A 121,896-nucleotide genomic window follows, 5' to 3' on the forward strand; every position below is an offset into this window, starting at 1 on the left:
GGTGTTTGCTCTGTCTCAGGAGCAGGCTACTGAGAAAAGCGATCGCATGTTGGCAGGTACCTTTCTGTTATGTGGTATTCCTGCACTTGTATTAATTGATACTGGAGTATCGCATTCTTTTATTTTTAGTCGCTTTGTTAAGAAACATAGATTACCTTATGTATCATTAGATATGGATTTAGTTGTATCTACTCCGTTGGAGCAAGAGATAGTAACTAAGCGTCTAGTGATGGGGTGCCTTCTGGAGTTTGAGGGTAATGTGTTAGCAGCTAATTTGATGATATTAGCGATGGCAGATTTTGACTGTATCTTGGGGAATAGATATGCTGACTTTGTATCACGCTACTGTGGATTGTTATCAGCATCTGGTACAGTTTCATCCGGTTGTGGGTGATAACTGGTATTTTTATGGTGAGGGTGCGCGACCTCCGATGCCACTTGTTTCGGCTCTGAAGGCATGTCATGTCTTGGAGTCAGGTGGGGAGGGCTACCTCATCTATGCAGTTGAATTGTCCACGAGTAGTACGGGTATTGATCAGTTACCGGTTGTCAGCGAGTTTCCTGATGTATTCCCTGATGAGATTCCTGGTTTTCCTCCGGTGCGAGAGGTTGAATTTGGTATTGATTTATTACCAGAAACTACGCCTATATCCCCAGTGCCTTATCGTATAGCACCTTCAGAGATGAGGGAATTGAAACAACAGTTACATGATCTGCTTGATAAGGGATATATTCATCCGAGTGTTTCTCCGTGGGGAGCACCTGTTTTGTTTGTCAAGAAGAAGGATGGATCGATGTGATTGTGTATTGATTACAGGCAGTTGAATCGTGTCACCATCAAGAATAAGTATCCTTTGTCGCGGATTGATGATCTGTTCGATCAACTACAGGGTACTTCTGTTTACTCGAAGATAGATCTGAGATTTGGATACCATCAGATGCGGGTACGAGACTCAGATATATCTACGAATGCTTTCAGGACCAGATATGGGCATTATGAATTTTTGGTGATGCCATTTGGTTTGACGAATGCACCGGCAGTCTTTATGAATCTAATGAATCAGATATTTCGAGAGTATCTGGATAGATTTGTCATCGTCTTCATTGATGATATTCTTGTCTATTCTCAAGACAAGGATGAGCATGCACAACATCTAAGAATTGTTTTACAGACGTTACAAGATAAGCAGCTGTATGCGAAATTGAGCAAGTGTGAATTTTGGCTTGATCGGGTAGTGTTTCTCGGTCATGTAATTTCTAATGAAGGGATATCTGTTGATCCTAGTAAGATAGAGGCAGTGCTGAACTGGTCTCGTCCGACGACGGTTGCTGAGATTCGTAGTTTCTTGGGTCTAGCTGGATATTACCGTCGGTTCATCGAGAATTTTTCACAGTTGGCCAAGCCTTTGACTCAGCTTACTCGGAAAGATGTTTCCTTCATATGGTCCTCGGATTGTGAGGAGTCATTTCACGAGCTGCGTGGACGTCTTACTACTGCACCTGTGCTAGCTCTACCTTCTGGATCAAGAGGTTATGTTGTCTATACTGATGCCTCTGGTCAGGGGTTAGGATGTGTTTTGACACAGCATGGACATGTTATTGCCTAAGCTTCTGGACAGTTGAAGACGCATGAGACTAACTATCCAGTGCATGATCTCGAATTAGCCGCCATTGTATTTGCGCTCAAGATTTGGAGGCATTATCTTTATGACGAGAAATTTGAGATATTTACGGATCATAAGAGTTTGAAGTATTTATTCACTCAGGTGGAGTTGAATATGCGACAGAGACGCTGGATGGATCTTCTGAAGGATTATGATTGTGAAATCAAATATCATCCAGGTTCTGTTAATCTTACTGCTGATGCCTTGAGTTGGCAGGTGAGACTTTCTGCACTTCAGACTAGTAAAGTATCTCATATGATTCAAGAGTGCTGTTCATTGAGTTTTACGCTCAAGCACAAGAAAGGGAGGAATGAGATTCGTTTGTATACTATTCTATCTGAGCCAGCATTGTATTCTCGGATCAGAGATGCTCAGATATCTGATGTTAAGACTCAACGATTGGCACGTCTAGCCAATGGAGTTAATACATCTGGATTCCATTTTCAGGCAGATGGTTTATTGTGGTTATCTAATCGAGTGGTTGTACCTAATGATGCGGAGCTCAGGAATAATATTCTTTCTTAAGCTCACAGGAGTCGATTATCAGTTCATCCTGATAGCATGAAAATGTATAAGAACTTGCGAACTAGATTCTGGTGGAAAGGGATGAAGCAAAGTGTATATCAATTTGTTTTTAGATGTTTGGTTTGTCAACAGGTCAAGGCTGAACATCGACGACCAGGTGGATTACTACAAAATCTTGAGATTCTCGAATGGAAGTGGGAGCACGTGACTATAGATTTTGTTACCCAATTGCCTATGACTATACGTCAGTGTGATGCTATCTGGGTTGTCGTTGACCGTTTGACAAAATTAGCACACTTTATTCCTTATAACCGGGAGTATTCTTATGATCGCATGGCACCTTTATACATCCAGGAGATAGTGCGATTGCATGGGATTTCAGTGAGCATAGTCAGTGATAGAGACCCGTGATTTACCTCACATTTTTGGGGTAGTTTTCAAGAGGCGTTGGGTACCACTCTGAGTTTGAGCACTGCATATCATCCGGAGACTGACGGACAGTCAGAACGGACGATTCGTACGCTGGAGGATATGCTACGTTCTTCTGTCATGGATTTTGGCTTATCTTGGCAAGATCAGTTACCTTTGATCGAATTTGCCTACAATAACAGTTATCATCGTAGTATTGATATGACACCTTTCGAGGCATTGTACGGTCGACGGTGTCGTACTCCATTATTCTGGGATGAAGTCGGGGAATGACAAGTCGAGGGTCCTGAATTGGTGCAGCAGATTGTAGAGAAGGTAGATCTGATCAAACATAGGATCAAAGTTGCTCAAGATAGACAAGCCAGTTATGCTAATATTCGTCGCAGGCCACTTCAGTTTGAGCCTGGTGAATATGTGTTCCTTAGAGTATCACCTTTCAGGAAGGTGATGAGATTCGTTGTAAAAGGCAAGTTGTCTCGTCGTTTCATTGGGCCTTTCCAGATACTGGAAAAGATCGGAGATGTTGCATATCGTCTGGCATTACCGCCAAATCTTTCCAGTATACATAATGTTTTTCATGTGTCGTTGCTTCGACAGTACATAGCTGATGAATCTCATGTGATTCAGTCTACTGATATTCAGCTAGAGTCAGATCTGTCTTTTGTTGAACGACCAATCCGTATCCTAGACAGGAAGGAGAAAGTTCTTCGGAACAAGACTATACCACTTGTGATGGTACAGTGGCAACGTCGAGGCGTTGAAGAAGCAACTTGGGAAACTGAGAGTCGTATGCAAGTGGAATATCCTGAGTTGTTTGCTTTGTACTTTTGATTTACCATGTAAGATGTAATTACAGTTGTTGTAATAAAACATGGTTTGAATGTTTCATATTGTTATCTTAATTTATCTTTAGATATTATTTTGCGGACGAAATATCTAAAGGTGGGGAGAATGTAGTAACCCAGAACTCATTTTAAGATAATAATATGTTAAACATGATTAAGGGTTGATAATTAATCAATTTTGGAGTATTATTGGACTTCGGAAGAGAATATGGGCTTTTGACTTTGCGCCGGATCGGAAGCTCCGAACCCAGATGGGACTCCGATCCCAGCCACTTCGGAAGCTCAGCGGAAGCTCTGATCCTGGAACGGAAGTTCCGATCTCCAGCTGCCAGCAATGCTCGATGACTCGGCCGCGAGTTTTGACAAGTGTTGAACGTAGAGCAGATCGGAAGCTCCGATCGTCCGATCGGAAGTTCCGATCCCGACGTGTCACACATGCACGCAGTGAGCTGGATCGGAAGCTCCGATCCTGAAATCAGAAGTTCCGATCCTGGCCGGGAATTTTGCCTATAAATAGGGCTCGTTCGATTTCATTTTGAAATACGAATTCCCGAGTTTTTTCTTCAGTTATATAGTGTGAGATATACACTTGAGGACCCTATCGGTTAATAGAGGTTCTGGAATAACCAAGGTGTGATTATAGTCATCCGGGACTAGCGACTCCAAAGGGCTATCTACGAACGAAGGTATGGTCCGGGAATCTATTTAAGTTTTGGGAGTACTTATTAGCTTAGTTAAAGCTTATAGAATTTATGTAGTGATACGGTGAACTTTTGAATATAGGCTTGGAACCTAGGATTTTACTTTACTTGAAGTAGCCTAGAGGTACGTACAAATTGACTGAGATTGTCAGTGAGTATACATGTTTATATATTGCATTTATTTGGCATTATTATATGACATGATATATGATTTACCGCTTTCTATATTCATATGTTATGTGCATATACACGTTGAGCATATACCTTGTTATACCTGACTATAGAGCCTGTAGTAACCCAAAACTCATTTTAAGATAATAATATGTTAAACATGACTAAGGGTTAGTAATTTCGGAGTGTTATTGGACTTCGGAGGAGAATTTGGGCTTTTGACTTTGGGTCGGATCGGAAGCTCCGATCCCAACCACTTTGGAAGCTCAGCGGAAGCACAGAGATCGGAAGCTCCGATCCTGGAACGGAAGTTCCGATCTCCAGCTGCCAGCAATGCTCGATGACTCAGCCGCGAGTTTTGACAAGTGTTGAACGTAGAGCAGATCGGAAGCTCCGATCGCCCGATCGGAAGTTCCGATCCCGACGTGTCACACATGCATGCAATGAGCTGGGTCGGAAGCTCCGATCCTGAAATCGGAAGTTCCGATCCTGGCCGGGAATTTTGCCTATAAATAGGGCTTCTCAGATTCATTTTTAAATACGAATTCCCGAGTTTCTTTCTTCAGTTATATAGTGTGAGATATACACTTGAGGGCCCTATCGGTTATAATAGAGGTTCTGGAATAACCAAGTTGTGGTTATAGTCATCCGGGACTAGCGACTCCAAAGGGCTAACTACGGACGAAGGTATGGTCCGGGAATCTATTTAAGTTTTGGGAGTACTTATTAGCTTAGTTAAGGCTTATAGAATTTATGTAGTGATACGGTGAACTTTTGAATATAGGCTTGGAACCTAGGATCTTACTATACTTGAACTAGCCTAGAGGTACGTACACATTGACTGAGATTAACAGCGAGTATACATGTTTATATGTTGCATTTATTTGGCATTATTATATGGCATGATATATGATTTACCGCTTTCTATATTCATATGTCATGTGCATATACACATTGAGCCTATACCTTGTTATACCTGACTATAGAACCGCTCAGCTCTATACTCGATAGTCTGTCACTGAGAGTACCACGACGGCGGGGGCATTTATGTCTGTCTACTCTGGTGTACTAGACGAGTGTGGTTGCACCCAGAGGTTGATTCGTGCGGTGGCAGCACTCATGTGGCGCCGGTTCTGAGCATGATTTTTCAGATGACCCTGTACCAGTCATCATGTTGCATGCATTATATACATATTTTTACTCATGTCTATGTACTGGGCGTTAGCGCTCACGTCCTAGTTGTTATCTTGGACACCCTATTTCATGGGGCAGGTCGCATGATGGACGGAGCTGGTAGTTCAAGGCAGGACTAGGGAGCAGGAGCCTTGAGGATTTTATTATACAGCAGGATTCGATATAGCTGTATAATGTTTACTGTTTAAGTTTTCGATATGGCTGTATCACTACAGATTTAAGCCTGGATTTTATTACTAAGCTATGTAATTTATGGTTTTGTTTCCGCATGTTTTACTCTGTTAAGTTATTTTGCTGTATTAAGTTTAATGCATGCTATTAGTTACCAGTTAGTAGGTGATACCATGCAGGGTCACTACAGAGCCGCTCAGCTCTATACTCGATAGTCTGTCACTGAGAGTACCGCGACGGCGGGGGCATTTATGTCTGTCTACTCTGGTGTACTAGACGAGTATGGTTGCACCCAGAGGTTGATCCGTGCGGTGGCAGCACTCATGTGGCGCCGATTCTGAGCATGATTTTTCAGATGACCCTGTACAAGTCATCATGTTGCATGCATTATATACATATATTTATTCATGTCTATGTACTGGGCGTTAGCGCTCATGTCCTAGTTGTTATCTTGGACACCCTATTTCATGGGGCAGGTCGCAGGATGGACGGAGCTGGTAGTTCAAGACAGGACTAGGGAGCAGGAGCCTTGAGGATTTTATTATACAGCATAATTCGATATAGCTGTATAATATTTACTGTTTAAGGTTTCGATTTGGTTGTATAACTACAGATTTAAGCCTGGATTATGTTACTAAGCTGATATATATTTTATGATCTTGTTTCCGCATGTTTTACTCTGTTAAGTTATTTTGTTGTATTAAGTTTAATGCATGCTATTAGTTACCAGTTAGTAGGTGATACCATGCAGGGTCACTACACATCACTTCTCCCAAATATGAGAAGAGTTATTGAGTTCAAAACCCCACAACAAGACCCCTTGATTAAAAAAAATTATGGATAAAATATTAATTATTTAGTATAAAAATATAATGATATATTATTCATATTACATATTTTTTTAAAAAAATATTCATAATACATATTATATATATATATAGAGTTTTGCTATCCTGCCCACCCACCGTGCCTACCTAATGTGCACACCATTAGGTGACACTCAACTATTGGACGCACAATTCATCACATCCAATAGTTGAGTGCCACCTTATGGTGGGCACATTAGGTGGGCACGATGAGTGGACAGGATAGCAAAATTGTATATATATATATATATATATGTATATCTATGTTGACGGGACGAGGTTCGACGTGGGTTTGGCCAAACCCGAGACGTCCAGGACCTGCTTGTGGATCCGCCTCGTCGTTTGGGTTTAATATGGGGTCTCCGTCAAAATCAAACCTACATTCATGAGTTTTGATCTCATGAATACCTATCATGGACACCTACATGAACACCGAATAATTATCAGCTATCTGTTTTAAAAGTTACCAAATTCATTTTATAACTTTTGTCTCTACAAATACATGAACAAGTTTAAATGCAGCACGACTTCTTAGAATATGATTTTTTTTTTCAGTACGTATTTAGTCCGACTTAACTCTGTGCATGTCAAATCATAAAATATATATATTTCTTTTATAAGACAACATTAGGTATCAACGAAAAATCAACATAAATCCTCGGTATTCCTAAATTAATATCTTCAAGAGAAGAACAAACTACATAAATTTTGTCATAAGAAGACTCTAACTAATTTAATTGTTATAGTGATAAAAATAGTTTTGATATGGTTAAATTTGGATATGTTTACTTCGTAGTAACAAATTTTAACACCAAACATTTGTGTATATCGTTGTTTCCTGATTGTAGTTTTGTCCTGATTTTTTCAAGGGAAAAAAATTGATATATTTATAACCTTGATCGTGATTCCACCCTGCTGAGTTTAATTTCTCTACTAACCAAAAAAAGGAAATAATAATAATTAATAAATAAAAATCAATGCTAGTTTATACTACTATTAAATATTTTGCGATCGTGTCAATTCATGATAATGAATAGTCTTCCGGCAAATTACAGGAACTAAACTCGAAATTCTCCCAAATATAAAGTATTTCAAGCAATCATCTTTATTAAATACTTTTATCTATCGTCGCGTGAAGTTTGAATAGATTCGGATCGATGTTGTGGAGTTTCAAAATCTGGATTAATTTTTTTTTTAAAAAAAATAAATAAATATGGTGTGGTTGTCACATAAACTTGTTACCGATTATATGATCAAATCTATATCCAATTCAAGTTTTCAACAATTTTCAAACACATTTGGTTAAAAAAAAATAAATAAATATGGTGTGGTTGTCACATAAACTTGTTACCGATTATATGATCAAATCTATATCCAATTCAAGTTTTCAACAATTTTCAAACACATTTGGTCGAAGCCTTAATCATCTTCTCATCTCTACGATCATTCGCTTATAAAGAGTATATGAAATAAATTGAAATATTTAAAAAACGGACATTGTAAAGTGCGGCTAAAATCTTTTACACATCTAGTTATAGGGGGTTTAGTACATGCCGCCCGCAGGATACTACTATGCGAGTGACGTGTAATCCAATGATTGATCAAAATTAGTGGATCTCATGTGAGACCCACTAATTTTAACCAATCATGAACCGACATGTCACCCGCAGGGTACTATCCTGCGGGCGGCATCGACTCAACCGTCATAGGGATGGATCCACAAAATCTCATGCGTTTGCTTTCGGGTCGACCATCATACAAAATCTATACGATAAAATCAATGTTTTGACTTTTGAGTACAAAAACTGAAATAACTAACTTATTTCTAGAATCAAAACCAAAAACATGGAATGAAAGCTATACCACTATCTTTGGGTGAAGCCAACAACGGCACGAGGATGCCAGAAGAACTTCATAAATACCGAGGCGTGCGAACGGCCCATCCATCTGCTCATGTGCAACAACCGAATTCCAATTAATTTCGCGGTGCACTCATCAATACAGCCACACTTCCCCAAAACACAAAGCCAAAAAATAATAATAAATGCCACATTTCCAATAAATTACGAGCCAAGATTTAATTACTTGCAACTCCATTAAGAGCTTGCCCACATTTTCAAAGTTTTTATGATATGGGATGATGACAAAATGGAAAGAATTGTTATTTTGGGCTAACATGTGCTTATATCTCAAAAAAATTAATTATACACGGACTTTTTTCATAACCATGGTCCATGGAACTTGTAGCTAGTCAGATTTTGAAAGTTTTTAGGATATGATCGGAGGTGAATCGTCCGAGAGTGGGATGATGACAAGTGGAAAGAATTGTTATAAACTAAAACTTGTAGTAAATAGTTATTAGATATGCACTGGATACGACATCAGACTGACACAGTAACATGTAAATTGTTAGCTTCATCAACTCGAAAACTTCTTTTCTAGATAATGAATTATATACTACAAAGCTTCTTTGATTGCTCATTTGACTTTTTGAGACATATTATTATCTGATAATTTATAGGTGGGAGTTGGAACTTTACGCTTCAATGCCTCACATAAATGCCATCATCAAGGCAATTGAGCTGGATCCCGTTTTGAACACCTAGGTGTTGCTCCATTTTGACTCCATCTTTTTGGTTCTATGAACATTTATGAGCACAATTGTTTACTGAAGGAGATTCGTTTTTTTTTTTTTTTTTTAAAAAAGACATATATACGTATAATTAGGGGTGGGAAAAAATATACCGAAATACCGGAAAACCGTACCGAAAAAATTATCGAAATTACCGAAAAAATCGGTGATATGATACCGTACAGAAATTTTCGGTATCGGTATGATAATTTTTTTTTCGGTATACCGGTATATACCGAAATACCGAAAAATAATTTTTTTTTAAAATATATATATGAAAATTTTCGGTATAACGACTTTTTTGCCGGTATACCGAATTTTTTTCGATATACCGATTTTTTTTTGAATTCGGTATCGATACACGGTATAGATTTTCATCATACCGAAAATTCGATATATTCGATATACGATACGGTATTGATATGAAAAAATTCCATACCAATTTTTTCGGTACGATATACCGTACGACCCACCCCTACGTATAATACATTGTAGTTCTCTATGTAAATAATTTACATTACACTACTTTATGGAGTTTACAGACACTTACATTTTAATGACGCAAAACTCTCATAAGTATATTCGAGTTCGATTTCGGTTTTAATTAGAGTACTTTTGACTCTTAAGTAGTGTTCGAATTCGAATACATTTGCGAGTGATTAATTATTACTCAAAAATGAAAACTTGAACGGCTCAAAATGCATATATTTAACGTATAATAATTATATTGTATTAAATCATTAAAAAAAAAACATATTATAACTCACAGGTTGTTTTTGGTCTATTGAACATAATAACCTCAGTTCATTCGAATTTGACTCGAAAAAAATAAAATACATTCGAGCGCGGTTCGCATTCGATGATTTCATATACGGATTTCGTCTCCTAACTTGAATGTAATATTTGTTGTGGTGAGATTAATTTGAATATTGAAGTAATTTCTCCCAAACAAGAGTGACAAAATTAAACCCAATGGCTGGTCTCTTTCTTTCCATATTGACTTTTAGTCAACCTCCTAGTCAATGCGACAATGCCCAAATTGTACTACTCCTTTTTCTCAACCATAAAATTTTCCAGCTTATTTGGATCAAATTAATGTGTAATTGTATTATTGACCGTGTGTGATGTAGCTTGATTATATTGCATTAATGAATTATTAGTTCTATACTATTTTTAACCAGTGAATTAGCGATCCATAATTCATACTAGGGTTCTTTCGCACAATATATATTAAATTATTTTGATATTGAATAAATTTATTTTGTGAATTAAGAGATATTATATTAAAATTTTAAATTTTAAATTCGTTTTTTTAATAATAGTTCGAATAGTTTTTATGTGGAACGATCTGATTAATGTGACCTCTTTTGTGAGTAGGCACCCCTTTATCTGTCTTGTAGCTTGTCAAGAGAGCCAAAGAGGACGACCTTAAGGGGGTGTTCAAGTTGATGGAATAGGTGAATTTTTTGCCAAAGATCAGGAGTTTGATTACCCCTGTCAGCACCTTCTTGAACTAGCCTGTCGCACAGGGTTTGTCCATTATGATTTACCTGACTGTTGCGGGTTCCCACGTCACAAAAAAAAAAGCCAAAGAGGACAAGGATATTTATATGACAATCTGAGGTCACATATATGAGTCCACACGTTCATACTTACGCTAAATTTAATATTTTTAAAATAAAAAATAATATTTTTAACTTAAATTCACATATATCATACTATATACTTTTGTGGACATAAAAATTACGTTTTTCACACTCAAATCAGCATGTATTATATAATATTCTCTCATAATACGACTAAAAACGATACTTTGATAATATAAAATAATACATTTGACTAAAAAATAAAATATTTTTTATGGATTGGATATATTTTTTTTCAAATCAATGTACTTTACACTATATTTCTTTGTATTATAAGTAAAAAAAAAAAGATATTTTTGCTAATAGTTTGGACGTAAAATATAACCAATTTAACGGAGAAATAATGAAATAGGACCATCATCATTATTATTATTATACTTAGAAATAAAAGAGTGTAGTAAATGCTAGGAAGACCAAAGAATTAATGGCAGGAAGAACCGAATAAAATGAGTGACAACCTGGCGAGGCATAAATATGTTGATGTAAATTCCTCCTGACGTAGTTGTAATAATAATTTCATAAAAAAAAAGACTTACCATCATTTATATCCCAATAAATCATTTAATTGAATGAATTATACAATTACAACTTGATGTATCCAAGAATACGTTGAAAGGCTAAAACACACTTGTAAGATTTGTATGATTGTACAAACAATTTCTGAAAAGACCATTACAAACGGAAGCTCCAACAATTTCAATCCAATTTTAAAAACCTTTCTACATGAATATAATGTATAAATAATTTTATACCTTGAGATAACAGATATTGCAAATGTATGTAGTCCAACACATATAACATAAAAACTTCAATAGCGACTCGAGTTATAATCGACTTGCCGATGCCATGGAACCCATTTTGTATGCAATGTCTCTTAGAGTGAACTTTTGAACTTTTCCGGTGGCGGTTTTGGGGAGCTCGGCCATGAAAATGACGGTCCTCGGAACCATGTAATGTGGCAGCTTGGCACGACAGAACTCGATCATCTCATTTTCCGCGGGCGGTTTCTTGCTCACGCCCTCTTTCAAGCTCAAGAAGGCGCAGGGTGTTTCGCCCCAGTAATCGTCGGGCCGAGCCACCACGGCGGCCTCATTCACCACCGGATTGGAGTATAGCACCGACTCGACTTCCACGCTGCTCACATTTTCCCCGCCGGTGATGATGATGTCTTTGGAGCGATCCTTTATTTCCAGGTAGCCATCTGGGTGCATCACTCCCACGTCTCCGGTGTAGAGCCACCCGTCTCCGCGCATGGATTTGGAGGTGGCTTCGGGGTTTTTAAGGTAACCCAGCATCAAGCAGGCGCCTCGGAGCACGATTTCGCCTAGTGTCGATCCGTCTCTTTTCACGCTTATTCCGCTTTCTGGGTCCACCACATCCGCCGCCGTGATCCCCAGTGTCCGCACACCTTGTCTGGCTTTAAGCCTAGCCCTCTCGGTCGCCGGAAATGCATTCCACTTTGATTTCCAAGCGCAAGAAATCACCACTCCCGCCACCTCCGTCAACCCGTATCCGTGGGTCACCGAGAATCCCAATGATTCAGTCCTCAGAACAACAGCCGCCGCCGGCGGAGCTCCGCCGGTCAGGAACTCAACCGGGCTCTTCAGTGGCCTTGCTCCGGGATAATTTGCTAACATGTTGAGTATCACCGGCGCACCACACAAGTGCGTGACATTGTGACGATATATGGCTTCGTACACCACGCGGGCATCGAACTTTCTGACACATACGTTGGTCCCGCCAACAGCAGCCATTCCCCAAGTGTAGCTCCAGCCATTGGAATGGAACATGGGCAGCGTCCAGAGGTACACCGGCTGCTTCGGAACCGTCCAATTGATCAAAGAATCGTAGGTGATGATGAAAATGGATCTGTGAGAATGCACCACACCTTTGGGAGACGAAGTCGTGCCGGAGGTGTAATTCAGCGTCATGGGATCCCATTCATTTTCCGGCGAAACCCATTTGAATTCCGACGTACCCTTCCGCACCATAGCCTCGTAGGTATCATGAACTCCTGCCACTGACACGAAACCTTCATCCTTCTCGATGAGAACCACCAATGGAAGCTGGAATTTGGGCGGGAACAGAGAAATAGCTTCCAACACTACACCCAGAAGCTGAAAATCAACAAACACAAGCTTCGATTCACCATGCCGGAGAATAACAGAGACCGTCCTGGAATCCAATCGAGTGTTGATGTTGTTGAGCACATACCCCGCCATCGGCACCGCGAATTGCAGCTCGTACATGGCGGGAACGTTCGGCGCCAACACCGATACCACGCGACCCCTCTGGATTCCCAGAGAAGCAATGGAAGACGCCATTCTCAAGCACCTTTCGTGCGTCTGAGACCATGTGTAGGACATTGAATTGTAGATAACAGAGATGCAGTCGCCATAAACAGTCGATGCCCTCTCAAGAAACGTCAAAGGGGTGAGGGGACATGAATTCGCGGAGCTTGGCTTCAGCTCTTCCATGAAGAAGATGACGAATTCTTTACTTCTCAGTGAATATGTGGGTGTACAGTACAGAGGGGTTGGGTTTTATTAATCCTAATTCCTACACACACGCCATGGATACTTTCTCTAGCCTCATTAATGGAATCACAACGAGATGTATCACGATTTGAAGGTGATTTACAGAATTCCCATCGAGAAAAGCAACATTTAAGCCCATAATATATAAAGATCTAATTGGTGGCCAACAAAAGCAGGTGGCAAATTGAATTAATTGATAATCGGTTCATAATCTCTCTTCTTTATTGCCAAAAAAAAAAATTTGCCTTTATGGATACGTGTCCAGCTTTTGCAATAACTCAAATTTGCTATTATTGAGGTTGCCTCAAAATCAATTTCGGGATAGTTTCATTTACCACTTTACGGCGTAATTCATAATTTTGTTTTCTTTTTCGTATCATTGCGTTTGTTTCAATTACACTGGCTTCTTTTTCTTTCTTTTTTCTTTTTTCACGAGATGGGGAAATATTTTTTGAATAATTTGAATAAAGATAATACTGACAGTTAATATATAAATTTATTTTTATAATGATTTTTAATATGTGTGAATTCTCTTTTGGATTGTCTATAATTAGTTCATTCGTTAATATTGTCAAAGTCAATCATCTTTAGCAGATGTGTCGATGCTTGGCAGATGGATACTGCCCAATGACTTGTGCAAATTATGAGATATGTGACATCCATGTATTTTTTACGTGTGCATGAGTGATTACATAAATACAATGAAAAGAATCTCGTCGTCGCGGTGTAAATATTATTCAAATATGGGCCTTACAAATTTAAATTTATATTTACTGAAAAAAATACCAAGTACATAATTAATGCAAGAGCATATTCCAATGCTTGCTTCTAAACGGAGGCCTGCTTAAAATGGTGAGCCATAGAAAACTAGGCTCACACTTGGCCAAAAAAAATAGTATATCTATATATATAGATATATATATAATTTTTAAACCCAAAAAACTTGCAAAATAATTATAACAATAATAATTTTTTTGTCCTCTTATAATTTTTTGATCTAAATTTTAGACTATTATTTGGGTACATGGTCTATAACTTTTTGTCCAATGTTTTCTCGTCACAAGTTTCCTACAATTTGATTAACAATAATTTCAACTCATATTGCATAATGGTTCATCATTCATATTCTATACAAAATACATGATTTCACAAAATTTTAGGTTCAGTTTTTTTCTTCAAAGTTTTTCAATCATTCATTATATATGATTTTTCGCAATCGAGAATGATGTTATGCTTATTTTTTGAAATATAGAGTTTATATTTTCTATTTGATTTTTTTTTTAATTGCGGATTTTGTACATGTTGATCATCATTTTTACGATGTTTTCTCGAAAATTAACAAGTGTTTCTGGTCGTGTGTAGCTAATGATCGAACTTAAAGATACATTATTTCTAGTCGTCAATTAACTGATTTTTTTTGTATTTATTATAAAATATTATTGCCTAAACTGAACCGAAAGTCTGGCTCCGCATCAATCGGAAAGACCCATAAAGGGCAGACGCTCACCTATGACCTAACCTACAATTCCATCATCGCAAATCCGATATAAGATATAGAATTAGTTTTCCATTTCCGTTTATTACAAAAAAAAAAGAGTCGGAACTGAACATAATTCCATGATTTATTTTTATTTATTTTTTTGAATCTATAAGTCCACGATTTTGAAACTTATATATATGACAACAAGACAAATTTAGGGCCAAACCTTACATGCACCGCCCCAGTAACACAGATCCAATTAGAGTTGGTCCAAGTTGAATTCGCTAAATATTCAAAATTTGAAAATTTTGAAATATTTTGTTTTTTTATTTATGATTTATACGAATAATTTTAATATTTAATGATAATAATAGATGATTCAAAAAATTATAATATGATTTAATTCAAATATTTGAATAGCGGATAACAAACATGATAAAAAATAAAAATTGACAAATAAATTTGTATGATATAATTGATAAAATAATTTATAAGTTATCATATGTTTTTTTTTAAAAAAAAAATAACTTTACACAATCGCAAAGTTTTTAGTTTATAATTTTGTTACATTAATATATATATATATATTTAAAATAAATGAAATCTATTTCATCAACAAATTAAAAAAATAATTCAAATAAATTATTATTTATGTCAAATAATTATTATTTCAAAGAAAAAAAGAAAAAAAAAGATATATTAAAGATACAAATTCATGTAATTGTATGAAAAGTTTACATATCTTTATAAAAGTCCTGCAAAAGTCTACAAAGAATCCACAAAAATCTGTTTGTAAATCCGTGAGATTTTATAAAAATCAATAAAAATCCATCAAATCCACAAAAGTCTATCATTTTAAAAAGTCACTGAAAGTCATTAAAACTCTAGATAGAATACACTCCTCTAAGTTTCACGAGATGGACAAATATTTTTTGAATAATTTGAATAAAAATAAAACTGACGGTTAATATATAAATTTATTTTTATAATTATTTTTAATATGTGTGAATTCTCTTTTGGATTGTCTATAGTTAGTTCATTCGTTAATATTGTCAAAGTCAATCATCTTTAGCAGATGTGTCGATGCTTGGCAGACGGATACTGCCCAATGACTAGTGCAAATTATGAGATATGTGACCTCCATGTATTTTTTACGTGTGAGTGATTACATAAATACAATGGAAAGAATCTCGTCGGCGCGGTGTGAATATTAATCAAATATGGGCCTTACAAATTTAAATTTATATTTTCTGAAAAAAATACCAAGTACATAATTAATGCAAGAGTATGTTCCAATGCGTGCTTCTTTACGAAGTCCTGTTTAAAATGGTGAGCCATAGAAAACTATGACCACACTTGGCCCCAAAAAAATAGTATATCTATATATATAGATATATATATATATATATAAAATTTTTAAACCCAAAAAACTAGGAAAATAATAAAAATAATAATAATAATAATAATAATAATAATTTTTTGTCTTCTTATAATTTTTTGATCTAAATTTTAGTACTATTATTTGGGTATATGGTCTATAACTTTTTGTCCAATGTTTTCTCGTCACAAGTTTCCTACAATTTGATTAACAATAATTTCAACTCATATTGCATAATGGTTCATCATTCATATTCTATACAAAATACATGATTTCACAAAATTTTAAGTTCAGTTTTTTCCTTCAAAGTTTTTTAATCATTCATTATATATGATTTTTTGCAATCGAGAATAATGTTATGCTTATTTTTTGAAATGTAGAGTTTATATTTTCTATCTGATTTTTTTTAATTGCGGATTTTGTACATGTTGAACATCATTTTTACGATGTTTTCTCGAAAATTAACAAGTGTTTCTGGTCGTGTGTAGCTAATGATCGAACTTTAAGATACATTATTTCTAGTCGTCAATTAATTGATGTTTTTTTATTTATTTATTATAGTATTTTATTGCCTAAACTGAACCGAAAGTCTGGCTCCGCCTCAATCGGAAAGTCCCATAAAGGGCAGACACACACCTATGACCTAACCTACAATTCCATCATCACAAATCCGATATAAGATTTAGAATTAGTTTCCATTTCGGTTTATTACAAAAAAAGAGTCGGAACTGAACATAAGTCCACGATTTAATTTTATTTATTTTTTTGAATCTATAAGTCCACGATTTCGAAACTTATATATATGAAAACAAGACAAATTTAGGGACAATCCTTACATGCACCGCCCCATTAACACAGATCCAATTAGAGTTGGTCCAAGTTGAATTCGCTAAATATTCAAAATTTGAAAATTTTGAAATATTTTGTTTTTTTTTAATTTATGATTTATACCAATAATTTTAATATTTAATGATAATAATATATGATTTAAAAAATTATAATATGATTTAATTCAAATATTTGAATAGAGGATAACAAACATGATAAAAAATAAAAATTGACAAATAAATTTTTATGATATAATTGATAAAATAATTTATAAGTTATCATATGTTTTTGTTTTAAAAAAAATTACTTTACACAATCGCAAAGTTTTTAGTTTTTAGTTCTGAAACGACCCTAACTCGTAAATTTTTTTTTAAGAATATTACATATATGACCATACATATATGCATCTATACTTAAAATAGACTTTCATAAAATTTAATGCATAATAAAAATCGATTTCATCTTAAAATTTTAAAAACTCGAAAAATTTAAAATCCATGCAAACGACTATAATATCAAAATTATGCAAACTAATGAGAAATAGTAAACATGTGCGGAAAATAGCTCAATACATAAAATATCTCATCATAAACTAAATCAACTGAAAATGAGTTGGCGAAGGTCACGGGTGTGCTAGCTCGCCACGGATGCACAGAGGTCTTCACCACCAGTCAGGACCACAACCTCCTGAACAACATAAAACTCACCTGCAACCATTTAGATCTAATGAGCCTAGAGGCTCAACATGCTCTACCCTTTAATAACAAATACTATATAATAAATTCGCATACAAGCACATATCGTATAAAAATATCTTGAAGTGTCTTATGCATGCATGATCATAAAAACGTTTGTCTATTACTGAGTCATAAACGTAAACATCGTCATAATTTTGATCATATACATCATACGTAACATAAATACATAACATAATCATGTCATGTCATAGTCATAAAATCATTTTCCTAAAGGTCATATCAATGAAGTGTGGCAATAAACATTAGCGATTGATCAATCTAAAAATCAACGTACGTGGCGACGAGATCCACCCAACCTTTGAGGCATCCCTACGCCTATTACGCCCCTTCACCCAACCTTTGGGGATCCGTAGGCCCATAAACATGAGTGTCACTTCACCCAACCTTTGGGGATCCGTGAACCCATAAACATAAGTGTCACTTCACCCAACCTTTGGGGATCCATAGACCTTTAAACATAAGTGTCACAAATCACATCAACTTTCCAAAAAATATTTTTTTTACATGCCCATTATCTTATCGTAAAATAATGCATGATTCATGAACTTGAAAATATATTTTTCCTTAAAATTATGCCCGTAAATATACATTTAATTCATTTTCCATAACAATCATACTTATATCAAAATATACATATGCATCCATTAAATATATATTTACGGCAATTTTATTCGCCACTGGCTAGTTCGAGCTGCTGCCCCTTAACTAAATCCCATAAACTTAGACTGACTCATTAACATTTATCCTTACCCAAAAATACTTAGACTAGCCCAATCACAATTAAAATAACTCAATTAGACTTAGATTGGTTCAATAGTACTTAGCTCAACTTAATAAATTAAACAACTTAGGTTCATTAACAAATGTAGTCTAATTAATAAATTAAGCCTCAATAAATATCTTAATTCCAAATAAGTTTGGCCCAACAAGCTTGGCCCAACAACTTGACCCAATGGATTTGGCCCAACAAAACAAACATGACCCAATAAACAGACTTGGCTCAATAAACAGACTTGACTCAATAAACAGACTTGGCCCAATAAACAGATTTGGCCCAATAAACAGATTTGACTCAATAAATAAACTAAACAATTAGACTCTTAAATAAATTACCCGGCCCAAAACAAAATAATTCGGACCTAAACAATAACATGTGACCATAATACACTTGACCCGACCCGGACAACCTATTTGCCCGAGCCCTACCTAAGCTGCCCGCTAAATAGACCACCCTTGCAACCATCCAACTGTTCAACTAGCCAACACTAGTTCAAGAATCTTAAACCAAGACCCAAGGGGACCTAACCCAACCATCAAATCAGTGAGCAGCAACTAAGACCCAGCCATGACAGAAAAATCATTCACAACCAAGTCACAATGCATAAAAACGTGAATGATGCATGAATTAAAGCTTGAACTACCATATCCACATACAAATGCAATAACTTGATTTTTAATCTTCAAATAGTGAATATACTGATATAAATGGTGTGAGAAAGGAAGAGTATAACATGTCTTTGCGTTTAAAACGCACGAAAAACTTATACGATTGCGGTTGCACATATCGGGACTCGGGAATCTCATAATTTATGCCTCTAATTATCCTCAACCGGCTTCCGATCTGCGAAAAATCATATAATGGTCAAAAGTCAACCCTAGTCAACTCTGGTCAAACTTTGACCAAAACTTACCAAACTTTATTGCGCTCTCACTGCTTAAAAGTTTTAAATCTCGAATCGAAACTTGGATATTTGGATCTATCACGACGAACCGATCAAAAATGGTTGACACGACGATAGCCGAAGACTCGCCGGAGAAGACGGCGGCGTCCGGCGGCGATGTCAAAACTTCTCCAAAATTCATGAAATTTTACACGCTTGTAGAGCTCAACGAGAAGATTCCAACGCACTAGGCCACGACCGGATCGGACCAACAAGGCGGCGTAGATCGGGGAAAAACAGCCGGTAGCGGCGTGAGCTTTCGAGCTCAGATCCGTCCGATTTTCTCACAAAAAATGCCGAAAAAACTTGGGAAATGATCTTCACACGTCCTACTACCAAATAGAAGCTCAAAAACCAACTCAATCGAGCTGAAATCCATCAAATACGCGCGAGGAAGACGATGAATAGTGACCTGCGCAGACCCGTCTGTTCTTCATCATTTTCCCGACGATCCAACTGTCCGATCTTTGATTTCTTGGTACCAATAGAATCGCCATGATCTTAGCTACAAAGTAACATGGATTTTCCATCGGAGCTCCGGCAAACGGCCGACGAAGGAAAAAACGTGGAGTGCTACAGTAAAGTCGAGAATTCCGGGAAAATTCGGGAGAAAATCTTTGATCTGTGTTTTCTTTAGTGTGCTTCAGTGTGTGTTTTTCAATTTATATCAAATCAATAATTTTTTGATCCGAATTAATTTATTTGATATCCAACTGGTAAAATTAGTCTCTATTCTGATATTTTTCTGGTACACACACCCAACCTCTATAAGCACCAATTTCAGAAATTATTGACTTTGATCAATCAACTATATTCAAAATTTCTCAAATTAATTATTGAGTCATACTTAGACCATGATTTGTCAACCAAGACTTTGACCAGTCAATTCGGTCAAATATTCTTCTAAATTAAATTATCTGGAATAAATAATTATTTTAATTTTATTACCTCAATAATTATCTCAAAATGCCAATATTACCAGATATCCAAAAATAGTGAAATTCATTGACTAGTTGGCACGTGTATTTTGAAAATACACTCTATAACTCATTTGACAGTAATAATTATTTTTCCAAACGTGCTATGCGATTGTAAGAATACTCCCGGTTGTAAGGAATAAAGTGTGTTGATTTCATCAAACGGTCAACAACGACCCAGATAGCATCACACTGACGTGAATTCATAGGCAAGTGGGTGACAAAATCCATAGTCACGTGCTCCTACTTCCATTCGGGAATCTCAAGATTCTGCAATAATCCACCTGGTCATCGGTGTTCAGCCTTGACCTGTTGACAAACCAAACATATCGAAACAAACTGATATACACTTCGCTTCTTCCCTTTCCACCAGAATCTGGTTCGCAAGTCCTTATACATTTTCATGCTTCCAGGATGAACTGGCAATCGACTCCTATGAGCTTGAGAAAGAATATCATTCCTGAGCTCCGCAACATTAGGTACAACCACTCGATTCCATAAGCACAATAAACCATCTGCATGAAAATGGAATCCAGATGTATTAACTCCATTGGCTAGACGTGCCAAACGCTGAGTCTTAACATCAGATATCTGAGCGTCTCTGATCGGAGAATACAATGCTGGCTCAGATAGAATAGTATATAATCGAATCTCATTTCTTCATTTCTTGTGCTTGAGTGTAAAACTCAGTAAACATCACTCTTGAACCATATGAGATATTTCACTAGTTTGAAGTGCAGAAAGTCTCACCTGCCGACTCAAGGCATTAGCAGTAAGATTAGCAGAACCTGAATGATATTTGATTTCATAATCATAATCCTTCAAGAGATCCATCCAGCGTCTCTGTCGCATATTCAACTCCGCCTGAGTGAATAAATATTTCAGACTATTGTGATCCATGAATATCTCAAATTTCTCGTCATAAAGATAATGCCTCCAGATCTTGAGCGCAAATACAATGGTGACTAACTCGAGATCATGCACTGGATAATTATTCTCATGCGTCTTCAACAGTCGGGAAGCATAGGCAATAACATGTCCATGTTGTGTCAGAACAGAACCTAACCCCTGACCAGAGGCATCAGTATAGACAACATAACCTCCTGATCCAAAAGGTAGAGCTAGCACAGGTGCAGTAGTAAGACATCTACGCAGCTCGTGAAATGACTCATCACAATCCGAGGACCAAATGAAGGGAATATCTTTTCGAGTAAGCTGAGTCAAAGACCTAGCCAACTGTGAAAAATTCTCGATGAACTGACGATAATATCCTGCTAGATCCAAGAAACTACGAATCTTAACAACCGTCATCGAACGAGACCAGTTCAGCACTGCCTCTATCTTACTAGGATCAACAGATATTCCTTCACTAGAAATCACATGACCAAGAAACACTACCCGATCAAGCCAGAATTCACATTTGCTTAATTTCACATACAACTGCTTATCTCGTAGCGTCTGCAATACAATCCTCAAATGCTGTGCATGCTCATTCTTTTCATGAAAATAGACAAGAATATCATCAATGAAGACGATGAAAAATCTATCCAGATATTCTCGAAATACTTGATTCATCAGATTCATAAAGACTGCCGGTCCATTCGTCAAATCAAATGGCATCACTAGAAATTCATAATGCCCGTATCGGGTTCTGAAAGTAGTCATAGAAATATCTAAGTCTCGTACCCGCATCTGATGGTATTCCGATCTCAGATCTATCTTGGAGTAGACAGAAGTACCCTGTAATTGATCGAACAGATCATCAATTTGCGGCAAAGGATACTTATTCTTGATGGTGACACGATCCAACTGTCTGTAATCAATACATAATCGCATTGATCTATCTTTCTTCTTGACAAATAACACAGGTGCTCCCCACGGAGAAACACTCGGATGAATATATCCCTTATCAAGCAGATCCTGCAAGTGCTGTTTCAATTCTCTCATCTCTGACGGTGCCATACGATAAGGCGCTCGGGATATAGGCGTAGTTCTTGGTACTAGTTCAATACCAAATTCAACCTCTCGAACCGGAGGAAAACCAGGAATCTCATCAGGAAATACACCAGAAAACTCACTGACCACCGATAACTGATCCATACCCTGACTACTCATGGACATATCAACTGCATAAATTAGGTAGCCCTCCCCACCTGACTCCAAGACATGACATGCCTTTAGAGCCGAAACAAGTGGCATCGAAGGTCGCGCACCCTCACCATAAAAGTACCAGCTATCACCCTCATCCGGATGAAACTGTACCAAATGCTGATAACAATCCACAGTAGCGTGATACAAAGTCAGCATATCTATTCCCAAAATACAATCAAAATCTATCATCGCTAATATCATCAGATTAGCCGATAACACATGACCCTCAACTAAATCCAGGTCTAATGATATGTACGGCAATCTATGCTTCTTAACAAAATGACTAGAAATAAAGAAATACGATGCTCCAGTATCAATTAAAACAAGTACAGGAATACCATATTATAAAAAGGTACCTGCCAACATGCGATCGCTTCCCTCAGTAGCCTGATCCTGAGTCAGAGCAAACACCTGCCCTTGAGACTGTGGACGATAACCAGAAGAACTCTGTGGTGCTGGCTGCTGACGTGGAAAAATAGAAGCCTGAGATCCAACATGTGATCCCGATCCACTAGCAGAACCCATACGCTGAGGACAATCTCTCCGCAGATGTCCCTGCTCATCACAAATATAACGAGCACCAGTAGCCTTCCGACACGAAGTTGCAGGATGCTTCCCACCACAGTGACTGCAAAAATCCTCCTCCTTCTTCTTCTTCCCAAAACGGAATATGCCTCGTGAACCACGAGAACCAGACGAAGTAGTAGAAGAAGAAGACATAGGTCCAGATTGCACAACAGATTGAGCCCTAGTCCCTAGAGATCCATTAGGTTGTCCTGGCATCATCAAGAGTTCCCGCCTATTGCTGTTCTCCACTTGACGACAATGGTTCATCAAAGTCTCATAAGATGTCGGATCATCACAGACGACAACTTGCGAGTAGATATCTTGATTCAGGTCTTGCAGAAAGATATCATACTTCGATGCATCACTGTCACTGATATGAGGACTGAAAGGTAGCAGATCAAGAAATCGTTGCTGATATTGATCAATAGTCATTGATCCTTGCCTCAGAGTCAGCAACTCCATAGATCGTGCTTGACGAACAGCTGGAAGAAAATACAGTTTCTGAAACTGCTGACAGAAATCCCCCCAAGTCACCTGTCCTTTTCAGTACGTGCCTGAGTAGCCTTGGCATCCCACCATAAGCATGCTCGATCCTCTAGAACGAATTCTAGAACTTCCATTTTTTGCTCCTCAGTGCAATCGAAACCTCGAAACGCACTCTTGAGTTTAGACATCCAGCCACTTGCCTGTTCAGGATTCTCACCTCCCAACAAGGGTTTCGGTCCTACTTGCATGAACTTATTGATAGAGTAGCGACGTCTACCCTCATGAGGACGATATCGATCATCATGATGGAGATGATGACGATGATAACCACCTCCCTGGCCAACACTACCGTGACTCTCGTCAGCCATATCCTGAAAAAAATTGCACATTAAAATCCCAAATGCGCAAGAATTACTCAAGACTAAACTAAATTCCAAGAACTAATCCCAAAATCTATGCATGCTCTGATACTAAAAATGTAGTGATCCTGCATGAAATCACCTACTAACTGGCAACTAATAACATGCAATAACTTAATAAAGCAACATGCTTAACAGAGTAAAATGTGCGAAAACAAAATCCATAATTTACATATCAGCTTAGTTATAAATCCAGGCTTGATACTGTAGTAATACAACTATATCGAAAAACTTAAAATAAATTGTCTAAAACATTTATACAGCTATATCGAATCTTGTTGTATACATAACTCCTCAAGGCTCCTGCTCCCTAGTCCTGCCTTGAACTACCCGCTCCGTCCATCCTGCGACCTGCCCCATGGAATATGGTGTCCAAGATAACAACTAGGACGTGAGCGTTAACGCCCAGTACATAAACATGAGTAAACATATGTATATAATGCATGCAACATGATGACTGGTAAAGGGTCATCTGAAAAGTCATGCTCAGTACCGACACCACATGAGTGCTGCCACCGCACGGATCAACCTCTGGGTACAACCACACTCGTCTAGTACACCAGAGTAGTGAGACATACATGTTCCCGCCGTCGTGGTACCCTCGGTGACAGACTATCGAGTATAGAGCTGAGCGGCTCTATAATCAGGTATATCAAGGTATAGGCTCAACGTGTATATGCACATGACATATGAATATGGAAAACGATAAATCATATATCATGTCATATAATAATACCAAATAAATTCAACATATAAACATGTATACTCGCTGGCAATCTCAGTCAATGTATACGTACCTCTAGGCTAATTCAAGTAAAGTAGGATCCTAGGTTCCAAGCCTATATTCAAAAGTTCATCGTATCACTACACAAGTTCTATAAACTTTAACAAAGATAATAAATACTCCCAAAACTTAAATAGATTCTCGGACCATACCTTCGTCCGTAGATAGCTCTTTGGAGTCGCTAGTCCCGGATGACTATAACCACACCTTGGTTATTTCAGAACCTCGATTATAACCGATAGGGTCCTCAAGTGTATAACTTACACTATATACAACTGAAGAAGGAAACTCGGAATTCGTAATTCAAAATGAACTCCGAAGACCCCTATTTATAGCCAAAATTTCCGGACACAAACATTGCGTTCGTTCGGGTTCGTTGCGTCCATTTCTGCATGTTTGACACTTGTCAAAACTCGTAGCTTAGTCATCCAGCCACCTCATGCTTGCCTGTGTCTCAAGGTTCGTTGCGTCCGTTCGAGGAATGTTGCGTCCGTTCTTCCCCTCCATCGTTGCGTCCGTTCACCAATGGAAGCTCCGTTCTCTTATTTATCTTTTTAGTTTTGATTAATCATGTAATTACTTAAATTGAGATGCGGGTTACTACAAGATATCTTGGTTAGGCTCAGTTCCTTCTATGTGTGAGTGATGTTCTTGAGTCTCATAATGATGCTCTTCATTATTCTCAACTGTGTGAGTTTGGTGGATATCAACTGGTTCATCAATATTATGATCCTCAACTACTGGGTCTACTAATTCAGGTTCAGGAGATTGAAATGTTCTGATAGGTGGTGAAGAGTCATATTCACTTTCATCCTTGCTATCATTGTCCAACTGTATTTCCTGAAATAGATCTGATATTTGATGAGCATTAGGTGTGATGCCAGTAGTTAAATCTTCATCAAATAAAACATGAACTGATTCTTCAACATTCAGAGTTCTTTTGTTGAAAACCCTGTAAGTTTTGCTAATTGAAGAGTATCCAAGAAAAATAACCATTTGACTTTGCATCAAATGGAGTCAAATGATTTTTACCATTGTTGTGGATATAGCATTTACTCCCAAAAATCTTGAGGTATGATACATTAGGTTGTCTGTCATTCCAGATCTCATATGGGATTTTAAAAAATTTCTTGCATATCATTGATCTGTTCTGAGTGTAGCAAGCAGTGTTCACAGCCTCTGCCCAAAACCTTTGAGAAACTTTGGAATCGGCTAACATGGTTCTCGCAGCTTCTTTAATAGTATGATTTCTCCTTTTTGCAACACCATTTTGTTGTGGTGTTCTAGCTGCTGAGAATTAATGTTTAATTTCATAATGTTCTAAAAATGAAGATAAATTTTGATTGACAAATTCAATTCCCCTGTCACTTCTGATTTTGTCAATCTTACTTGATTTTTAGTTAAAAAGTCTTTTAATAATCCTGAACAGTTGAGAAGCAGTTTGGTATTTTGATTTTAAGAAAATGACCCAGGTGTAACGTGAGTAGTCATCAATGATGACAAGAGTATACCTCATTCCCCCTAAACTTGTTACCGAACTTGGATCAAATAAGTCCATGTGCAATAGTTCCAAGCATTGGGAAGATGAGTTATAACCCTTATTTTTAAAAGATGACCTAACTTGCTTCCCAAATTGACAAGCTGAGCAAACTTTGTCTTTGGAAAAATCAATTTTAGGCAGGCCTGTTACTAGCTCGAGCTTACTCAGACTGGCAATTGACTTGAAGTTAAGGTGATTCAGTCTCTTGTGCCAAATCCAGATGCGCTTAGAGTTGGAAGCTACGAGGCAAACTTGAAACGACCCTAACTCTCTAAATAATAAATAAATATGCGGAAATTTTTTTTTTATATATATATACTTACTAAGTAAAAATATGTACATACATGCCCATACATATATGCACAGAATAAATAGATTTAAAAATAAATAAACTAAATAAAAATGCAACCTTTAATAAATTAAATATCTGAGTCAAACATTTAATAAAATACTGACATAAGCAAAAATAAATAAAATTTGCATGCACTGAAAATATTTAAATAAAATATCCCATACTGTCAACCACTGAAAATGAATAAATAAATGTATAACATGCTAAAATATTCAAAACATGTATAAAGACTCAGACGACTATCACGGTCACGGGGTCACTGCATGTCCGCTCATAAGTCCTCGCCGCCGGTGGGTACCACATCCTCCTCTACGTACTCACCTGCACCATACCAGTGTAGTGAGCCTAGAGGCCCAACATGCTAACATAACAAGGGTTTAAAATAATTTAAATCACTTTAATACTAATAGATAACATATACATGAATGAGCATGCTTAAAAATATCATGACATAACATAACTTAAATTAACTTAAATATCATAATCATACATAATACATAAACATTATTGAGCAAAGTATTTTCTAACATCGCATGGTTGTATCCATAGTGTAACCTTAAATCATACATTAAATACTGATCAGCGTGGAAACCAACGTACGTGGCGGTGACGAATCACCTCTTAAATTGGCAGTAAACTGCCCTTCAATAGTTCACATATGGGGACGAATCCCCCTCAAATTGTCACACTACTTCAACTTCCAACATAAAAATTATTTTTCTTTTGCTCAACCTTAAACATTAAATCATGCATAAAAATTATTTCATTAATGCATGTAGTTATATAAAATGTGTTCCCTTCATATATATTTAATTTAATTTTTATACTAACATATAAATACTAAAATAACATTCATGCATAAAATAATTAAATATATATTTAGGACACATGCAATTTCTCATGGTTTGTGCTGGACTGCTGGCCCTAACCCTCAAGCCCAATTTCTTAAATTCTGGACCATTAACACTGAGACTGGTCCATTAACATACTTAAGCCCATTAACATATTTCTAAGCCCAATAAAATTTCCTGGCCCAATAACACTCTATTCTGGCCCAATAGGCCCAAAAGCCCAAAGACTGGCCCAACAAATTCCATGGGCTCCCAAGCCCATAAAAATTATTAGGCTAACTTAAAATAATTATACAAGCCCATTAATAAACTTAAATGTAGCCCATTAATTTAATTAATCTAATTAGCCCAATTAAAACACTTTAACTTAATAATTAACTTACAAATAAAATACCTGAGCCCGACTAACTTGACCCGGACTCGGACCCAATTAACATAACCCATGACCCACTGACTTGACCCGGACCACCAACCCGACCCGGAAACCCACCTGGAACCCTAAACCCGATCGCCCCCTACTCCCGTTTTCCCTTCGGCCGCGAGCAGCTCTTGCTGCTCGCCTTCGGCCGGCCGGCTCCGACCGCCCCTGGCCGGAGCATCATCGCCCAGACGTCTCCCACGTCTAGGCGGTCCAAACCAGCCCCTAGCCTTGACCCCATGCTCCCTTATGACAGCACTACAATCACCCTTCCATCAAACCCTATCCTAGGCACCATGACCCATTTTCTGAACCCCCTCGCCCATCCCCTTCTAGCCATCAAAACCGACCCCTTAATCGAACCTAGGGACCCTAAGGAACCCTCTAAATCGTGGACCAACAGCCATGCACGCCCAAGCAAGAAGAAACGTGAGCATGACAATCAAAACACACAACAAGTCAATAACTCCATGAAAGCCGAAACATTTTTCTGAAAATCTTGAAAGTTTTCGATGCATACACAATACACACACTATAATATCTGATAGGTACGAAACATAGGGAAGAAATCATGCCTTGCACCGAAGTTTGAAGAGAAAAAGGCGCGTGAAACGATTCCGGGACGACGGGGCGACGACAACTTGCTTTGGACCTTCAAAAACGTGGCTATGGAGTCTTCCTTGGCTGTTGGATCGACGAAGAAGATGATGGAGATGGGGGTGAGGCGGCTGATGGAGAGTTTGGGCGTAGGGTTGGGTAGTTTTAGGATTAAAAATATTAAATATAATTACACTACATAATTTACTTAATTAATATACCAAAATATATAATTTAAAACTCCACGTAAAAGATTTAAATCTGATACTAAATCATAAATCCCGAAATATATAATTAAGGGAATTTTAAAAATACTAAAAAGTCATTATTTTGGCTTATTTTGAATAAAAACGGACTCCTAAAATTATAAAAAATTAAATACTAAAAATATTGAGGTAATAAAACTCAAAATAATATTTTTGGGCTCTTAAAAGGCTCATGAAATAAATTGGATAGAAAGTTGTCATCTCGTCCGTCACGGTCCCGTCAACGCGATAAAATAATTCAAATACCAATAATTCATAAAAATCACTAATTATGGGTTAAATGCTTAAAAATCAATTAAATCATGCACAAATAATTCACATAAATATTTAACCCATAAATCTAAAATTTTAAATAAATAAATTTCCTAATTATGCATGCGAATTTACGTATTAAAAATACCGGGCGTTACAATTCTCCCCTCTTAAATTGGATTTTGTCTTCGAAATTAAAGTACTTACCCGAACAACTCCGGGAAACGAGTCCTCATCTCTGCCTCGGTCTCCCAAGTAGCTTCCTCCTCCGAGTGATTCAGCCACTGGACTCTGACCATCGGTATGACTCGCGTCCTCAATCTGCGCTCCTCCATAGCCAAGATCCGTATAGGCCTCTCCTCAAATGCTAACTCCGGTGTCAACTGAAGAGGCTCAAAATCCAACACATGTGACGGGTTCGAGATGTATCTCCGAAGCATGGATACATGGAATACATTGTGCACTGCCGCTAGCCCTGGTGGTAGAGCTAAACGGTAGGCCAACGTGCCAACTCTCTCCAAGATCTCGAATGACCCTATATATCTCGGATTAAGCTTGCCTCTTCGGCCAAATCGCACTACTCCCTTCATAGGTGACACCTTCAGGAATACGTGATCACCTACAACGAACTCCAAATCTCGTCGTGGAGTATCTGCATAACTCTTCTGACGACTCTGAGCAGTCCTCATGCGATCCCGAATCTGTGTCACAATATCAGTTGTCTGCTGCACAATCTCAGGACCAAGTAAAATCCTCTCTCCGACCTCATCCCAATGCACAGGAGATCTGCACCTCCTCCCGTACAATGCTGCATAAGGAGCCATACCTATAGACGACTGAAAACTATTGTTATAGGTAAACTCCACTAATGACAGTCTAGTCTCCCACGAGCCCTGAAAGTCGATGACACAAGCTCTCAGTAGATCCTTGAGAACCTGGATCACTCTCTCAGACTGACCATCAGTCTGGGGATGGAACGCTGTACTGAACAAAAGTCTAGTCCCCAATGCAGTGTGCAAACTCTTCCAAAACGCAGACGTAAATCTCGGATCTCTGTCTGATACTATCGACACTGGTATGCCATACAGTCTAACAATCTCTTTGATGTAAAGCTCTGCATACTGTGTCAACGAGTAAGTAGTCCCCACCGGTAAGAAATGAGCTGACTTGGTGAGTCTATCCACGATCACCCAAATAGCTGTGCATCCTCTGGCACTCCTCGGTAAGCCAACTACAAAGTCCATCGTAATATTCTCCCATTTCCATTCCGGAATAGGAAGAGGTCTAAGAAGTCCTGCTGGACGCTGATGCTCGGCCTTGACCTGCTGAGAAGTCAAGCACTCTGCCACAACTCTCCCGATGTCTCTCTTCATCCCAGGCCACCAATACAATAGCTGCAAATCTCGGTACATCTTTGTACTTCCGGGGTGAATGGAGTACGGAGATGTGTGAGCCTCTGCTAGAATCTCAGCTCTCAACTGATCGACGTTCGGTACCCACATCCTACCACGGTACTGAACAATTCCATCCACAACTGTATACAGAAAACCACCCTTGGCCTCATCTCTCTGTCTCCAATGCTGCAACTCCTCATCAGTAGGATGTCCCTCTCTGATCCGATCCCGTAGAATCGGCTGCACCGTCAATACTGACAAGCTCGGTGCATGACCACTGGAGTAAATCTCCAAATCAAACCTCTGAATCTCACTCTGCAGTGGTAACTGCACTGACAAACACGATACCACTGACGACTTCCGACTCAAAGCATCGGCCACTACATTAGCTTTACCTGGATGGTAGCTAATGTCACAGTCATAACCCTTCACCAACTCCAACCATCTCCGTTGTCTCATGTTCAACTCCTTCTGAGTGAAGAAGTACTTGAGGCTCTTGTGATCCGTAAAAATCTTGCACTTCTCTCCATACAGATAGTGCCTCCAGATTTTCAAAGCGAAGACCACTGCCGCTAACTCCAAGTCATGTGTCGGGTAGTTCTGTTCATGAATCTTTAACTGCCTCGACGCATAAGCAATAACCTTACCACACTGCATAAGTACTGCGCCTAAACCTAGCTTAGATGCGTCGGTGTACACCACTAACTCCTCGTGTGGTACTGTCATCGCTAAAACCGGTGCAGTAGTGAGTGCTTCCTTCAGCTGATCGAAGCTCCTCTGACAGTCTGAACTTCAAATAAACTTCGCGTTCTTCTTGGTTAAGGAAGTCAAGGGTACTGCAATAGAGGAAAAACCCTTGATGAACTTCCTATAATATCCTGCCAAACCCAAGAAACTGCGAATCTCCGAAGTATTCTTCGGAATACCCCAATTCTGCACTGCCTCAACCTTCGACTGATCCACTGCAATCCCATCTCTCGAAATAACGTGGCCAAGAAACGCCACCTGCTCGAGCCAAAACTCGCACTTGCTGAACTTGGCATACAAATGATGCTCCCTCAAAGTCTGCAAGGCTGTCCGTAGATGCTGCCTATGCTCCTCAATGCTCCTAGAGTAGATCAAGATATCATCAATGAAGACTATGATGAACTGATCAAGATACGGCTGAAAGACTCGGTTCATGAGATCCATGAAAACCGCTGGAGCATTGGTCATCCCAAATGACATCACTAAGAACTCGTAATGCCCATAACATGTCCTGAAAGCAGTCTTGGACACATCTGCATCTCTAACTCGTAGCTGATGATAACCAGATCGCAGGTCGATCTTGGAGAACACTGAAGCTCCCTGCAACTGATCAAATAAGTCCTCTATCCTCGGCAGTGGGTACTTATTCTTCACTGTGACCCTGTTGAGCTCTCGATAATCGATGCACAATCTCATACTGCCATCCTTCTTCTTCACAAATAACACTGGAGCTCCCCATGGAGAAAAGCTAGGACGAACAAAGCCTTTCTCTAATAACTCCTGAATCTGCTCCTTCAACTCTTTCATATCGGTAGGAGCAAGTCTGTACGGTGCCTTAGAGATAGGCACGGTGTCTGGCACTAAATCGATGCTGAACTCCACATCTCTTATTGGTGGAATTCCTGCAACATCCTCCGGAAAGACATCCGGAAAGTCACGAACCACCTCTATCTCTGATAATGATCTGCTAGATGGTTCTGAGGTCGTGGCAATACTTGCTAGAAAACCTTGGCAACTCCGTCTCAACAAATTCCTCGCCTGAATAAGAGGTATCACCTGAGGAATATCACTGCTCTGAGATGCCTGGAAGGTAAACGGGTCGCCTTCTGATGGTTTCACTGACACTGATCTCCGACGAAAATCGATCAAAGCTCCATTGACTGTCAACCAGTCCATACCCAAAATCAAATCAAAACCGCTCAACGGCAAAACCACCACATCTGCTCGAATGGAGTGTCCCTGAAGCTCCAACTCCAGCTTTCAGATGACATTAGAGGTAGAAATAATCTGCCCTGACGGCATAGTAACATCATAACCACTGTCAATAATCTCAGGTGTGATGCCTATCCGTCTGATAAACTCCAGGGAGATAAACGAATGCGTAGCCCCTGAATCTAGCAACGCAAACGTGGAGTTGCCTCCAACTAGAATTATCCCTGCACGCAGAAGAATCCCAACAATTTCATACCACTACTAAAATTTTCCCAAAGAGTCACTAAAACCCTTAATTCTAATCACAAGTAAAACATGCTTCTTATTCTAACATGAAAATAGATAATCCAAATAACAACAATTCCACAGAAAAACGAAATTCTTAACCAAATGAAGAAATTGTAAAATGCTAGAGGTAAGATATACCGGTGATCAAGGAGGTGTCTGGGTTTGCCTCCTCTGCCTGCATGACGAACACTCTACCAGCAGTGTTCTTCTTTCTCGGGCAACTAGCTATCTGGTGCCCCGGCTCTCTACAGTGGAAACAAACTCCTGCTCCCAATAGACAAGGTCCCGAATGCATCTTCTGACACTTCGGGCAAGTAGGAAAACCTCCAGTATTAGGGGCCCCAGCCCCTCGGCTGCTATGGCCTCTGCTGCTGTGGCCTCTGCGGCTGGTTCGGGCCCTTAGACGGCCCAGTAAACCGCTTCTTTGTAGGAGGCTGCGAAGATGAGCGCTGATACCCAGACTGAATCTGTCTCTTCCCCTGCTGATCTCGCTGTATCTCTCTCCTACCCTCCTCTGACCTCAGTGCTCTACTAACTGCCGCCTCATATGTAGCGACGTCCATCATACGTATGTCATGCTTGATATCCGCCCTCAGTCCCTCCACAAACTGCCTCATCTTCTCCGGTGGACTGTCTGAAATCAGAGGCACAAAATGACAGCCCCTCTCGAACTGGCTCACATACTCAACCACTGACCTGTCCCCCTATCGGAGACTCATAAACTCCCGGATCATGCGACTGCGCACATCCTTCGTGAAATATTTGGCATAGAAGATACGCCTAAACTCCGCCCAAGTCAATGTAGGAAGATGTACTCCCCTGGCAGCACCCTCCCACCAAAGAGCTGCATCTCCCCTCATCATATACGTCGCACAGTTCACCCTGTCGGTGTCAGTAATCCCCATGTATGCAAAGATGGACTCCAAAGAACGAATCCACCCCTCAGCCACCAATGGATCGGTGGTACCAGTGAACTCCTTCGGCCCCTTCTTCTGGAACCGCTCAGCTACGTCCTCCTCATGGGACATTCTAGGACGTGAAGCCTGCTGCTCTAACAGAGCAGTAACCCCTGCCATCAAAGTAGCATTGGCCTGCTCCAATGCTGCAAGTGGGTTCTGCGGAGGTGGAGGTGGAGGTGTAGGTGTAGATTCCCCACGTCTGTTCATCGGTATGGGAGGCATTCTGCACCACCACATATTTCTTTACGTAAATCACCATGCATAACTAAGTGTTTTCTGAGTTCGCATAGCAGTAATGACCCCTCCAAGGAACCTGGCTCTGATACCAACTAAAACGACCCTAACTCTCTAAATAATAAATAAATATGCGGAATTTTTTTTTATATATATACTTACTAAGTAAAAATATGTACATACATGCCCATACATATATGCACAGAATAAATAGATTTAAAAATAAATAAACTAAATAAAAATGTAACCTTTAATAAATTAAATATCTGAGTCAAATATTTAATAAAATACTGACATAAGCAAAAATAAATAAAATTTGCATGCACTGAAAATATTTAAATAAAATATCCCATACTGTCAACCACTGAAAATAAATAAATAAATGTATAACATGCTAAAATATTCAAAACATGTATAAAGACTCAGACGACTATCACGGTCACGGGGTCACTGCATGTCCGCTCATATGTCCTCGCCGCCGGTGGGTACCACATCCTCCTCTACATACTCACCTGCACCATACCAGTGTAGTGAGCCTAGAGGCCCAATATGCTAACATAACAAGGGTTTAAAATAATTTAAATCACTTTAATATTAATACATAACATATACATGAATGAGCATGCTTAAAAATATCATGACATAACATAACTTAAATTAACTTAAATATCATAATCATACATAATACATAAACATTGTTGAGCAAAGTATTTTCTAACATCGCATGATTGTATCCATAGTGTAACCTTAAATCATACATTAAATACTGATCAGCGTGGAAACCAACGTACGTGGCAGTGACGAATCACCTCTTAAATTGGCAGTAAACTGCCCTTCAATAGTTCACATATGGGGACGAATCCCCCTCAAATTGTCACACTACTTCAACTTCCAACATAAAATTTTTTTTTTTTTTGCTCAACCTTAAACATTAAATCATGCATAAAAATTATTTCATGAATGCATGTACTTAAATAAAATGTGTGTCCTTCATATATATTTAATTTAATTTTTATACTAACATATAAATACTAAAATAACATTCATGCATAAAATAATTAAATATATATTTAGGACACATGCAATTTCTCATGGTTTGTGCTGGACTGCTGGCCCTAACCCTCAAGCCCAATTTCTTAAATTATGACCCATTAACACTGAGACTGGCCCATTAACATACTTAAGCCCATTAACATATTTCTAAGCCCAATAAAATTTCCTGGCCCAATAACACTCTATTCTGGCCCAATAGGCCCAAAAGCCCAAAGACTGGCCCAACAACTTCCATGGGCTCCCAAGCCCATAAAAATTATTAGGCTAACTTAAAATAATTATACAAGCCCATTAATAAACTTAAATGTAGCCCATTAATTTAATTAATCTAATTAGCCCAATTAAAACACTTTAACTTAATAATTAACTTACAAATAAAATACCTGAGTCCGACTAACTTGACCCGGACTCGGACCCAACTAACATAACCCATGACCCACTGACTTGACCCGGACCACCAACCCGACCCGGAAACCCACCTGGAACCCTAAACCCGATCGCCCCTACTCCCGTTTTCCCTTCGGCCGCGAGCAGCTATTGCTGCTCGCCTTCGGCCGGCCGGCTCCGGCCGCCCCTGGCCGGAGCATCACCGCCCAGACGTCGCCCACGTCTGGGCGGTCCAAACCAACCCCTAGCCTTGACCCCATGCCCCCTTATGACAGCACCACAATCACCCTTCCATCAAACCCTATCCTGCGCACCATGACCCATTTTCTAAACCCCCTCGCCCAGCCCCTTCTAGCCATCAAAACCGACCCCTTAATCGAACCTAGGGACCCTAAGGAACCCTCTAAATCGTGGACCAACAGCCATGCACGCCCAAGCAAGAAGAAACGTGAGCATGACAATCAAAACACACAACAAGTCACAAACTCCATGAAAGCCGAAACATTTTTCTGAAAATCTTGAAAGTTTTCGATGCATACACAATACACACACTATAATATCTGATAGGTACGAAAAATAGGGAAGAAATCATGCCTTGCACCAAAGTTTGAAGAGAAAAAGGCGCGTGGAACGATTTCGGGACGACGGGGCGACGACAACTTGCTTTGGACCTTCAAAAACGTGGCTATGGAGTCTTCCTTGGCTGTTGGATCGACGAAGAAGATGATGGAGATGGGGGTGAGGCGGCTGATGGAGAGTTTGGGCGTAGGGTTGGGTAGTTTTAGGATTAAAAATATTAAATATAATTACACTACATAATTTACTTAATTAATATACAAAAATATATAATTTAAAACTCCACTTAAAAGATTTAAATCTGATACTAAATCATAAATCCCGAAATATATAATTAAGGGAATTTTAAAAATACTAAAAAGTCATTATTTTGGCTTATTTTGAATAAAAACAAACTCCTAAAATTATATAAAATTAAATACTAAAAATATTGAGGTAATAAAACTCAAAATAATATTTTTGGGCTCTTAAAAGGCTCATGAAATAAATTGGATAGAAAGTTGTCATCTCGTCCGTTCACGGTCCCGTCAACGCGATAAAATAATTCAAATACCAATAATTCATAAAAATCACTAATTATGGGTTAAATGCTTAAAAATCAATTAAATCATGCACAAATAATTCACATAAATATTTAACCCATAAATCTAAAATTTTAAATAAATAAATTTCCTAATTATGCATGCGAATTTACGTATTAAAAATGAAACATCCTAGACTTATAAATTTCTAAAATGCGGAAAATTTAAAAATTTTTATTTTTCTTTTAATTTTAAAATAAATACTAAGTAAAATATTTATAAATATATATATATATATATACATATATGCCCATACATATATGTACAACCATAAAAGAGATTTAAAATTTAATAAATAATCATGCAACATAAAAATAACTACTAAAGCGTCTGAATCATGCAATACTTAAAATAATTCAAAACAATTTAATCAACAGTGCATACCCTAAAAAGTTGCATAAAAATAATACTTAAATCTCAACACTGGAATAAAATCTTCAAATAAAATAGTGTTTAAAATATTTATGCATAGAACACTAGCACGATGCAGACTATGGTCACGGGGCCACTGCAGCTCCGCTCATACGTCCTCACCACCGGTAGGGGTAACCTGCTCCTCTACGTACTCACCTGCACCATATCAGTGTAGTGAGCCTAGAGGCCCAACATGCATACTAACAAGAGTTTTAAAATAATTTAATACACTTTCATACATAATACTTAACTTATAAATGCATGAGCATGCCTCAAAAATAATAACATGAATGTTGCTTAAAGAAATCCCTGAATTATACGTAACATACATAATATCATACATACTTGAGTTGTTGAGCACTTATTTTCTTAACATCGAATGGTCCTATCCGTAAGTGTGACCCATACTTATAGTGCGACTGATCAGTCTAAGAAACCATCGTACGAGGCTGGTGGCGAACCACCCATACATAAATGGCAGAAACTGCCCATACATAAATGGCCACACTACTTCAATTTCCACCTAAAATATTTTATTTGCTCAACCATAGAACTTCAATCATAGCATAAAAATTGATTTCATGAATGCATGTACTTTAAATAAATTGTGTGTCCTTCATTTATATTTAATTTATTTTCTAATATCATATAAATATTCAACTAACTTTTCATGCATAAAATAATTAAATATAAACTCAGGACACATAAATTTTCTCATGGTTTGATTCAACTGCTGGCCCTAGACATACAAGCCCATTAACTTAAGACTTGGCCCATTAGTGTACTTAAGCCCATTAACAACTTTTCTAGGCCCAATAAATCAACCAAAGCCCATTAAGACTAACTTAGGCCCAATAACACTGTCCCTAGCCCAATGGGCCCAAAAGCCCAATAACAGGCCCAATAACTTTCATGGGCTCCCAAGCCCATAAAAATTTCTGGCCAACTTAAAAATTTAAATAAAAATTAATAAAAGCCCAAAATAATTAAATTAACCCAAAATAATTTAATGGAGCCCAAATAAATTAAATGGTACTAATTAAATTTTTGGGAATTTAATTAGCCCATTTAACTCCTAATTAACTTAAAAACTTAAAAATAAAAATACCCGAGCCCAATTGAAATAACCCGGACCCGGACCCAACTAACTTAACTCATATTATTTTAGACCCGACCCGGACCACATGACCCGACCCGGATCCACCAACAACCCAAAACCCGAAACCCTACTACTCCCTCTTCCCCCTTGCCGCGGCCGCACGAGCAGCAGGCCTTCACGGCCTGCTGCAGCCCAGCTCCGACCACCGTGGCCGGAGCCCCGCCGGCAGGACCTCCCCAGGGTCCTGCCGGTTCGAACCATGCCCTGGACCGAACCCCATGCTGCGCCTGCACCTAGCCCGAACCCCACTTCCACGAACCCTAGCTGCGCGATCTGCTGCACCAGTCACGGTGCAGCTCGTCTCCTCCCTTTCCTAGCCCTTTCCAGCCTTAACCCCCGACTCCTACCTGGCCTAGGGACCCTACATCACCTTGACCAGCAATCAAACGAGCCATGGTTAGCCAAAAACGTGAACATGAACATCACAAAGCCAAAACCGAGTGCATAAGAGAAAGATTTTGAAAAACTTGCTGTCAAAATGATATATCTCGATGCTACACACCCACACACATACATCCACTGATATAGGATTGAAAAGAGAAGAAAATCATGCCTTTCACCGTAGACGAAGAGAAAAACCGAAAGCGAGACGATTCCGGGACGACGGGGCGATGACGAGGAACTTTGGACCTTCAAGACGTGGCTATGGTGTTCCTCCTTGGCTGATGATCAACGAAGAAGATGAAGAAGGAGGGTGGGAACTGATGGAGGCGGCTAAGTGATCGGTTGGGAGGGTTTGGGTAGAATAGGTTTAGGTTTTTTAAAATTTTGTTTAGTAGATAATGGTTTAATAATTACTAATAATCAATATAAAGATAATATATCAACTAACTTTATTTTTAAAAGTCCTAATAATAATAATAATCTGATACAAAAATGTAAATCCCGAAATATTAAAATAGGGAATTTTTAAAAGTGATTAAAAGTCATTATCTTGGCTAATTTTGGATAAAATGGACTCCTAAAATTATATAAAATTAAATACTTAAAATTTTGAGATAATAAAACTCAAAATAATATTTTAGGGCTCTAAAAAGGCTCATGAAATAAATTGGATAGAAAGTTGTCATCTCGTCCGTCCCCGGTCCCGTCTACGCGATCAAATAATTAAAATATTGAAAATCATAAAAATTACTAATTATGGGTTAAATGCTTAAAAATAAATTAAATCATGCACCAATAATTCACATAATTATTTAACCCATAAATCTAAAATTTAAATAATTAAATATCCTAATTATGCATGCGGATTTACGTATTTAAAATACCGGGTGTTACAAAAAATACCGGGTGTTACAAAACTGGTTTCCTAGACTGAGTGTTCCAGCATAATGTATATGTGTTTCCACATCTGTTTCCTGTCAAAATAATGTTACCAGAGGCATCTTTAACAATGCAAGTTAGCTTTTGAAATTCAACAGAGTGCCCATAGTCACACATTTGACTAATGCTGATTAAGTTATATTTCAAAGTCTCAACTAACAAAACATCTTGAATGATTATGTTTCCGTGGATAATCTTACCCTTATCCACGGTCTTACCCTGTGAGTTGTCACCAAAAGTGATGGTTGGACCATGAAATTTAGTGAGTTCAGACAGTAGTTTATTATTTTCAGTCATGTGTCTTGAACATCCACTGTCTAAGTACCATGATTCATTCATCTTTTCTTTGGTACCTGTTACCTGCATTCACAAGGTTGAATAACTTTTGGTACCCAAATATTTTTGGGTCCACGAGGGATTAATCCTTTAGGAACCCAAACCTGGAATACTTTAACCAGTTTACCAGTTTCTGTGTTCCTATAGATGCGTACTAAGTTAGATGCTCTAGATGGTGGAGTGCGATATGCTTGTGAGACCATGTGTTGTTTGCTCTTTCCTATATCCTTTGACTGCCAATATCGCTTCTGAACTGGAAGTTGATTATGATAATGACTCGGATTCCTCTTATAGGATTAAGTTGATGTGTGTTAGTCCATTCAGGACTTTTAGCAACTTCAACTTTAGTTACCTGAGGATTGAAGCCAATACCAAATCTTTTCATGTTCATCTGCTCTATTTGCTGCCAAGTCATAAGGATGGGTTTATCAACTTCATTTACCCTGACTGCTCGTAAATATTTTATAAACTTACCTTTGCACATATTTAGTTTGGGTTGAGTATTTGTTTCACCAATGTCAGTTGTTTTACCAAATCTTAGACCAGTTTTGTCATTCAAGGGTCTTTGTAATTCATGCATTTCTGTCAACAACCTCGAAAATTTGTTCCATGATCTTACTAATTCATCTAAGCTTTGTTTTTCTGTAGTAAGATTCATGATGTTGATCTTGAGTTGTTCATTCTCAGTTCGGAGCACAACAATCTCTGTTTCAAGACAATTTATCTCAACTGATTGTTCTCAGGTGGGCTCAGTTGAGGAATCTTGCAGATCCTTTTGCTTGGCTCTGAATTCATCGAATGCTAAGGACAGTTGATGATACTCATTTGCCATATCATGAAGTGCTTTGATCAGTTCCTCTCTGGTAAATTCCTCATAGCTGAAATCAAATACCTGTTCACTAGTGGATGGAATCTCATGGTCATTTGCCATAAGACACTTGACTTCTTCTTCATCATCACTGGAACTTGAAGAATAGTTGGATCCCTCTGAATCGCTATCTGTTTCTGCCCACTTGGCTTTCCTATCCTTTGAAACCTGTAGTGACCCTGCATGAAATCACCTACTAACTGGCAACTAATAACATGCATTAAACTTAATACAGCAAAATACTTAAGAGAGTAAAACGTGCGGAAACATAATTCATAAATTACATATCAGCTTAGTAAAATATATCCAAGCTTAATACTGTAGTGATACAACCAAATCAAAAAACTTAAAAGTAAACATTATACAGCTATATCGAATCCTGCTGTATAATTAACTCCTCAAGGCTTCTGCTCCCTAGTCCTGCCTTGAACTACCAACTCCGTCCATCCTGCGACCTGCCCCATGGAATAGGGTGTCCAAGATAACAACTAGGACGTGAGCGCTAACGCCCAGTACATAAACATGAGTAAACATATGTATATAATGCATGCAACATGATGACTGGTAAATGGTCATCTGAAAAGTCATGCTCAGTACCGGCGCCACATGAGTGCTGCCACCGCGCGGATCAACCTCTGGGTGCAACCACACTCGTCTAGTACACTAGAGTAGTGAGACATACATGTCCCCGCCATCATGGTACTCTCAGTGACAGACTATCGAGTATAGAGCTGAGCGGCTCTATAATCAAATATAACAAGGTATAGGCTCAACGTGTATATGCACATGACATATGAGTATAGAAAGCGGTAAATCATATATCATGCCATATAATTATGCCAAAAAATGCAACATATAAACATGTATACTCGCTGGCAATCTCAGTCAATGTGTACGTATCTCTAAGCTAGTTTAAGTATAGTAGATCCTAGGTTCCAAGACTATATTCAAAAGTTCACCGTATCACTACACAAGTTCTACAAGCCTTAACTAAGCTAATAAATACTCCCAAAACTTAAATAGATTCCCGGACCATACCTTCGTCTGTAGATAACCTTTTGGAGTCGCTAGTCCCGGATGACTATAACCACACCTTGGTTATTTCAGAACCTCTATTATAACCGATAGGGCCCTCAAGTGTATAACTCACACTATATAACTGATCGAAGAAGGAAACTCGGAATTCGTATTTGAAAATGAACTCCGAAGACCCCTATTTATAGCCAAAATTTCCGGACACGAACGTTGCGTCCGTTCCTGCATGTTTGACACTTGTCAAAACTCGTAGCTTAGTCATCAAGCCACCTCATGCCTGCCTGTATCTCAAGGAACGTTGCGTCCGTTGAGGAACGTTGCGTCCGTTGAGGAACGTTGCGTCCGTTCTGCCCCTCCATCGTTGCGTCCGATGGCCAACGGAAGCTCCGTTCGTCAAATCATCTTTTAGTTGATTAAGCCCCGAAATTGGTTAATTACTAACTCTTAATCATGTTTAACATATTATTATCTTAAAATGGGTTCTGGGTTACTACATTCTCCCCACCTTTAGACATTTCGTCCACGAAATAAAATCTAAAGACAAATCAAGATAACAATATGAAACATCAAACCATGTTTTATTACAACAACTATAATTACACCTTTACATGGTAATCAAAAGTACAAGGCAAACAACTCAGGATATTCTGCTCGTATATGGCTCTCGGTTTCCCAAGTTTCTTCCTCAACGCCTCGGCGCTGCCACTGTACCATCACAAGTGGTATAGTCTTGTTCCGAAGAACTTTCTCCTTCTTGTCTAGGATACGGAGTGGTCGTTCAACATACGACAGATCTGAATTTAGCTGAACATCAGTAGACTGAATCACATGTGATTCATCAGCTAATAATTTTCGAAGTAACGACACATGAAAAACATTATGTATACTGGAAAGAGATGGCGGTAACGCCAAACGATAAGCAACATCTTCAATCTTCTCCAGTATCTAAAAAGACCCAATAAAACGAGGTGATAACTTGCCTTTCACACCGAATCTCATCACCTTCTTGAAAGGTGATACTCATAGAAACACATATTCACCAGGCTCAAATTGAAGTGGCCTGCAGTGAATATTAGCATAACTGGCTTGCCGATCTTGAGCAATTTTGATCCTTTGTTTGATCAAATCTACCTTGTCTACAATCTACTGCACCAACTCAGGACCTTCGACTTGTCGTTCCCCGACTTTATCCCAGAATAACGGAGTAGGACACCGTCGACCATACAATGCCTCGAAAGGTGCCATATCAATACTACGATGATAACTGTTATTGTAAGAAAATTCGATCAAAGGTAACTGATCCTGCCAAGATAAGCCAAAGTCCATGACAGAAGAACGTAGCATATCTTCCAATGTACGAATCATCCGCTCTGACTGCCCGTCAGTCTTCGGATGATATGTAGTGCTTAAACTCAGAGTTGTACCCAACGCCTGCTGAAAACTACCCCAAAAACGTGAGGTAAATTGCGGGTCTCTATCACTAACTATGCTCACTAGAATCCCATGTAATCGCACTATCTCCTGGATGTATAAGCGTGCCATGCGATCATAAGAATACTCTCGGTTGTAAGGAATAATGTAACATCTAGAATTTCTTTACATTAACCGTAATGCATAATTAGGAGATTTAAATATTTCAAATAGAATTAAATAATAATAAAATTAATTAAGGGTTTAAATGACTTTTATTTATAATGATTATGTGTTTTGAATTTAATTAGGATTTTAAAGAGCATAAAATAATTATTTTAATTTTTATTTCATAGAAAAATTTAGGTATTATATATATAAATATATAAATATTTTAAAAGTTCTTTTTTTATCATATCGGGCCATTTTAATGGTTTTATGGCACTTTTAATTTGGGCTCTTGCATTATTTCGAAATTTCAATTTAATTTACCCAATATGTTGGTGTTGGGCTAAGATGTTTTTTATTTTTTTCCTCAAGCCCATGTGTAATTATTTAGTAGGGCTCATGACCCATTTTCTTTTAATCCACTAGAAGCCCTACACCTCAACCCATTTCCTTCATCTTCTTCGCTTCGTCTGAGAAGAAGAAATCCCCTTGTGCCGCCTCACACCTTGCACACACACCACACGAAATCACGATCGCCTCGTCGTTTTCATACTTTTATTTTGCGGATTGAGGCATGTTCGATTTTTTTTCTTGTCCTGTCGCCATTTAGATCAATATATAATGTTGTTTGGTTGGGTAATCTGTGTTTGCATTCGTTTGTGGCTTGGAACTCATGTTTTTAAGAATTTTGCATCATTTTGCGCTTTCTTCTCCTTTTCTTGAATGGCTCGGTTTCTGCTATATTTTCTGGACAAGCTGGTTTGAGCTTCTGCAGACCGTGCTTAGTTGTTGGTTGAGCTTGTTGGGACGCTCGGGTTATGCTTGTGCTCGGCCGAGAAGGCTGAGCTGGGGTTGTGATGATGTTATGGGGTTGGGAAGCGGCCCTTGACCGAGCCAAGATTACCATGGCTTGAGCCAGGGGCCGGGCTTAGGAGATCCGGCAGGACCTTGGGATGGTCCTGCCGGCGCGGCTCCGGCCATGGGTGGCCGGAGCTGGGTGGCTCGAAGGGATGAAGGAGGCTGGGCATGAGAGGCGCTCGGGTTTTGGGTGCAGACGATGGTGAGACATGGGCTGCGTGTGTGGGTTGTGAGATGTTGGGCCGGATCCGAGTCGGGTCCAAGTCTGGGTTAATGATTCGGGTCATAGGTTTGGGTCGGGTCCGGGTCAGTTTATTTTATTTTGGGCTAACAATTTAGTTAGGGGCCCAAGAAGTTAAACTGGGCTTAATTATTATTATATGGGCTTAAGTTGTAATTGGGTTTAAATTATTATTTGGTCCTATAATGTCATGGTGGGCTTAAATAAACACTTGGGCTTAGGATAATATTAGGACTTTGGGCTTCTAAGGAAAATAAATATTAATTGGGCCAGGCTTAGTTTCTGGGTTTAAGATAAGGGTCAGCAAACTCGAACCATAGCGGATGATGTGGTCCCGACTGGCGGCGAGGACCTCTGAGCATCCACTGCTAGCTTGCTTGCCCGTGACCATTGCAGTTTTTTTTACTTCCGCATTTCTCTTAGATTTGACTGAGGACTGTATTATGCTATTTATAGTGCATGTTTGTCTTTTTACTACTTATGCGATGATTTGTCTATGTTTGGATATTATAAACCTTGTATTTTCGCATTTTGCGATATCGTATCTCGCGCGCTTGCATTTCTTTTAAATTAATTAGGTGTTTTAAAATTGCTAGAGATCAACCAATTTATCATATATTTCATTTCGTGGAATAAAAACTATTTTTAGTAGTGACACATATATGTATGGGCATATATGTGGTATAATTTATTTTTATATATATATATATATATATATATAAATCCTTCGAGTTTTCGGTCGTTTCAAATAAAGTGTGCTGATTTTGTCAAACGGTCAACAACGACCCAGATAGCATCACACTGACGTGAATTCATAGGCAAGTGGGTGACAAAATCCATAGTCACGTGCTCCCATTTTCATTCGAAAATCTCAAGATTCTGCAGTAATTCATCTGGTCGTCGATGTTCAGCCTTGATCTGTTGACAAACCAAACATCTCGAAACAAATTGATATACACTCCGCTTCTTCCCTTTTCACCAGAATCTGGTTCGCAAGTCCTTATACATTTTCATACTTCCAAGATGAACTGACAATCGACTTCTGTGAGCTTGAGAAAGAATATCATTCCTGAGCTCCGCAACATCAGGTACAACCACTCGATTCGATAAGCACAATAAAACATCTGCATGATAATTGAATCCAGATGTATTAACCCCATCGGCTAGACGTGCCAAACGCTGAGTCTTAACATCAGATATCTAAGCTTCCCTGATCCGGAAATACAATGCTGGCTCAGATAATATAGTATACAAACGAATTCCATTTCTTCCTTTTTTGTGCTTGAGCGTAAAACTCAATGAACATCACTCTTGAACCAAATGAGATATTTCACTAGTCTGAAGTGCAGAAAGTCTCACCTGCCGACTCAAGACATCAACAGTAAAATTAGCAGAACCTGGATGATATTTGATTTCACAATCATAATCCTTCAAAAGATCCATCCAACGTCTCTGTCGCATATTCAACTCCGCCTGAGTGAATAAATACTTCAAACTCTTGTGATCCGTGAATATCTCAAATTTTTCGCTATAAAGATAATGCCTCCAGATCTTGAGCGCAAATACAATGGCGGCTAACTCGAGATCATGTACTGGATAATTATTCTCAAGCGTCTTCAACTGTCGAGAAGCATAGACAATAACATGTTCATGCTGTGTCAGAACACAACCCAACCCCTGACTAGAGGCATCAGTATAGACAACATAACCTCCTGATCCAGAAGGTAGAACTAGCACAGGTGCAGTAGTAAGACGACTACGCAGCTCGTGAAATGACTCCTCACAATCCGAGGACCATATGAAGGTAACATCAATTCCCTCATCTCTGACGGTGCCAGACGATAAGGTGCTCGAGATATAGGCGTAGTTCTTGGTACTAGATCAATACCAAATTCAACCTCTCGAACTAGAGAAAAACCATGAATCTCATCAGAGAATACATCAGGAAACTCACTGACTATCGATAGCTAATCAATACTCGAACTACTCGTGGACATATCAACTGCATAAATGAGGTAGCCCTCCCCACCTGACTCTAAGACATGACATGCCTTCAGAGCCGATACAAGTGGCATTGGAGGTCGCGCACCCTCACCATAAAAGTACCAGCTATCACCCTCATCCGGATGAAACTGTATCAAACGCTAATAACAATCCACAGTAGCGTGATACAAATTCAGCATATCTATTCCCAAAATACAATCAAAATCTGTCATCGCTAATATCATCAGATTAGCGGATAACACATGACCCTCAAACTCTAGAAGGCAACCCATCACTAGACGCTTAGTTACTACCTCCTGCTCCAGCGGAGTAGATATAACTAAATCCATATCTAATGATACATAAGGTAATCTATGTCTCTTAACAAAACGGCTAGAAATAAAGGAATGCGATGCTCCAGTATCAATTAAGAAAAGTGCAGGAATACCACATAACAAAAAAGTATCTACCAACATGCGATCGCTTCCCTCAATATCCTGATCCTGAGACAGAGCAAACACCTGCCCTTGAGTCTATGGACGATAACCAGAAGAACTCTGTGGTGCTGGCTGCTGACGTGGAAAAGTAGAAGCCTGAGATCCAACATGTGATCCCGATCCACTAGCAGAACCCATGCGCTGAGGACAATCTCTCCGCAGATGTCCCTGCTCACCACAAATATAACAAGCACTAGTAGCCTTCCGACACGAAGCTGCAGGATGCTTCCCACCACAGTGGCTGCAAAATTCCTCCTCCTTCTTCTTCTTCCCGAAACGGAAAGTACCTCGTGAGTCACGAGAACCAGACGAAGTAGTAGTAGTAGAAGAATACATAGGTCCAGATTGCACAACAGATTGAGCCCTAGGCCCAAGAGATCCACTAGGCAGTTCTGGCATCATCAACAGTGCCCGCCTATTGCCGTTCTCCACTTGACGGCAACGGTTCACCAAAGTCTCATAAGATGTCGGATCATCACAGACGATAACTTGCGAGTAGATATCTTGATTCAGGCCTTGCAGAAAGATATCATACTTTGATGCATCACTGTCACTGATATGAGAACTGAAAGGTAGCAGATCAAGAAATCGTTTCTGATATTGATCAATAGTCATTGATCCTTGCCTCAGAGTCAGCAACTCCATAGATCGTGTTTGACGAACAGCTGGAGGAAAATACAGTTTCTGAAACTGCTGACAGAAATCCCCCCAAGTCACCTGTCCTTTCTCAGTACGTGCCTGAGTAGCCTTGACATCCCCCCATAAGCGTGCTCGATCCTCTAGAACGAATTCTAGAACTTCCAGTTTTTGCTCCTTAGTGCAATCGAAACCTCGAAACGCACTCTCGAGTTTAGACATCCAGCCTCTTGCCTGTTCAGGATTCTCACCTCCCAACAAGGGTTTCGGTCCTACTTGCATGAACTTATTGATAGAGTAGCGACATCTACCCTCATGAGGACAATATCGATCATCCTGATGGCGATGGTGACAATGATGATGACCACCTCCCTGGCCAACACTACCGTGACTCTCGTCAGCCATATCTTGAAAATAATTGCACATTAAAATCCCAAATGCGCAAGAAGTTACTTAAGACTAAACTAAATCTCAAGTACTAATTCCCAAAATCTATGCATGCTCTGATACCAAAAATGTAGTGACCCTGCATGGAATCACCTACTAACTGGCAACTAATAGCATGCATTAAACTTAATACAGCAAAATACTTAAGAGAGTAAAACGTGCGGAAACATAATCCATAAATTACATATCAGCTTAGTAAAATATATCCAAGCTTAATACTGTAGTGATACAACCAAATCGAAAAACTTATAAGTAAACATTATACAGCTATATCAAATTCTGCTGTATAATTAACTCCTCAAGGCTCCTGCTCCCTAGTCCTGCCTTGAACTACCAGCTCCGTCCATCCTACGACCTGCCCCGTGGAATATGGTGTCCAAGATAACAACTAGGACGTGAGCGCTAACGCCCAGTACATAAATATGAGTAAACATATGTATATAATGCATGCAACATGATGACTGGTAAATGGTCATCTGAAAAGTCATGCTCAGTACCGGCGCCACATGAGTGCTGCCACCGCGCGGATCAACCTCTGGTTGCAACCACACTCGTCTAGTTCATCATAGTAGTGAGACATACATGTCCCTGCCGTCGCGGTACTCTTAGTGACAGACTATCGAGTATAGAGTTGAGTGGCTCTATAATCAGATATAACAAGGTATAGGCTCAACGTGTATATGCACATGACATATGAGTATAGAAAGCGGTAAATCATATATCATGCCATATAATAATGCCAAAAAAATGCAACATATAAACATGTATACTCGCTGGCAATCTCAGTCAATGTGTACGTACCTCTAGGCTAGTTTAAGTATAGTAGATCCTAGGTTCCAAGCCTATATTCAAAAGTTCACCGTATCACTACACAAGTTCTATAAGCCTTAACTAAGTTATTAAATACTTCCAAAACTTAAATAGATTCCCGAACCATACCTTCGTCCGTAGATAGCCCTTTGGAGTCGCTAGTCCCGGATGACTATAACCACACCTTGGTTATTCCAGAACCTCTATTATAATTGATAGGGCCCTCAAGTGTATAACTCACACTATATAACTGATCGAAGAAGGAAACTCGGAATTCGTATTTGAAAATGAACTCCGGAGACCCCTATTTATAGCCAAAATTTCCGAACACGAACGTTGCGTCCGTTCCTGCATGTTTGACACTTGTCAAAACTCTTAGCTTAGTCATCAAGCCACCTCATGCCTGCCTGTATTTTATGGAACGTTGCATCTGTTCCGTTGAGGAACGTTGTGTCTGTTCTGCCCCTCCATCATCGCGTCCGATGGCCAACGGAAGCTCCGTTCGTCGAATCATCTTTTTAGTTGATTAAGCCTCGAAATTGGTTAATTACTAACTCTTAATCATGTTTAATATATTATTATCTTAAAATGGGTTCTGGGTTACTACAAAACCAATGCTTTATGTTTATGTTTCAAAGTATGTCTGTCATCCCTTGAACTTCTCATTTTGTCAAAATTCTTCGGTTTGGGACAATCAGCTATAAAGTGTCCTGTTTTCCCACAGTTGAAGCAACTTCTTGGTTCTTCGACTGCATCGTTATTTTGGAAAGTTTCTTCTGTAGGATCCTTTCTGGTTTCTTCTGATGAACTTGTCGAACTTCTTCACAAATAAGGACATAGAATCACTGCTCAGTTGTCCTGCTGATTTTTCTGATTGAGCTGGTGACTCTATTTTTATTGAAGTCAAGGCCTTGGTTAGTTAAGAGGTAGACTGATCTTCCTCTCGAGTTTGCAACTCAAATTCATAGGCCTTCAAATCTGCAAATAGATCGTGCAGCTCCAGTTTGTTCAAATCCTTCGATTCTCTCATAGTCATTGTCTTCACATCCCATTCTTTGGGAATGCCTCGAATAACTTTGAGAATGACTTCCCTGTTGGGATATGTCTTTACCAATCCATTAAGCTCAATAACAAGGCTACTTACTCTCTCATCAAATTCTGTCATTGATTCACCAGGTTTCATCCTGATATTATCAAACTTTTGAGTAGCAACTGACAGTTTGTTTTCTTTAGTCTGTTCGTTTCCTTCATAGAGTTGCATCAGTTTCTCCCAAATTTCTTTCCCAGTTTTGCACGTCTTGATCTTGCTGAAAGTGTTCTTGTCAAGAGTTTTATACAAGATATCTTTAGCCACATTATCAGGATTTGCCTTCTTTTTATGAAACATCCTAAAACTCCTACTAAATTTTTTTTTTTAAACAAAACTCTTTGATAATAAAATAATGAATATAAATATATATATGCCCATACATATATATATCATACTTAAAAATAACTTTACTTAATTTAAAATACAAATACACAAAAGATACAATAAAAGTACACGCATGCAATTAAATACTTAAAAATAATTACTAAATAATAATTTATAAGAATGCCATAATAAAACTCCTAAATAATATTTCTTTCACAAAAATTCATGAAAACTTAGAAAATAAATACTTAAATCTAAAATCCATGCATATACTAAAAATCTATAATAATAAAACCTATGCGGAAATAAATGTTCTAGTCTCAACATAAAATTCATCTTAGAGCAATGGTCACGGGTTCTAGCTGTTTGGATACTCATACGCCCTCGCCGCCAGTCGGGAATACATTATCCTTATTGACATTTTGCTCACCTGCACCATTTAAATCTAGTGAGCCTAGAGGCTCAGCACGTTCTATCCTTACATAACAAAATAAAACGACACACAAGCACACATCATATAAAATACGTGAATAATAATTATACGTGCATGATCTTAAAATTATATGCATATAAACATAAATAAATAATCATACTTCTAAATCATCATGCTATAACATAATTCATCATACTTTATAATTTTCGTAAAAATAACATATCATGATTTCTTAGTTCTCAACAGATCGTATCCATGTCGGTGGCATCATACTGAGCGATTGATCAATCTATAAACCAACGTACGCGGCGGTGGGGTTTCCACCTCTGTGCTGCCACTTCACCAGCCCTCTCAGCTGGATCCATAAGCTCATCATACTTATACATCATTAGGAAGGTCACCGGGCCCAGGTATCCCGGCCTCCAACCACATCACTTTCCACCTTCACTTCAACTTTCATAAAAAAATATATTTTTCTTAACATACATTTAAACTTATCATAAAAATTCTTACATGATGCATGAACTTAAAAAAAATCTCATTTATTTCTTTATTTCATGAAAATTTGTCCGTAAATATATATTTAATTTATTTTCTTAAAAATCATACTTATATATCTAATAAAAATGCATGCATGAATTAAATATATATTTACGGACATTTATTTTTCCAAGAACTTGTTCGAGCTGCTGACCACTAGACTTAAACTCAAAAATTCATAGACTGACCCAAAAACCCAAAAGCCCAATCTCACCTGGCCCAATTAGCTTCATGGGCCCCCAGGCCCATGAGAAACTAATGGGTTCACTTAAAACATAATTTAGGCTCATCAAATTATTAATTTAAAGTTAAATTAATAAAATTATTAACTAACCATTACTATAAATTAGATCGATAAAATTATTAACCCGACTCAACTTGACTCAATAATTCTCATGGATCACATGGCCCATGACAAATTAGTGGGTTCACCTCAATAATTATTAAAGCCCATTAATTTAGTCCAATTAATTAATCAAGCCCAACCCATAATTTATTAACTTGAATTTTTAATTAATTAAAATAAGAGACTTAATCCCAAATAATAAAATCTAGACCCGGACTAAAAATATTTTGACCAATCAAGACTTGACCCAACCCGGACTAAACTAACTTGACCCATTATATTTTAGACCCGACCCGGACCCCAAAAACCAAGCCCGGCCCGCCAAAACACAAGACGCAACCCTAGCCTTCCTCTCCCAAAGCCCAACTCACAGCAGCCCTGAGCGGCTTCAGAAAAACTGATCGTGCCGCCTGCTCAGGCCACCTTTGGCCGTGAAACCACTGCCCATACTTAGCTAACATCCAGGCGGTTCTAACGCAACAAAATTGTCTTAAAACCGAGCACTGTAGAAGGAGAAAGAACCAAAAAAATAGAACCCCTCTGCTGTTGTACATGCAGAACGAGACTCAACACTTCAGGCCGTTTGTCCACCCAGATCCGGCCACCACCTGCCGGAGCACCACCTGGAATACCTTCCCCAAGGTCTGGCGGTTCTAACCCCACCAGAACCAGACCCTAACTCACCCTATGGACCAAGAACGAGCCATTTTTCTAAAACTGCTCAACCTGCGCCAAATCTGTCTTCTATAGTGCACCCAGCCTAAACCAGCGATTAAGCCACATGAACCACCATACAATCATGACCCTAAGGACCCTAACTCAGCCCTCAACCAATGTGGTCAGCCCCTCAAAAAGCCTTAGATCAAAATATATAAGAAACATGGGTTATGCACCTAAAAACGTGAACCATGCATGATCATGTGAAGAATTTCATTCAAAACCACAAACGCATACATAATCTGATCATTTATGTTTAAAAATAACTGTGTAATATGATTTAAATGGTGTTCAAGAATGGATTCGAGACGTGCTTTGATGAATTTTTGCAAGAAACGACGTCTAAATCGCGCGTACGGATTTCTTGGACGAACGAATCTTCAAACTAATTTAAAAACCTTGAAGAATCGGCTATGGAGGCTAGTGATTCTGCTGTAAAAAAAACGTGGGAGTGGAGAAGGAAGAAGGTGGAGGCGGCTAGGTAGGAAGAAACGTGAATAGAGTAGGGTTTTAGGAGATAATTTAACATAATATAACTAATAATTAATTAGGATAAATATATACTCTAAACATATAGAATTTTAAAACTCTTAAATACAATATAAATCTGATATTTAACCTTAAACCCGAAATTATAATTAATGATATTTTTAAAGCTTAATAAAAGTCATTAAAATAACTTATTTTTGGTAAAAACTAGCACATAAATAAATATATATCTAAATACCATAATTTTCTTCAAATTATACCTTAAAATAATATTTTAAGGCTTCTAAAAATCTCATAAAATATTTTGGGTGAAAACAAACATCTCGTCCGTCCACGGTCCCGCCTACGCGATCATAAAATAAATTTTTTCAAATAAATTCATAAATAACATCATACCGATTTAAATGCCAAAACAATATTTAAAACATGCCAATAAATCACATAATTCACATAATAACATATAAAATTAATTTAACACATTTTCTCATTATTTTAAAATTATTAAATCTCCTAGTTATGCATGCAGATTTACGTAGCAAATTTCCGGACGTTACATTTTATCTTCAGCAGTCCATTCAATTCTCGGTTTCTCAATGTACTGTGGACCACCTCCAGAAAGAGCTATAGCAGTATTGATCTCGGTGATTGCAAGAGGTCCATCTGTGATGACAAACCACATGTCATCATCTAATGCTGAAAGATAACTTTGCATACGAATCTTCCAATCATAAAAATCTTCTTTGGAGAACATAGGAATCTTGCTAAACGAAGTCATCTTGGTGTAGTGTTTAAGAGTAAGATAAAAACAGCTCTGATATCACTTGATAGAATCGGTTGAAAGTATATAGGGGGTGAATATGCTTTCAAACAGTTTAATACAATATAATTGAATTCAATCGGTTGAGTGAATGAATCCTGAGTTTATCTTAATGTCGAATGGAATTTGGCAAACAAAAAAATGTGCGGAAGTATGCCAAATTGCACATTTAAACACTAGGTAAGTATCAGTTTGGGTTAGATGATGATAGTACGTAAACTGAAATGACACAAGCAATTGTTTATGGATGTTCGGATATTTCAAACACTCATATGTCACCCCTTCTTCCACCTCAGAAGGATTTCACTAGAAGACTTTGAATTTTACAAGCAATTTGCAAAACCCCGATCCAGTTTAGGACTTAGACACTGCCTAAACAAGAATTCCTAGTACAACACTTCAGTTTCAGTCTTAGACTGAAAAGAGAATATAATGAATACAACTCGAAATTCTTAGCACAAAAATGATCATATAATGATCAGAATAACACTTCAGCGTTTGTGCTTCGAGTTCCTTGATCAAATCTTGAGCGTATGAAGTTTTTAGTATTCTCGCAAGAATGGCAGAGTTTTCAGAACGTATATGCTTCTGAGATTGATCAAGATCTCTATTTAGACTATTTGGTTTGCCAACGGTCATATATTCAAATTGTCCTTCAGATAGGGTTTAAATTGTTCCCGTTGGATTTGTCACTATCATCAACAAATTTTGGAGTCGACATTCCCTTAGTATCGCAACACTACCTTCTGCAGAGTTGTCAGAGTACGGATGATCTTATCCGGAAATGGCAAGGTAGTAAACTGTTATGGGTAGACTAATGCAATCAGTTTGGCAAGGGAAAACTGATGGATTCAGTTTAGCGAGGTAGACTACATCATTTAGCCAGTTAAGCGCGGTCGTTGATGATGACGTAGTTTAGTTCCGAATATCACTTTTAGCGCTTTTTAGATGCTCAAGTATTTTGGCTTTCTTTTAGACTTGTAAACACCAAAACTAAATTTCCCAACAATTTCCATTTTTTGGTGTTTATCAAAACTTTGAGACTTAGCGTGATAAACTGATATTCAATGTACACTGGTTTTTGACATTCAAATGAGTTTCAAGTTCTTGTAAATCTTCCCCATTTTTGATAAACTGAGAATAAAGATCCGAAAGTAGAGATACAAGAGTAGATAACATAATAATCTCGACGCAAATAAAGAATAGATTATCTTCGATCGGAAGAAGATCTGTGCAATGATGAACTGCAAGATGGTTGATGAGCTGCTGAAGTATGACGATGTAGGGCTTGAACTTCATGTTGAGTGTGCAAAATATTCTGAGATAAGCTAGCCAAAGTATTGAGTTGCCGAGAAATTCCTTGAAAATTGGATTGAACTGAAGTGTGAAACGATTGAACAAATTAATTCAAGTTGTCAACTTTTGTCTCCAAAGACTGATGAGAATTTTGCAGTTGAGACAACGAGCTTGTCAGTTGACTTGAGTCTAAAAGGACTTTGTCCAGTAGTGCAAACTTTTCTTGAAGTTTAACTAGTTCTTCATCCATTGACTGTTTTAAAAACGAGATATTGTTGTTGGTTTCTTGTTGATTGCCCATGAGACTAGTGACAGTCTTGGATATAGCATAGACTGAATTTTCAATCTGAGAGATCAACTGATATCAATCTTGTAAGGCCCGAGATTATTTGATTTAATCCAAACTTATTTAATTTTAATCCGAGTATATTTAATTTGAGAATTTTTAGAGTTTAGATTTAAATTCTAATATTTTTAAATTATTTAGGATTGAAATTGAATTAAAAAGAGGGTCGATGACTGAATTGCAATTTATGAATTTTCGAGGGGCTAAATTGCAATTTTACCCGAAGTTATCCGATTTTATTAGATTTTCAGCATGAACATGTGTAAATGTCATAAGGAATTCAGCAAAAATTACAGAGCAAGTCGAGACCTTCATTTTCTTCTTGAAATTTTCATCTTCAAATCGCCGTAACTTTTGATTCGATCGTTCGATTTTGATTCCGAAAATTGTTCTGGAATCCTTGTGACGAAGGCTTAGATTTGATGTAAGTCTTGATTTATTTTGGCTTGTTTTGAGGATTGCAATTATATTGATTATTGAATGAACTTGTTATGGTTTCCAGCATGTATATCGAGAGTTATAGCAGCTGATTGTGTCTGATATGCTGGTTTATGAGATTATATTGTTTATGTATCACGTTCATGAAGTGGAAAATGGTTTCGATATTTTGTCGGTTAACGATTTTTAGTCGTTACGCCGTTAATTCATGTTTTGAGACCGTTTTGATAGTATATGATTGAGCTAAGATGTTCTTTGAGATGTTGCTGATGTCGTAGCATTTATATTCTTCAATTTCAGAGTAGTTTTGAAGGCTAACGACTCAAGAACTTGAATTCGAACCGTAGAAAAAGAAGTTGAGGTTTGACGTGAATTTGATTGAAGATTAATGATGATTTTGAATCGAGTCTGACATGATAAGATTGAATGAAGTTTGATATGAATGTTTTGATGTTATGTTTCAGATTTGAAGCATTCACAACCAAGAAAATACGAAGGTATAAGATGACATCGCAAGTCAAAGATTGAAACTCGAGAATGAAGCTTCTTGAGTTGTCCCGCCAAAATCACATACTTGTTTATTGTTTTGATTTTATTTGATGTTGTCGATCCATCACAGGTAGTGGATATTTGAATTCGATATGTTGTTGATATGATATGTATGAAATTGATTCTATTGTCAAGGTCTGAGACAACCTTATTTTCTAGTCAAGAATGGCTACGATAGATGGATATCCATGCCAAGATCGTTTACGAATCTTGATGGCAACGACTTTAGATATTTTATGAATAATTTGAATAAATATAAAACTGACAGTTAATATATAAACTTATTTTTATAATGACTTTTAATATGTATGAATTCTCTTTTGGATTGTCTATAGTTAATTCATACGTTAATATTGTCAAAGTCAATCATCTTTAGCAGATGTGTCGATGCATGACAGACGGATACTTCCCAATGACTTGTGCAAATTATGAGATATGTGACCTCCATGTATTTTTTACGTGTGAGTGAGTACATAAATACAATGAAAAGAATGTCGTCGGCACGGTGTGAATATTAGTCAAATACGGGTCTTACAAATTTAAATTTATATTTCCTGAAAAAAAAATACCAAGTATATAATTAATGCAGAGCATGTTCCAATGCGTGCTTCTATATGGAGGCCTGCTTAAAATGGTGAGCCATAGAAAACTAGGCCCACACTGGGCAAAAAAAAAAAAGTATATCTATCTATATATATATATATATATTAATATATATATAATTTTTGAACCCAAAAAACTAGCAAAATAATAATAATAATAATAATAATAATAATAATAATAATAATAATAATGTTTTTGTCCTCTTATAATTTTTTGATCTAAATTTTAGTACTATTATTTGGGTACATGGTCTATAAATTTTTGTCCAATATTTTCTCGTCACAAGTTTTCTACAATTTGATTAACTATAATTTCAACTCATATTGCTTAATGGTTCATCATTCATATTCTATACAAAATACATGATTTCACAAAATTTTAGGTTCAGTTTTTTCCTTCAAAGTTTTTCAATCATTCATTATATATGCTTTTTCGCAATCGAGAATGATGTTATGCTTATTTTTTGAAATGTAGAGTTTATATTTTCTATCTGATTTTTTTTAATTGCGGATTTTGTACATGTTGATCATCATTATTACGATGTTTTCTCGGCAATTAACAAGTGTTTTTGGTCGTGTGTAGCTAATAATCAAACTTTAAGATACATTATTTTTAGTCGCCAATTAACTGATGTTTTTTTATTTATTTATTATAGTATATTATTGTTTAAACTGAACCGAAAATTTGGCTCCACCTCAATCGAAAAGGCCCATAAAGGGCAGACGTACACCTATGACCTAACCTACAATTCCATCATAGCAAATCCGATATAAGATTTAGAATTAGTTTTCCATTTCGGTTTATTGCAAAAAAAGAATCGGAACAAAACATATGTCCACGATTTTTTTTATTTTTATTTTTGAATCTATAAGTCCACGATTTCGAAACTTATATATATGACAAGAAGACAAATTTAAGGCCAAACCTTACATGCACCGCCCAATAACACAGATCCAATTAGAGTTGGTCCAAGTTAAATTCGCTAAATATTCAATATTTTTTTGTCATTTTGTCATTATACAATTAAAAAATTGAAAATTAAAAAATCATCAGGTTTATTTTCCAAATCTATATTATTTATATTCAACAATTGTAATCATATATTTGTATTTTAAACAAATCGTTATAAAATAGATTTATTTTAATCTTAAATATTTTGAGTTAAATCAAATTATTCAATAAATAAAAATATGAATAAATTGTTAATAATATATAAATATGGGTTTTCGATTATAGCCGTCAATTTGAGTTAGGTCTGCCCGCTCCGCCACACAATTTAAGTGGTTTGGGTTGAAGTTTTTTCAATCTAACTAAAGGTGGGCCTAGGTGAACAACCCCGCGCGGGTCGCGGGCCTAGGCGTGTCAGCCCGCGATGGGCCTGGAAAATTATTTTTATTATTTTATTTTTATTGTGATATATGTATTTTTTAATGAAAGTTATGATTTTTTTGTATTAATGACTTAATATAAAATTTACACGTATGAAATCAATAATTAAAATTTTTATTAATATCTTTCCATTAATATTTATTTTTTAAATAAAATTTATAATTAATTATAATAATTTTTATTTATTTTTATTTGTAGTAAGCCAACTTGCGGGCCGGCCCACTTAACTCGCAGCCCACATTGAGTTGCGTTGGGTTGAGGATCTTCAGCCTACCGTGATGATGGGCCGGCCCATCTTCGATCCGCCAAACAGTAGGTTTTTGGTGGGCCGGCCAGTCCCGCCATAGTTTGTCCCATGACAGCTCTCCCTACTTTCCACACTACGAAGAGTACATTACTCAATCTGCAATTTTCAAGCCAATATCTGCACATTTTCATGTTGGCAAATACGTACTTATCTCAAAACAAAACAAAAATACCCTACGCGTATATTTATTATCTCTTCTATTTTATAATAATTGTCAGACACATATTAATTGCTATCCTTAAGACACCAATTTTTGTTTCCGATTTTACCCTCTCATCCAATTTCTATCTAATATCCAACTAAACCTCCCACTCACTCCACCCAAAAAAAAAAAATACATATAAAAACTTCTATTTTACACACATAAGTGTGTGCATTTTTTAAAGATTAATTATATTTTTTTATTATTTTTTTGAAAATTGGACAATCTATTAATCAAAAATATCATTCTTGGCTACATCCACCAGCTAAGTGGGATAATTACCTCCAATCCACATCGATGGTGAAGGTTGATAACTTGATATAAAGCAAAATGGGCAATACAATGAGCTACCAAATTTGCATCTCTACTCCCACAAAAAAAAAAGCCAATAAAAGGCCTCTGTCTTTGCAATTCCAAAATATCAGAAACAATATTGGCTTCAAAGTTTATATACTCACCCTGCGGGTGGCATCGACTCAACCCTCATCTACACCTTTTACCGGTCACTGGCTTGGTGCAGCACTTGAATCAGAGAACATCGAATCCCAACGGCAGCTTGATTGCTCGGACAAGCTTTACACGAAGCCCGGTTTAGAGACTACTCTTTGCAATCCCCACTAATATTGGAAGCAAAATCAATTTCAGTTTTTTTTATTGAAGTGAGAATGTTTTTTTTCAATGTTTTTTTTTCAATGGTAAGAATTCGTAGTCGCCATCAGTTTCATTTATTTTGAGATGGTTCTGAGTTCAGTTCCATGGTTTCTAGACTTCTAGTAACATGGGTCAGATGCAACCCCCAATGTGAAATTGTTAACGACTCCTCAAAAACACACCCAACCTCTCTTCACTCATATTTTATCGAAAAGAGTACATAAATAAAGGAAACCTGCGCCACATTGGTTTCTTTTTAATAATGACAAATTACAATTATTAAAAAACCTTTTATTTTTAATCAAATGAATAAGTCGTTTTTCAACAACGAGCTTGAATCAGATGACCTTTGAGCCAGAGTGATGCATCTAAAATTACTGGATTCCATGCTAGAAAATGTCATCCGGTTCTTTGGAATTTGTTGCATTCAAATATGTTAAAAAGAGGAGTAACTTTCGCACAAATGATTTTTCAACCATAATACACAGAACATGTGAATAATGATTAAAGCGTAACACCTCAAATGCACAAAAGTCTAAACACTAATGGAGAGAAACGAAAGAGTTGAGTTATCATTAGGCAGCAGCGGGAGCACAAGAAAACAATGGAGTACAAAATAAACAATCCCATCTGACCTTTCGATCTGAGTATAACTAAATTCGTTTCTTTTTCTACCAAATAGGATTTTATTTATACATAGCAGCTCAGAGGGAATTGTTTATGTCATAATTTCTAACCCCCAAACTTCTTCGCAAGATAGCATGGATTAATCTTCATCGTCTTCATCATCTTCATCATCATCCTAGATATTTGAAGAATTTTACCCGAATGAACTGATAAATCCCAATAAAATTCTTGATCATTGAAAATTATTGGGAGGGAAAAATCAGAAAACTCAGCATACCTCTGCGCTGCCATCATCATCGTCGTCATCTTCGTCGTCGTGAACTTCAGACTTTGACTTGTCGCTCTCATCTTCAGCATCGGTTCCTTCGGCCTGTTGAGCGATGATTTTGAAGCACTTTAGTGGATGGAAAACATTGATGCAATTTATAGCTCAATTGAGGTTAAAAATCAAGAAATTACGATTTTCTTGTTGTAGGCTTGGAGGGTTTTCTCGTATTCAGCTTTCCTCTTCTCAGCCTTGGCGATGAAGGGAGCTTTCTCCTGGAACAATTACAAAAGAATGATGATACATACTATTGAGCAAAAGCAGATGAAACCACTGAAATTTTTAGATTTGAAGCCAAAGCATACAGCATCGGACATCGACTTCCACTTATCGCCACCAGCTTTACCAACCTACGCAAATTTCCAACGACATAGAACAATCAAATATTGTTCTCATGAATTTTATGAAATCGAACAAATGAATTAAATACTAACAGCAGCGACGGATTTGTTGTTGGGATGCTTTTCCTTGAATTGCTTCCTAAAGTCCTCCCTGTATTTGAATTACCAGTATCTCAAAATCAACAAAACCACTGAAAATCATGTAAACCTAATCATCTACAAATCCCGAAAACGAAGAATTACATGAAAACGAAGAAAGCGCTGGCAGGCCTCTTAGGCTTGTTTGGATCCTTAGGTGCTGCCTGGACTTTCTTCACCGGCTTTTTCCCCGCCGATGCAGCTCCTTTCTTCACCGACAGCCTTCTCAAAACTCAAAATTAAAAACAAATCCAAAAGAAGACACAACAAAAATCACAGATCTAAAAAAACTCACTTCGGATCAGCCTTTTTGGACTCCGTTTTCGACTTTCCGCCTTTCATATCTCACCTGACAAGAAAAAAAAAACGAGAAAATCGGTAAAAAAAAAAAAAAAAAAAAACAGGCGAAAATCGGTGCGACTCAATGGAGTCAACGGCGATCGAATTCGAACCTCCAACTCACCTTCGGCTCGAGTAGTACAAAGATAGCGACAAAAAACAAAAGAGATATCCAATGCAGTGGATGCGCGTGGGGGATTTATGAAGAGTATGCAATGAATGAAAGGGAGTGCGTGTTAGTGTGTTAGAGATACGAGAATTTTTAGGGGTTTCGAAGGAAAGAGTGTCCAAAATTCCCCACAGATATCAAAACGAAGCCCGGGTTTGGGCGGGAATTCAAATCCAGTCCGCCACGTCATCGATTCGAGGCTTCATCCGAGAACGAACGGATTTATGCCACGTCATCGTCCGAGCGAACAGTCACCCTTTGTGTTTTCTCTGTGCTTCTTTGTTGATGGGTTTGTGCCGTTGGATGGCCTCTGGGTTTGCGATCTGGACACGTGTCGGGATCTCGGATGCCGATGGATTTAGGTCATTGCCGCGTACTTTGGTACTATGGAGATGGAATGACTGATTTAGCCTTTGCGTTATTACCTATATAGGCATAGGCACATAGCGGGGGTGCTTGTTGTCCCTTCATTAAATAATTCAACGTTATTCATGATATGATTGGGATATGCTGTATGAGTTGTGAGGCTAATTTTGTAATTTTCAATTACCAATATAATTTTCTCTAACCTCTCTTTTGATTTTGATGTATATATGTTATTGGACGAGTTATCAAGCCAAATACTTCAAAGTTTACATTTATTTTTCGAATGTAATTGTAACGAACATATGGATGGAAAATTATGTAAATTTTTTTAACAAAATAGATAACGACATTTTGAAATATTTTGATTTTAAAGTATAATGTGTTTTTAGAATATTCTTTAAACTTACATTTTTCTACGAATTTTGGATTCTAAAATTATAATTGTATCTATTTTTTTTTAACGAGACAAACATATCTAGATAGTGTTTGCAAAATATTATATTTTTGTATAAATGATTAAATTTATTAAAAAAAAAAATTAAAAAATCAAAAGTTGATAGTGTTTGGAATCAAATGTGAAAAATCTAAAAATCATAGTTGGATAGTGTTTGATAAATAATATTTAGAATGATTTTAACATTGACTTTTTTATTAGAATCATTTTTAGAGAATCATAATCATCATAGGACTAGTTTTTGTCTTTTTGGATTTCAATTAAGTTAAGCATAAGCTAACACATGATTTGGGTTTAAGAAACACACAAAAGTAATTTTTTAAGTCAAAATCTAACAATCATTTATTTAATGATTGCAAACACTCTCCTAATCAATATTAGTGTGTGGTTTAAATCTACTATGGCTTATAGAATTATAGTTCTATTTATGTTTAAAACGACAAAAACATTCACAATACGTGTTAACGCATGGCGTAGATCTCTAATCAAGTGGCACACACCCTTGCTACTTTGGTTTGGTCTTCCAAGCAATCTCATGTGTGCGAACTCTTAGACCTTTATTTTTGAGACTTTTTGTAACGGATGACTATATACATTGATTGATAATAATATATTTTATTATTTATACAAATACTTGAAATAGTTATAGTTGTCAGATCATATTGTATAGACGTATGAGCAATATTATATCCTTAATAATTATAAAAAAATAATTCTTTTAAGTCTACACCGATGATGAAATAATGAACACCAAATTTAAAATCATCATTTGCACCACATGCTTTCAAATTGACTTTATCGAATATATCTGGAATTTACGTGAAGATGAATAATGGTATTCGTATACTTGTTAATAATTTTTTATGTTTTTTTTTTTTTGTAAAAATTTGTGTGTTTTAAAATTTAATTATTTTTAGTTGTATTGCCATGTTTTTAAAATATAAAAAGTTATCAAATAGCATAAAAATTTCACAGTTCAAACATCGTCTCACCATTGAAAAAATAAGGAGTTATCAATGTTGAAATCAACGTGACCAATCTTACCATTGACACGTGCTCTAACAATCTATATACAAACATGTGTTGTAGCGCGGCGATGATGCTCCAGTAATATAAACATTTGAAGCCGACAACATGAGTTAATTATTAAATAATTATTTTTGGATGTATATTGAGCAACTTATCAAATCAACATAATATCTTGTAAATCAAGTTAGTTAGATAAAATTTATTGAGCAATTAATAATTCTGACACACTCATTCGAAAAAATATTGGTAACTGAAAATCAAACTATTGGCCACTGACCAAACGCTCGTTACTCCACCAGTTTAGATATTCGACAATGTTTTGAATCATGTGATTTGCTATTTCATACTTTGAATTGAAGTCATTCGAATTGATCCTAACTCCATAGAATTATAATGCAATTTGAATAGTGAGTATTCAATGTTGGGAAAAAACCATATAATATAACCTGATAATCCATCGTGTTAAATCGTCGAGAATATAAAATCATGAATTGCAGCGGATGCATACCGGAATTTATAACAATTGGTAGTCATATAGATCTGCATGGTTTGACTTTTCAGATCAACACGATTTGTCTTGAGATTCTTTTAAATTCTCTCACGCGCTAACTATCGATTAGGTATAGTATAGTATGACTTCGTCGTATGATTCGAGAACCATAACCCTTTATTTATATGTAAGGATTCTATTTAAGCTCATCAATCAAATAAAAAAGTCAATTAGTATCTACACATTAAAGGTTCACACCATGTTAGATACATTAAACACATATAACTCGAAACTTTATTTAGATCACTTTTATGGGTTAACCTTATTCGACCGTACACGATACAAAATTATTTATATATAAACTCAACGTTGAATTTATGATCTAACAATTTACGATCCAACATTAAAATCGACCATATAATATAATATGAACTTTAATATTGGGTTGAGCATATGCTATATCAATCGTTGTTGTTATTTAAATGTACCACGAGCAATACAATTCTTTCATCATTCATACTAGCATATTTGCACACACGATGTATGTGACAAAAGTTTTTTTTTATATATTTTTTAATAAAAAAATTAATAAATTGATATCAAAAAAAAATTATTTGTTAAAAATGGTCACCCTAAGTAGTTAAAACACTATCTTTTCTATTAAGTATTTTCTATTTCATTAGTTTTTTCAAATAATTTGGAATTTGAAAATAGGTAAATAAAATGATTGTATTATGTATTAAATAATATTATTAAAAATAAAATAAATGAAGATAGTGGAGAGAATCAGTTTTAGTGTGTGTGTGTGTGTTTTTTAATATATTTTAATTTTTGACATACCAAGAGACCAACTAAGGTCTCTTGCATAATAAAAGTAATGATCTAACAATTTACGATCCAACATTAAAATCGACCATATAATATAATATGAACTTTAATATTGGGTTGAGCATATGATATATCAATTGTTGTTGTTATTTAAATGTACCACGAGCAATACAATTCTTCCATCATTCATACTAGCATATTTGCACACACGATGTATGTGACGAAAGTTTTTTTTTTATATTTTTTAATAAAAAAATTAATAAATTGATCTCAAAAAAAAAAAATTGTTAAAAAAGGTCACCCTAAGTATTTAAAACACTATCTTTTCTATTAAGTATTTCCTATTTCATTAGTTTTTTCAAATAATTTGGAATTTGAAAATAGGTAAATAAAATGATTGTATTATGTATTAAATAATATTATTAAAAAAAATGAAGATAGTGGAGAGAATCAGTTTTAGTGTGTGTGTGTGTTTTTTAATATATTTTAATTTTTGACATACCAAGAGACCAACTAAGGTCTCTTGCATAATAGAAGTAATAGATATATCACACGTAGAATTCACGTGATAGATTAGGGAACCATCGAACACCGTGAGGAATTTGAATTCAAAGAATTTTTTTTTTATATATTATATATTAAAAAATGATTCCGAACGGGCTTATACGAAACTAGGTCTTGGGCCAACCCACCATGAAATTGGGCTTAAATTAATATGGGCTTTTGGATCATAAAGCGACCCCTTCCGTGGCCCGTAAAGCTTTTGCCCCTTAGGGGTAGGGGTGGGCGCGGGTCGGGTTTCATCGGGTCAGGTAGTCATTTTGACTACCCGAACCCGATCCGTACCCGACTGCGGGTACCTTTTCTTTTCTTTTCTTTTTTTTTTGCAAATTTTTTTTATGTAAAAATTAAAAGAAATCCATATATTTGTGGTTGTGATATACTTCTATCCTCATATATTTACTTATTTTGCACAAGTTTTGAAAAAAAAAAAATTTCAACTCCATCAAACAATTAAATAATCGAAATTTATGGAAAAATAATCATAATTTCGTAAGTGATGTATGTATATCTAATCCAAGAAAAACGAACGGTCATTTTAGTTGAGTGCGATATAATGAAAATAGAGAGGATATGTGCTCAAATAATACATACTAATATATATTGAATTTTCAATAAAAAAAAAATTATCGGGTTTTGTCGGGTACCCGAACCCGATCGGGTAATTATACTACCCGACACCAACCCGAAAATCGGAACCCGAACCCAATTTTTAAAAAGTAACCGGCCCAGTCGGGTCGGGTCAGGTATCGGATACCCGACCCCAAACGTCCACCCCTACTTAGGGGAACACGCATTTAAGAGGTGTCTATGTACCTAATATATATATTTTTTTAATGACGTTGGAACTCGCAGCCGCTATCTTTTGATGCGCATTGGATAAATCCTTGAACTAACACAATAGTCTGCAAACTACGTTAGCCAGGTAAATCACACTAGACAAGCTAGTCCAACAAAGTGTTGGTAAGGAGAATTGAACTTCTGACGTCTGTCCAAGAGTTCACATATTTCACCAACTTGGACACTCTCATGAGGGCGCCTATGTACCTAATATTGTTCAATTACTCTCAACACGATTGCAATTAATGTTTAGAGCATGTACAAGGATGTGAGAAAGTTGGTGTGGTCAAGTTGGTAACTTGATCGTTTGATGATGTCATTGTTGATAACTTTATTGTACGTTTTTACAATGGTGTTGTGATGTTGTAGCGAATATGTTGAAATATTATTATTTTATTATATTTAATATTTTTAAACATAATAAAATTGAATATAAATATAATAAATTTAAAATACACATAATTAAAATTTAAAACTTACTTGAAATATAAAATCACTCGAAATAAAAATTGCACGCAATAACAAAATACAAGAAATAAAAAAAGACAATAAATTTAAAAATATTACAACCGAATAAAATATAATGAGACAGCACTGAAATAAATTACTAATTGAATCTTTTTCAAAAAAATTGTTCTTGCATCTTCATGTAGTACTGATGTTGAATGTCAGTGAACCTTGGATCGTTAACATCTTTTTTCATGATTCGATTTTCTCGTTCTATCTCCATTCTTTCTTGCTCCCTCACCCTTATCTCGTGCTCCATCATCCCCATTTCGAATTTTTTTTCCATATTTTGAGACATTGTTGCATAATGTCTTTTATCAAAGCAGTCATCTCTTCATCCCTTTTTTCTCTTCTTCATGTATTGTTTTTAACATTTAAACCATGTTTGCATCTTTCAATCCTTCTCCTCTCATTGCCCTTTTGAAGGCCTTCCGTCCCATCGGCCTAGTTGTTTTGCTCACTTCTTGCACATCATCTCCTTATTCGTCGGTTTGTGTATCAGATGGTGTGGAGAAAGGAGATGGAGAGAATTTACCATCAATATTCTTAAACTTCTTCGTAACATTCGTCGAACCTCCTACGAATTTATCGAACGACCATATCTTCCATTTCAATACTAACCAAGCTTTCTCATCGGACCATGAATGATTATGATCTTGCTCGTACATCGTTTGATCTTGAGCATACTAAATCAAAAAAAAAGTTCGAATATTTTGATTTTAAATTTAAAAAAATTATGACTTAATACCCTCATATCAAATGAAGATCCGCTTTGGTTGAGTGCTTCAAGTTCGCTCTATTTGTTTTGGAAGACGAACATTCGTTTTGAAACATAATCCAATGTTGTCGCATGTTGTCCGGTGAGTGTACTTTTCAACCATTTGGTAACTTATGGTTATATTCATTTCAAACCAATCCCCAAAAACTCGAGTTGCTTTGATCATTGCCAATTGTCGGATTGGTTGAAGCGTTGCACCATGACTTTGCGAGACATTCATCTTCAACCTTCGTCCAAGGTTTCCTTCTGATGCCTTCACCACCATCGTCAACGACAATATTTTTTCCTTTCCTTCTAGATTTAGTAGACGGGGCTTCAAAAGTAGAAGGCGAGACTTCAATGGGATTTTGGGAGAATTGAGTTTGGTTGAACATAAAACTCAACATTTGCTCGTCAGTGAATTGAGAATTATTTGGTGAAGGAGTATTGAGATCATTATTTTTTCATGAATCCATTTTTTAAATTGGATTAATAGAATGAAAGTTTGAGAATATTGATTTTTTGGAATTCAAGTAGTAGAAATTGTGAATTTAATGAGATGTATCCAAACATATTTATAGAACAAAACTTGAATTTAAAAAATATAACCGTTCGTACTTTTTCAGATTTTTTTTAAAAAATCGAATTTTTTTAGAATTTTTAATAGTTTTTTTTAAAAAAATAGGCTAGATCAACGACCAGATCATCTCAACCCTTCTTTTTTAAAACTTATTTTTTATTTAATTTTCAACGGCCAGAAATATCTAGCCGTTGATTTAATTTTTTTAAAAAATTAAATTGGTGGGATTCAGTATCCTCGCCCCTTGGAGGGGCGAGTGATTAAGTGGGCCTGTCAAGTTGGGTTTGATCGCTCCACTTGAGCGGCCCTTGGACATGCTCTTGCACTTTCAAATTTCAACCATCTATCTCCATATCAAACTTTCTCACTCTAGGCTAGTGTCCTACCGATAAAATAACGATTGATTGCATAGTCCACGCTTAATATATACGAGCAAATAAGCACACGTGTATGTGTAATGAAAAATGTTAATGAATGCAATAAAAACAAAGGTAGTTGTTCTAATTTTGCCAAAAATTGATCGGATTTTCGATGTGTTCAAAGGGTTGGAGTTTTTGCTATTTATTTGCACGACAATTGTTTGTGTCTTTTAAGAAACTTTTAGAATTTTTGTGTTGAGTTGGGAAAGATATTTTTACCTAGATCTAAAAAATGAGAAAAAAGGAGGGAAAAATTGTAGATCCTCTCTACCTTTGGGACTTGGGACGGAAATATAGAATGTGAATTGGTTGAAAGTTGAAACCGTGAAAATGTGGAGAGATTGAGTGAGAGTAGTTTAGGTAGTTAAAAAAAAAACGATATATCATTTAGTTATCCTATCAAGCCCAACTTTAATAAATAGTCAAAAATATCAAATTTTCATATAATTAGTATACTATATAAATTACTTTATATTTATTATATTTTTATCACACTTTTTTTTATTGACAGAGAAACTTGTAATTTTTATTGCAGACTATAAAAGTCACTCATTACAAGATTAACCAATCAACTCGGATAATTCTCAGTCATCCAACAAAAATATGCAGAGGAAGAACAAACAAATTTAGCTAGGGAGTGTGCTACAGATTTGGCAGTTCTCCTAACATGAAAAGAGAAAAAAACATTTAAATCAATAATCAAGGCTTTAACTTCTTGATCATAGAGATTCATGTAGCTCAGACCACATAGTGACTCCGTAACTATTTGCACTGCCAAAAGTGAATCATATGATACAAATAACTGAAAAAATCCCTTGTTTTTTTTTCCAATTGCAAACCTTCCCGAAACGCTAACAATTCCCCAATGACAATTGAATCCGGATTTGGAATTTTTTTGCCAAAGACTGCCACTGCCCGACCCCAGTGGTTACGTATCACCCCAACTGAGTATCGACCTTTTGAGTCGTATTTCCAATACCGAATATCCCCAACAACAGATAGAGCTAAAGGAATTTTAATAATTTCCTGCGCAACAAATGTTAGACAGACCTCACTGATTAATGCATGTCAATATCCCGTGATAATCTTAGACTTGTCCAATGCATCAAACAATACTCAGGTGTACACGGAGGTTGTGCTTGAGTTTTATGGATTTGATCACGGAAATAATTAGATAGATGCATTTGAGCATTTCCAATGATAAGTCATTTTCGTCACAATTACTTATGCAATGCTTGCATGAATATTAAATGATGTTTGGATTTGGATTTTAAATATAAGGATTAAGAATCACATTTATTGTTTGGCAGAAAACTTAAAATGATACTTGAAAATCGGATCTGATAGTTAAAATAATATTATTGTACATGAAAATTATATCACTTGTTTTTAAAATATCTTATTAATTAATAAATTTTATGTAAATAATGGCAAACACTTGTGTGAGACAGTTTCACGGGTCATATTTCGTGAGACGGAGTCTGACCCACAATCCATAGCCCGTGTTCGATTTCAATAGAGAAGCTCGCCCCTGGCTCCGGCCCCGTTTGGTTTCAAAAGTCAGGCAAAAAAAGCACTTTTTTAAGTATTTTTCAATTAACAAGGTGTTTGGTTGACCAAAAAAGTGCTTAAATAAGCACATTTTAAAGTCAAAATTAGAGCTTTTTTAAAAGCAAAAAATTATAGCTTTTAAAACCACTTATTTTAAAAAATCTCTACAAAATCCAAACGGGCTCTCCATCTAGAATCGTAACATATCGATTTCGATGGATTCGAACTGAGAAGCTCGCCTTCAACATTGAAGAACAAAGATTTACCGTGTGAGTGTCAAAATTTCTCTCTATTTTGACTCTAGCAGATTAGTTTTTTTTTTCCTTTTGATCAAGCTTTGTCGGTATGATTTTTCTTTTTGCGCTTTGGGATTGGTTTAATTGGTTGATAAAGCTTGGTCGGCCGCCACGATCTGCCTCTCAGGATATCGTCTTGATCGACACCACTTTGCGGGAATCTGTACTGTCAGAACCCTTCGAGTTTGCTTGAAAAACAGAATTAATGGTTTTTCAGTTATCGGGAGCGTGTGAATGCATAAAAATATAAGAAGACCAGACATCTTGGTGTGTGGGCTTGATGTATTGGTTACTGCAGTTTTGGTAAGAGTTGAGAAAAATCTATGAGACTTGAGGTTGACAAAAGTGATGTATAGGAATAGGAGTGTACGAGGTTGGCAGGTAGAGCTAGATTGGAGGAGAGTGTAAGCATTGTATTCTCATTTATGTTACCTTGTCGGGAACATATTGTATCATTCAATATTTAAAGTCGACTCTCACAATCAAGTTATCATAATGGTATGGTAAATTTATATGATTTTATTTGATTTAGTTGAATGGTTTCTCAACCATGTTTCTTTGCAAATGTAATGCGAAACACGGTCTTAGAACTTTCTGGAAAATTTCAATGCTTTATAGATTGTGAGGTGATGGAGAGTTATGATATTGCTTGTAAGTTTTGGTGCAGCCATGGATTGTGAGAACTGGGTAAGTAATGAGCACGCGTTAGACTCAGTTACTGGAATACCGTTTTCACAATCCATAAAATTTTGACATCTCGAATAAGTCTAACTTAGTAGAATACTTTTTTTGAATACTGGCCAGATTCTTGTGACATTTGTCTCCACCACATTTTTTATTTCGTTATACTTTTTCTTGATATTGTCATGTAGGTAAGTTGGAACTTTGATACACACGAATATTTTGTGATTATGAGAAGTAAAGGGCAGCCTGTTTACAATTTTTGTGTCACAGTTGATGACGCTACCATGGCTATCTCACATGTTATAAGGTAAAGTACAAGCATATCGATGCCAACAACACACACAACTCTGCTTCCCAATGAATTTAGCCATCACTTGATAAATCTGTCAGCGATATCCACTTAGTAAATCACGTTGAGTGTTTGGAGGTGGTGGATGCCCGAAAGAAATATCCCGAGGAGTACACAACATGGAGAGAGGATCCTTCAAATGGCGTATATCCTGTTCGACAATTGTGGCAAACAACTCGTGAAGCTTGGTTAGAAATCTTGTTCTCCCCAGTAAGGCTCTTTTCTTGACCAAAAAATCAATCTATTCCCTAGCTGTCCTAGTATATCTTACATATCTTCTAGAATGGACAGGGAGAAAGTTTCTTGGTTGTGACTCATAAGTCAATTTTGAGGGCGTTGATCTGCACGGCTCTTGGACTGGGGCCAGAGAGGTATGTCGAGATTCTCAGTTGTTTATAGTTGAGTCGAGTTTTGCAGAGTGAGCTTAAAAATGCAGTTTATGAATTTTGACTGCACAGGTTTTGCTTTATTGACATAAACAACGACGTGTTGTGCGTCTTAGCTTTAATATACATGGGGAAGCAATGATCCAAGGCTTGAATATGACAGCTCATTTGTAAACCGATCACATTTACCAATACTGAAGGATACAAACAACACACGCATGATAATGCAATAGTGCAAGTGTTTGCAAAAGCTCGAACTTATTTAAAAATTCTCTTTTTAGATACCATTATTTTATTATAAAAAAATATGTGAGATCAAGATGTTTGAATATTTGGAATAAAATTTCAAATTTAATATAAGCTAAAAATCTAAGCATTTTAGGAAAAATTGCTTTTAAACTTAAACATCTAAAAAGTTTTCTTGATGGGAAACCATTTGATCAATTTGTAAGGATTATTTTCATTTCATTGAACTTCTTGAATGCTTGCTTAGCATCTAAAGAGTTGACACTATAACCTTATATATTGAGCTAGAGAAAACCTCGGTTGTACACATTTGAGATGGCTAGAAACATGTTTCATGATTCACATTAATGATTTAAATTATCATACTCTAGAAGTAATACTTTTATCATAAAAAATAATATTTTTGACTAAAAAAGTAATGTTTTTTTTATGTCAAATCAACATACAATTGAAGTAATACTTTTAACAAAAAAAATAATACGTTTGACAAAATATGTAATACTTTTGACATAAAAAAATATACTATTATGTCAAATAAGCATGCATTAATTTTGTCATATGTAAACACATACGTTAGAAAAATACTTTTAACAAAAAATATAATATTTTTTATAACAAAAGTAATATTTTTTGCAGAAAAAGTAATACTTTTTATGTCAAATTAGCATACATTAGAAGTAATATGTTCATCACAAAAACTAATACTTTGCACAGAAAAAATAATATTTTTAACTAAAAAAGCAATATTTTTATGCAAACGATAGAATTAATACTTTTAACGAAAAAATTAATAATTTTGACCTTAAAATAATACTTTTAAAATAAAAAGTATTACTTTTTTATGTTAAATATGCATACTTTAGTTAGAAGTAATACTTTTCACATACAAAATAATATTTTTATCATAAAAAATAATATTTTTCACAGCGAAACTAATATTTAAAAAAAAAAAATACTTTTTATGTCCAATTAACATACGTTAGAGATAATACCTTTAATAGAAAAAACTAATATTTTTGACAAAAAAAGTAATATTTTTTATGTCAAATTAACGTAATCTAAAAATAAAAGTTTTATCATAAAAAGTAATATTTTTTATTAAACAATTAATATTTTTCACAGAAAAACTAATACTTTTTATGTCAAGTAGCATATTTTAGAAGTAATACTTTTAACAGAAAAACTAGTACTTTTTATCGAAAAAGTAATATTTTTCATAGAAAAAATTATACTTTATTTTATATTCAATCATTCATATTATAAATATTAATAGAATGTAGTATGAAGTTAGTGTTTCCATAGTAAGTCACAAATTATTAGAATGTCATTAAGTCGTCAAGGTATTCTCAATTTTTTGCAAAATAATATTTTGATATAAAAAATAATATTTTTGCAATAAAAACAAATATTTTTCACATAAACAGTGATAATTTGGAGTCAAATAAGCATATATTAGTTTTCTAATATCTGTTTAGCAAAGAAAAAGACGGTAAAAACAAAAATTCAAAAACAAGCATAAATCATCAAAAGAACTCGTTTATCCGTCATTTCCAGCTCAAAAACCAGAAAAAAACCTAAAAATCTCCGAGATTTGGAACACATCAAGAATTAATTCAATTTTTAACTTTGCAAAACCCAAAAATCAGCTTCCAATTTCTCTTTCTAGTGATCCAATCAATATGCTGCCACAACAGCTTCCAAGTTCTCTTGCTTCGGCAGCAGGAGTTTCAATGGCAGAACAAAAGTTCTACGAATTTTTTTTACCACACTCAAAAAAAGAAAAGGAAAATCTAGCAACAAAACATAATAAAGATATGATCTTCAATAAGAGTAGACAAAGGCAAAAAGCAACAGAATGTTAGAGGAAAATGAAAATTAGACTCTTCCCACTTTTTCACTTATCTATTCTGTATCTGAGGGCAAGTAAGAAGAATCAGAAACATTTCCAAGCATAAGGCTTTGTAATCCCGGATTCAATTCACGCTTACAGAAATCCTCATATTCCGTACCATCCCCTCCTTGTCTCCTTACCTCTACCACACTACATTGAATGGTTGGAGATGGCCGACTTTGAATGGTTACCGAAAATACATTTTATGTCTTGAATTATGCCCATGTCTTCTTCAATCTGTAATAACTCGAACTCTTTTGAAATTTCTTTCCTTCACAAATTCTCTATCAAAGCGAAAACAAATGAAAATTATTGTTGCGACGATTACCGATTTGATGGATCCGAGTTCCACAACCCTGTCAAGAATAGGAATTCACACACAAGTCTGAACAACACATGATTAATTTAGCCATCAATATCATGTATACACATCAAACAGAAATCATGTGTATGGACAATGCGAAACAAACAGACAACAAATCACCTTGAATCATCGAGAAACTATTTTCTAATTAAATTTCCTACCTGATATTTTCACTTATTATTCGAAGAACAATTCCATTAAAGTAGAAATGCCACAGCTCAAACGTATTTAAGGATTGACACACAAGAAACTTTGCTACTTCTGGATTCCACTTGCAACTAGCTGGCTTCAACCTTTAACAACTTTTCTAGTACCAAACTCAAAAGATTCTTATGCATAACAACAACATTAAGAATACCATTCCCATTTTAATAGCATAAATAGATGCATATATTCAATACAAGAAGTCATGGGATTTCTAAATAAGCTCTCAAACACAAGTTTGATTTCTTCTTTCACGTATCAAACAAATCAAAGAAGCAAAAAACTATGAACCTGAAAATCACACAAACCATAACAATCATATACGCTCATCTATTTACATGCATGTAAACAAAGTTATGAAATTGAATGACACCTTTTCTGAAAAACAAACCGACTTTCGGAGATTGCTGCCTTGGCCTATATGGGTTTTTGATCCGTAGCTCGAAACAATGAATTAATCTTGCTCAACGTCTTCATATATGACTTGAATAACCTGTTGGAAGGGTGCAGTTTCACGAGCTCTTGTTTGATTGAGACATGTTCTTTTTAAGGTCAGTGAGCCTCATTCTCATGCTGGCAACATATATAAGCAACTTAGAGTCAAATGAAACAAAACAAACCCAAAAGTTCAGATTACAAAAAACATAGGAGATGTGAAAATCAGAAGCAAGCATTCAATATCAGTAACTCAAGCGCACATCATTCGAACATCTTAAAAGATAAACTCTAACAACATCAAAAGACCAATATTTAGACCCCACGACATCTGAAATATGATTATGGAAATTATGTAAAATCACTGAAAATCAGAACAAACAAGAATTGGTAGCAATTCACCAACGGACCCCAAAACCCGTGTCCATACCAAAATTCCCAAAAAAACACAACTAAATCCATAAAAAGATAAAAACCTTAATTTTATGCATCCAGAATCAAATTTATAGCAAAGTATCGAATTTGAAAAAAAATAATGAAAACCGATCAAACGGATTACTGCGATCGACAAATTATGTATCAAAAAACATGGAATACGATTAAATACAAAAATAAAACAAACCTTACTGGATGTATGAGGCCGTTCAATTTTCACGTTGTTGCGGGAGAATCGACCGAACTCACAAAATATATATGCCTTGTGAAGCTTAAATGGTTGCTGGTTATCTTGCTTCACATCAGTGGCTTCAAAATATCTGCATAGCTTCCCATGTTGATCTCCAGAATCGGCGCACACCTTCTTTTTGTTTTCTTGGATGAAAACAGATCATATTTCGAAAGCTTCCGGCAAGCATCTTCGTTTTTTTTCTTAATATAATTAGGCGGATTCGTATGAGCCGCCTGACTATTGAAAAAACATCCATTTTCTCTCCCAAATTGGATTGATATTCAAAGAAGAATCCATTTTCTAACCGAAATTGGATTGGAATTGAGTGAGAATTAAAGAAAAATCAAAGAAGAATTTATGCTTTTGTTTGGGTAAAGAACCGAACGAAAATGCTGATTTTGACCAAAGATCCAAATATTGTATACGTCGCACGTCTCACGAATATAAATTCGTAAAATAGTTTTACATGAATGTTACTCGTAAATAATTTATATATTGTTTTGTTGACCAGTGGTATTTTGTGCCGTTAAACTTTTATCTTTTAAATTAGTTTTGTTAGTATTTTTTTTGGATTGCTTTGGAATATCATCTTTTGAATCTTGTGATGATATTATCTTTCTGTTTTAGTGCTGTTAATATTTCATCTTGCTAGCCTTATCCTTTAAGTTGTTTTAAAAATCAAATTTTCTTGATTAGGCTTAGATGATATTATTTGTGTGATTTTCTTTCTTGAATGGATGTGATAAGATATCTACAGGAGAGCAGAATATAAGAAGGGTATGGAACGTCGTGTTAAGTAGTATTTGCAAGTGCAAAAATCGAATACATGTTCTACTGTGTGTTCTGACAGAAAGCAAGACAAGCTGAGTGAATATAACTAAAATATATTCTGAGTTGACAGTTCGAGTATTTGATGGTGATACAAGATTACAATTGATGCTTGATACATTCCTTCGGAGATGAAAGTGATATTCTCGAGAGAGGAAAATCCGCGACTTTGAAGGGATTTCAAGCAAAGCGGATCAAGACGAGTGGTGCTCGCCAAATGACTTCACCAAACGTGTTCTTCATTAAGGCGTCATGAACAAGAGGGAGTCTTGTGGTTTTTGATTAAGTCCTTATTTAGTTGTAACACATTGAAACGTTTGTGAAATCATTTGAAATCTAGGCGTGACCTCATAGACGTAGGTCTTTTGACCGAACTACGTTAAAAATCTCGTGTTCTTATTTTTAATCTTCTATTATAATTTTTTATTGTGTACTCCATATAAAATAAACAACTGCAATCACAACACATATTACATATTTATTATGCTGTAGAGGCAAAATAAGTTGCGAAAATAACAAGAAAAAACCACATTGTTATTAAATGAGTTTTTTCTTAAGAATTAAAAAATAAATAAAGTTCATCATTAGGTTTTGACCAAAATTTGACAAATTAAGTTTTTAATATTGAAAATAGGGTTTCAAAAATAAATTATATTATAGAACTCAAAAGGTATCAAAATATTTTAATTGATTTTTTACATCACTTTCTTTGTGTGTGTATATATATATATATATATATATATATATATATATATAAACACACACATATATAATTTATTAAATTTGATTTAGAGATTATAAAATTTATGAGGTATATACAACCATTGATATTAAAAATATATTTATTTACTATAAAAATATTTTAAGATTTCAAAATTAAGTAATTGTTTTGAAATGCAAATTACTATTAATGTAAATATCTTTATACATTGTTTATATAATTTCAATATCAGTGAAAATATTTTCAAAACTTAATTGTACTCGTTTTAGTTTGTTAATGATGTAAATATTTTGCCAATTGAGTTATAGTATTCTGTTTAGCATGAGAAAACTATTTACAAATCTTTCATTTTTTTAAATGTCCCTTAAATTCACGAATAATTAGCTAAGCTTGTATAGTTTTATTTGATAATCTAACCACCATTTTAGTTTTAATAATATCCGACATACGTGTATATGTACTCATAATAACTGATTCTTATTTAAAAATATGATATACTAAATATAATATCTTCTTTCTTTGAAATTTGTTATGGACGATGGATTTGAAACTCTGGTATTCTGAATTCTTACATGCCTAACATATTTGATTAACAAAATTTCAATTAAAATGAATATGAAATACTTGTTATCAGTTATTCTTGCATCAAATATGTAATCGCGTTGAGTTGAGTCGAATATGTGAATGCTTGAGTTTGATTCGTTTATAATCAAGTCGAGCTCTAGCTTTATTTAAGAAATACATTTAGTTATGAGCTTAGTCAAGCTTTTGTCGAGATAAAAAAATGAACATAATAATAGTAAATTATAAATATTTATTAAATTCATTAAATGTGTAATAATTTGTTTGGAGCCAATTTATAATTTTATTCTAACAAATAAATTCAATAGATTTTTCTATAGTTGTGACAGGTGAAAACGTAAAATCTATAAATTAAAAACCAAAACTATAATAATAATTATTTTATCTAATAGTTGACTCATAAATCTAATAACGAACAAGTTCACATACTAATAAATCGAATATGGTAAAATATAAGCTTGGTCTGTTTATCTATATGAGATTTTATTAAACAAGTTTTTATCAAGTCGAACCAAAAAATCATCAACAACTTGATTGATGGCAGACAGCATCGGAAGATCTTACATAGTATTTGAGATTGTTTGAAAAAACACTCAAACACTTGCCTTAAATAATTTTTCACTGGAACAAAAGAGATCAACCCACCCACCCACGGCTTCCACCACCAGAAATGATGGCCGAAAAACAACAGAGACACGAACCCCAACAACCTTCCTCATTTTTCACCAGAAAAGAGGGCGAATTTTGAGAAAAAAGCAAGCCATAAAATAATGTAACGTTGGCAGAAATCTAAGCAAAAGGAATATTATTTCAAACGGTGTGATGTGGATAACGGCGTGGGTGGCGTGGGGGTGGGGGTGGGGGTGGGGTTGGTTTCAGTTACTTAAAAGCAAACGCCACCTTCTTCATCCACCCTTCACGTTTTGTGTTCTGCCCTTTTTTTCCCATTCAGTGCTTCCTAACTTTCAACTCCGAATCATACAATTCAGTTGTGTATATGCCTTTACAATCATGATACACCATCATTATATGCCCATATCCACCTTTTTACCGTTGTGACAATTTTGCTGTCTCCTCCATTTTCCTGCGTTTTATACTTGCGCTGATGCTGTTTTGATTTGCTCTGCGTCTTTCTCCGCCATCGGTTCATCGTAAGCAAGGATATACGAAATGGGTTCTTGGGGAAGTGTTGAACAGACTGGTTTTGGATTGTATCTATTGATATTCATTTTCCTTGCAGGGATTAGCTCATCTTGTTCGTCTAAGGTGAGTTCTGCTTTAAGTTTTTCCAATCTGGGATTGTAGATGGATTGATGTTGAAGATGTTAAAAAGTGATGGTATCTGTTTTCTACAGCTGTATGTAGTGTACATGGGCAGCAAAGGCAGTGCCGATCCAGATGATATTTTGAGGCAAAACCATCAAATTCTTTCTGCTGTTCATGGAGGAAGGTTCGTTTTCGTATCATGTCTGCCCTTTTTTGGGTGTTCTTTTTTCCATCTTTGGACTAATTGATCGGTTTTTGTTCATGATGCCAATACATGAATTGAAATGCAGTGTGGAGCAAGCTAAGGCTTCTCATGTTTACAGTTATAGATATGGTTTTAGGGGCTTTGCTGCCAGGTTGACAGATCAACAAGCTTCTGAAGTGGCAGGCAAGCACTCAATTTTGCAACTAAATGCTAGTTTTGTCAAGTTCTTGGTGAAAAGATTGGCTAATGATTCAAAATAAATATGGGGTCATAATGATTGACCGAAAATGTTTCAATTCAGTACTAATCTTGATGTTGCACCTCAGAAATGCCCGGAGTGGTATCTGTGTTTCCCAATACAAAAAGGAGTGTTCACACCACACATTCATGGGATTTCATGGGACTTAATGCTGAAGAAACTATGGAGATCCCAGGTTATTCTACCAAGAACCAAGTCAATGTCATCATTGGATTTATTGATACTGGTGAGTTCTTAAATGCTTGGTCTTTTAAGCTTTATTTTTTTCCTGTTTCAAAGCATCTGCCAAATGTAGTTTTTTTTTTTAAAATGTCTGTTTGTCTGACTGCCATGATTGAGTTAGTTAATGGCTACTGAGAGAGAGAGAGCAATTAAATTATGTTTGGCCCTTGCTACCGTGTTTTGCTTTGGTGAAAATTTCCAAAAGGAGATCAAATAAAAGTGCATCTTTATGCTTACAGAGCACTAATAAATTATCTTGGATAATCAAAATTCACTGCTGCTCTTTCCTTTTCTTGTAATCTAAAATTAAATATTGGGTTTTACACAAGGCCATTTAATTCTCAGGAATTTGGCCAGAGTCTCCAAGTTTTAGTGATGCTAACATGCCCCCAGTGCCAGATGGGTGGAGGGGGCAATGCCAATCAGGGGAAGCATTCAACATTTCTACATGCAACAGGTTTATATCGTTTTAATCCTACCGTCAATAGATTCTTGGATTTTGTGTATTCATTCATTAATTAGAGTTGAAGGTCTGATGACTTTGTATTCCTCAAGGAAATTGATTGGTGCCAAATACTACCTGAACGGCTACGAAGCCGAAGAAGAATCGGATGAAACTGTGTCTTACAAATCTCCACGGGACAGCACTGGCCATGGGAGCCACACAGCTTCAATTGCTGCTGGTCGTTATGTTGCTAACATGAATTACAAAGGGCTGGCAAGCGGTGGAGCCAGAGGCGGAGCTCCAATGTCTCGAATTGCTGTATACAAGACGTGTTGGAGCTCGGCTTGCTATGATGTTGATTTGTTGGCTGCATTTGATGATGCGATACGAGATGGTGTGCATATTATATCGGTTTCCTTGGGTTCAGATGAGCCTCCGAGGGATTATTTTAGTGACGCCATCTCTGTGGGATCGTTTCACGCTGTTAGCCATGGGATAACTGTGGTTGCCTCAGTTGGAAACAAAGGAAATCCGGGTTCTGCAACAAATCTCGCTCCTTGGTTGATCACCGTGGCAGCATGCTCAACAGATCGGGATTTTGCATCGGATATCATTCTTGGAAATGGAGCTCATTTCTTGGTAACCAAATTAAAACAGTTCGATTGTTGAAGTAGTAGTGAAGTTAAATCTTTGATACTCAGCGCTTTCAATCATTTTGATCTCAAACAGGGTGAAAGTCTGAGCCTAGCGAAAATGAACATCTCAAGAAGGATCATCTCTGCTTCTGAAGCTTATGCAGGATACTTCACTCCTTATCAATCCAGGTGAATCAAAAGGTAGTTCGTTTCACGTACAACTTGATATTAAACCTCCACCTGAAATCTCAAGTTATTTTAGTCTTTCTTGTTCATCATACTAGCTACTGCTTGGATAGCTCTTTGAATAGCACGAAGGCCAAAAACAAAGTTCTGGTGTGCCGACATGCTGGGAGCTCAACAGAGTCGAAGCTGGCAAAAAGTGTAGTAGTTAAAGAAGCTGGAGGAGCTGGAATGATTCTTATAGATGAAGAGGATAAAGATGTTGCTATCCCTTTTGCAATTCCAGCAGGAATTGTTGGAAAAGAAACTGGAAACAAGATCCTGTCATACATAAATAAAACACGGTTTGTTCTGTCCCAACGAATTTTCATGGTTTTCTTGAATTTCTATGTCCCTTTTCACCGATTGATTTATGGAAACAGAAATGCTACCTCAATTATTCTTCCTGCCAAGACTGTCTTAGGATCCCGCATTGCTCCACAAGTAGCACCCTTTTCTTCAAAGGGTCCGAATTCATTAACTCCTGAAATTCTCAAGGTAATATTCATTCTTCAAGATTCTTCTTTTCTACGTTCTCTTTTTGTATCACCAGAAATACCAAGTTACCACCCTTTAGTTTGTCAATCATGAGGAAAGATATGTTACACTAAGGTTTCCCTTCAACCGGTTCTCATTCCTGCCTTGCACGTGTTTCAAATTTGTAGCCTGACATTGCGGCACCTGGATTGAATATCCTGGCATCTTGGTCTCCGGCAATTTCAAAAATGAATTTTAACATACTTTCTGGAACTTCAATGGCTTGTCCCCATGTAACCGGAATTGTTGCCTTGATAAAAGCCATCCACAAGTCCTGGTCTCCATCTGCCATCAAATCTGCACTCATGACTACTGGTAAAAAAAGAAAAGCTTAAAGCAAATTCATGCTTGAAAGATGCATGTGTTAATGTCACGATTTTTTTAATGAAGAATCTAATCAAAGTTTGGTGCAGCTACTATGCTGGACAAGCATCGAAAACCAATTACAGCAGGCCCAGATGGACGGGTGGCAAATGCATTTGATCTAGGCTCTGGTTTTATAAACCCAAGAACGGTTCTGGATCCAGGTCTAATTTATGATTCAACACCAGCAGATTACAAGGCGTTTCTCTGCTCAATCGGTTACAACGAGAGATCCCTTCGCATGATCACAGGAGACAACAGTACTTGCAATCCAACCTTCGCAACACCATCTAGCCTTAACTATCCATCAATTACGGTTCCCAATCTCAAGAAAACATTCACGATAAGTCGAACGGTGACTAATGTGGGAAGCCCAAGAAGTATCTACAAAGCAGTTGTGTTTCCTCCCGCGGGAATAAATGTCACGGTAGTGCCTAAAAGACTTGTCTTCACAAGGTATTTGCAGAAGATCAATTTCAACGTGAAGTTTGAGGTAACAGGTCCAGTTGAAGATTACGTTTTCGGGTCCTTGTCATGGAGGAACAAAAGATCTTGGGTTACCAGTCCCTTGGTTGTTCGGGTGACAAGGTCCAAGTTTAGTTTGGCATAAAGGGCCTCATTTTAAACAAGTGAGAAATGAGGTAATCTTGTTACCATTTCAAACTTGATGATATCTATTTGATTGATTGATTTCAAGATTTTCTTCAAGTATGCCGCTTCTTCAAATTACACTGCTGTGTCCATCGTAGAGTTACATCAGCATTTTTTCACCTCTTCCACCTATCAAATCTCATTTTTGGTAGAATTTTTCTAAGTAGTGTTTGCCCAGTTGGATTTCCTGTGTAACAATTTTGGAAGGTTATTTGGGAGCAAAACACAAAACAACATTTTGACAACAGCATACGTTCCCATATAATGAACATCTACTCTGGGCACCAATGTGAGTATCGATCGAAGCGACGTCCACCAATATAGGTGACACAACTTCAATTGATGCTCATAAATCAAAATAAAAAAATGCCGAAAAGTAAAAATTCATAAAATTTAACTAATGGAAAGAGTTCCAGCAGCGATCAAGCGCATCCACAAGACCGTCGAAACTATCAAATCTACTACTCACAACATCAACGCACACACCCAATCTCTCAGCCCCCGCCGCCGTGACAGGGCCATGCGCCGCCGCCACCATGCTCGGACACATCCGCCTCACCGTCCCCCAATCCAATCCCACCTCACCCAGGCTCTTCAGCAGCCCCTCCACCTCTCCGGTACTCGTGAAGACAATGGCATCCACTCCACGTCCGTCCTTCATCCTTTTCACCAATTCCTCGACGCCGCCGCCGCCCTCTCCACGGCGCCACCGCGTCTCGTACGCATTCACTCTCAGCACCACCCATCCCCTCCGACCCAAATCCGCCAGGAATTCAGGCACCACCGGCGGCTCTTCGATCCCAACAACGAGAGGAACCGGGCACATGACCATTCTCCCCTCCCCCGATCCTATCGACTCCACCATCCCACCAGGCGTCGCAATCGGAGGAACCACGACCCTTATCCTCCCAGGATTTCCACACAATTTCTCAACAAAAGACGCGTCCAGCAACTCCGAATCTTTCCCAAGCGCAGAAATGGTGAATGCCTCGCCATATGGAGTTAACGGAGGCGTTTCAATGCCGGAAAGGACGTCAGCAAAGGCCGTGATCCCAGATCGTGAAGTGAATGCAATGGCGGAGCAATGGAGGAGGGAGGCGGAGATGGCTGCTTGGATGCAAGAAATGGTGTGTGGGGTGGATTCGACGACGAGGGTGGGACACCACAGAGGAGCCCAACCTCGGAGATGGACGAGGTGAGAGAGCCTACCGGCGTAGTTCTGTGGTGTGGTGAAGGCAACTGCACGAGCTGCTGTGGAAGCAGACTCCGCACTCGACCTTATCATCATCATCTCCAAATTTCATCACAAATACATTGTATATGACGACAGAAACAAGACCAGGTCTATATTTCCGATTCTTTTGGATTACCCGCGCTTGACTAGCGGCTAAGATGACGATAATCATGTAGAAATAGAAGCCAAAATGAATCGATTCATTTTGTCAATGGTTGATATCTTTTGGTTTCCTTCTAGGTTGATGTTAAAATTTGAAGACTTTTAAAGTAATGTTTTGAAGAACTTTTTAAAAAGCGTTCATCAACTTTTCTTTCATAAAATTTTAAAATTTTTGTGAAAATAAAGGTAACAAATGCTTCATAGAAGTTTTTCCAAACACTTTTTAAGTCTACATAGGACTATATATTTTTACCATTGTTCACTAACTTACTGAAACAATTATATCTTTCACAATTCGAAGTTAATTGCTTTTAGACTATCTTCTTGAAAAATACATGGTTGAACTTGTACTTATATTATTTTGAAAAATACATGGTTGAACTTATACTTTATTAATTAATTAAGTTTTTTTAAAAAAATAAATTTATAATACTTCAAAATTTATTATTAATTATTATATATGCCAACGTGGAGACTAATAATTTAATAGTTAATACAGTAAATTTATTATTTAAAATCTTCTTTAGATTGTTTCTCTGAGTTTATCAACTATAATAATAATAATTGTTTTAATAAAGGCGAAAAATGAAAATATAATAAGCAAGCCGGAAGCGCCACTGATTTAAAGCAATGAATCAAAACTTTGCTATGATACAATAATGTTTCCCAGCTGCAATACTAAACATGGATCTATATACTCAGAAAATTTCAATGTATTTCAGAAGAAGCCTGGATTTTAGAAAAATTACAGCAAAAGATAACGCTGAACTACATAAAATCAAAAGGTAAACTGACCTCCGAGTTCATGGAAAAATCCATGAACTAAAAATATACCGAGATTTCGGACGAAAAACGAACCTTGAATCATCAGCAATATGTTTTCCCTCCTCATACCATCAAGATTCAGTTGCGTGGCTTTAAAACTGTTTTACCAGCAGAAGCAGCAACATTCCGCAAACCCTCCATGGCCACGCGAATGCGTTCTGAAATAATGTTATATAGACACCTTTGTGCAGCTTCATCGAGTCCACAAGGAGTGGTGTTGGGCCATCCAACACTGGAAAACGATAAATCCTTTGACATCTCTACGGCCCTCTGCTTTAATTCATGGAGGTCGAACATCATTGGTTCACCGATAACTATCCTTATCTCCCTGTTCCACAAGGGAAAAGGGGGTCTTCTACCAAAAATATACTTCTCGGGCATTACCTGTAAATGCAATAGAGGAGAGAGGAGCAATGACAAATATCAAGCATCAGAACTCGAGTTTTTCATGGGAACTCAAATTTTAAATAGACTATAATTGACTCTGATAGAGGTGACTCACATATAGAGTGGGTATTCTTATTGAATGGCGTTCATATACACATAATAAAAGGTTCCAGATAGAAAGCAAAACAAAGATGAGTATAAGAGGCATCCTCCAGGTCCTGGATGGACTAAGGTTGTGATTTGAAAGACATTTCTAACATAACCGATCTTTACCAATCATGTTTCAGTTGTCAGCTAAATTAGTAGTCCTTCAACGAAAATCTACAAACACAACCTCGAGGGATGAAGTTCTATGATAGTTTGTGGTGTTATTATTATTATTTAATAAAAACCGGTCCTTTGTTTCCTCAGCCATCACTTTTGATGCTCCAACAGTTTGTTCATCCCAGTACTACCTAGTATCAAATTCAACTCAGTGTTTTCCTTATTGATCCAACAAGATGATATACAAGAAATTCATATACCTGATTCGTATGAAATCAAGTCATCATGGTTGATATTAATAGATAGTTTTTTTTTAAAAAAAACAACTGCCTCCAAACCTCCATACCACGCAGACTAAGAATGCAAAGAAGGTAGATCAACCAGTTTCAATACAAAAAAAGGAAAGCATGATGAGCATAAAAAGTAAAAAAAGAAAAGGCACAAACTTTTCCATGATAGGGATCACTTTAGACTTTTGACAAGAAGGATCACCTTGTCAAAACCATTATGAACTATTGGCAAAACTATTGGAGTTATGGGGGCCCGAACAATAAGACTGGCAGCCCCCCACTTCAATCTTCGTATAGGTGCATCTTCTTGACACACTTTTCCCTCCGGAAATGTATGCAACTGTTTGTTTGAGTCGAGAGAGAAAAACTTCAGAACTATAACTCAATCCAGACAAACCACTAACAGAAGGCACAGAACAGACGCTGGGCAAATACATGCCAGACTTGAAGCAAAACAACATCAAATATGGCAATATACATGAGTCACTCTGAATCATTCCCTTACTTGAGCATCACAAATTCCACCAAAATTATCACCAGATTAAATTTTAGTGGTTGAAGTTATAAGATATATAAGGTAGTTACAAACAGGAAATTGCCTAACGTTGACTTCTTTAGTTGTTAATCCCTGCACAATAGTATACACATTTCAAGCCCAAATCCAAGATATTTCTCAATTGTTTCACATATGATTGTTTCTGCATTCAGGAAACCTAGTGTGTGTTTGTAGGAGCAAGTACAGGAGGTATATTTTCAAACATGTAGAAAAATAACTGAGTAAATAGAGAACCCAAGATCCATCTCTCAAGTGGTCAAGAGCCTCATTCATATGCTCCTGATAGATTCCACCTCCCCTTGTTATCGGAATACATTTACCTACAAAGTTTACACATGAAGAATCAGACAAACTCGAGTTCAGATCACAAAATTTGTAGAAATCAATAATAACTTACCACATGAAATTAAATAAGATAAAATAACACCAGAAACAACCTTGTATGTGTAATTTCAAGTTTTTGGTGGGATTGGTTCTCAACTTAGGCTTCAACTCTAATATGCATGGTGATTAATGTCTTAAACAATCAAACCTAGTAGAAAATAATAAAAAAGAGACGAGCAATTAAAACGTTAAGATTGACTAGAGCCAAAGTATACGTGTCACCCGCAGAGAACCAGCAATAAAATCTTGAATATGAGACACCAGTTTTCAAAAATCAGAACCACATGAAGCTTTGATATATTCATCTTAAAGTGAAATCTCTAGTTCCCATTGGTGAGCTTAATCACAAAGTTTGAGTTCTTGATTCAAGTAGCTGAACCATTTACAAATGAGTGTGTTAAAAAATAAAAAATCTGAATAGGTACTATAGAACAGCTGTTCTGAAGTAGTTGTGGGCACGAAATATAACTAAGTAGCCATGTCACGCGTTCATCAATCAAGGAACCATTGAAACATGAAAAAAAAAACGCACCAACTCGGAAAAAATACGACAGCATGGAATTTTTGAAGCATATGTCTTCTGCAGCTAGTACCCATCTACCTAATTTTGGGTCCGTGATTGGGAAATCCTTAAACCCCCACATCAATGGGTCATCCATCCTGAATCAGTAGAAACAGTAAAAAGTTAAGAACTTGATTCTTGGTGCGTGATTCAATACAAGAATGTTATCCCAGTGTTAAATCCAATAAGATGACATAAGCACTACATTCTAGAGACACCAAATCATAAAAATCAAATCTTTCAGTGACATTCACCACATGATACAAGATAAGACCGTTCTTCCATTGTAAAATACAACGAGATAGCATAACATTACATTTTCGAAAAACAATACACAAAAAACCAAATCTTTCAATGAGACTTGTAAGCTAATTGCTAGATTTCTTACCCCAAAAAGTCACTGTTATTAAGGTTATTCAATAAAATTCACGGAGATAGTAGTAAACTTGATCAATGCAAAGATCCCGTGGTTCTACCATCGGAAGTAACCAACTGTCCAAATATTAACATGTTTTTTCAATAAAACTCGACTCCTGGGAGAGAAGGATCAAATTCAAATTGAAAAGGGTACTTTCTTCATTTCGGAAAAAAGAAAATTACATAGAGAATGACTGACGTTGACATATGATTGCTCACAGTGAGTAACGGAACGCCGGAAGGGCGGGATCGGACGAGGCGGAGGAGGGTTTCGACGTTGTAAACTGTGGTGGTATTGAACAGATTGACTACTGCCTTAGCGAGTGCTCCCACAGCCAAGAACACTAACTTCCGAGGTACTCCACCCAGGTGCTCAGCTCTCGCCGCCCACTCCATCTTCCTCATCCCGCCGCCGCCGCCGCCGCCGACGTGATCGGTTTCCAATTTTTCCTTGTCGGTTTTTATAATTAAATAAAAATAATAAATAATATATGAGAACTCATATTACATTTTTAGCAGCCCCATAGCCATTTCCCCTAGGATTGTATTGGTGATACATAAATGTGTAGTTAAATTAAAAAAAAAAACAAAAACAAAACTGACAAATACATCACCAATCATATGAATTAAAAATACAAAACGTTTTATAAGTCAATTTTATGAAATATATATCTAATTTGAGTTAATTTATAAAAAAATATATTGATTTATAATAAACTTCGATTTACGAGGGGTGCAAACAAACCGAATTAAACCGAATAATGATGAAATTTTAAAGTTTGAATTCGGCTCGATAAGAGTATATTCGAGTTCGAGCTCGATTCGAAGCTCGATAATTTCAAATATTTTGACTCGAGCTCGGCTCGAAATAAAGTTCGAGTTCGGCTTGAAACATTCAAACCTATTCGTGAACTATTGCTCAGATATTATGGTTTTAAAAGGTCGAAATGTTCGAAAAAGTTCAAAATGTATATATCTTTATTATATAATTATATTATATTAATTAAATATTAAAGCTCGTGAACTATTCGCGAACTATCGAACAGAATAATTTTTGTTCGAGCTCGGCTTGAAAAAAAATTTGAACATGTTCGAATTCTGCTCGAGTTCGATAAGCTCGAATACAAATCAAATATTTATCGAACGAGATCGTAAAGCTCACGAACCGGCTCAGTTCGTTTGCACCCTAATAATAGCTCGTCCCCTTGAAAAATTAAAGGATGGTGTCGGGGTTCTCCATCTTTTAAATTTCCAAAATCATATATTTTTAATTACTCTTAATCAAATATATGAAATTTTATTTTAACATTTAAAAATACTATTATCAATTTATATATTTTTCTTCAAACGAAATTCATCGATTTAAATATAACCAAAAAGGAACAAAAACTCTACTTAAACAAGTATTTATAAAACATTTTTATAAAAGTATTTTTTTTTCAATTTTTTTAAAATGTTTTAAAAAACATTTTAAGAGTAAAAATAAACGTTTGAACAACAATTTATGAAAAAACATTTCTACAATTAAAAAACGGTATGTTTTGTTTCTCATCATTATTTCATATTCTAAAATCATCATAAAACACATTTTAATTATTCTTTAAAAATTATACGTGAATAATATTTTTTAAAAAAATATCTTTCAAAATCGTTTTTGCAAAAAAATTAAACTTTTCCTTCTATTTAAAAGGCGAGAATATGAATTAAAAATAAAAAATAAAAAATATATTAAAACCATCTACCTTTTATAATAATAATTCTAACCTTCACACATCGGGTCCATATATAAAAATAAAAAATAAAAAAAGTCATCGACTGAAAATGGTACCTACAATATATAATGATGAAGACATCTTTTTTCAAATACAAATCTTTAAAGGAACAAGTACAATAGAATGGCCATCATCCATGCCGGGTATAAATTAAAATCAAACTTTTTTATGTACAAGTCACCATAATCAGCCATCCATGTCTTTCTGCAACATCTTGGATTCTTCTTCCTCAGGATCCTGTGCTGTCCCTTCCGGCAAATCTAAGTTGGGGCGTGCCACAAGTCTCTCAACAGGTATTTTCATCACATCCCTCCGTATTCCGATATCAGAGACGATTCGACTCATACAATATATGCCACAACCCACCAGCGCCAAACCAGAGAATCCAGTGGTCATAAAGCGAAGTGGTGACGAGACGACGACGGTAGCTGCTGCTATAAAGGATGCAGCTTGCCCACTTCGTCCAACACTGACGGTCGTAAAGACGAGCAAACCTGTCTTGCAGTATATGGCGAAATCCTCACAGTTGTTCTTGAAAATGTGGTAGACACCGAAACCATTCTGAAGGAGGTATTCAGCACGGTGAAGGACATCATCGGGTGGGTCAGAACAGGCAAGGGTACACGTTCCCCCTCGAGCTTTGGCGATGAAATATGGTGTCGAGACACCATATTGAAACACATATAGCTCGCCACCAGAAAGAAAACATTCAAGGCAAGAAGAGATGACACCGCTGTCACCGGAGTGGTCCCCACATCTAGGACATGGAGAGCCGGATCCATCCGATGGAGATGCGCTGAAAATAAAGCGATCCAACACTGTTCCAATTCCGATCTCGTGTCCTGCTCCCCGCGTAAAATGGATAACTTTTCCATTTCCAATGTATATTCCTGATTTTTACAGGAGAAGAAACAGTCAAGTTACAATGAAAATGCCATCACAGTAGAAAACAAATTTCTTGACATGCTCTAAGGATAGAACGATGAAATTGACAACATAGCAAAAGCCAATCATATAAACGTTTATAACAATATTAATAACAAAAAATAATCAGAACACATAGGTACAATACAACCAAGAAGATCATAACGTAAGGATATGAATCGGATAGTGAAAACATTAAGAAAGCTAACACGAAGAATAAATATGCATGATATGATGTTCTTATTTTGGCACTTTGCATAATACAGTGGTATTTTGGGATTAATTTAGATTTCTATAATACCATTGGTGTATTGTCAACCCATTTGTCATGACCAGAATAACCAAAGCAGGAACAACCAGCTGGGACTGGGACTTGGACTTGGACTTGGACTTGCACTTGCTTATAGTAGAATAGCTTATATACCAGCACAAGTGAAAGGGAACTTGAGACGTTTGTCTATAAAATTGCAAGTATGGCCAGTAAATAACACCTAGTAAAAAATGATAGATTGTCCCAAAAATCAGTTTCTTCTCTCCTTTCTTGATTTTTCTGGAGGCCAAAGTTACTAGAATAACATAAAGTCGAATTTGATTCACAGCTCACACAACACAATGTTAGCTCTAAGACCTCACCTTTTGAGGTTCAGCCATGAAAGCATTCAGCAACATACTTAACATCCATTTCAAATTTGTTCTCAGACGTTGGATTAAATTAATGCAATATATAAACAGGTTCAAAATTTAACCAAGACGGTATCTTTATCCTGCCCTCTTCTTCAAATTTCAACCTTTCTTCCTAAAGTAACCGATATATTTCCGACACTAATAATGCCCAAAAACACAAATTCTTTATTTCTATATATATATATATAGAAAGGATTCATCCGATCTCTGATTTGCGACAGAAACACAACATTCCAGAAACGCGATCGATCATGAATCTAATAACAAGCAATATTAGAAATTCAAAACAACCGCGATTCAAGTATAGAAAAGAGAGAGATAAGGAAGAAAAAGAGGTGACCATGGTGAGCGTAAAGATAGGAGTGCCTCCACGAATAGACATGATCGCCGGGCTTCACTTGATCTCTCTGGATTTTGTCGGATAGCACTCCCACCATTTCCCCCAAAACTTCCCAACGAAGAAGCATTTGATTGATTGATTGATTGATTATCCTTCGATTCGATTTTCCACATATCCGATCCGATCCGATCCGATCCGACCATTTTTGTCGGGCTTTGGATATGTTTCTTGTAGGAGATATTCCAATACTGGGCCGCATATTCCAACCCAAAATTTAGGCACTTCTTCTTCGAATAATACCTTTTATCGAACCATATAATAACTGATTTTTGTATCATAATATCTTTTATTTTATTTGATATCAGATTTTTTTAAAAAAACTATATTGTCATAAATTTATTACACACGAGTATCACCGCTCATCCAGAATTGATTATCATAAAACACCATAAGCTATTTAGACTCTATAAATTTAGATTTTAACCCTTTAAAAAAAAAATGAGACAGAGAAATTTAACCCAAATCCTTTAACCATATGAGACTGAGAAATTTAACCCTTTAATACTGGGCCGCATATTCCAACTCAAGATTGGAATTTTATTTTGGTGTTTGGTAAAAATTTAAAATATAACAACGTGTGAATTGATAATATAAATTTTTTAAAATGGTTTTTTGTAAAATTCGTAAATAAAACTTGAAATCTACGAGTATGTAATATAATATAAATTTTTTTGAAAAAAATTTATTATTTTTTAAACTCAAATCCTATAAAATCCCACGAAATCCGATCAATTTCATAAGAATTTCATTCAGTTAAATGAAATCCTATTAAATCCAATCAAATAATAATCTCGTTTCGAAATTTCATTTTACCAAACACCAAAAATATATTTATAATTCCAAAGCCCACAAAATCTAATGAAAATCCTTGAATCCAAACACAGTGCAAATCCTTTAACCATTTTAAAAAATTTATATTATCAATTCACGTTGTTATATTTTAAATTTTTACCAAACACCAAAATAAAATTTCAATTCCATGGATTTGAAATCCAAATCCAATTACAAATCCGATTCCAAATTCTATTTTTTAAACATCCAAACACACTGTTGGTATAATTGGTAGGGACGGAGTCAGAAAATATCACTTTGCGCTGAAACGAATATTTAAAATAGCTAAAAAATCAATATAAAAATATGTTAAAATAATTTTGGATAAATTGGTTTAAAATTAACATGTATCGCTTTTTTATTATCTTACTTTTACTTCCTTGGACTTATTTTTCAAAATTCTATTAAAACAAACATTAATAGTACCAGTGAGATAATTTTATTTGATCGTACAAATCGAAAATTATTCTCAACAACAACAACAATAAAACTCGTAAAAATACATATTTTAGGTGGTTAATTTGCGAGGAAAAGGGGAAAAAAAGGGGGGAAAAAGAAAAAGAAATTATCCCTTTAAACAAGGCTAAAAAGAATAATGTACATTTGTACATATGAATTATGAATCTATGATTGTGGTTAAGTACAATGACATTAAATTAATTATACAGTGATATTTAATCATGCATGAAGTGTATACACTTGCGAGACAAAGAAATATGAAGAATCAAATGTAACTTTCGAAAGGCAATTTTAATATAGAGTTTATTGCACCAAACCCCCTTGTGAAATATTGAAAATATACACTTCTCTCATGTGAAATTTTGATAGGCATCTCATCCATTAAACTTTTGTAATAGCTAGTTGCACGTTTAACCCTTGCCATGACGATTATGTTAAACATGCGTTGTTTTTACGTCAAAATAACCATTTTTATAATATTAGGATCATCATACGAAAAATTCATTTTATTATTGTAATAATTTTCATATATACTCATATACAATATCCACACAAAAATAAATAATTTTTATTCACAAATACACGTGATGTATTTGAGTAAATATGAAAAATACTACAATAAAATAAAGACGTTTTCGTACTATAGACCTAATATTGTACCATAGACCTAATATTATAAAAAAAAATATTGATTAGGTGATGTAACAACGCGTGCTCAATAACTTGTTGACGCAGAGATTAAACGTGCAACTATTACAAAAGGTTAAAGTTTTAGGGTGCCTAATAAAATTTTACAGGGAAAAAGTGTGTATTTTCAATATTTCGCAAAGGGTTTGGTGCAAGAAACACTTTTAATATATATTAATACAATACTTGATGTATACTTGTTTTTATGAGTCCTTTAATAATTAAATGCATGCATAACTTATAAACCTAATAGCATTTGTAGCATATCAATATGTACAGACCTATCAATTTGCTGGTGAAGCAATGGTGGAGTCAAACTCATTAAATAACCAGAGTGGGAGTTGAAAGCATTAAATTCACAAATTTTTGCCTACCTACATTACACGCACTCCACCCATTTGTCTAAAAGATATGTGCCATCGTAGGGGTCTGTGTTCGAACTCAGATGATAGGGAGAAGAAACACATATTCTATTTAATTTTAAAAAAATTAAAAAAAATAATTTGTTTGCGAAGAATTTATATATGTATATATATATATTGGGGGATTAAGATCGATATCATTTTATGAAACGGATTAGGGGTGGTTTTTTGATATACCGTACTAAAAATATTGATATGAAAAAAATTCACATCGATAACAAAATTTCGAAATTTTGGCATGGAAAAAATCTATATTAATACTGTATAGATACCGAAAAAAAATTCGATATACCGAAAAAATTTCTGTATATCGAAAAAATTTCGGTACAATATGCCGAAAATTCGGTATTTTAGTCTGGTATGACAGCCCTTAAAACGGATCATGCACCATGTTGTATCTACTAGCTAGTTTATGTATTTATTATATTATATATATCAAATGACGGGTTTTAAATGTGTCTTGCTTAGAGTTCTCTAAAGTCTTCTATTTTTTATGAGTTCCGATCCGTACTTTGTTTGTGTTTATGAATTTATGTAACGATGTGATCAAGAGCAACAATTTTAGTTACAAGTACTTATTATTAAATAATGTTGTAATAAAAGATTCACGTACATTACATCAATTTTCTACTTGCATAGAAACTATATATATGTTACCCGTTTTGTACGTTTAAGTACCGTCGAGCTAGCGAGCTTAATTCCCCCTAATAAATTTTCTCCGGACCATAGCTGCAACCACACTCCCAACTTCCAACTAATTTATTTTCAACACAGAGTTATAATAAATGCATGGGTCTATAAATAAATAAATATGATATAATATTATAGATGGTATAATATAGTATTATATAGATGGTATATTTTCCACTCGTTGAACAGCTTGAGGGAGATTAGATTATACTCACATGAACTAAATATTATATTATTAAAAACTGATTAAAAATTTGGTGTTCTACAAAATAATACTCTCTCTCTCGAGCCGATTTCGTCATCTGCACCATTAAAATCGTGTGTTGCATGTCCGATTTACGCTATTTTCGTGATACAATGAACGATCATAAGATTCTCGCATGCGATCTGTCGATTTCTTGGTCACGAAAAAAGGGTTGGTTTTAAAGTTGGGGGTGCATGGGAATGCATGTCTGATTTCTTCTTTTGCCCATAATATCATGCAAATCAAATGTATTTTTTTTTTGGAAGAACAAGACAAACCAATTTATGATTTTTAATTATTAATCTTTTTTCTTCTTGCAAATAAATTTATAATCTCCAAAAGATTTAAACCAAAATTTGGTCTTTATAGGGTTTACAAATTCTCAAGTTTTGTTTAAATCTTGAATTTAAGAATTTTATTAAAAAATATGTAAGATATTATTTCTTAGAAAGTGGGGTAACTAAGGTTTATTTTTAATTGTTAAAAAATAAAACTGAAGAAGAGAGAAAAAGAGAAAATGATATATAGTCACGTGAAAAGGAACAAAGAAGGGGTTGATATTATTACTCACTAGTCACTCCGCTCATACATAAATACCGCATTTACTTTTTCATTTGTCTCTTATATAGAGTTCAATTTTCATATTTAATATCATTTTATCTATTCTTTTATCAATCTACCTCAGTCATTAAATACATTGCACACTTCCAACATTTTTATAATCTCAAAATATTCATTAAACAATAGTAAAATCTAAAATTTATTTTTTCAATAATTTTCTTAATTTGTGTACAAATACACCACCAAAGGACTTGTACCAGTGATCAAGACAATTCGCTAATGGAGCGAGTTGTTTGGCAAAAGAAGGGACGACAGGTCCCCTTCAACTTAATTTGGTACATGAACCGGGCAATGAACCTTGCCATATTTGACCCGCTAGTGGCTCGCGTTATCCTTATCATCGGGCGTGTTTCAAATCAATCATAATTATCTATACTCTAAGTAAATGAATAGAACTTGATTTTGAATGGTTAAAAGTAGTCTCTTTATCCATACATGATCTCTATAAATTCAAGTAAAATGATTATTTTCACCTTAGACGTGGTCGGATCGATGTCCAATCTGACTCGATTATTTCGATGAATGAATTTCAAATATATTGGCGTAAAGTGGAATTCAATGAATCATTCATCTAATCAAATCTTAATTAAATGCAAGCATGGAATTCAAACATAAATTATGTTTATAATATAACATTAATTACAAAACAAGTATAATGGTCCAATTTCATCCAATATTGAACTATCGAGCACTTGAAAGATCTTTATTTGGATACGGTGTATTTAAGAAATTTGTTTGCTAGATAGAGCTATTAAGGCCCATTCTGGTCTACGTGGACGGAAACAAGGGATAGCTCCACCAACCCTCCAACTACTAATTAAAGCCTTGTGTTCAACACATCAAGTGTCTTATTTTAAAATTTTATAAAATTATTCCCAAAAAGCTTACTCTCAGTTTGTATTTCTAAAATTAAATAACTAAATACATTTGGAAGACAATATATCACGTCGACGATTCTTTTTGCCCCGTGAAAAGAGTATTTAAGTTGGTGTTGTAGATGACCGTTTAACCATTAACTTCAACCAACATTTCATTCATCAACAAGTTAGTCACACATAATTTATCTAGTATATATGATAACATCTACAAGACATATATATAATAAAAAAAACATCTTTTAAAAAACAAAAATCCTCATCCCAAACATTCATCATCACATTCCTCGATTAAAAATAATGAATGATATGATCCGTATTTTTTTTGGTTATATATACACTCCACTTACCTGAATCATATATATATAGGATAACAATAAAGAGAGTTTAAATTGAATAAATTTCTGAAGTTAAAGGTTAACATAGATTTAAAAAGAAATAAGAATACACGTAAAACACTATAATCATTTATATGTATATGTATAACACACACAAACAAAGCAAAACATAAACACAAAACAAAACAAAACAAAGAGGTGTCTAGACTATACTCGTGCAAGTCCCAACGGTGCACCTTGTAATAAATGCACGCATCAAATAATGCCACAAATTAAAGCAGCTACATTAATCCAATATAAGCATGGTAAAAGCTTATATTCTTCATAAATCAAGAAACAAGATTGCAGCTAGCAAACCAGATCAATCATGTACCCACTGAAGCAATCTCCCGCAAATTACAATTCTTGGCTTCTTTTGTCACCAGATCTCCAAGAAACACACAACCCACTGTGGAAGAAATCATGGAAACCGAGTTGTAAAAAGCTTGATTCCAGGGCTGCAACAAAATGCATCATTCAAACTCCTGAATCTGTGCCTCTCATGAATAACAAATCCGCACCTTTCGTTCATGAAACCGAAAGATTCCCAGAAAGCAAGATGAAGCGAAGATCTCGTGCGGCGAACACGACTCCTCTCACTCCTGTAGGGTTCTTGGAAAGGGCTGCTGTGGTTTATGGAGACTGCACTTCTGTTATTTACAAGGAGGAAACTTATACATGGTCTGAAACTCACGCCAGATGTGTGAGATTGGCTTCTTCGATCGTGTCTCTTGGCATCAAGAAAGGCGACGTGGTTTCTGTAGTGGCGCCAAATATCCCTGCCATGTGTGAGCTCCATTTTGCGGTTCCTATGGCTGGAGCCATTCTCAATAACGTTAATCTTCGGTTGGATGCGAAAGCCATCTCCAATTTGCTTCAGCACAGTGAGTCTAAGCTTGTGTTTGTTGATTATCAATCATCTTCGTCTGTTCTGGAAGCTGTTTCTCTGTTTCCTCCGAATCTGAAACGCCCTGTTTTAGTTCTGATCAATGAAGATGATCAAGATGATAATCAGATCAATGGGAGTTATGATCATTTCCAAATGATTTACGAGAAAATGGTGAAAAATGGTGATCCGGGATTCAAATGGATTCGTCCCGACAGCGAGTGGGAACCGATTACTCTGAATTACACCTCCGGCACCACCTCTTCTCCTAAAGGAGTGCTGCACAGCCACCGCGGAGCATTCTTGATAGCTATAGATTCTTTACTTGATTGGTCAGTTCCAAAGCAGCCGGTGTACTTGTGGACGCTTCCTATGTTCCACGCCAACGGGTGGTCCTACGCCTGGGGCATGGCCGCCGTTGGCGGCGTTAACGTGTGCCTCCGCCGTGTCGATGGACCCTCCATCTGTGATGCATTACGCAAGCATAAAGTAACACACATGTGCGGCGCACCGGTGGTGCTAAACATGATAACTAATTACCTCGGCGGGAAACCTCTGGATAGTCCCGTTCAAATCATGACCGCCGGCGCGCCACCTCCAGCGGCGGTCCTCGGCCAGGCGGAGAGATCAGGTTTCATCGTGAGCCATGGATATGGGTTGACGGAAACCGGCGGGCTTGTGGTAACATGCGCGTGGAAGCAAGAATGGAACGATCTGCCGGATCAAGAAAGAGCCCAACTGAAAGCAAGACAAGGAGTGGCGAGCATCGGATTCGCGGAGGCCGACGTAGTGGAGCCCGAAACAGGGGCGAGCGTGAAAAGGGACGGGGCGACAATAGGCGAAATCGTGTTAAAAGGTGGATCCGTGATGCTTGGATACCTCAAAGATCCCGAAGGAACCTCGTACTGCATGAGGGACAACGGCTGGTTTTACACCGGAGACGTGGGCGTGATGCACCCGGACGGATACTTGGAAGTGAAAGACAGGTCCAAGGACATCATCATCTGCGGCGGCGAGAACCTGAGCAGCGTGGAGGTGGAGGCCGTGCTTTACTCCCATCCGGCGGTGAACGAGGCGGCGGTGGTGGCGCGTCCCGACACGTTCTGGGGAGAGACGCCTTGCGCGTTCGTGAGCTTGAAGGAGAATTTGAAAGAGAAGCCGACTGAGAAGGAGATAAGGGAGTTCTGCAAGGCGAGGATGCCGCTTTATATGGTCCCGAGAATGGTGGTTTTCAAGGCGGAGCTTCCGAAGACTTCGACTGGTAAACTTCAGAAGTTTCTGCTCAGAGATATGGCGAAAGCTTTGACTCCGAAGTTGAGTGTGGTTGAATCCGATAAGCTCCATTAATGGAAGCTGAAGGGGCTCAGCTCTTCTCTCACTCTGCAGTAAAATAAAATTATTATTATGGGAATTGAGAGTGAGTCGATTTCGTTTTATTTTCTATAAAATTACATGTGATAATCCATTAATTAGGTGAAATATTTATTCAAAGTTTATCTTAATCAAATTCGATGATTATGCTTGTCATTTGCAGTGTGACATATTTGCAGTGAAGTGTAATATCTATTTTTTTTTAAAAAAAACAACAAATTAATATGTGTTGTTTCGTGTTGTGATTGTGATTTGATATATGGTATCCAATTTTGTTCCATGTAATTAAATTTCAATTGTTTGAACCATTAATTAGGTTGTAGGATGATTATAACATGATGCATAGTTGGGTTAATTTAATTACTTAATGAACATATATGGGGTATATAGATCATTACAGCCAATAGTTCTACTGTATGTTTTATTTTTTTTTATTTTTAAAAAAATTCTTCCTCATGTAATGAAATAATTTGGAGAACTAATTTTAAAAAATCGCACGCCCACACGCACAATAATTTATGAAAAGCCACGATCCAAAATTCATTTACCCTAGTGTATGTTTTGGGGCAGACATGGATTTCCTGCATTTGCCGGGATGCTTGATTATACTTTGCTAAGCTATTTCCAAATATACTTTATTTGAAAGTGTGCCCTTTGTTGTGAAAAAGTAAAAATTTCAAAACTCAAAATATATCAAACTCTACACTTCACAAATATTTTTCTCTCAACTCAATTGTATTTTTCATCACAAATGAAGACCTATTTATAGATCCACATTTGAGATTAGTCCAAAAATTAAAACATCATCATCTACATCATCACACACTAATTTTCCATATTTTACAACTCAATATTCAACATTCAATATTCAACAATAATAAAATAATATATTTTCAACACTCCCCCTTGTGATGATGATCGTCATATGATGATTGTCTTTATTACGTGTTTTATGTTGCCTCGTTAAAAACCTTACAAGAAAAAACCCAGTGGGATAAAAACCATAGTAAGGAAAAAAGAGTGCAGCCACGTAAACTCCTCCTCATGTTAACATGAGTGATTCTTCACATATTCCGTAGATTGCGCATCCCAATGTTGTATATATGCTTTCTGAATATCGTCGTGGGAAGTGCCTTTGTGAAGAGATCTGATGAGTTCTCACTTGATTGAATGTAACAGATATCAATATCTTTATTCTTCTCAAGCTCTTGAGTGTAGGAAAAGAATTTTGGGGGGATATATTTGGTTCTGTCACTTTTGATGTATCCTTCTTTCATTTGAGCAATACATGCAACATTATCTTCATATAGTGTCACAGGCTTCTTTTCTACTGTCAATCCACACGATATTTGAATATGTTTGGTCATTGACTTTAACCATACACAATCACGACTTGCTTCATGTAATGCAATAATCTCGGCGTGATTTGATGAAGTTGTTACGAGTGTTTGTTTCTGTGAACGCCAAGAAATTGCAGTGCCTCCACGAGTAAATACATATCCGGTTTGGGAACGTGTCTTATGTGGATCAGATAAATTTCCAGCATCAGCATAACCAATGATACTTTGATTGGTGTCTTTTGAGTACAAAAGTCCCAAATCTGTCGTTCCTCGTAGATAACGGAATATATGTTTAATTCCGTTCCAGTGCCTCTTTGTTGGATATGAAATGAATCTTGCCAATAAATTTACAGCAAAAGATATATCAAGTCTAGTGCAATTTGCAAGATACATAAGGGCACCAATGACACTTAGATATGGTACTTCTGGACCAAGAATAACTTCATCATCTCCACATGGACGGAATGGATCCTTTTCTATGTTTAATGATCTTACAACCATTGGAGTACTTAATGGATTTGATTTATCCATATTAAAACGTTTAAGGATCTTTTCTGTATAATTTGTCTGGTGAACAAAAATTCCACATTCTTTTTGTTCGATTTGCAAACCCAGACAATACTTGGTTTTTTCAAGATCCTTCATTTCAAATTCTTCCTTCAAGTACATCATAACTTCTTGAATTTCTTTATTCGTTCCAATGATGTTTAAATCATCAACATATACAGCAATAATTACACATCCGGATGTTGTTTTCTTGATGAAAACACAAGGGCATATTGGATCATTTACATATTCCTTTTTCATCAAGTGCTCACTTAGCCGATTATACCACATTCGACCGGATTGCTTTAACCCATATAATGATCTTTGCAATTTTACAGAATAAAATTCTCTGAGTTTTGAACTTTGTGCTTCAGACATCTTAAATCCTTCAGGGATTTTTATGTATATATCACTATCAAGTGATCTGTATAAGTAAGCTGTAACAACATCCATAAGACACATGTCCAAATTTTCAGACACTGCCAAACTAATCAAATATCGAAACGTAATTGCATCCATAACAGGACAATACGTTTCTTCATAATCAATTTCAGGCCTTTGAGAAAAACCTTGTGCAACAAGTCTAGCTTTATATCTGACTATTTCATTTTTCTCATTTCGCTTTCGAATAAAAACCCATTTGTATCCAACAGGTTTTACACCTTCAGGTGTGAGGACTATAGGTCCAAAAACATTGCGTTTATTCAACGAATCCAATTCAACCTGGATGGCATCTTTCCATTTGACCCAATCATGACGAGTTTTACATTCACCAAAAGATTTTGGTTCATGATCCTCATTTTCATTTACGATGTCACAAGCCACATTATAAGAAAATATCTCATCAATATCTTCTATGTCTTTTCGGTTCCATATTTTTCCAGTATTAATATAATTGATAGAGATTTCACGATTCTCGTCAGTTTGTGGTTCTGACAGAATATTTTCATCATCAGGTGATTCTTCTGGAACACTATTTTCTATTTTATGGTCGTCGTGTTTCTTTATGCCTTTTTTTGTTCCGAGGATTTTTATCCTTGGAACCGACTGGTCTTCCATGCTTCAAGCGTTTTATGACATCATGAGTGTCTTCAATTTGTTTCTTTGGAATTTCAATTCGAGCAGGGGCATTTACAGCATGTATATATGATTTTGTTACCCCTTTTGTGTCTGCAAATGCATCTGGCATTTGATTTGCAATTCTTTGCATGTGCACAATTTGTTGTACATCTTTCTCACATTGTTTGGTCCTTGGATCCAAATGTAACAATGATGATATATACCATGTGATTTCTTTTTCGATGTGTTTCTTTTCTCTCCCTAACACTGGGAAGATTTCTTCATTAAAATGACAATCAGCAAAGCGTGCTGTAAACACATCTCCTGTCTGAGACTCAAGATATCGAATGATTGATGGACTATCATAACCGATATAAATACCGATTTTTCTTTGTGGACCCATTTTTGATCGTTGAGGTGGTGCAATAGGCACATACACCATACATCCAAAAATTCTCAGATGAGAGATATTTGGTTCTTTACCAAATGCAAGTTGCAATAGGGAGAATTTATGATATGCACTTGGTCTGATGCGAATTAATGCCGCAGCATGTAAAATTGCATGTCCCCATATAGAAATAGGGAGTTTTGTTTTCATAATCATTGGTCTAGCAATCAGTTGTATACGTTTAATCAATGATTCAGCTAATCCATTTTGCGTATGAACATGAGCTACGGAATGTTCAACAGTGATTCCCATTGACATACAATAATCATTGAAAGTCTGGGATGTAAATTTTCCAGCATTATCAAGTCTTATTTTCTTGATTGTATAATCGAGAAATTGATTTCGCAATTTTATTATTTGAGCCATCAATCTTACAAATGCCACATTTCGAGTTGACAATAAGCATACATATGACCATCTGCTAGAGGCATCGATCAATACCATAAAGTATCGAAATGGTCCACATGGTGGATGAATTGGCCCACAAATATCACCCTGAATACGTTCAAGAAATATGGGTGATTCAGTTTGGATTTTAGCTGGCGATGGTCTTATAATAAGTTTTTCAATAGAACATGCTTTACATTGAAACTTATTATTCTGAAAGATCTTCTGGTCTTTCAATGGATGACCATGCGTATTTTCAATAATTCTTCGCATCATTATTGAACCAGGATGTCCCAATCGATCATGCCAATTTGTTAATATTGAAGAACTATTAACCACCATATTTGATTCGATTGGCCTTATATGTGTATAATGCAATCCAGTAGGGAGCATTGATAATTTTTCAACCACATATTTCTTTCCTGATTTATATGTGGTAAGACACATATATTTCTGATTTCCATCAGTTATCGTCTCAGTATCATACCCATGAGAGTATATGTCATTAAAACTCAACAAATTTCTTTTCGATTGTGGTGAATATAAAACATCATTTATCAGAAATTTTGTACCATTAGGTAACAAAAAATGTGCTTTTCCACAACCTTTAATCAAGTCTACATGACCTGATATGGTATTCACCATTGTTTTTGTTGGTTTTATTTCCAAGAAATATCTTTCATCTCGCAGAATAGTGTGTGTTGTACCACTATTTGGTATGCAAATTTCCATGATATTATTTCCATATTTGCTCATAGCATTTTCCATACTTCAAAAAAATGCAATAAAGAAAATCAAGGATAATATATATATGCAAAATATAGCATGTTTCATAAGAATGCATAAAAAATATAGCATGTTACATTTCAGTCCCACCAATATATTAATCAATGTTCTCGAAATCATTTGAAAAAATCGACGACATTGAAATAAGTTGAACCATTTAAATGGTTACTGTTTTCAACAAAATTGGTCTCTTTTTTTTTCCCTTTTATCGATATTTTAAAGAGCTTACATAAGTGCTCAGGGGTACATGACCAATGTCTTGGAGTGCCACATTTATAACAAACACTCTCATATCTTTTTGAGTGATTTTTATTTCCACTCATATTTTCATGCTGCCTTTTTGGGTGGTTCGTGACGTTCTTTTGAGATTAGTTATTGAAGTAACTATCTCGATTATTTTCATATTCACGGCCATAACCACGACCACGATCATTTCTACGTCCACGTTCATGACCACATCCTCGACCTCAACCAAAATCTAGTTTATGCCTTTGATTTTGGTTTTCATTTTTTACTTACGACATTTGCTTCTGGAAATGCCGTAGATACATTGAGTCGGGATTGATGATTTCTCATTAACATTTCTTTGCTCTTTTCTAGTGATATCGAGAGCAACGAATTTAAACTTTGCCAAATTTGACATGGTGGTACTAGAAAAATAACAATGTATTTTATAAGTTAATTTCCATTAATATGACAATACAAAATAATGGATAAACGATGAGTACAAGTACGTGTACAAATAGAGAAAAAGTATGTGGTGGAAAATCGCTAGTGAGTACAAGACTCGTGAGCATGATGATCATAATCGTTATGAAAAATAGCCTTAGAAATGTCATCATCTTCATCTTCGAAAAAACCGAGGAGAAAATATTTTGAGAGAAAGAGTGAATTTTGGTGTGATTGGAAATGAGTTTGAGTGAACATTTTTATAGGCCAAAAACTAGCCGTTTGTGCCCGTTTGTGACCGTTGGGGGTAAGAAAAAATCGAGTATGTGTTGAATAAAAATTCGTGATAATGATGCAATGCATATAATGATAATCATAATTAAATAATTACGTATATCATATCACATTATTATAAGGTCGGTGTCATAGACAACCTTTTATATAATAACATGAAATTATATATTAATATAGTTAATATATATACATAATAAATATATATCATGTTATTGTTTAAAAACTTTAGAGGCTTTTATACTTGTCGTATCCCTTACCGGGAGTGTGGGATGTCGTCTTAACATCCTCCCAGGATTTATAACAAGTTTTTAAAAAAACTAATTTTTTTTTCATAACATGATAATATATATTAAATATATATACAATAAATAAATAAACAATAAAATAAATATTCTTACTTGTTGAATATTTTTGACTTCTTCTTGTATTTTGGAGCGTCGAAAAATATAGAGAACCTTCGAGCGATCGTGCTGATAACGTGTTGTGAAAAAGTAAAAATTTATGGTAAAAAGTAAAAACTCCAAAACTCAAAATATATCAAACTCTACACTTCACAAATATTTTTCTCTCAACTCAATTGTATTTTTCATCACAAATAAAGACCTATTTATAGATCCACATTTGAGATTAGTCCAAAAATTAAAACATCATCATCTACATCATCACACACTAATTTTCCATATTTTACAACTCAATATTCAACATTCAATATTCAACAATAATAAAATAATATATTTTCAACACCCTTATATATGCGCTTGGGAAATATGGACAACAAAGTCAAATCCTTCATTATCTTAGTGTTTTTTTTTTTTGTTTTTGTTTTTTTTTTGTCTCGCATTTACAAATATATGATTACGTACGGTTGCATTTACGTGAAAGAACTTGATTTGAAAGAAAATATTTGATTAAGATATGATTAAACAATTGTGAATCATGAATAAATGTATGTCAAACAAAGTTCTAAAAAGTTTAAAGCGTATTGTAACGTGAAAGCCAAATTTTAAATTTTTTAAACTTAAGCGAGAATAATACAAGCTTAAGCTGAAAAAAATATTTTCAATTTAAACTATAATTTTAGTTATCACAAAAAAATTAACGGAGTAAATAATGCATAAATATAATAAAGTTCAAGAGTAATGCATTAATTTTTTTCTGAGATTCGAATTCAATTTAATTTATTTCATCATTCATTTCATTTTTTGTGTCATTATGCATAAATTAAATTATCTGATCTACATGACAAACAGTAGATGTAATATCCTTTAATTTGTACTGCATTCACATCATCGATTTACTTAACCATCCAAAAGTGTACATTTCTAACATAATTTACTAGCAAAATCGCTAATTTGTGCCCTTCGTTTTATTAATCGATTTTGGTTTTTAAAAAAGTCGCATTTGAGCTTATTTAATTACATTTAATATGGTTAACTTATATTTGACCACTTTTGATCGAAGTCAAGCGTTTTGGGGAAGCTTCAAGCTTAAATAAGATTAAAAAAAGGTTTAATCAAGTTTTTTAGAACACTGATTCTAATATATTTCCACACAAAAAAACAAAAAACTCAAGTAAGATCATATAAAATTATTTTGTAAGACAGATTTCAGATCATCTCGTTGAAATTATTATTTTATATCTAAATATCATTTCACTAAAAATTATCATTTTCGTTAATTATGTTAAAAAAAAATATTGTGTTATATATGGTTTTTTTTTACGTTGAAAATATTCAGCTCATAAAAAATAATAATTTTTATGTTAAAAATATTAATTTTTATTGTAGATATAAATCATATCAACTCATTTAATGGATACGCGCACAAATCCGTGACACTGTTACGTATAAGACCTACTTCCAAGTTCCAACACAATTGTTGTTATATTTAACTAAATGCATAAATGGTGGAGTTTAGCCCAAAAATAAAATGGATTTAAAATCGTAGATAGCGTGAAGGGATGAAAAATTTTTCTTCCTATTGATTTAATTTGTTCTCACAAATTGTTGGCCAACTAATTATAAGGGGCTAATTTCAAAATTCCTTTAAGTTGGCGTATATAAGATTTTTGGTCCTCCAATTAATCAAATCGCCAATAATTTTCACCATATTGATGTTAGTACTAACCATGCTGTCGAGAATAATGAAAGTAACACACAAAAAACTTGGAGTTGGAAAAAATAAAATGCAATATTTTTTTTATTTTTTTACACAGTAGAGGTGTGAGATTTTTCTATCTAAACTACGTACAAGTCCCATAAGGAATATGTCAGTTTTTGTAGAGTAATTGACGAAAATTTTCTTAAACTCGAGATTTTATGTCAAACTTGTGAAGTTAGCACAAATAACATGGTTTTTGTATTAGATGGTTTGATCCATAGTTAATGAAATTAGTTTTCTAAAATAAAAAAAAAAAACATCATGATCCGTTTTGTCTTTTCATGACTTCATAGAAGCTGTTTGTTAGTCCAATGAGTCCATTCATGGAATGTGTGCCCAAAAACCAGAAGATAGCCCGACCATTATCATGAGGTGGGCTGATATTCCATTTTTGTCATGGATTCAAGAATATCGTTTTTCTTTTGGGCCCAACAGTAATTAAATATTATATTTCATTTTTTATATATGTAAATCTACATGGCATTGTATACATATATAATCTAAAAACGTTCTATGTAAAAAATATTACTTTACACGATAACGTGAATAAAATCTACTTGCTAAGATTGTGTTTGGTTACGGAAGCAAATCAAAGAAAAACACTTATTTTTTTTAAACAAGTGATTTTTTAAAAAAATTTAGGTGTTTGGTTAAAATTCGTTTTTAAAAACACACTTATTTAATATAGTGTTTGGTAGAGCTTTTTGAAAGCACTTCACAACTTTTTTTTAACAAAATTTTAATTTTTTTTGAAATTTCGTTAAGAAAAAACTGATAAATACTTCCTAGAAGCTTTTTCAAACACTAAATAAGTTCAAATAAGCGTGTTTTTTAAAGCCAAAAATTTTGGTTTATGGACTTCTACTTATGTTTTTATTTAAAAAATCAAATTTTCAACATTTATTCAAACGCTAAAATCGCTTCTGTTTTTTTTTTTATATATAAAAACACTTTAAAAAGCTGAAGTTATTTAAATGATTTTTTATGTCAATGACTTTTATATCCAAACGAATCCCGGATATATACTTGTGAAACTATCTGACAAAATACTCACTCAAACAAAATATAATCGAGTGAAGGACGTCAAACAAAGATATAAGATCTTCTTTACTTGTACTCCGATCCAAGTCTCACCTTTTTCACTTTTTTCTTAAATTGTGCTTTGATTCATCAATTTGATTTGAGATTAAGTTAAAAAGATATATTTCACATGCCTCAAAAAAAGTTCGATAATACGAGTACAAGAAGTACCTTTACAGATATAGGCTTAACTACAAGTCCAGTAGCGGTCAAATTTCATCCTTTTTTTATTATTTTTTTGAGAATTTCACAAACTAAATTATTAAGCACCTGAAAGATCTATTTTGGATTATTTTTAAAAATAATAATAATAATATAATAAAAAGAAAAAAGAACAAAAAATATCTATTTTGGAGTTCGGTCGATGCTACCCTTCGAACACTATCTGAATGATGCATCTTAAGGTCCAATTTTTTTTCACCCAAGATGTTCATGGAAACTTGACGGATGAATTTTTTTTTTTTTGATCCTTAGATCTAGCACACTAGCATCAACTAATTCCTATTTTGCATACGGTGCCATTAACAAATTAGTTAGCCAGTTAGAGCTATTCTGGTCTACATATTTGTTTGGGAAATTAGGGATAGCACAAACCAACCCCTGCGCCAACAACGAATTAAAGCTCTATATAGTAAATTAAAAATCTAAAAATTACATTATACATAAAGCGTTACAATACTATTAATTTATTATTTTATATTCCCCCAAAAAATATATATGTTTCATGATAACATTTCACATTTCTCAGTCATTCTTTGTATTAATTATTTAATTCAACTTCTCATCTCTTCCAAAGATAAATTAAATTCCAACGCTTCATGGTATCTATATGACTATGTTTGTAACTTTGTACTATATATAAAAAAACGAGTGACGTTCGTTGTTATGAAAAATTATAATTTTTATACTAATCCCTGTCCCTGCTCTAATAAGAGTGTTCACCCAAAAAAAAAAAATCAAATTTACAAAATCAAAGTTGAAAAATAAAATCTGAAAAATTATATGAACATAATCACACTTTCAATAAAATTACTCTTTTTTTTTCTTTTTCAAAAAAAAAAACGGTACATAGGTTTAAATGCACACAAGGAAGGCTATCAAATTTATATATTATACTTAAAAAACGAGGTGGCCAAACTTTATCCGCTCAATCCCCCACCTTAGTTAACTTCTAACATCGGTTAATTTCTTTGTTTTACCTTTGTAATTTCAATGTTATAGTAATATAATATTAAAAGATAAAAAAAAAATTTAAAGTTATTTCATCAAATGCAATATAAGATTATCTAATAGACCAAAACTTTAATTTAATTTCCCCCCAATAAAAGTATGATGTCAATTAATGCTAGTAAGCAGCTACGTAAATCCAATATATATAATATATTACATTCACAAAGCTTTTGTTCTTCATAAATCAAGTCCAAACTTGCACCCGCAAGCCAAGAACCATGTATCCACTGAAGCAATCTCTTGCAAATTATAACACTAGCCTTCTTTCCTCACCATATCTCCAAGAAACACACAACCTCCTGTGGAAGAAATCATGGAAACCGAGTTGTAAAAAGCTCGATTCCATGACCGCAACAAAATGCATCATTCAACCTTCAGAATCCGTGCCTCTCACGAATAACAAATCCGTCCCTTTCGTTCAAGAAAACGAGAGATCTTCTGCGGCGAATTCAACCCCTCTCACTCCTTTAAGGTTCTTGGAAAGGGCTGCCGTGATTTATGGAGACTGCACTTCCGTTATTCACAACGAGAAAACTTATACATGGTCTGAAACTCATGCCAGATGTGTGAGATTGGCTTCTTCGATCGTGTCGCTAGGCATCAAGAAAGGCGACGTGGTTTCTGTAGTGGCGCCTAATATCCCTGCCATGTGTGAGCTTCATTTTGCGGTTCCTATGGCTGGAGCCATTCTCAATAACGTTAATCTTCGGTTGGATGCGAAAGCCATCTCCAATTTGCTTCAGCACAGTGAGTCTAAGCTTGTGTTTGTTGATTATCAATCATCTTCCTCTGTCCTGGAAGCTGTTTCTCTGTTTCCTCCGAATCTGAAACGCCCTGTTTTAGTTCTGATCAATGAAGATGATAATCAGATCAATGGGAGTTATGATCATTTCCAAATGATTTACGAGCAAATGGTGAAAAATGGTGATCCGGGATTCAAATGGATTCGTCCCGACAGCGAGTGGGAACCGATTACTCTGAATTACACCTCCGGCACCACCTCTTCTCCTAAAGGAGTGCTGCACAGCCACCGCGGAGCATTCTTGATAGCTATAGATTCTTTACTTGATTGGTCAGTTCCAAAGCAGCCGGTGTACTTGTGGACGCTTCCTATGTTCCACGCCAACGGGTGGTCCTACGCCTGGGGCATGGCCGCAGTTGGCGGCGTCAACGTGTGCCTCCGCCGTGTCGATGGACCTTCCATATGCGAAGCGTTACGAAAGTATAAAGTGACAAATATGTGTGGTGCACCGGTGGTGCTAAACATGATAACTAATTACCTTGGCGGGAAGCCTCTGGATAGTCCAGTTCAAATCATGACCGCCGGTGCGCCGCCTCCAGCGGCGGTTCTAGGCCTGGCGGAGAAACTGGGATTCGTCGTGAGCCATGGATATGGGTTGACGGAGACCGGCGGGCCTGTGGTAACATGCGCGTGGAAGAAAGAATGGAACAATCTGCCAGCACTAGAAAGAGCCAAACTGAAAGCAAGACAAGGAGTTCGGACCATCGGATTCGCGGAGTCCGATGTAGTCGATCCCGAAACAGGGGCGAGCGTGAAAAGGGACGGAAAAACAATAGGCGAAATCGTGTTAAAAGGTGGATCCGTGATGCTTGGATACCTCAAAGATCCCGAAGGAACCTCGTATTGCATGAAAGATGATGGCTGGTTCTACACCGGAGACGTGGGCGTGATGCACCCGGACGGATACTTAGAGGTGAAAGACAGGTCCAAGGACATCATCATCTGCGGCGGCGAGAACCTGAGCAGCGTGGAAGTGGAGGCCGTGCTTTACTCCCACCCGGCGGTGAACGAGGCGGCGGTGGTGGCGCGTCCCGACACGTTCTGGGGAGAGACGCCTTGCGCGTTCGTGAGTCTGAAGGAGGACTTGGAAGAGAAGCCGACGGAGAAGGAGATAAGGGAGTTCTGCAAGGCGAGGATGCCGCTTTATATGGTCCCGAGAACGGTGGTTTTCAGGGCGGAGCTGCCGAAGACTTCGACCGGTAAACTCCAGAAGTTTCTGCTCAGAGATATGGCGAAAGCTTTGCCCCCGAAGTCGAGGGTGAGCGAATCCGATTAACTTCATTAATGGAGTTGAAGGTGCTGCAGGGCGACTCGATTTCTTGAGCATCATAATATCTATTTTTATGCATTAATAGGAAAAATAATATGGGTTGTGTGACATATTATTATACCATAATTTGGTAGTGTTTTTTTTTTTTTTTTTTTCTGGTACTTGGGTGCAATATTTATTGAGACAAAATTTTGTGTTGTGATTAAGATTTGTGCTGCATGTTGTTATTATTATTATTATTATTATTATTATTATTATTATTATTATTTGTTAGAATTTGTTTGACATTTGGGAGCAATTTTCATTGAGACTAAATCTTGTGCTCTAATTGATATTTGGATTTGTATGCCTGTTATTGGCAATTAGGAGCAATATTTATTGAGACAAGAACTTGTGTTCTAATTGAGATTTTGTATTGCATGTTATTAATAATGTAATTTTCTCATTCATAAATAAAATTTTATAACACCTTTATTATAAAAGAAAATTTATTACACTTATATTTTATTACGTATATACATATATATATGTATATCATTTGTGCATGTCACACAGGACTTGTCTAGTGTGGTTCACTTGGGTAACGTAATTTGCAGACAATTGGGTTAGTACGAGGGTTTACTTAGTGCACATCGAAAATAACGGTTGCGAAATCTCACGTCACAACAATTATATATATATAAAGGAATGTTTCCCTGCACCCTAGGGGTACAGGGGAACTTGGGCGCCAGCATAATTTTTTAATTTTTTTTTTGTATTTTTCTTTTTCCTTTTATTAAAAATATTTGGGCCCAAATTGGACCCAATTTTTGAAAGATTCCATCGTCTTCATCCTGTCTTCAAATCCCACTTCCGAATCTGTTGCCGCCGCCGGGCAACCATCTCAGCCGCACCACCCCACCCATAACCGCCATCACCCACCACCCTATCTCACGACAGCCTCTCACCACTGTCCTCTTTCCTCTCTAGCTCCTCTCTCAAACAATCATCACCGCCATCACGCCGACCAACCATCACCCACCCGGCAAGAAGATTCCTTGCAGCACCACCTCCCATTGTTGCCGTATCCGACACACCACCACACTCCTCATCGAAGACCAAAGCACGGGCGGATTGCAGAAGACCATGAGAGCTCAGATGTTAGCAGCTCTGGGAAGTAGCAGATATGGAGAGACGATGGCTGTTGTAGATCTTGGAGACTGCAGATCTAGCATTTGGAGATGGGCTTGGCCACAAGAGACTGCGGTGTTGGCAGAGGTGCTTAGGGGAGGTAGGGTTGGAGATAGTCTTGGCCATAAGAGACGGCGATGTTAGCGGAGGCGCTCGGAGGAGGCAGGGTGGCGTCTGGTTTGTGGTTGTAGAAGATAATAATAATGGAGATGCTTGGGGGAGGTAGGTTGACGTGTAGATTGTGTAGTGATGGTGATGGGTGATAATGAGAGGAGTGGGGAGAAGAGAACAGGTGAGAAGGGGTCCAATTATTAAAAAAAAAACAAAAAAAAATTGTTGGGGGTGCCAGCTGGGCCGCCAGCTCAGCTGGCGCCCAAGTTAAGGGTGCAGGGGAACAAAATCTTATATATATATATATATATATATATATATATATAAAAGAAGGTTACGCTTCCAATGGCTTCCAATGGGGATGTTCAAGTTGGTGAAGTAGGTGAACTCTTGGCCAGATGTCAAGTGCTCGATTTTCTCTGCCAACACTTTCTTGGACTAGCGTGTCACACAGGGCTTGCCCAGTGTGGTTTACCTAATTAGCATAGTTTGTAGACTATTGCGTTAGACTGGGGGTTTATTCAGAGTGCATCGAAAGATAGCGGCTGCGAGTTCTCAGGTCACAAAAAAAATATAATAAGCTTACAATGTAATTCAATAATTCAGAGACATAGGCTTTCATAAGGTCACTTATTTATTATTTGTTTCCTACATATAATTATTTATTATATTTTCTTGACTATTCCATGATTTTCATCATTTTGTTTTTGTTTACAATGTCATGTTTTAATTTCAGGTCTGTTATATGAACAAGAAACTAATTCCACTGTTAAAAAAAATTGTGGCTGAATTGTATGAATTGCACAGGGGAGGGGCAAATTTTTTTAAAAATTTTGACCGAGGCTATTTAGTGAAATGGCCCTAGATTAGTAAGTCGATTAATAGAGTATTGAATAAGCCATCACCGCAATTTTGGTTATATTTTGAGGGTTTGGACAAGTACCTTTATAATTTTTTTATAAAAGTTTTGTTTTAAAAAAAATTTATAAAATATTTTTTAAGTTGTTTTAAAAATTAATATGTATTTGAACAATTATTATACAAAAATATTTTTAGAATAAAATAATTATTAGTTTTTATTCTCCTCGTTGCATTCAATTATACGAGACCGGGCCGGGCATGTAGCCCAATTGGTCTCACCTATATGATATTACCTCACCTTTATGACCCATTATCACTTGGGTAGGTGGTCGGGCGTGGGGATGATGGTCGGGTTTGGGGTGGTCGGACGTGGGTGACTGGCCCCCGAAATGAGAGCAGGTTGAAGGGCGACCCCATGACCGGTGGCGCGGAGAGGGACGGTCGAGGCGGCGGCTATGGTAGGCAAGTATTGCAGATCGGACGGGGTTGTTGAGCGCAAGTGTTGTAGATGGGTCATTATTTTTGCATTTGAGATGTTCGCGTGAACATCTCAAATACAAAAAAATTTTGATCGTTGGATCCCATTCATACACTAGGAAGGCATAAACAAGGCCGTTGTAGGCACCAAGGGTGGGTGGTGGTTGGAAAGGGAGGGCGGTGGAAAAAAAATTGGATTTGAGAAAAGGTTTGGTGACAGAAACGGTGGGTAGACGAAGGGGAAGGGGTGGCGTGAGCGAAGAAGAACCGTGAGGCTTCTCCAAAAATTGTGGCCCAAATTTAGTTTTTTTTTTAAACAATGACATGGACTCCAGTTGGGCGCCACGTCAATCGACGCCCATGGTTCTCTACACTCTAGGACGCGAGGTAACATTTATATATATGGTTAATTGTACTCATTTTGTGAAAGAAAAATTTATTATCACTTATTTTAGAGGTAGTAAATATTATAAAAGACAACGCTTTTTCCGCGTTGTTAATGTCCCCGAAAAAGCGTTGTCGTAGCCAGTGTTGTAAAATACCACGCTGAAAGATAACGCGAAAAAAGCGTTGTCGTTTCTGGAAAAAGACAACGCTTCGTATCTAAAAACGACAAAGCTTTTTAAGCGTTGTCTTTTATAAAAAGCGTTGTCTTTTATAAAAAGCGTTGTCGTTTCTAAAAAATACAACGCTTTTTAAGCGTCGTTGTATCTGGAAAAGACAACGCTTCAAAAAAGCGATGTCTTTTTTGGTAAAGACAACACTTTAAAAAGCGTTGTTTTTGTTCAAATAAAAAAAAAAAATTAATTCAAAAATTTTCAATATTATAAATCACTCAAAATTCAAAAATTTGTAGAATAAAATTTAATATAGAGTATTCCAATATTATAAATCATTCAAATAAAAAAATAATCGAATTCTAAATTAATGAACACTAAGAAAAAACTGTGCATTAATCTCGAAAAACTTTGATTCCTTTCTTCAGCACATGTTAGCGTCGACCCAAGCTTTCATAAAAGCCGCAACAATCTCTTTTCCTTTAATTTGTATTTCCATACTGAAAATTATTAAAAATAAAAACAAACATAAAACAAATATAAATAGATTACAATGAAAAGTAAAAGCAAACACATTTATCAGTAAAAGAACATGAACTACGAATGACGAAACTATCACTAAGCGATTGGAATTATCAAATGAACTACGAATTACGAAATTATCACTAAGCGATTGGAATTATCAAGTTGTGATCCATTTAATTAAGGAATGCGGAAATAGCTTCTTTCCATATACTAGATTTAACAATCATGACTTTGTTGTTCAATTATTTAATGATAATGTGTTCAGATTTCATCAAAAGTTGTATTCTTTTCGCGACGTGTTTTCCCGTCGCCAAATGTAAGGTTTTGCGTCGTCAAATGTCTTGTATTATTTTATTTGATTATTAAGCAGACTAATATTCAGATTGAATATTTCTAATTATTAATTGCCCAGTAAAATTAGATTAGCACCCGAGGTCCCACAAATACAAAAACAAAAGTACCGATTGCGATGATAGCACTTGTTTGAGAAGACACCCTGAATTCCTCTTCAACAAAACAAAGAAAATTAAATATCCAAAAAATAGAAAAAGAAAAAAAGAATAAAATGCTCGTACCAAAAGAAAATAGTGATTTTCAAATGGTTTATGAGCCCTTCAAAATATTCATACATCTACACATAACAACAAAAATTGGATTTTTATTGGGAAATTTTGTCAAACATTTGGCATGCGTGGTTTACCAATAGCCAAGGCTCAGATTAAAGAAAATACCATATTACCTTCATCGACAATTGTAATATTTCGAGCGCATCAGGAAATCAATCATAATATTTTGTGCGCATCTGCAAATCATACATAACTCTACATTGAGATTAAAAAAAAGAGCAATAATACATGAGAAAATGAATTGTATGCATACTTAACATGAGTTTGGGGGAGATGAATTGGAAAATTACCTCAAATTTTATCTATTCAATAAGTGTACAGCGTCAAAGATGAAAATATGTACCAACAACTCTGAAAATTGTAAGCAACCGATAGAATTAAAAAAATTTAAGGAGATAACAGCGTTTTATCTCTTCAATAAGCGAGCAGAAGTGTGAAAATTGGGAGCGGAACCTCAAATAGCATTGGGAGAGCGAACCCGATCGAATAAGCCACAATACCGTTGGAAGAGTAAGAGTAAATAAGGAGAGGAATCGTAAATGTGAAGCCAAAGAAACCTCAATAGCGGAGAGTGGAGAAAAAACCTCGATTGTGTCGGGAGAGTAAGAAGAAATCTGGAGCCGAAGAAACGTGAAGCAGTTTTTGTGGATGAGAGACAACGTGAGGCAGTTTTTGTGAAACGGGGAGTGAGAAGAGGGTGGATAAGAAATAAGAAATTAAAATCAAATGCCAAGGAGGGGTAAAAATGGTATGAAAAATGGTGTCCTCATCTGAGTAGTTTTTATTTTTACTAGTAAAAAATGCACACGCTTTGCGTGTGTAAAAGAGAAGTTATATAAATATATATATATATATATATTAAAGTAAAAGATAGAGGAGTGGAAGAGATTTAGTAGGTAGTATATAGGAAAGGGTAATTATGGAATAACTAATTTTGGTGTCCTCAAGGTAGTTATTATAGTGTCCTCAATTTTTATATAATAGTATAGATAATGGGCTGAAGTTTTATAAGATAGTAAGATATTATTCAGATAAATTCGTTATGAGATTGGTTGGCTAAGGATTTATCAATGTATTGTGTTATGTGTATGTTTGAGGGTATACGTGTGTTTTAGTCTTTTAGAAGGACGCATGGGAAGATTAATTTGAGCTAAAATTGGTTTGTATTGTTTAAAACTATGTTGACTTTGTGTGTATGTATATGTTATATATTGGTTTTAATTTATAAGATGTGACAAATAAAAAAATTTATTTAAAAATAAAAATAATTACATGTAATATGATTTATTATTTTTTTTTAAAAAAATAAACATGTAATATGATTTGTTAGTGAGTTTGTTTTTTGGTCTCTCTATTATAAGTTTATTCTTGGCTCCTTAGAAAAAATCGCGGGCCCACTCTTTACCCATTTTGTTTAACTAATTAATAAATCTTTTAGGAATTCACCATGGCTGCCGGATTTGGAGAACCCCTTTATTGCATCAGACTGCCCAACAGACTTGCAACATGCAAAGGTAAATCAACTAAGAGTAGCAGGTGCTGGCAGCTTGGATATGGATATTCTGGATGATCTTTTCAATGAGCGAGATAAGCTATTGATCACGGCTTTACCCTTGAGCAGAAGAGTTTGTGAAGATAAGTAGATGTGGGGAGCAGAAAGGAATGAAGTATACTCTGTGAAGAGTGGTTATAAATTACTGCAATTGAGCCGTGGATGGATTCCTCAGAATTTAGGTATAAATTGGCTTTATCTTTGGCGTTTGAACATTCCGCCTAAGGTAAAAAATTTCATTTGGAGAGTTCTATCCGATTGTCTTCCAACAAGAGTAGCTCTCAGACGAGGAAGAGTGGATATCGGGGATTGGTGTCCTATTTGTCTCAATGTGCCAGAATCAGATTTTCATTCTCTTATTCTCTGTCCAGTGGCTCGCGAGGTTTGGAACCTAACTTCTATTGACAGTTATGTGGGTTCATTCATTTCATTCAAGGCTTGGTGGTGTGATTTAGTGACTAATCGAACCAAATCTGATCTTGAGAAAGCGGCTGTGGTTCTGTGGTCAATCTGGAGTAATCGTAACGATGTGGTTTGAAATGGCCGAAGCATAGTACGTCAATTCATATTTTTCAATCAGCCATGGAAACCATCTCCTTATGGCTACAAGTACATCAGCAGACAGCTTCTGACAATCCTCATGTATTCAGCAGAGAAATTCTTATTGGATTAAACCACCATTGCAGTTCCTTAAATGCAATGTTGAGGCGGCCATTTTCAACTCTCCTCCTCGCATGGGCTTCGGGTGTATTGTCAGGAATGATAGTGGGGAGTCTATTGCTGCTGTACATGGATGTTTTGCAGGTGTTTTTGACCCAAGAACAGCAGAGGCTTTAAGCATTCGTGAGGCGCTTAGTTGGCTTAAGGATCTGTCCTTTCTAATATCATTGTGGAATTGATGAATCCAGTGTGGGTTTGATATGAAGATTGTAGATTCCTTTCTATGGAATTGCACTCTTTTTTTTTGTTTTTGCTCGTAGATAAGCGAATCAGACAGCTCATTTACTAGTGAGAGCAGCCAGTTCTTTTACTGGTCGGGAAGGTCGAGTTATTCATTCGCCTTTTTTTGTTTTTTTTTTTGTGGTTGGTTCTGATATTTAATATTATTTTCTTGGTTTCAAAAAAAAAATTTAATAAATCTTTAAAATCTTATTTCCATCTCAGCCAAATATTATCGTAAATCAGAAGCATATATTTTATTGAAGACAGAATAGACTTCCAAGGAATCTTTCTAAAAAAAATTTTAAAGAAAGGAATCTTTCTAAAAGGACCAAAAATGGGCCGTCCGTATCATTGCCACACGTATCTTTAAAATAAATCCTGTTTGTATCATAGTTATTTTATAAAAAAAAATTGTATAATCAAATTTATATCATTTACCTGTATTGAAAATGATTTTGATTCACAAACTATTGATAAAATATTAAATTAATATATCTTTTCAATCAATGACTGATACATACGAGAGATACGCGTTTGCTTCAACATTTAATCTATCTTTGGAAAAAGACAGTGTTATGAGTTTTTTAAAATTATTTAATTAATATATAATCAAATGTAAAACTTAATTTTGACATTTATTTAAATTGTTTTAAAATCTAATATTATTATTAAATTCAACTATATACATATTTCATTTTTTTAATTATTGTATTGATTGAAATTTTAAAATAAATTCACATCTACTACTATTATTATTATTAATAGAAAAAAAAATTTATTCAAAAAATATTCAACGTGAAATTTGTATATTATAAAGAGTAAAATGTATTTTGTTACACGAACTATTGGTAAAATGTCATATTGGTACACAAACTATTGAAAATGGCTTAATTGGTACATGATCCAATTAAAAGGTCAATTTTACCTTTAATAGGAATTAATATTATATTTATTAATTTTAAAATATCATATTTATCTAAAAATTAATTGAGTAAAATTTAATTTAATACATGAACTATATGTAAAATGTCAATTTGATACACGAACTATAAGAGAATGATTTAATTGGTACATGGTTTAACTAAAAAGTTTAATTTATCCTTTAGTAATTGATTTTAAGTTCAATTATTTTTAATAATAAATTCAACTAAGTGTACATTTTATTTTTTAAATTAATTTTTATTTATTGCAAATTAAAATTTATATTAAATTAAAAATAATAAAAAAATTATCTTAATATTTTTATAATATATTTATATTTTACTCATTAATAAATTATTTATATATTTAAAATATTAATAAAATATAATATAATTAAATAAATATTTATTTATTTAAATTTAATTTAAGTGCGAATAAAAAAATATAAAATTACAAATTATTAAATCGAGTAAAAAAAATTTGGGTTATTAGAACTAAGTAAATTGAGACAATGAGTGAGATTTTTTCTTTGATATTTGTTTTTTCATGATCTAATCTTTAATGTTGAAAATTTTTATACTAAATTTTAAAAAACTAAAATGGAGATTATGTTTGTTTCAATCATTTAAACACAAGATCAACAGATTTCAGTGATATATATTTTAATCATATCAATATATTATAATATTTGTTGTATAATTTGACTCAACAATTGTTTATCATTATATATATAATTAATTTTTAAATACATACGATATTTTAAAATTAATCAATATAATATTAATTCCTATTAAGAATAAAATTGAACTTTTAATTGGATCATGTACTAATTAAGCTATTTTTAATTATTCGTTTACCAATATGACATTTTACCAATAGTTCGTGTATCAAAATACATTTTACTCTTTTAAAATTAATAAATATAATATTAATTTCTATTAAGGGTAAAATTGACCTTTTAATTGGATCATGTACCAATTAAGCCATTTTCAATAGTTCGTGTATCAATATGACATTTTATCAATAGTTCGTGTACCAAAATACATTTTACTCATATTATAAATGAAAAGACATATATATATATATATAGTAATTGAAAAAATCAATAACTTCTAAACACCAACACAATATCATTTTGGGAGTTGATATTTACACTCTATTTTTTGTTATTTGCACTCCACTTGTGAGTAAATTGGACACATATTTTACACATAAAATTGAGTGTAGATAACATAAAATGAAATGTAAATATCAACTCCCTATTATTTTTATGTCCCGATTTTCCCAATTATAATTATCAAAATTTAATAATAAAAATTAAATTATTTTTAATATATAATTCATTTGTCAATTTTAATTCGTGGTAAAATGAATTTCAATCTATTCACATTTTACATGGCATTTTTAAAATCCATCAATTCACAAATCAATAATATTAACTTTAATAAAAATAAATCATTATCGTGAACACAAAATTTATTATGGATCAGACCAAACCTTAAATCGTTGTTCAGTTTGATAGTCGCATGAATTTTCCAGAAGTTGACATTGTCAGATGCTACCCGGATTCTCCGGACCGGGTTGACCCGCTAAAGCCTGCTCATTTTCGACGCCCCCATCGCCGCCGCCGCCTTCCTCAGCACAAATTTCTGTATTTTTCCGGTGGAGGTTTTCGGCAGCTCATCCATAAAAACCACCGTCTTCGGCACCATGTAGCGCGGCAGTTTCTCCCGGCAGAAGGCTATGACGTCGCTCTCCGCCGGCCTCTGCTTCACCCCCTCCTTCAAGCTGACGTACGCACACGGCGTCTCACCCCAGAACTCGTCCGGCCGCGCCACCACCGCCGCCTCGTTCACCGCCGGATGAGTGTACAGCACGGACTCCACCTCCACGCTGCTCAGATTCTCTCCGCCGCTGATGATTACGTCCTTTGATCTGTCTTTGATTTCCAAGTACCCATCCGGGTGCATCACCCCGACATCTCCGGTGAAGAACCAGCCGTTTTTCATGGATTTCGACGTGCTTTCGGGATCGTTAAGGTACCCAAGCATTATGCATCCACCTCTCAACACGATTTCGCCAAGAGTCTTCCCATCTCGAGCCACGCTTTTCTCCGATTCAGGATCGATCACATCCACCTCCGCCATTCCCACCGTTCTCACTCCCTGTCTAGCCTTCAGCCGCGCCCGCTCCGCCGCCGGGAATCTGTTCCAATCTCGCTTCCAAGAACAGCAAACCACCAGCCCTCCCGTCTCCGTCAGCCCATACCCATGACTCACAACAAACCCGAGTGACTCTGTTTTAAAAAGAACCGCCGCAGGCGGCGGAGCGCCGGCGGTCAGGATATGAACAGGCCTTTCCAGCGGCTTTCCATCTGGAACATTCGACAGCATGTTGAGCACCACCGGCGCGCCGCACATGTGGGTCACTCTGTGTTGGCGTATGTTGGCGTAGATAACAGAGGCGTCGAATTTTCGGAGGCAGATATTGGTTCCCCCGACTGCAGCCATTCCCCAGGGGAAGCTCCACCCGTTGGCGTGAAACATGGGCAGAGTCCACATGTAAACAGGCTCTTTCGGAACAGACCACTCAAGCAATGAATCCAGAGCAACGATGAATGCTCCCCGATGGCTATGGACTACTCCTTTCGGAGCAGAGGTGGTTCCGGAAGTGTAATTCAAAGTCAATGGATCATACTCAGATTTCGGAAGAACCCAATCGAAATCATCACTACCCATCGAAATCATCTCTTCGTAATTACCCTGAAAATCCCGATTCTCCGACTCCCCTTCACTTATAATCACAAGCAAAGGTCGCCGGAAATCACTAGGAAACAGAGACAACGCTTCAAGAACCAAAGACACCGATTGATGATCGACGAATACAAGCTTCGGCCGAGCATGGCGGAACAGAACAGAGACCGTACGTGAATCGAGCCGCAGGTTGACGGTGTTGAGCACTGCTCCGGACATGGGTATGGCGAAATGAAGCTCGTACATGGCCGGGATATTCGGAGCCACCACAGAGACCACGTCTCCCGGGACGATGCCTAGAGAACAAATCGAAGACGCCATTTTCAAGCATCTGCGGTGGGTCTGAGACCATGTATAGGAGACGGAGTCGTAAACGATTGAAGGGCAATCGGCGTAAACGGTGGCGGCTCTCTGGAGGAATCCGATCGGCGTTAGAGGGCTGGAATTCGCGGGGCTGGGCTTGAGTTGATCCATGAATCTCTGGTTTCCTTCCGATGGAGATGGAGATGTTTTGTTCTTTGGATACAAACTCTGATCATGATAAATAAATAAAAAAAGTCTATCGAGATTCGTTTTGTTTTTTTAATTAAATTATTACTTGCAAAGTTTCGATGCATAATCATATTATTTATTAATTATAATTATAATTATAATATTTTATTTTGTAATAATATTACGTATTCGGTCAATAGACTAATGTTTTTTTTCTTAATATGACTAATTCAATTGTTTTAATATTTTATCCTCACTTTCAAACCAAAAGATAAAGATAACGTATATATTTATGATGAAAAATAAATTTTTTGAATGTTGCTCTTTTTTATGGTTCGGATGAAAAAAACAATGGCCTATAAAATTAATGGGTAAA

At 36.0% G+C, this 121,896-nt stretch overlaps 10 protein-coding genes and 2 long non-coding RNA genes across 14 annotated transcripts; 4 read left to right on the forward strand and 8 right to left on the reverse strand.

The window, feature by feature from the left end:
- Positions 1-11,525: 11,525 nt before the first annotated feature.
- LOC140882359 (2-methylpropanoate--CoA ligase CCL4-like) lies at positions 11,526-13,537 on the reverse strand. The gene has a single exon (XM_073288315.1). It carries the CDS (start codon positions 13,319-13,321, stop codon positions 11,669-11,671), a length of 1,653 nt encoding a protein of 550 aa, XP_073144416.1. The 5' UTR covers positions 13,322-13,537; the 3' UTR covers positions 11,526-11,668.
- A 46,374-nt stretch (positions 13,538-59,911) lies between these two features.
- LOC140882051 (high mobility group B protein 3-like) lies at positions 59,912-61,407 on the reverse strand. The gene is made up of 8 exons (XM_073287791.1): positions 61,254-61,407; positions 61,086-61,139; positions 60,896-61,012; positions 60,746-60,803; positions 60,617-60,661; positions 60,446-60,526; positions 60,264-60,356; positions 59,912-60,161 (listed from the first exon to the last, which is right to left on the reverse strand). Exons 2-8 carry the CDS (start codon positions 61,130-61,132, stop codon positions 60,126-60,128), a joined length of 477 nt encoding a protein of 158 aa, XP_073143892.1. The 5' UTR covers positions 61,133-61,139; positions 61,254-61,407; the 3' UTR covers positions 59,912-60,125.
- An 11,802-nt stretch (positions 61,408-73,209) lies between these two features.
- On the reverse strand, positions 73,210-75,632 carry LOC140883954 (uncharacterized). Its single transcript, XR_012150493.1, has 3 exons — positions 75,158-75,632; positions 74,474-74,673; positions 73,210-73,888 (listed from the first exon to the last, which is right to left on the reverse strand). It is a non-coding gene; the product is annotated as an uncharacterized lncRNA (long non-coding RNA).
- A 2,589-nt stretch (positions 75,633-78,221) lies between these two features.
- Positions 78,222-82,230, forward strand: LOC140880922 (subtilisin-like serine-protease S). The gene is made up of 11 exons (XM_073285798.1): positions 78,222-78,599; positions 78,689-78,783; positions 78,890-78,987; positions 79,131-79,289; positions 79,631-79,742; positions 79,841-80,369; positions 80,460-80,554; positions 80,650-80,892; positions 80,971-81,085; positions 81,253-81,439; positions 81,538-82,230. The coding sequence occupies exons 1-11, from the start codon at positions 78,504-78,506 to the stop codon at positions 82,095-82,097; spliced, it is 2,289 nt and encodes a 762-aa protein (XP_073141899.1). The 5' UTR covers positions 78,222-78,503; the 3' UTR covers positions 82,098-82,230.
- A 305-nt stretch (positions 82,231-82,535) lies between these two features.
- LOC140884543 (uncharacterized) lies at positions 82,536-83,429 on the reverse strand. The gene has a single exon (XM_073291322.1). The coding sequence runs from the start codon at positions 83,427-83,429 to the stop codon at positions 82,536-82,538; it is 894 nt and encodes a 297-aa protein (XP_073147423.1).
- Positions 83,430-84,128: 699 nt separating this feature from the next.
- On the reverse strand, positions 84,129-87,747 carry LOC140881202 (N-acylphosphatidylethanolamine synthase). Of its 3 annotated transcripts, none has more exons than XM_073286326.1 (5): positions 87,419-87,747; positions 86,773-86,900; positions 86,091-86,176; positions 85,503-85,640; positions 84,129-84,743 (listed from the first exon to the last, which is right to left on the reverse strand). In XM_073286326.1, exons 1-5 carry the CDS (start codon positions 87,622-87,624, stop codon positions 84,438-84,440), a joined length of 864 nt encoding a protein of 287 aa, XP_073142427.1. In that variant the 5' UTR covers positions 87,625-87,747; the 3' UTR covers positions 84,129-84,437. The 3 variants fall into 3 exon arrangements, with proteins under 3 accessions (XP_073142427.1, XP_073142429.1, XP_073142428.1); XM_073286328.1 differs by having other exon boundaries at positions 87,403-87,541; XM_073286327.1 differs by lacking the exon at positions 85,503-85,640.
- A 1,198-nt stretch (positions 87,748-88,945) lies between these two features.
- On the reverse strand, positions 88,946-91,135 carry LOC140883563 (protein LEAD-SENSITIVE 1). The gene is made up of 2 exons (XM_073290089.1): positions 90,940-91,135; positions 88,946-89,881 (listed from the first exon to the last, which is right to left on the reverse strand). The coding sequence occupies exons 1-2, from the start codon at positions 91,064-91,066 to the stop codon at positions 89,178-89,180; spliced, it is 831 nt and encodes a 276-aa protein (XP_073146190.1). The 5' UTR covers positions 91,067-91,135; the 3' UTR covers positions 88,946-89,177.
- Positions 91,136-96,330: 5,195 nt separating this feature from the next.
- On the forward strand, positions 96,331-98,693 carry LOC140880568 (2-methylpropanoate--CoA ligase CCL4-like). Its single transcript, XM_073285129.1, has one exon. It carries the CDS (start codon positions 96,534-96,536, stop codon positions 98,436-98,438), a length of 1,905 nt encoding a protein of 634 aa, XP_073141230.1. The 5' UTR covers positions 96,331-96,533; the 3' UTR covers positions 98,439-98,693.
- A 9,986-nt stretch (positions 98,694-108,679) lies between these two features.
- On the forward strand, positions 108,680-110,559 carry LOC140882735 (2-methylpropanoate--CoA ligase CCL4-like). The gene has a single exon (XM_073288910.1). It carries the CDS (start codon positions 108,680-108,682, stop codon positions 110,537-110,539), a length of 1,860 nt encoding a protein of 619 aa, XP_073145011.1. The 3' UTR covers positions 110,540-110,559.
- A 3,501-nt stretch (positions 110,560-114,060) lies between these two features.
- LOC140885272 (uncharacterized) lies at positions 114,061-115,528 on the reverse strand. The gene is made up of 4 exons (XR_012150855.1): positions 115,314-115,528; positions 115,151-115,211; positions 114,974-115,036; positions 114,061-114,209 (listed from the first exon to the last, which is right to left on the reverse strand). It is a non-coding gene; the product is annotated as an uncharacterized lncRNA (long non-coding RNA).
- Positions 115,529-116,503: 975 nt separating this feature from the next.
- LOC140884560 (uncharacterized) lies at positions 116,504-117,311 on the forward strand. The gene is made up of 2 exons (XM_073291348.1): positions 116,504-116,944; positions 117,099-117,311. The coding sequence occupies exons 1-2, from the start codon at positions 116,504-116,506 to the stop codon at positions 117,309-117,311; spliced, it is 654 nt and encodes a 217-aa protein (XP_073147449.1).
- A 2,337-nt stretch (positions 117,312-119,648) lies between these two features.
- LOC140880804 (2-methylpropanoate--CoA ligase CCL4-like) lies at positions 119,649-121,611 on the reverse strand. Its single transcript, XM_073285587.1, has one exon. The coding sequence runs from the start codon at positions 121,500-121,502 to the stop codon at positions 119,865-119,867; it is 1,638 nt and encodes a 545-aa protein (XP_073141688.1). The 5' UTR covers positions 121,503-121,611; the 3' UTR covers positions 119,649-119,864.
- Between the last annotated feature and the right edge of the window lie 285 nt (positions 121,612-121,896).

This window comes from Henckelia pumila, chromosome 2 (genome assembly GCF_033568475.1).
Source record: "Henckelia pumila isolate YLH828 chromosome 2, ASM3356847v2, whole genome shotgun sequence".
In the NCBI taxonomy this organism is placed as follows: domain Eukaryota; kingdom Viridiplantae; phylum Streptophyta; class Magnoliopsida; order Lamiales; family Gesneriaceae; genus Henckelia; species Henckelia pumila.

Coding starts and splice junctions, on each gene's coding strand:
- LOC140882359 (XM_073288315.1), bottom strand. CDS start 13,321: ATGGAAGAGCTGAAGCCAAGCTCCGCGAATTCATGTCCCCTCACCCCT.
- LOC140882051 (XM_073287791.1), bottom strand. CDS start 61,132: ATGAAAGGCGGAAAGTCGAAAACGGAGTCCAAAAAGGCTGATCCGAA. Junction 61,013..61,085: donor TCCAAAAAGGCTGATCCGAA/GTGAGTTTTTTT, acceptor AGTTTTGAGAAG/GCTGTCGGTGAAGAAAGGAG. Junction 60,662..60,745: donor ACAACAAATCCGTCGCTGCT/GTTAGTATTTAA, acceptor AAATTTGCGTAG/GTTGGTAAAGCTGGTGGCGA.
- LOC140880922 (XM_073285798.1), top strand. CDS start 78,504: ATGGGTTCTTGGGGAAGTGTTGAACAGACTGGTTTTGGATTGTATCTA. Junction 78,600..78,688: donor GCTCATCTTGTTCGTCTAAG/GTGAGTTCTGCT, acceptor TGTTTTCTACAG/CTGTATGTAGTGTACATGGG. Junction 81,086..81,252: donor TAACTCCTGAAATTCTCAAG/GTAATATTCATT, acceptor TCAAATTTGTAG/CCTGACATTGCGGCACCTGG.
- LOC140884543 (XM_073291322.1), bottom strand. CDS start 83,429: ATGATGATGATAAGGTCGAGTGCGGAGTCTGCTTCCACAGCAGCTCGT.
- LOC140881202 (XM_073286326.1), bottom strand. CDS start 87,624: ATGAGGAAGATGGAGTGGGCGGCGAGAGCTGAGCACCTGGGTGGAGTA. Junction 86,901..87,418: donor GTGAGCAATCATATGTCAAC/GTCAGTCATTCT, acceptor CTACTGATTCAG/GATGGATGACCCATTGATGT. Junction 86,177..86,772: donor GTCGTATTTTTTCCGAGTTG/GTGCGTTTTTTT, acceptor TAAACTTTGTAG/GTAAATGTATTCCGATAACA.
- LOC140883563 (XM_073290089.1), bottom strand. CDS start 91,066: ATGCTTCTTCGTTGGGAAGTTTTGGGGGAAATGGTGGGAGTGCTATCC. Junction 89,882..90,939: donor CTATCTTTACGCTCACCATG/GTCACCTCTTTT, acceptor TGTAAAAATCAG/GAATATACATTGGAAATGGA.
- LOC140880568 (XM_073285129.1), top strand. CDS start 96,534: ATGTACCCACTGAAGCAATCTCCCGCAAATTACAATTCTTGGCTTCTT.
- LOC140882735 (XM_073288910.1), top strand. CDS start 108,680: ATGTATCCACTGAAGCAATCTCTTGCAAATTATAACACTAGCCTTCTT.
- LOC140884560 (XM_073291348.1), top strand. CDS start 116,504: ATGTGGGGAGCAGAAAGGAATGAAGTATACTCTGTGAAGAGTGGTTAT. Junction 116,945..117,098: donor GGAGTAATCGTAACGATGTG/GTTTGAAATGGC, acceptor CCACCATTGCAG/TTCCTTAAATGCAATGTTGA.
- LOC140880804 (XM_073285587.1), bottom strand. CDS start 121,502: ATGGATCAACTCAAGCCCAGCCCCGCGAATTCCAGCCCTCTAACGCCG.